This window comes from Capra hircus, chromosome 11 (assembly GCF_001704415.2).
Source record: "Capra hircus breed San Clemente chromosome 11, ASM170441v1, whole genome shotgun sequence".
Lineage (NCBI taxonomy): Eukaryota > Metazoa > Chordata > Mammalia > Artiodactyla > Bovidae > Capra > Capra hircus.
In genome coordinates, this window is record NC_030818.1 from 79,249,093 (window position 1) to 79,393,271 (window position 144,179).

A 144,179-nucleotide genomic window follows, 5' to 3' on the forward strand; every position below is an offset into this window, starting at 1 on the left:
AAGACCTGAACAATCCAGAACTGCTTGTTCTAGAATCACTTTCCTGTCAGAAAACAAGAACGTTTGAGAAAGTGTTGATGTGTATTCATAGGAGCAGGGCCTGTGGACTACATCATTGAAAAGGAGAAAATCAAGGTGAGCTCATGCCTTATTGGAATGAAGTACCCCAGGAGGTTCAGTGGTAAAGAACCCAGCTGCCAAGCAGGAGACGTGGGTTCGATCCCCATGTAGGGAAGATCCCTACATGGGGAAGGAAATGGCAATCCCCTCCAGTATTCTTGTCTAGGAAATTCCATGGACAGAGGAGCCTGACCAGGTACAGTCTATGAGGTTGCAAAAGAATCAAACATAACTTGTCAATTAAACAACAATAACAATAACTTTATTAAAAAGTTTAAAGTCATGTTTGGAACAGTGAATGGCTGGCTTGATATTGTAAGAAACAATGAGGAGATAAGAGTTTGAGAAAATCTTCCTGAACACTAAGGAAAATTTAAAAGGAAAATGACAAGAGATGGATGAAGGGGTGTGGGAAATAGATCTTGGAGACCAAACTATGCATAGTAAAAACTCCTGAAAGAGGCAGCAGTAAAGATGCCACAAAGATAAAATTAAACAACTAACAAAAGAAACTCCCAGTTAAAGGAAATGGCAAGAAAACAGGAAAAAAAAAATATAAAATACATTATATGACAGAAACAAGAACAAATATAACAGACATACATTCAAAGGAAGAAACCCTTCAGATTGGTTTAAATTAAATTGAATGTTAATAAGAGAGCCGTCAAGGTAAGATAACCTCAAAGGATTAAAAATAAAATGACGAGCAACCTTGTATGGCAGGGGGGAGAACAGAAGAAGTCAGGTAATTGACACTCATATCAGATAAAGTAAGGGGGCTCAAAGGGCCACTCTTTATTGATCAAAGGATGGATTAATAATGAAAATAAGGATCATAAATGTGTATGTTATGAATAACATAGCATCAACACAGGTAGTGCTAAAGACTCAGAAGTCTGAGGAAAAGTCATCAATTGTACAATTTTGCTTAATTTTAATATACTTGAAATATACTACTGCATGATGTATAGTTGTTTAAGCAGGTAGTAATAAAATATGAAACAGGAAGACATGAATGAGGAACACAAGATTTGGGGTAAGCAAACTTGAATTCCTATAGTATTGATCTACTTTATGTCCTTACAGATACGCTTCCTTCTTTTTAAGTGTCCTCAGGAAACTTGCAACATTGAATTATTTTTATTTTGTGCCACAAAAAACATCTAAATAAAAAACACCTCCTAGGCCCCAGACAGAATACAGTGTTTGGCCAACAAGCTTTAATACAAAATGACTACCGACACATTCAGTCATTAGACAAGGCCCTATGTGAATTCCTGGCCTCTCAGTTTAGACTCATCAAGGCCCTGCCTTTGAGGTCAGATATTTTGTACTCTGTGATGTTAAAATGTTCACAACAAGGGGAACAATACGAAATAATATACGCCGGCAAGGGAGCATAGAAATTTACTGCAGGCAGTTTCATGTTAGTTTTTAAAAAGAAAGAAATGTATCAAATGATTTTAAAGAGGCAGAATTATGGAGTTAGAAAGATTCCTTAGGCCCTCATTCTGCCCAACTCTCTCATCTTACAGAGGAGGGGCCGAAGGCCCATGGAGGAGAAAGGATTCGTCCCAGGTCACGTAGCCACAAAATCTGGCTGGTGCTGCGGCGCCTGGTAGGGTCCAAACTCTGTGCCTCCCACGGCTCTAGGACTTTATCCTGAATCAAGAGCCGGTGCCTACGTTGCACGTTTGGATCATGGGCTGGGTTCCAGATTTAAGAGACCATGGTGGGTTCGTTTCCCTGGCAGAGCAGACGCTAGCTGATCCCTGGGGGCTCCTCGGCAGCAGGGGTCCGGTGCTCTTGCGAGGGGAGCCTGGGCAATGTGGTTGTTATTACCCAAATCACAGGCTTTCCACCTCTTCCAGGTAACCTGTGAAACAACCTCTGACATCATTAAACACTGAAATCACTAAACTGTAAACGTGTGCTGGGGGGTGTTTTCTGGAATGCCCTTCTGACCTCTTTTTGTCGAGGCTCATTTTGTTTTTATTTTTCCGCCAGGAGGTGACTGGTCCTCGCCGCCTCTCATTGCTGGCGCCTGGGGTTGCGGTGCACCCTCTGTCTCCTCTCTTTGGATGGCATCTCTAAGTCACACCAGGTGGACACTGCTCGCCTACATCACTGGGTCAAGCTGGGTGTTCTCAATTGTCCGGCTGGGCTGTAGTGGCAGTCTTACTCATAAGGAGGGGAAAGCAGAGATGTGAAAATCGCGCTGGCTTTTTGAGACCGCGGAACTCACTGCTTCGGGGGACCTTGTTTCCAGCCATGAACTTATGAACCGAGGATCTTATGAAATCCAATCCTCATTGTTATTATAGCGTAATCCACTTTTAGTTACCCACCCATTTTTTCTTTTTTTCTGTAACAAAACAGTTACAGAGCAGTTTTACTTCTTCATTCCTTTCCTTGTCAGGGGTTTTGGGCATCAGGGCTTAGGATAGCCACCTCCTGTCCCTCTATTCCTGGGAGGATCCTAGGGGCTGAAGCTCATTGAAAGCTGGCTCAGGCTCTGAAATCTCCATCATGCCTGGTGGGATAAGGGGAAATTCCGTCTGGGTGGAGGTAGGAGGGTGTCTCTGGAAATAACATCCTCCAAAGGATGTTATCACATCTTAGTTTTGCACTTTTTGTTGAGAAACAATGAAAAGCAAAGAATTTTAGGATAAGAAGTGGTCTTAGCAATCACCCCCTCACGGCCTCTCTAGTTGAGATTTCTATTGTCATATGACAAATCTCACCGAAATGTATTGGCTGAACAACCACCACCCTTTCTTTGCTCCTGACTCTGAAATGCTATTATGGTGCAGGAGTTGGCATAGACATCTCTTTCTGATTCTCTTCTGTGTGGCCATTATCTCTCCATACAACCACTCACCATTCAGTTGTCAACCTGAGTGTCTTCACTAGAGGCCTGGCTTCTGAGAGACAAAGTAGAAGCTACCTGGCCTCCTAGGGCCTGGCCCAGAACTGGCTTCTACCACATTCCCTTGGTCAAAGCAAGTCACAGGGCAGTCCAGCATTTAGAGGAGAAGTAGTTGGAGGAGTGGTGAGAGCTCGCAGGCCTGGGAGGGATGTTTGGAACTGTCTTCACAGACGATTCATCACATTCAGGGGTTTCTGGAGAACTGCATGGGGCCCCACAACACTGAGTGACCTGATGTGTTAATGGTGTGGTTGGGGGCCTCCAGAGTCCCAAGATATAAGAACTCACTTTTCCTACTTTTGAGGGAAAAAATTGAATTTCTGTCTTAGTCTCATCTGAAAATATTAGGGAGTGAGAGAAAAGCAGTTGTGGTGGGAAACTGGAGTGAGATAAGAAAGTCCTGTGTGTTTTGGGCTCAGCCACAACTCAGACCTATTGAATAAGTCAAGTTCATGCTTCTATTTGGACTTTGCATCACACCCCCCAGGACTGCTTCTTATGTTTGTTGAGTGACTACTGATTATATCATCCCACTAAGTCTATTTTTGATCTGGAAATGTGTTGAGTAAGCATGGGAAAAGTAAATCGTTGAGGCTTTGTTGTTCCATACAGAAAGGTAAGAATGTGGACATGAGACTTTAACTGGAAAGAGTGGTAGAAAGATAGGTGAGGAAAACTCATGGTCAAACACCCCTGCAGCAGCGTGACTGAATTATGTGAAATCTGAGATCAATCAGAATGGCCTTGAGAGCTTCCTTGAGGAGGTACTAAAGACCTCTGGCCATTGCTCTTTCTTGTTTCATTGCAAAGAGGTTCAGCAGAAAGTTGATAGAGCTGGCTTAAGAATGATAGCTTGCAGTGTGTATTGCGTTTTATGTACTTTTTTTAAGCTGCTTGCTTTTGATCCTAGAAAGAAAAGGCATCTATGGGCTTCGTTTGGAATAAGAAGGTGAGTTTGAGGTCCTGCCCCTTGATTGGTGGCTCAAGGCATGTGTTCTTCCTGTCGACTTGGTTTGGAGAGGAGGTTTGGGTCTGCTGCCTGCTTGGCAGTCTTCTGGGACAGTAGTGATACACACTTTTGCGTTCTCATACAGTTCCTGGGGCCAGCAGTTGCGCTCCTGCATTCCATTGGAGGCCATCGAGAAGAACTCGTTTCTTTGGCTTTTCCAGCTGATGGAGGCTGCCTGCATCCCTAGATTTGTGGCCCAACACTGATCGCTCCCACATTTGCTGCTGTCATTACATTTCTCTCTAGGGCTCTGGCACTATGTCTTCCTCTTATAAGGACCCTGATGATTAGGCAGAACTCATCTAGATAATCCAAGATAATCTTCCAATCTTAATATCCTTAGCTCAATCACCTCTTTGAAGTTAAGTCCCTTTCACTCCACCATTCTCTCTGCCACATGACTGACATTTGAAACATTCACATAGTATCAGTTCCACGTGTCTATATAGTCTGTTCCATTACAACCAGTTTCTTTGAATAGGAAAAATGGTATCAGTATAAAGGTGATTTCTCTCAAAACATTTTCATGTTTTTAAAAAGGACGACACTTTTGTTCTCACGTAAAGAGAAAGACTGTGTGATATATGGTGGTGGTGGTGGTTTAATCGCTAAGTCGTGTCCAACTCTTGTGACCCCATGGGCTGTAGCCTGCCAGGCTCCTCTGTTCCTCCTTTGTGATATATAGACCTTAAGGAAAATAGCTGAAAATCCTGAATAGTGCTTTACTTTAGAGGAAGAAGTGACTGATAAGATGGCTTTAAATACCAGTACATGTTCTTCTGATTTGAACTATTTGGGGGAGCAATTAAGGAGCTGCAAATCTCTTAGTGTTAACAAATTAAACTAATGAAGATGGTTTGGTTCGTATGTTTCATCTTAATAAAATTGATCTCTGTTAGATGAAATGCTCCCCAGGACCTATGTCTCAAAGGCAGAAGTTAAAGGAAATAAATTAAAAGTTAAAGAAATTAAGGACACAAAGAATGGAGTGGCTTTGATGCCAGGAGCAAAGACCAGCAGTGATTTAACTGCTCTATTATTTGTATTACTAATTGTTACTATTTTTGTTAGCTCTGGTTTAATTTTGAGTGGTCTTTTCTTAACTTTATTTTCCCCAAAGCTCTGCTGCTTTTAATGTGTGGTTTTACAAAATGTGAGGTTTATCAGGAACACAGAAGTTTGAATTTCAGGAACAGGAACACTTCATTTGAATTTCAAAGTCAGTTTTTTTTCCCCCTTACAGTAATAGACAGAAAACATCTGAACAACAATTGCTAACTTTGCATTTCCCGAAAACCTGCACCAAAGAGGATACTTACCCAAGCAGAATGAGAGAGTATCTGAGAAATCTGGGAAGATTTAGAAAAGGTTAGATGCAGATAACATTTAAGCTAATTGTAAAGAATGAATAGGCATTACTTGGATAAGGCGAGAAGATTCAGAAAGAGGGTCAAACTAATGCTGCATGAGTTCATAAATTTCTTAGGAAGCAGTAGGTTTGATTGTTTACACATAACCAAATGGCTTTGATGCTGGCCTTGTTTGTTGTATTCTGTTTAGTATCTTGTTGAAAGGGGCCATTGGAGATCTCCAGAGTGACAGTGAGCCTGTTTCCTTTGGGAGACTATGCACCAGGATTCTGACTGGGTCTGTGACTCCCCAGCCCCATCTGGCTGTCTGGCACTCACCTGCTCGGTGATTAGAACTGATTTAAGAAAAGGTCACCTTCAGCGCAAATGAGGTAGATCACCGGGGCTGTCTGCATGAGACAAGCCCTGGCAGGGAGTTTAGGCTCCTTCCATTGTACAAGAGCAGGTCCTTTTAAGTTCAGAATTGTTTATTCATAAACTGACACACACACACCAAGTAAGAGAGGCTGGGGAGAGGTCGAGAGAAAGGGACTCTGCCCTCCATTTGGGAGGTTTATTTGGGGTGAGGTCAACATGAAGACCATTTTCTCACGATGGGTGCTCAGCAGACGGGACAGGGGAAGTGAAGTTTGGCACCCAGACACCCACACCTCAAGGTGGGATGCCTCCTTCGTTTTGAACAGCAGAGGTAAGAGGGCAAGAGGAGGTGAACCCTTGCTATGCGGGGAGACAAGTCAGACAATGTGAGTTTTAATTGAAATCATATCCCGAGCATTTTACTTTTCAAAAGTTGTTAGCATGATCGAGGTTGCATTTTCTGGTGACTACTATTATTACTGTCATACTGAGTGCTCTGGGCAGGGGCTGAAGGTTACATGTGGGCTGGGAATGCTGGGCTGCAAGGGAGGGGCTGGCAGATTGAGGCCCCCGTCTCGGAATGCTCCTTAGGAGCCAGCTGCTGGCCGCCTCGCCTCTGGCTGTCCACTCCTGCTCCCTGGACACCTAACCGTCCTTTCAGGCACATGGTGGTGATGCTGGTGTTTGTTCCTCTTCTCTTCTGGCTCAGACTTCTTGGATCCTTGGTGTCTTTCTCTATCCTGGGAGCTGCCTCAAGCCCTGCAGCTCCTGGAGCACACAGAGGACTCCCCCAGAGATAATGAGTTCTCAGGGCTCAGTAGGATCCCATTCTGAGAGAAGGTGATAGCTTAATGAGGCTGCCCAGTCTTTCACATGCATTTGAACCTCCTGGGAATCTTGCTGAAATGCAGGGGCTAATTCAGTGTGTTTAGTGTGGGGCCTGTTGTTGTTTTTCAGTCGCTAAGTCACGTCTGACTCCTTGCAACCCCAGGGACTGTAGCACACCAGGCTTCCCTGTCCATCACTATCTCCTGCACTTTACTCAAATTCATGTAGATTGCATCGGTGATGCCTTCTAACCATCTCATCCTCTGCTGCCCCCTTCTCCTCCTGCCTCCAATCTTTCCCAGCATCAGGGTCTGTTCCAATGAGTCAGCTCCTGGCAACAGGTGGCCAAAGTATTGGAGCTTCAGTTTTAGCATCAGTCCCTCCAATGAATATTCAGGGTTGATTTCCTTGAGGATTGGCTGGTTTGATATTGCAGTCCAAGGGACTCTCAAGAGTCTTCTTCAGCACCACCACAACCTGAAAGCCTCAATTCTTTGGTGCTCAGCCTTCTTTACAGCCCAACTCTCACAACCATACACGGTTAACTGGAAAAACCATAGCTTTGAATAGATGGACCTTTCCTGGCAAAGTGATGTCTTTGCTTTTTAATAGCTGTCTAGGTTTTTCATAGCTTTCTAAGATTCTGTATTTTGGGCACTTCTTTGGAGGTCCAGGGTTGAAGACTCCTCACTTTTTTTGCAGGGGGTGCATGCTGGATCACTGGTCAGGGAGCTAAGATCTTACATGCCACATGGTGTGGCACAAACCAAAAACCAGAAAAAAGAAGCACAATCCTGTCAGTTCCATGTTAAAACAAAACACTTTCACTTGTTCTCAAAAAAAAAAAAAAAAAAAGGATTTTGTGTTTTTAACAAGCTCCCATGTGGTTAAAATGGCCCATGGACCACACTTTGACTAGCAAGGACTTAGTCTATAGCTAGAAATCAAGTTTACTGAGGCTCTATGCTATGTATATTCTTATTTAAAATTATTTATTTTTTAATTGGAGGATAATTGCTTTACAATGTTGTGTTGGTCTCTGCCATACATCAATATGAGTCAGCCCTAGGTATACATATGTCCCTCCCTCTTGAACCTCCCTCCCATCTCCCACCCCATCCCACCCCTCAAGGTTGTCACAGAGCACCTGATTTGAGCTCCCTATGCTATACAGCAAATTCCCACTGGCTATCTATTTTATACACAGTAATGTAAATGTTTCAATGTTACTCTCTCCATTCATCCCACCCTTTCCTTCCCCTAATCCAAGAAAGGTTAACTGTGAGGAGCTTCTCGCTGTTTGCTGGGTGCCTGGACCATTGGCGCTAGGAGGGGCCAAACCTGAGAGAAATGATAAAACATGTCCCTTCCTGCCCACTGAGGGGCTCATGCCCACTTTGAGAAGACAAGACACTCACATGGTCAGTGATCAATCACACGTCATACTTTATTGCTGCAGAAGTGCCAGGCAAGGGGTGCAAACTCTGAGTGCACTGAGGTGGGAAGTGGTAGGCTGTCTGAGGGAGTTTGCACATCTTGTTTCAGAATGAGGTCTGATCACAGGTGAGGGCAGGTAAGTCAAAGGAAGCAGTGTCAAGGATATGCCCTTTTCTGCCTCCTTTTCCTGTATACTTGCATGCATACTCAGTCACTCAATTGTGTCTGACTCTGCAACCCATAGACTGCAGCCTGCAAGGCTTCTCCGTCCATGGGATTTTCCAGGTAAGAATACTGGAGTGTATTGCCATTTCCTCTTCTATCCCCTGGGTACTTACTACTCTCTTATGTCCTAGGTTCTGATGTTTCCGGTGGTTTCTTTATACAGACTAAGTGACCAGGGTCCAGGAAAATACATCCTCATGTCCACTTGGATGCCCGCTCAGCCCAGGGGGTGCGTATCATAGGGAAGGACCCTTGACCTGTGGACCCATTCAGCAGAGAGTTCCCGCTGTAATCCCTGCCTCCTCTCTGCAGATCCTGAGTCTGAGGATATGAGCAGGTACTGTCACTAGCCTTAAGAACTCAAGTTGGCAAAGATGAAATAACATGGCATCTCCGGTCATAGAGAAACTTGTTTCTTGCAAAAAGCATGGAAGTGAGGGTTTTCTGTGAAGGATTTATTTCACTCTTACCATAGACAGCCATAGAACAGTTTCAGCACCAGTTCAGGAAAAGAAAAACAAAAAACACACAAGGACAGTTCTCAATCAAGGCTTGTTTTGGGTTGTCTGAGAGACTCTCTGAGTCCTTTCGTTTCTTTTAGAGGTGGGTGTATTTGGAGAAAGTCACGCCAGTCCTCATGCATCACTGGTCTTAGGTGCGAGCTCAGGATCTTTAGGAAAATCAAGCGTGTTCACTTTCTAAATATCTAAATGACTTAGACACTTTTCAGTGAAGGGAGTGAGGCAGTGGGGTGGGGTTATTTCCTCCCTTCAGGCATCCTTGTGGCCATGAGCATCCTGGAGATGATGCCATGAGAAGCCCCCTCTGACATGGTCTGAAGCACAGGGGATTGGCACAAGTCATCAGATTCAATGGGTCAGTGTTGGTGGGGAAGGATTTTGCCATACCTGTCCCTGAAAGAAAAATCCTGTTTTGCCATACTTTTCTTGTAAGTATTTTTCGTACTGAAGTGACTTTGAGTTACCATCACTGAATAGTTCAGAATGTTTCCTGGGCTCCGTGGCAGTCAAGCTAACAGGCCTGTCACTCTGTCTCTGTAACTTGCTCTGAGCATTCCGGCCTAGAGTGGGAACCGGGAATGTTATTTTTCTGGCTGGGGTCTTGGCAGGTGTGTAACGTGAGTCCTGATAGCAGGACAGCAGATTACACTCAGCTCTAAAACCGTTTCTAAGGCTCTTGGCACCCACACTGTTATTGCATGTCTGCAGGTGTTTAGTAATTGGATTAATGCAGAGCCGAAGGAATGTCTGCTCCCCAGCTCGGAGGAACATTGAGGAAAGACAAATTCATTTTTGAGAGTGACCTGGAATGCGTGGTGACAGGCCTGCCCTCACACATGAAGCCAGAGCTAAGTCTGCACGTTTCAAATGACCCACTGTGAGCAGTCACCTTCCACAGGCAAGTTTATCCAAAGCTAAACACAGTAACAATGGCCTTGTGAGTCAGGCGGGAAGGGAAGGAGCTTCGGCTCGGGTTTTGATCCTCTTCCAAGACTCAGACAACTTGAGCTTAAGCCTTCCTATCATGCAGCTCATGAACCCTACAATCCAAGGTGTTTAACAATAATAATAATTTTTAAAAAGACCTTGGTAAACAGAAGAGGATGATAAGCCTCCCAGTGGAAGTGCAGAGACCACAATAGTATCCTGGATCACCATGCTCTTGCCAGTTAATTCCCACCTTGATTGTAAAGACAGTCCTCCTCACATTACAGACCTCCTAAAACGCACTCATAAAATGACGAGCAGCATTCACACCCCACTGCGACTATGACTGGTGCATAGGAGAAGTGGCTGTCCCTGGGGTAATTTTGTCATTCTGGCTCACTGAAACTCAGGATACTCTTCGAGAGCAAGAAGCTAAATGTCTAAGAGGCTCCCTTCTGAATAGATAAAACCTAATGGTTTGGCCTTACAAACCTAACCTCTTTCTCAGCTTTACAACTCAGAAGGGAGGCGGACCATTTGGAGAGAGTCCAAATCAAAAGGAAGAGAATGGTGAAAAGGCAAGTCTTGTGAAGGAAGCCGAAAGAATTGGTCCTGCTTAGTTTAAACCCTAGAGGGGTAACTTGCAGTTCACAAACATCAGTACAGCAGGTAGTGAGGACGGAGCGGGGAGGGGGAGATAGGAGGCCATTTCCGAGCCGCAGAGCATGAGTTTGGAGGGCTGGCAAGTAGAGGGAGTGAGAAACCCGTGTATGGACAATGGAGTGTGGTGCACATGGCTACTCATTCATTCGTTTACTCAGCAGGATTTGCTGACCACAGCTGTGTCACCGTCCTCAACATGAAGGGACTGCAAAGGGACTGAGATCTATTTTTGAGTTTTTAAGAGTTGTAGTCCAGGAAGCACGGGTACACGACGGTCACGCTGTGGACTTGGTAAGATGGAGGGTGTGGCTTGGGGTAGGAACAGGGCAGGTGTATCTGGGCAGACACACCAGGCCTTCTTGGCTCAGGTAACCAGGTTTCTAGCTGACATGTCAGCTAACAATCTAGCTCCCGGTCAGAAGAAATTTAATTAGGGAGGAAGGATGTGGTTACAACTGCACATTTGGTTGTTTGGGTTGTAGGTGAGTGGAAGCCTGGACAGCAGCTGTGATTCGTTGTCTCCACTGGAGGGTCTCCCAAGATCCAGAGGATAAGGGGTGAAGGGGCTGCACGGCATGTTGGGAAAGCAGGGGGTGGGGAGGTAGTGTGTGGAGAGGAAGGTAACAGAAGCCCACCGATAGAAAACAAGCAGCAGAGACAATACAACCTTTCAAGGAAAGGTCACAGTCTTGAGGGGACGGGACAGCATGGTCTGTTGTGGAGGAAAAAGTTCAGAGCCTCCACCCTGCAGCTGTCAGTGTGGTGGCAGCGGGTATGGGCTGCTCTAGAGAAGGTTAGATGAGACCAAAGGGCAGAGGGCTCATCTGGAGCAACAGTCCTCCCAGGCCAGGAAGAAGGGAGTTCTGTATGAATCGTGGCAGAAAGGATCAGTTTGGGGGCAGGATGGTGGTGGCGGCAGTGGGGCATGATTCCTAGTGGACCACATGATAGGGTCAAGGACAGTATTCTACATTTTTCCAGGGGTGGAAAGGACCTCAGATAAACAAGAAGCCATGGAGACTAATGAGACCAAAAAAGCTTAATTTTAAATCTTCATCATTCAAGGTTGAAAGTCAAAGTATGAAACTGCTGCAAGAAGCACAAGTGAATTGACCATTTGAAAAGTCTAGTATCATATTGACCCACCAGGTTAAACCAGAAAGGTTCCTATAGAGTGTAAGTCCAGTCCCTTCAGCCTACAGGAAGGAGACAGATTCCCTAGACACTTGACTGAACCTGCAGTCCTGGCACTACCCAGGGGTCCCTGATGGCTATAGGATGGGGAGATAAGCATGAAGTTTCATCAGTACCGTCTTTCTAGATTCCATATATATGTGTCAATATACAATATTTGTTTTTCTCTTTCTGACTAACTTCACGCTGTGTAATAGGCTCTAGGTTCATCCACCTCATTAGAACTGACTCAAATGCATTCCTTTTCATGGCTGAGTGGTATTTCATTGTGTATATATATCACAACTTCATTATCCATTCATTTGTGGATGGACATCTAGGTTGCTTTCATATTCTAGCTATTGTAAATCATGCTTCAGTGAATATGAGGGTACATGTGTTTTTTTCAGTTATGGTTTCCTCAGGGTATATGCCCAGTGGTGAGATTGTTGAGTCATATGGTAGTTTTATTCCTAGTCTTTTAAGAAATCTCCACACTTCTCCACAGTGGCTGTATCAATTTACATTGCCACCAACAGTGAAAGAGTGTTCACTTTTCTCTACACCCTCTCCAACATTTACTGATGGAGTGCTTCTAATTCTTTTGGGAGTGACAAGAAATCTCTGGCAGAGGAAATAATGGGTTCCTTGGGAATTATAGCTGTTAGAGAGATGACTATGACTTGGTCCAGGAAGGTTTTGAAGAAAGGTTCAGACAATGCAAATCTCTGTGTGTGTGTGTGTGTAAGGACCAGAGAGAAGACGAGAGGACAGTCCCCCAGGCACTCAGAGACAGTAATTTGCTGCATCATGGTACAAGTCCTATTTGATGTGTGAGGATGCATGGTACATTATGATGTTCTGTGCTGATGTTTCCTCTGCAAACATGCAGGGCCAGCCAGGCCATGGAAAGCGGAGTGAAGCTACACAGACCTTTCAACCAAAGTGGCAGAAAATCTGAGTTCTTACCTTCCCAGGATCACCAACTTCCTGCCGGTCTCATCAGTGAACCAGGTGTCTTATTAGGCAAATATGCATATTGACACCAAAGGTACCCAGGTAACACCTGGAGAGCCTTTCAGCTCTGAGGCCAGGCTTGTTGTATAAGGGAGTCAGGGTACCCACAGATGGCTGGCAGGATTCCCAGGGGGCAGGAAGGAAAAGAGCTCTCATCAGGCTCCTTCTGCTCTTTGTCAGCATCTTCCTTCAGCACCTCCTCACCCTGGAAGCCCCTGAAAGCAGAGAGTCACTCTGCACTTAAAGCTTCTCCTTGTTTACAAGGTATTTGATCATGACAGAATTACTCCCTCACAGGTCAATTGCTTTGCCTCGTTTAATAATTTTATCATGTGAAAGAGCATGCTGAAAGATCTCAATGCTACTGAGGATCACAGCTCCAGAGGAGGGATTCATCTGTGTTTGGAACCGAGTCTAAAGACTTTTCTGTATACATTTCATTTCCTTGCACAGTTTCATCACTTTTCTCAGACCAGGATTGGTCCCGACAAACACTTCTCTATCCGGCCCTTCCCCTGAGGCATTCTCACAGGTAAAACCCTGGTGAAACCTTACAGACACAGACAGTCTCTGGCAAGACAGAGGCTACAATCTGAATTATCAACAGTAACAAAACCCAAGAAAGGCATTTATGTAACCAAACTAGACTAATAAATGTATCCTGATTAGGGGAAGGTCTTATGGGATATGTTTTAATAAGTAGATTGAATTGGATCACAATTACCATTACTTCTATATACTCAATAAAAATTATTTCATTAAAGCAGACGGAAATTCTACTTTCTCATCCTGTTTGCTTTGCTGATATTATTTAGTCAAAACCCTTTTTATTTAAAGTTGTGGCACAGGTAAATTTTCATCCAGATACTCAATTATCTAAATTACTGACATTTTCCTGTTCTCAGAAAAATGTTCTAGGAACACAGGCTGCTTGTTCCCCCCGTGTTGGCTGGCAGAATGTGGCGGGGTAAAACCCAGAAAATTGGCGAGACTCCATTTTCAATCCATGTTAAAAACTGAATGCCTTGCTTTTCTTTCTTGCTGAAATAGAAAGAAAAGAATCCCTTCATTATATAAGATTGCATCTTAACATTCTCTAAAGTGGTGGCAGCTTCTGGATGGTACATGAAAAGAGCCCAGTTTTCCCAGAAAATAATCTAGTTACAGGGGAGTCAAGGTGAAAGGCCTCCTCCCATAATGGTAGGGACCCTCCATCACCTCCGGGGACACAGAGGAAGGCATCTGCATCGGAGATCTGAGCAGAGACAAATAGGAGAGGTTTGTACTGTGTGCCGCTTCCTTTATATGCATCCTACCTGGCCCAGGGCTCCACAAGGCTCCCTGTTTCCCTTCCATCTTCTTCAAATTCTAAGAACAAATCAAAAAAGTCAAAAGAGGAACCAGTAGTTTAAGAAGATACTGAATATTTTCAAACTCATAAATATCTGTTGATAGTTTCACTCATTCTTTCATCATTCAGAAAATATTACGTATCCACGGTGCATCAAGCCCAAGGCCAAGGCTGGAGGTGCAGAGATAAATGACTCACAGTTGGCTCCCAAAGGCTCCCCGTCAAAGGGCTGGAGAAGAAGCTGCATCACGCCAAGAGTCTTGGAATTCTTAGTGCATTTGTATTTGGGCTGCCTTACTCATTGTGGACTTAACTGCATCAGTCTTTTCCAGTAGATAGGGAACATCAGTATCTTATAAGTTGATAGAAACTTATCACTGGCATAAATAAGAGCACTGAGTTTAGGTTGAGTCTTGGCCTCAGGTTGGGGCCTAGGGTGAAGCAAGGAGGCTGCTTGGGGCACAAGGTTTAAGGAGACATCCCTCACAGGGTCATTCTAATGAGATTTACTTAATGTTGACAGGTTAGCACACTTTGTTCCAATCATTTGAACCCCCTGGACTTTAGAACCTTATCTGTAAAGCAAAGACAAGCCCACCTCAGAGAATTGTTGAAAAGTTAATTAAAATTAATATAATTGCAAGAGTGCCTTATAAACTACAAATGACATATAAACACATGCTGGTTTTATCAATAGTAGTAGTAATAGTACTTGTCTATAAACTTTCTCATTAACCACAATGACATTACTAATAACCATAATCAAAACAGATTTTGTGGTAAATGTAACACATTATATTAGAAATGGAATATAGAAATCAAAGGCTCTGGTCTTACACTCCATGAGAGGCAGTGATTAAATATAATACAGTAGTTGAGTATAGCAAGATTCTATGAATGCAGACACACTTAGATTTTAATCTCAGCTGTCACCTACAAATATTTATGCTCACCTCTTTAGAGCATAGAGGATAAAGAAAGCCTCAGTTTCTTTATTTGTGAAAAGGGAATAATAATAACAGACTCATGGGTTGCTATTAAAGATTAAGTGAGATAAGGTGTGTAACACACTCATATTGCAGGCACTTAGAGATCATGATGTAGGGATGAGATGCTTATGTTAGGAGGTGTGTGTGCTCAGTAGCTCAGTCTTGTGCGACTCTTAGTGACCGCATAACCTCATGCAAAGAGTTGACTCATTGGAAAGACTCTGATGCTGGGAGGGATTGGGGGCAGGAGGAGAAGGGGACAACAGAGGGTGAGATGGCAGGATGGCATCACGGACTCGATGGACATGAGTTTGAGTAAACTCCAGGAGTTGGTGATGGACAGGGAGGCCTGGAGTGCTGCAATTCATGGGGTCGCAAAGAGTCGGACACGACTGAGCGACTGAACTGAACTGAACTGAAACTATAGACTGTCAGGCTCCTCTGTCCATGGGATTTCCCAGGCAAGAATACTGGAGTGGGTTGCCTTCTCCTACTCCAGGGGATCTTTCTGACCCAGGGATAGAACTTGCATCTCCTGCATCAGCAGGCAGCTTCTTTATCACTGCACCATCTGGGCAGCCCTGGGGACAGCAGCAAAAAGGTTAATGCTCCAGACCAGAATGTCTCCTGAGATACTTCACCTTTTCCAGTTTCTTTAGCTGAGATCCTATTACACAACTCTAAATCACATGGAGGTCTTTTCCTATAGGCTTGCTTATAGAAATAATTACACTAAACATTGTTCCTTTCTTTCCTAAGTTTCTCCAGAATGATAGATGTGGTTTAAGTGTCCAAAACTAAAGATTGGAACTTTTGCTCAAAAATAGGACCTAGAACATGAATGGAATCAGGTTTTTATCTTCTTCTCTCAGTGATTTCATTGGGTACCTTAAATATTGCTTTAAGTTGGTAATTTCAGTATTTATTTTAAAAAGCACTACAAGTGTGGCAGGCTTCCCTGGTGGCTCAAATGGTAAAGAATCTGCCTGAAGTGAAGGAGACCTCGGTTGGATCCCTGGGTTGGGAAGATCCCCTGGAAAAGGGCATGGCAACCCAGTCCAGTATTCTTGCCTGGAGAATTCCCATGGGCCAAGGAGCTTGGCAGGCTACAGTACATGGGGTCTCAAAGAGTCAGCCATGACTGAAGCAACTAAGCCCTAGAGTGTGGCATCACCGTGACCTGACTCCTAATTGTCACAGGCCAGTTCTCTGAATTGTTCCGGGAAACCAAAGATGACTTTTGTTAACTCTCTTGTGAAGCTAAAAGTAAAACATAAAGACAAACTTTGTTGCCTCTCTCTTGCTCCTAGAGCCAGCAGCTTGGGGTGTGAATGGGGCTTGTCTGGGAGTCTTCAGTAAGGGTATGGATGATATAACAGGGATAGGAAAGCTACATGGGGTCCTGAGAATAAGGCTTGGAAAAGAAGTGTTGTCTTAGCCCCACTAGGAGGAACAGATTAGGGACTAAGGGAAGGACCACTTTCCAGGTCCCGGAAGGGGTCAGACAGAACATACGTAGGCTTAAGGGAAACCCAATGAGGCAGACTTATATAGACTTAGGAAAAGTCCTAATGGCTCAAGAGAGGATACGAGCCCGTCTCTCTGCAAGAATTAACTGAACACCCAGTGGAACCATCTAAACTGCAGGTCACACAAACGCAGCATGGAGCCCCTGACCCTAAGGAGCTTCTAGCTGGTGTAAAGACAGTATTGCACATTGGCTAGAGGAGCTCACTTCTATAACTCAGAATTGCTGTGAGGCAATGGAGACTCACAGGTGAAAATGATTACATTTCATTAAATTGCCTCTTTCTGGCCATAGCTCATTCTCTCATCTGTTATCTATCAGTTCCTATTGGCCAATGGCTAATCCATCTTCTAGCATAAAACAGGCCTTTAGAAAACTTATTTGTAAATGAATGAATGGCTGAGTATAATGGGCCCTGAGGCATGTCCTAGCCAGCAGTGTCCTAGGAAAGGGATTCTTAATGATGACAAACCACAGAATTCATTCTCCCTGGGAGAAGGGGTTGTGGGCACCATGGATCCTATCCTTGAAAAGTAGTAAATTAGATCATTGGAAGGATAATCTCTGTTTCTTAGATCCTTGAAGGGGATCAAAGTTGAAGACTGGTTTGTGTGCTATCAAAATCCACATGCTCATTTTTTTTCCTTTCAGTTTAGAAATAAACAAATATTTCTAAATGATAGATGGATTTAAATACTTTGGTTTTGCAGTTAATAACCATTATTAAGTCAAAGTGCTTCCCCTTTGTTCTTAGCAATCAGAGTGCTTAAAACTTAAACAGCAGCTGACTTCTGTTCTAAACCCACCTCACTGCCTGATAATTCCATTCTTGTTCTGACTTTCTATCCCATCTTTACCTTGGGATCATAGGATGGCTTTTCATAAGACTTCTATATATTTTCAACAATTTCTTTGTATTTCCATTTCCAGGGAGAGAGGGTATAGATTTTTCCTCCAAAGGAAATATGATTGTTCACAAAATTTATAGAACCCAGGTTTAACTAAGGTAGGATTTGGGGTGGTTGTAGTGAGTTGGTGGCCATAACAATTGCAACAAGTCTAAGAGAACGCTGAAAGAGATGAAGAAACTTGCTCAAGGTCACAAAATAACAAGAGGAGAAGCAGAGATCGAAATCCAGGCTTACCTGACACCCAGATCCAATCTTTGAAACACTTTGCCAAGACTGTTAAGTGGAGTGGATCTTCATGAAGGCGACTGGGCTCTCAGAATGCCTTCAAGTACTGTCATCAGAACATAGGACACAGAATCACCACCAGTCTCCTTGAAGCCAAGAACATGCCCTGAGAAGTTCTGAATGGACTTTACAGTCACTTCAAGATTGGATTACATAACAAAAATCTTAATAGGAAATGCAAACCTTACATTTCCATGGTCACATTTTAAAAAATGTACCCTAAGGATATAATCAGATATGTTGTACATGCAAGATGTTAATTTTAGTGTTATATATACTGAAGCATTGATACTTTCAAACTGTGGTGCTGGAGAAGACTCTTCAGAGTCCCTTGGACTGCAAGGAGATCCAACCAGTCCATCCTAAAGGAAACCAGTCCTGAATATTCATTGGAAGGACTGATGCTGAGGTTGAAGCTCCAATACTTTGGCCACCTGATGGGAAGAGCCCACTCATTGGACAAGGCCCTGATGCTGGGAAAGATTGAAGGCAAAAGGAGAAGGGGAAAGCAGAAGATGAGTTGGTTAGATAGCATCAACAACTCAGTGGACAGGAGTCTGAGTGAACTCCGAGAGGTGGTGAAGGACAAGGAAGCCTGGTGTGTGGCAGTTCTTCAGGTCACAGAGTTGGACACAACTTAGTGACTGAACAACAAAGAATAGCAAAATGATGGAATTAAAGCAATGGGCAACAAAAAGTTTGAGTAGATTATGGGACCTTAGCCACTAAATCTGTGTGGTGGAAGAATATATACTGAGGGGGGAAAGTTTCTTGTGGTATTACTAAGGGAAAAGGCAGCTTACAAAGCAGTATTTATTTTTATTTTTAAAAAGTACATTCACTGTATAAGAGATTTGAGTAAAGAAAATGTTCACAATGACCAGAGTGGGGGAATCACAGGTGACATTCATTTTCTTCTTCATGTGTCTCCATTTTTTTTCCAGTCATTCTGAAATGAGCCTGTATTGCTTTTATAATCAAAAAAGTCGAATAAATGTTATTTATTAAAAATAAAAAGACCAATCTTGCCGTCCAGTACTCAGCCGAGGACACCCATGAATTATGCTGCTTTCATGCCCTCAGTTTCATCCAGAAAGTCTAGGCATATACCTGTTTAAGGGACTAACTCTCAGCCCATCTCTTGAGAATACTAGCATGGCCAGAAGGATCTGGGCTGGAACACAGCATCACCTCATCAGGATCTGAGTAGTTCCTCTTCCTTGCAAGGCCAAGCGCCTGACTTGGTCTCACACACCAGACCCCTTCCCTTGTCCTGCAGAATGTTCTCCGCCCACTCAGTGTACTGTCTCCTGGCAAGGTATCCTCTCTCCACAGGCTGGAGGGCTTGCAGACTGTGCAGTGTGGAGAATGTCAGCCCTGGCCTTTCCGGGGGCTTCCTCATCCTTGGGGACTGCATGCAAGAAACTTCCGGCAGGCTGTGACATGCCTGGGTTGGCCCGGGGTAATGCTGACTCTGCTCTGTGCCATTTTCATGAAGAGATAGTAGGTGATCCTTTTGGATTCAAATCACATATTAAAGGGACTTTCCTGGGAGTCCAGTGGTTCAGACTTCACTTTCCAATGCTGGGGCCGTGGGTTCGATCCCTGGTCAGGGAGCTAAGATCCCACATGCCTTGTGGCCAAAAAACCAAAAAGGAAAACAGAAATAATATTGTAACAAATTCAATAAAGACTTTTAAAATGGTCCACATCAAAAAAAAATTTTTTTTAAAGAAAAAATAAATCACAAGTTAATGACTGTATGCCGAGCCTGAGCTGTGGGGTCACCTCGCGCCTTTCTGCCCTGCCTTGCTCAGGCTGTTAAGTGCATCCTTTAGAGGGGTTCAATGTTGCCAAGAAGGCCGCATGCCTGCTAAGGCACTTCAGTTGTGTCCGACTCTTTGCAACCTTATGGACGATAGCCCGTCAGCCTCCTCTATCTGCGGGATGTTCCAGGCAAGAATACTGGAGTGAGTTGCCATGCCCTCCTCCAGGGAATCTTCCCAACCCAGGGATCAAACCCAAGTGTCTTAGGTCTCCTGCATTGGCAGGTGGGTTCTTCACCACTAACGCCATTTGGGAAGCCCTCCAAGAAGGTGAGGGGCTAACTGATTTTGGAGGGCAGCTGGGTTTCAGCCTTTGGAAGTGCTGTCATTCCACGGTGACAAGGCAAGTGCTACTCTCAGAGTTGAGCCCTTTTTAGTCTGCACTCACCACCAGGTGGATGCCTGGCCCCAGTAGCAACGGCTGAAGATCGGCCCTGGTTTGCGGCCGGTGTGGGAGCAGAGGAGACAGTGGGCACTGGAGCCAGAGAAAGGCAGCTATCACAGAGCCGTGACTGGAGAGGATGGAGTCTGGGGTGGACCAGAGCCCAACTGCTTTTGCTTCTCTGAACGAGTGACCCCAAACTTAGAAAAGCATCTCTGTGGGCATTCAGGGGGCAGCACTCAAAGCTTCCCCATGCATGTGTTCACTTGGTTTCCTGGCTTTCTTTCTCCCTCTTTGAAATGAAAAATAAAGCCACCTGTCAAAGCTGGTGATATGTTCAGACCTGTAACCCACACAGATTCAGGAAGACTTCAAAGTGGAAACTCCTCGGATCTGATTACATTTCGTCGCAGATGGTGAATTTATGCCCTGATCTCCCACCTTTGCTCTGACTTCTGTTCTCTAAGCTGGTGAAGAGAATATACAGTGGTGCCGTTTGCAGACTAATGAGTTAAATGCCACTTATTCTCTCAAACTTTACCCACTAGAGGGATTTCAACAGAGATGAGTGAAGACTTTGCTTTTCCACAAACCCAGCACGCTGAAAAACATTTGCCCATTAGAAGATTAAACGCCAATTGAGACTGCAACTTCCTGTCAACCTTGCACTTGTACTTCTTGTAACAATGAAGATTAAGAAAATATATAACTCCTAGGGTGATTGTGAGCAATTACTGAATTGCTATATGCAAAGCACTAAGAATATTCCCTGAGACAAATTATTACGTATGTATGGGCTATGGTTTCCCTAAAGCAACTGATATTTAGGAGTCTGGAAAAGGGAGAGTGAGTCTGCACGCTGATTATCCACTTGATAACCATCTATACCCATTGTCTGGTGGAAACTCCTCTGGCAGCCATTCGAGGCCCACCCTGCTCTGGCCTCAGCTTAGCCAAAGGAGAAATATTCAGGGGTTCTCATTCTTGGCCACTTTACTCCAGAAAAGACTGGTACATTACTTCCTACAGAAGATATATCCAGTTGTTGCTCTCTCTACAATGCTCCAAAGCATGTATCCTGAGCTGTGGAAATCAGTCCTCACTGATGATAAGGAGGATGTGTTTTTGACTCATTCTCTGAGGCTCTCTTTACTGCTCCCACATGGCTTCTCTGTTGTGCACATCTGTCAGCCTCTGGCTTGTATTCATTTTCAACCAAGAAACATTTATAAAGGTATGAGTTGCCATGACTTGGAAGAGGTGTGGAATTCGTTCCAGGGCATGTCCCCCAGACTTTGAAGAGCACCTTCCAGGTGAACAGAACACTGGCCAGGTGCGTAGAACAGTGGACCTGGGAAATATTCCCCAAACAGACAAAGAAGGCTGTGCTATCTCATGTGGACAGAGCTCTCATTTGCTTTCCACATCCACGAGAGCAGAGCTGGTAGGCAGCGTATTTCCCTGTGGTCCAAGGATGCTGCTTTGTCTCCTGCTTTGGGACTGTGAGGTTCAGGCAGAGATCCTCCACTAACTCTCAGGGCATGGGACTCCTGGATGGGGTGTCCAAGACCTTTTGCCTCTTGCTCATCATCTGGTCCTGTCTGGTCCCTCCTCCAGAGGAGAAAAGATCCAGATGGATGCTGGTATGATATTGAGCATCTTGCTAGTTCGCTACTGGGTAAAAGTATCCCTAAGACAGAATAAATGATCAACAAAGAGTCTGAGTAGATTAAGGGACCTTGTCCACTAAATCTATGTGGTGGGAGAACTTACACTGATGGGGGAAAAGGTTTCTTGATGTATTACTAAAGGAATACTTCCCAAGTGGTGCCAGTGATAGAGAATCCACATACCAATGCAGGAGATTCAGGCTTGATCCCTGGATTGGGACAATTCCCTGGAGAAGGAAATGGCAACCCACTCCAGTATTCTTGCCTGAGAAATCCCATAACCAGAGGAACCTGGCAGGCTATGGTCCTTGAGATCGCAAAAGAGTTGGACATGACTGAGCAATTAAAAAGAACAGAGAGAACAAAACCCCACATATTTTATTGTATAAAAAGTATTTTTTTTTCTCCACCAGACTTAAATGGAAAAGAAGAAAAATCAATTCTACACCAAAAGTTTTTGTTTTGTTTTGTGATATAGGAAAATAAGCAAGCACAATACTATATTCTATCTTTTTAATCATTTTTTTTCTATCTGTTCTAGCTTCTATATTCATTTATCCAGTCTCATGCCCACATTGGTGTGGGAGTGGAGGGTAGGGGCAGGGGATAGCTTTGTCAAAAGGCACACTGATGCCTGTGTGTTTGCTAACTCATTTGTCCATGAAAATATTTTATGATATTAAAGAAAATATTCTGGGTGGGGGAAAACAGATTGTACTCTTAGTTTTTGCCTTTTGGCTGCACGTCACAGCATGTGAACTTCCCCAACAGATATCAAACCTGTGCTTCCTGCAGTAGAAGTGTGGACTTTTAACCACTGGACCACACTAAAAGGCCAATACAGTTTTTTTGTTTTTGTTTTTGGCTGCCTGGAATATGGGATATAAATTCTCTGACCAAGAATTAAAACTGTGCCCCCGGCGGTGGAAGCACAGAGTCTTAGCCACTGGATCGCCAGGGAAGTCGGAGGTTGCATTCTTAGATTAATGAAGGAGGTATGGGAGGAGTTTTAATTCATCATTCCAAGTGGGCTTGTAGGACCTCCCCTTCTGTTTTCTTGCCTTCTTTCTCTCTTTTCATGTTATACTTTCAACGCATGAGATTCTTGTAAATACCTCATTTGGACAATTGTCATTGCCACTGGCCTTTCAGCCAAGAAGAGACCATTCAACAGACACTGCCGGACTGCTGACTCTGTCCATGGCCTTCGGGAAGCACAGAGAAAGTAATTCTTGTCCTTGTGGAGCTCGTAGCCTTGGGACAATGGGGCTGTGGCTGAGGAGAGGGTTGCCAGGAGTACAAAGACTGCGGCCGTGAAGGGATGTATGAGGTGTGGGGCTGGAGCACTGTGTTCTTGACAGCTTCTTTGTGCAGTCTTCCTTTCTCATGGAAAACAGCCATGGTCAGGGCCACATCAGACACTAATCTTCATCACAGGTAGAACATTTCCTTCTCCAGGGACTCATTCTGGTATTAATCACGGCGTTCTCTCAGACATTCAGAGCGCTCAGGAGAGGCCTTGTATCTCCACACAGAAACCGAGCCTGGTTGTGTTTCTCAAGCCTTTCCTTCTGGCCTCAGGGCCTCACTCCTCAAGCTGTTCAGCAACGTCAATTACCTGCTTAGCTTAAATATCAAATGCTCCCGAGTTCCCTTCTCCTGAGCACCACCCCCCACCCCACTTTCTTATAGTCGCTCAAGCCCAGCTGGCATGAACTCTTCATAACCTACCCAACCAGTCTCAACCTTTTCTAGACTTTCAGGAGTCACAGCCCCTACCTTTCATGTGGCAACTGCCACTTGCTCTCCAGGTCTAGCCCTGGGACTGTGCTTTCATATGGCCAGTGATTTAAAACACTGCTGGAGTCATCAACGCGTGCTTCAGAGCTCTCTCGTGGATTATAAATGCTTTGGATCATAGATTCCCTCTCATACATTCTGTTGTTCCTTACAAAACCTGTAATAGTGGATTACACATGGTTGTTATTCAGTATGTTTCTATTTTTCCTACTTTTATTTTCAAATCTGTCAATAAATACTACTTGACTGTATTGCTCTTTCAAAATTAAAAAATAATGTCTCATGCAGTTGTGTGCACGATAAGTATAATAGCATCTATTGATTGAAAATGGGCTATGTGCCAGGCTGTAGATGATTTACATGCATCATTTTATTTTAACCCTTGTGATAACTTTGCAAAATGAGTGTTATGATATTTGTTTTAGAGATGAGGGCACTCTGATGGCTGTTGTAAGAGTCTAGGGAGAGAAGGCTGGTGGAGCCTCTATGCTGACCTTTAATTCAATAACAATCTAGACCCACTGTCCAGTGTTAGCTTCTCTGCCAGGGAAGCTGCGGACTGGAGAAGAGGAGAGGGTATGTAAGAAGACGGTAACCCAGGACTGATATATCCTCCTGAATTGCAGAGTTGTCTTTTTTTGTACTTTGTCAGTGTGATGCTTTAGACAAAACTTACTTCAAATCAAGTGATGACAAAAAGAGGATCATTTGGGGGTTTTGACTCATCGTGTGACTTGGTTCCACAATATGGATTTAGTACAGCTGTGTTTTTAATAATCTAAGCCAGATTAAAGGGATCCATGTTTGAAATATGTGTTTTATTTAACAATGTGTTTCTTCTAGCACTCAGCACACGTGGGCTTCTAATTTTCTACTGGGGAAGCCACATGAATGTTCAGGGAGCTATAGTTTTCATGGGATTTGTCTCCTCCAAATCTTGCAAAAATAAGCTTTAGTAGCTTCTGTGTCTCTCAAATAAATGAACGCTAATCAACTCACATAGTTTAGTTCATTTAGTTCTTAAAAGAGCTCCACACTATTTTACTTTAGAAATGTTAAGAGATTTCCTAAATAGATCATTACCACCAAGTTGGTACTGACTTGTGGAGGCAATAAAACAAATAAAGTCATTAAAAATAATTTGAACAAAAGGAGTAACTTGATATTATGCCATCTACCTTTGGTTAAAATGACATTTTAAAGCTCTCTTTCATCTTACTAAGCAGATCTCTAAAAGAAAAAAATGTGATTAATAAATTATCCTCCATAAATCTTATGATAACTATTATAGTCTTTCGAGAATTATGAACCCACATCTGGAAAAAGTATTTTATATGCTACTGCCTGTAAAACAGCATGCCACGCATTTTACAAGTGCACGTTAGTAAGTAAAAATACGGTATGTTTTTTGTGTTCATCATTTTCCCCTCCAAAAGAAGTGTAAGCCGAGTTTATTTCATAATAAAGAGTGCTAATAAACTTTATATGACGCTTGTTTTCCCCCCTTACTTTGGTGCTGATGCAGTTTCATTGGGTTATTGGGTATGAGCTTTCTATCAGAATTCAAGGAAGCCTTCCTTATAAGCTGAGATGCTCGGTCCCCTTAGAATCACAGAATGGGCAGAAGTCAGCTGGTCCAAGGGGTGGCAGAAACATCATAAGAGTAAGCTGAAACCATGGGAGCCACACACTTCACTTTTTTTTTTTTTTTGCTCTTGAATTTGATTCCTTTTATACTCTTTTAAATGTATAAGTCTCACAAGCTAGTGATTCAAAATGCAAGATTGGCTCATTTCTGGAATTAGAAATTTGATTAAACTTAAACATTTGTTAAATAAAATGAGCAAAGTACTTTGAGAGCCAACAAGGTCCCTTGGAAATAGAAAATGTTTTTTCGTTTCCAAGCAGCTGTTTGCAATAAGAAGTGGCTGGTGAGTGAAAGGGAAGGACGCCATTAAGCGAAGGTAACCCCTCCAGAGTTTTATGGAGCTCTGCAGTCACGTGAGCGCCATCAGTGATAAATATCACAAGAGAGACTGCAACGTGCCTGGTTTTATTTTCATGTAGATCCTTGAATACGCTTTAACTCAAGTCACAGAATACGTTTAATGACCATGGAAAAACACAATTTTAATGTGCACAAAAGCAACTGTAGAGAAAGAAAAGACAGAAAAGTCTTATTTCTCTAAGTATAACCGAACATCACCCATAACAATAACACCTGTAAACCAAATTTTACTTTGTTTGGATTTTGGAAAAGCAGCAGCCTAGACTCAACTCCAGGAGATACCAGTTTTTCAGTCCCCAGAGAGTTTTAATGCATTTATTTTTGAGGCCTTGTTTCTAAGCATATGAGTGACCACATTAAGGACTTAAGATGCTGTTGGAATGGTGAGGAACATAAAATTCACTGAATCTAGTCCCCTTACCTCACAGATGAAGAATCTGAAGAAAAGAATGGGAAAGGGGCTTGTCCAAGGCCCATAACCAGCACAGATAGGACTACGATCCATGCCTACTGGATCTGGTATCCTGAGCCCTACCTATTCCAGTAGACTGATGAGCATTAAAAATATTTCTCACTTAAAATGATACATTTTTAAATGATAAATTCCTGGTGGCTCAGATAGCAAAGAATCTGTCTGTAGTGCAGAAGATCTAGGTTTGATTCCTGGGTTGGAAAGATCCCCTGGAGAAGGAATGACGACCCACTCCAGTATTCTTGCCTGGAGAATTCCGTGGACAGAGCAGCCTGGTGGGCTACAGTCCATGGGGTCTCAAAGAGTCAGACATGATTGAGCTTAAAAACTTAAAATGGTGGCAGCTTGGCTCATGAGAAGTCATCAAAACACATCTTCTAGATCTTATTTATTCCATAGCGATAATGGATAGTGCCACAAAACATTGTCTGTCACTGTGAAATAGGTAAACAAAGATGATTTTGGTGCAGTCAGGACACACTGAGAAATAATCCCACCATCTTAGGTTACCAGACTTATTTTTTTCTAGTAATTAGATGTGTAAGCTTGTGTATTCTTACAATAGCTATGCACTTACTCTCTTCAACTTTAAAATAAAATCAGAAAATATAGTTTCAAAACTTTCTATTAGATAAGAGAATATGTTAAGGAATTATTCCAAGATTCCAAGGTCAGTTTCAGAACATTAAGTGACAACATTTGCCAATATCTGTTCCAAGTTCTATCCAATGTCTATTGATGTGACTGTATTAGTTAGGCCTTGCTGTGTAACAAACCACTCCAAAACATAGAGGATTAAGACAACATCCATTGATCTAACCAGAGACTCTGTGGGTTGGCAATTTGGGCTGGATGCAGTCATAAGTATGCTGGATGACTGCTTTTGAGGGGTTAACTGACTGTTGGTTGTTGGGATGCTGGGGCATCTGGGCACATGGTTTCTCTTTTCCTACAGACTAGCCTGGGATTGTTCCAAGATACAGAGTAGAAGTGATCAAATCCCTTGAGGCTTAAGTTTGGAACTGGCACACTGTTATTTCCATGGCATTGTGTTGCCAAGTCATAAAACCAAGCAGATTCATGGGGGAGCGGCAATAATCTCTGTCCTCCTGTGGGAGGGGTTGCAAAAATTACTATGCAAAGTCAAAGTGACATGGATACAGACAAGAATGGAGAATTGTAACCACTTTTGCAATGCTTTTTACAGTGCTTAACTCTTGTTAGAACACTATGTGTTCCATGAATCAGTGATGCTAAGACTTTGAGGTTTCATGAACCAGTTAAAAAATAACATTAAGTTTAATCACACGAACAGAACCAGTTAAAACATATTAAATAATTTGGGAAGTATACATAAATGCTCAAAAATTGGCAAATTTTTTTTTGTTGTTGTAATAAGAACATTTAAAACCAAATGCTGGGACTTCCCTAGCAGTCCAGTGATGAAGACTTCACCTTCCAATGCAGGGGATGCAGGTTTGATCCCTGCTCAGGAAGCTAAGATTCCACATGACTTGTGGCCAAAACCCAAAACATAAAACAAGAGCAATATTGTAACACAATCAATAAAGACCTTAAAAAATATGTTAGTTGCTCAGTTGTGTCTGACTCTGTGATTCCGTGGACTGTGACCAAGCAGGCTCATGTCCAAGGAATTCTCCGGACAAGAATACTGGAGGGGGTTGCCATTTCCTCCTCCAGGGCGTCTTCCCAACCCAGAGTTGGAACCCTGGTCCCCTGCGTTGCAGGCAGATTCTTTACTGTCTGAGTCAATAGAGAAAGACCTTAAAAAATGGTCCACATAAAAAAAAAAAACTTAAAAAAAAACCCCAAATACCAATAATTTTCCATCCTTGTTATTCCATATATATGTATGTATATATGTATATGTATATAGAAGAGCATGGTTTACCACCCAAACGTGTAGGAAGAATAAAAGCCTCAGATTAAAGGAATGGCCGTCCTATGTTGATATTCTGCATGCCTAATTTACTGTCCAGGTTCTTCTTACATTGCTGCTGACTGATGAAAACTTCATCAAGAGGCGTGACGCTCCCTGTGGTGGGATTCAGGAATCACTGCCCTGGAGAGGATTTATGCTTGTGGCAGTGTGAGGAAAAGCATTTCATCTAGGGCTTTACACAGCCTTCGGTGTGAATCTGCTTGCCAAACACATCTCACCTGCACGTAACTTGAAGTGAAACAGTGAAATATTACCTGAAAGATCTGGCCCCACTGGGCCCCCTATTTAATTTGTTAAAATATCAAAGACTGCATGAATCTCTAGTTTAGCGACTTAATAACATGGAGGCTCAGAAGCCTGGCTCTGGTCTTGCCTGGCCTGCAGGCAAGAGGAACCGGTCCTCAGAGAACCTGGTTCTTACCTTGGTAATGAAATCACCAGCTGGGAATACTCCACTAAACTGCTTCCTTGGCCAAACTAGAGTTCCCCATCTGTAAAACGACATGGTAGGAACACTTTTCACTGTATTTTTCTGTGTATGAAATGAACTAACTTCATGTAAAGTGCTTGATGCAACACCAGGCTCATAGTAAGTACTCAATATTGTTGCCTGGAAAATTCCATGGTCAGAGGAATCTGGAAGGCAGTAGTTCATGGGGTCATGAGGAGTTGGACACTGCTGAGCACTACAACAACAGCAGCAATTGTTGTTTTTGTTGTTCAGTTGCTCAGTTGTGTCTGACACTTTGTGACCCCGTGGACTGCAGCACACCAGGCTTCCCTGTCCTTCACTACCTCCCAGAGCTTGCCCAAATTCATGTCCATTGAGTTGGTGACGCTGTCTTAAGACAGCTGATTACTGGATAGTTGGTTTAGTACTTTTTTTTTTTAATGTTTATTTTTGCACAGACCACTTCCCACCACTGGGTTGAGTAGGAAACATCACAGACCTCTTTTGTTTTAACTCTGAATTTTATTAGGAAAAACATAGCAATAAAATCAGTTGGAAATCACAGCCACTTTTCATGAAAATGAGAACATGTAGTTATAAATGTAGAACTTTCTCACAGATATTCTCGCAGAATCATAGCACTTTTCTCACTGCTATTCATCTATATCAGTGTTTCCATAACTTATTCTTGGTTTTTTGGGTAATGCTTACCTCTCACAGATGTTCTGTCTGGGGATAAGTAGTTTCCTAAGGTTGTCTGATGCGCTAGGAACTTTGGCAGGAATTAATGTACTAGTCTTTCTTTTGCTACAGGTTTTTGTGACCAGTACCCTCTACTCCTTCTTGCTCCTATAAAGAACTTCACCAAAAAAAAAAAAAAAAAAAAAAGTAGACTCCATTTCTCCCTGGGAAAAAAAAGATCTTATTCTTAAATATCTCAGGAAAAAGAGAGAAAGAAATACAACAGAATAATGTGATGACTTGATGTGTGTGAAGCAGCCAGCTACTGAGGGGCTGGTAGGAAGTAGCTTCGTTCAATCCCTTCTACCAACTGTTCTTGAAGCTATACCTCCTTAATTCAGAATTTTCATTAGCTAGTCCCTTCGTAGCTGTTATTAGACAAGATTACATGCAGAAGTCCTTCTTGGTTGCACATGGGGTTATGAAAATTTCATTATACTTTAATAAAGCTTTAAAAATAAGACAAAATGATTTTTCATCATCTGTTTACATTGTAACTTGTCACCAACTTTTCCCCACTGCTCTTTGTATCCAGTTGGCTTCCCTAGGCTAAATCTGAGTGGTTTCCTTTTGAGAGAGAGAGAATAAACAACAAATGTCACTATTGTCATTGCTGCAAATGGTCCTCATGGGGCCTTATTCACCCTGGTGACCTAACACAGTGCCTTTCTCCACGCTAATTGGGGGGCTGGTTTCCTCACCTCTGTGGTCTCCCTCCACTCCTAATCCTGTGATGTGCCCTCTCAGCCCACCACCCAGAAGAGGCTTCCAAAGCACTGGAAGAGTTAATTCATTCTGCAGCTATCTTATTGTTTTCTTTACATCCCTAAAGACATAATTCTTGCCAAAAAAAATTAATCTCAGATTTTGCTGAAGCCAACGAAACCACCTCAACAGCTTTCTTAATTCTGTCAGCATTCATGAATCCTTCTCACTCCTCCATGTATACCTTTATACCTTCGTGTTGAAAAATTGTGTGAATTGTATACCCACACATGTGGCATTTCATTTGCATTTTCATTTGGAATCTGGTGTTCAGATTTTTTATTCACAATGATTGCTAATGCTATTTTTGGTAACCACTCTTTGTCTGGAAAAATGAAGTCTGAATAAACCAATAGATACATCTGAGAAAAACAAAGGGAAAGAGGATGCTATGAATAATAGATACAATTAACCCTCCCATGTTAAATTGTTAAATCCCTGGACTAATTTTAAAAGCCCTATGATTGAGAGTTGAAATTTTACCTCTCTATATTTCTTCCTCTCTTTCTCTCTGTCTATAGGAGTTGGAGAAGCTTGTTGATTATAGCAATATGTATCTGACCCTTCATTTGGATTTTTAAGCTTTGTTTGGCAAGCATACGTAGATATCATTTTATTTTTTACTGTACTCAGAAAGATAAATACCTTTGTGATGAGGTGGCATGCAAATCTTTTACCATAGAGAAAACCAGCTTTAAATACTATTCTTTTTGAAGTGGAACTGACCTCCGTGGAGTAGAAGAAAGGCAAAGGAAACAAAAATGCCTCCCTGAAACAGAACTCAGAATCTAAAACCAGTCATTCTCTTGAGAATTGAAAATGTTCCCCTTCAAAGTAAATTAACTTGTGTTTCTACCATTATGGTTTTAGCAATGGAAACTTGATAAGGATGGCCATTTCTCTGTTCCCAGATGGTCCAGAAGAACTGGGTGTTTCCCAAGCAAACTGCCCATGTTCTGAGTAGCAATCCTTTAATAAGGTTCATTTCTTCTAGTGTGGCTTGTTCAGATTGAACGTACATATTTCCTGAGGTTAAATAGCACAACTCTAGATATATACCATTTTTTTTCTTCCCAAGTCAAAGTGTTCACATATATGAGATAATTGGCTGCTTTTGAAATCTGCATCCAGAGTTGCAGGTGGAACTGGATGGGAAGCAGAAACAAGGGAGACTCCTGCAGGCAGGACAGCAGTCTGACAAAGGCACTGGTTATGCCAGATGCCTCTTAGATCTCAAGTCTGAGGTGAGTGTTCATGCGGAAAGCTGAGAAAGCAGCTTGGATGGGTGGAGCAGGCAGCCTCTAGTGCGGCTCCCAGTGGTCCCCAGCTTCTGATATTAGTGCCTTTGTGTAACCTCCTCCCCTTGAGGGTATCCTGGACCTGGTGACTTGCTTTTAGCTGATGGAATATGGCAAAAGCAATGGAGTATAATGGTCATGATTAAGTTGTAAAGGACTATCACTTCCTTTTTGTTATTAATAGCTCTCTTTCTCTGGCTCTTTTTGCTTTGATGAAGCAAGCTGCCATGTCATGACCTGTCCTATGGAAAGGACTATGTGGCTAGGAAATGAAGGTTTTTCTCTAACCAGTAGTCAGTGAATAATTTGAGTCTCTCATTGTAGTAGGTCATGAGTCGTCCCCACCTCACCACATGAATTCTATAGGCAAACATGCACATGAGCTTGGAAGCAGATCCTTCCTCATGTAGGTCTTCCGAGGAGAATACAGTCTCAGCAGACACCTTTGTTTAAACCTATGAGAGACTCTGAAGCAGAATATCTAAATACACTGTGCCCAGATTTCTGACTCTTAGAGACTGTGAGAGATTAAATGTGTGTTATTTGTTAAATTTCTGAATTTTGGTATAACCTATTATGTAACCTATTATGTATGGATATTGTATTGGAGTTCTCCAGGGAAACATAATCTATTTCTATCCATCTATTTACCAACTATCTGAGTATTCACATGATTATAGAGACTGCTAAGCCCAAACTCTTCAGAGGGCCAGAAGGTTGGAGACTTAGGCAAATTCGTGATTCAGTTATAGTCTGAAGACTGGCAGATAGAGACCCAAGAGATCTAATGGTGCAGATGAGGTCTGAAGGCTCTCTGCCAAAGAATTTCCTCTTGGTGGGAGACTAGTCTAGTTTCTCTATTTGGGATCTTCAACTGCTTGGATGAAGCCCACCCACATAATGTAGGGCAGTCTGGTTATTCAAAGTTCACAGATTTAAATGATAATCTCATCTTCAAACACTTCAAGTTGACACATAAAATAAACCATCACAGAATTGAATCAATAAGAAAAGCCAGAATTAATATTCTAAGCAAGAGAGCACATTTCAGCTCTTCATCACAATGCAATATGAAAGAAGTAGTATTTTGGGAAAGTCTGATGTGGTTGGGTGAAGCTTCTGACCCCAGCATCAGAGGAGCTATGGTTCTATGGCTACTCCAAGAAGAGTCTCCCCAGGCCTGTCAGACACTCTGAGGAATGAAAAGACTTGGGTTACTCAGTTCTCCTCTCAGTTATAAATTTAGTTAGATCTCAGTTCCCAGGCCATGTAGGTAATTTTGAGCATTTGGGAACAGTTAATTACATGTATATTGTAGCCAATTGTTAGAGAACAAATATCCATGCCGTGCCCATCCAGATTATGAAAGAGCACAGTACTATCTCTGTGTGTCCCCAAAGGACCATAACTCTCTGCCTTCAATGTGTCATTGTTGTTTCATTGCTCAGTCATATCTGACTCTGTGACCTTATGGACTATAGCCCACCAGGCTGCTCTGTCCATAAGATTTCCCAGGCCAGTATACTGGGATAGGTAGCCATTTCCTTCTGCAGGGGCTTCTATTCCCTATCCAGAGATTGAAATTTTGTCTCCTCCACTGCAGGTGGATTCTTTACCACTGAGCCACCTGAGAAGACCCTCTCCCCTCTATAGTTTTATAATATATTCCATAATCAAACAAATTTGCAAAATGTTAACTAAACTTATAATTGTGAATATCAGTGGGACACAGAATATGTACTGAGTGCTCAAAGCATATTAAGATTTTGCTTCTCAACTAGATAATTCTCTTAAGAGCAAGGGTCTTGTCTTATGCTTCTGTTGGGGACTCATAGCTTTAAGCCCAGGAATGATCACCTCATAGTTGCCATAAGGGTACCCACTTCTGGCTACTTGACAAGTGGGCAATGGGTGCTGTCTCAAAGCTTAGATGTAACTTGTCATGAAGTAAGATGTTTGGATGAGAAACTACATGACTAGTTGGGCTGGAACATTCCTCATACCCTTTAGGGAAAAATTGTCTGTCAGTAAAGAAAGGGCTGAGAGTAGCCAGCTTAAGCTCTATCTTATATAGACAGAGTTGAAACAACTGGGATCCTGAGTCTTTCGTAACTGTTTAAAAATAACAGCTGTTTTTCCAGGCTAAAGAGTTCAGCTAGGTTGGAGGCTTCATTATGCAAGTTAATAGGCAGCTATATTAGAATTTAGTTTAATAAGTTGTGTGTATATGTGTGTGTGCATATGTATGGAGAGAGAAACAAACGGACAGCCCACCAGGCTCCTCTGTCCATGGGATTGCAATATCAGAAACAGTTCTGAAAGTCACATAAGTGCAGTAAAGTCTGCTGTCGTGCTTGCAGTATTTCACCGGTGACGAAACTTCTAGGCTCCATAGAAAATACACTCTGCATTTTTTTTCTATAAATTCTAAGTGTTTGTTTCATTGTGGTCTGCTGGCACTAGGATTTGGTCTGTCAAGGGTGTAATAAAAATGGACATGATGCTTTGAAAAGCCAAGAAAAACAGAAGCTAAACAGAAGCTTGAGCAGGCTGAAATATGCAAACAAGTCTAGGGATCTTATCCTGGCAGCAGGATGGGAGTTTGGGGTGTGCAGGAAAGGGGGAGCCCCTTGGAGCAGAGTAAGTAGCGGGATTGCAGTACACAGGGTGAGAACGCTTGCACACCAAGCACAGGGGCTTCTGATGTGTGTGCGTCTAGCTGCAGTTTTCATTGAAATTAATGTGCTTTGATGACCAGTCTTATCCTAAAGTTTCCAAGAGGAATCAGATTCTGATGCCAAGTTGCCTCAAAACAGATGGGCAAGACTTTTCCATGGAGAAAGAGCACCAAGGTGAAATGCCACATGTCAGGAGAAGGTATTTCAAACTTAATTCACAACAGGCAGAAACAATGCAGAAGATAAACTGGCCTCCAGAAATTTCTGGTGTGAACATTGAGAAGGAACCCAAAGACCTGTTCTTAGAAAAGCTGCCTTTTCTGGCCTCTCTCTGATTTTCAAAGTTCACCTGTTGTGCCATGCTAGCATGTATTGTAGGAAAGGGACACCAAATAATAATATGTTTCCACCCTCTTCAGGAAAAAAAAAAAAAAAGTGTCTGTTTTCATGAATTCAGCATGAGACCAAATATGTCATCACTTTTCCTCAGTGTTACAAAAGGGGGAATTCTTTCAGCTGTCTTTATTGGAACGGAGCATGTTTTCATACTACTTTATGTCAATGTCTCCCATTTTAAGCTTTTGTTTTTAATGGACACTTTGGATTTTTCAGCCCCAACTGCACATATCCCAAACCCCCTAGATTGTAGGCAGATGACTGGCCTACCCACTTCTTCCCAGATTTATGTCAAAACTGATGGGATTGGCGATCCTGACATTCCACCTGCATCATCGCCAGTCTTACCTCCCCGGAAACTCTGCTCTTTCCCAAGAAATTGTCAGTGGCTCATGATTCAAGGCTTCATTTTGATTACATCACAAATTTGTGTCATTTAGAACTTAAACATGTGATATCCCACTGAATCTCGAGTATCTGCAGATTACCACCACGGACACTGGGACCCTGTCCTATGGGCTTCAGTTGCGAGGAGGAAATGGAAGTGAAAAAAAAAAAAAAAAAAAGTGAAAGTTGCTCAGCTCTGTCTGACTCTTTGTGACCTCAAGGACTATATAGTCCATGGAATTCTCCAGCCCAGAATACTGAACTGGGTAGCTGTTCCCTCCTCCAGGGGATCTTCCCAACCCAGGGATCAAACCCAGGTCTCCCACTTTGCAGGTGGATTCTTTACCAGCTGAGCCAACAGGGAAGCCAAAGAATACTGGATTAGGTAGCCTATCCCTTCTAAAGAGGATCTTCCTGACCCAGGAATCAAACCAGGGTCTCCTGCCTTGCAAGCAGAGTCTTTGCCAACTGAGCTATGTGGTAAGACAGGGTTCATACCTGCCGTGGGAGTAGGAATCGCAACACAGAGGGAAAGCACGAAGAGCACCTGACTCTAGATACCTAAGAAGAAACAACATCAGGAATGCAGCTAGGACAAATGAGTTACTGATCAAAATGGAAACAATAGCAAAGTTCCATTTGTACTTTGAGCTGTGAGGCCCTGGAAAGGTGAGTGGCGGATATGCAGCTATACAAATGACGCCACCCTTATGGCAGAAGGTGAAGAAGAACTAAAGAGCCTCTTGATGAGAGTGAAAGAGGAGAGTGAAAATGCTGGCTTAAAGCTCAACATTCAGAAAACTAAGATCATGGCATCCGGTCCCATCACTTCATGGCAAATAGATGGGGAAACAGTGGCTGACTATTTTTTTGGGCTCCAAAATCACCTCAGATGGTGACTGCAGCCATGAAATTAAAAGACGCTTACTCCTTGGAAGGAAAGTTATGACCAACCTAGATAGCATATTCAAAAGCAGAGACATTACTTTGCCAACAAAGGTCTGCCTAGTCAAGGCTATGGTTTTTCCAGTGGTCATGTATGGATTTGCTGTTGGACTATAAAGAAAGCTGAGCACCGAAGAATGGATGCTTTTGAACTGTGGTGTTGGAGAAGACTCTTGAGAGTCCCTTGGACTGCAAGGAGATCCAACCAGTCCATTCTAATGGAGATCAGACCTGAGTGTTCATTGGAAGGACTGATGTTGAAGCTAAAACTCCAATACTTTGGCCACCTGATGTGAAGAGCTGACTTATTTGAAAAGACCCTGATGCTGAGAAAGATTGAGGGCAGGAGAAGAAGGGGAGGACAGAGGGTGAAATGGTTGGATGACATCATTGACTCAATGGACATGGGTTCGGGTGGATTCTGGGAGCTGGTGATGGACAGGAAGGCCTGGCATGCTACAATCCATGGGGTCCCAAATAGTCAGACATGACTGAGCGACTGAACTGAATATGTACTTTAAACACTAAAATCATTACAAATATATTGATAAATTAAATGTAATTCATAAAACCATAGAGGTCTTCCCTACCATGGGATTTATAGTTCATAAGTAGTATTCACAATTTTAAATTCATAAACGTTGTTATACACTTGTTAAAGGTAAGTATGGTCCAGCGAAAAGAACACTGGCCTTAGCTTCAGAAAACATGAATTCTAATCTAACTTTATTATTTGCTGTGTGACCTTGTTCAAATAACTTAGCTTCTCTGTGTTTACATTTCCTCAGAGTAAAATGCAGGTAACAATAGTTTTCAGATAGCCATTGATAGAATGGTTAAATGATTTAAAAAAATACGTGAAAGCATTTAGCATTATGCCAGGTATACGTGCATATGTGTGTGCTCCGTCACACAGGCATGTCCGAGCCGACTCTTTGCAGCCCCGTGGACTGCAGCCTGCAAGGCTGCTTTGCCCATGGAATTTTCCAGGCAAGAATACTGGAGTGGGTTGCCATTTCCTACTCTGGAAATGGATCTTCTGAACCCAGGGATCTTCTGAACCTAGGGATCTTCCCAATCTAAGGCTTGAACCCACATCTCTTGTGTCTCCTACATTGGCAGGCGGATTCATAGAAGGCACTTAATATATACATAATTGTTACAAGAAGGAACTTAACACTTACATGAGGTATATATGTGCTCTGTATCCACAAATGGTAAAACAAAGGATTTGAAGAAGCATGTTAGGGGTGGGAATGTAGGCACAAGGATGGCTGAAGGCAGACAAGGCACTTGGCTCCTTGGAAGGGAGTTTTTGAGGGTGCAGGTTAACCATTGTCCTAGGCCCTCTTGTCCTTAAAGACTGTTTCTTCAGCCTAGCATCCACTGGGATAAACAGATGAACCACCTACCTTGTGCCCTAGGAGTCTTCCAAAGCCAACACTTACCTAACTTCAAGCAAAAAGACTTTTCAATAGGGTTGGAGTCAGTTATTTTAAAAGCATTCTCTTGGGAATATCTGGACATAGGAAAGGAAAGTTGGAAAGCTGGTGTGGATGATGGGCAGCCACAGTCTCCTTTCTTTGCCTCCTGTTGCAAAGTTCCTAACCTGCTGAGGACAGCACAGTGCCAGGAGTGCCTTTGTTTTGCAGGATCGAGACCCAGGGAGTGGGAGGAGAGCAGCAGTATCCACCCTGCATTGCCCTGTGAGCTGAGACCAATATTTAAGAGCAGGGGCTCTGACTCATGTCAACCTTTTCCCTTATCACTAAGTGCTTCTTCTTCTCTCGGTTCTGCCCTACCAACTATTCCACTTGGGGGTTCAATATCGATTCCTTTTGGAAATCTTGGTCTCCAGATTTTATTCAACAGGTATTCACTGAGCACCTTCTGGGTGCAAGACACATGGTTATAAGTGAGGGAAATCTATTCATGGGTCATTTCTGGCACCAGTTCTCACACAAGCTGCTCCTTCCATTGTCTTATCACTTTCTTTAAAGGCTAAATCTCTACCTGCCTTTATTATGTGGCCAGCATGTGGCCAGCGCTGCTATCCGCAGGGTTGGGGGGCAAGAGGAGACTCAGAGCTGGCCTCAGCTTTGTCTTTGAGACCCTGTGGTCTCTCTGCAGGTGTCTGGGCCCTTTCTGAGCCAACACATTGTTCCATAAGGTGGAGCAGAGCACAGTAGAGGGACTACTGAGAAGGACACTGGAAAAGAACACAGAGAAGAGGCCAAGTTATGGCCAGAAAAAGAGTGCTGACCACTGCTTCAAACACGTGAGCAAGACCGAGAAAGGAGGAACTGGCAACGAGCTCCAGACGGAGTGAGAAGGCAGGATGAAATGAGCTGGAAATCCTTTTTCTGTCATGTTTGAGGTATGTTTCAGGGGGACACTAGGTGGCTGAATAGAGGACGTCATATATTTTACTTTCAAAATGTTAAATAACTTTATTTCAAGACAGCAATAGATAAATCAACCAGAAGTTGTATTTTTGTACTCACAATTACTCTGTGATTTACACAGATCAGAATTCTTATAGAAACTTCAGAAAGGCGGTACATGTCACATGGTTCCAGAGTTGAGGGAAGGCTTTCAGGAAAAGGTTAAGTTTGAACTTGGTCTTGAAAGAGGAATGAGACTCAGAGAATTAGAGAGGAAGCTGGCTGCCACATTCTACCCTTAGGCAACCCCTCCCCTGACTTGTTTTCCTAAAAGCTGCAGCTCTGAGTTTCCAGTGACAACCTCCTGGGTGGGGACCACGCCCATCTCCCCACTCTCTGCCCCTCCCCTAGCCAGCTGGTATCCACCCACAATCCCCTTGGCATATCTGGCCCTTCTTTTCTCATCTGTCCTGAAACTCCCATTCATCAGCACCCAGAGACAAGCACTGAGCACCTTCCGGAGCTCAGGGATCCGCTGTTTTCATCACTCCTGTTCCTCCAGTGCTTTTGCAGCGGGTAACAACTAAATCTCTTCCTAGATCCCAGCTCTTTCTCTGGCAGCCCAAACACACACCTTCTGCTTTCTGTGGACTTCATCCTCTTGGACAGTCTGCCAAATTGTAAACCCCATCTAATTAGCCTCTTCCCTTCTCAGCCCACAATTCCTATGCTTCCTCTTAGAAAGCCCAGATGCAATTTAGTCTGTAGGCTTTCATTGAGCACTGAGTGTTTGCCTAGGCCTGCACTGGGGCTGCACCTTAGATCTACAGGGGCACAGATGTGAAAGTCGTATGTTGGCATTTGAGCTCTATGACAGCATGTGGATGCTAAGAGGCAGAGCGTGTGCCATGACGTACAAAAGGGAGGAAGGGGTTGCAGGAAGGTTTACTTTTGTGAACGATTAGCGCTCACCATGGCAAAACCAGGACAAAGCACGGAGTCAGTCTTCTGATTCGTGGCTCAGTACTCCTCTTTCTTGTGACCCTACTACTACTGTACTGCCATAGGCAAACCTGACATTTTGGGATAGAACCTGCTACCATGCTCATATTTCAGATGAACTGAGGCTGGAGAACTTGCATAACTTACCCCAAATTAGTTAGGTGGTGGCGGTAGAACTTGAACTCAAGGCAGAATGTGGGTAAAAGTTATGTTGATAACTATCATGTTATCCAGCCAGGGTAAAGGAAGGGAACTGTTCCTTATGACTTTGAGGCAGAGCTGATGCTTGTCTATGGAAGACAGAGGGCCTTGTGCTCTGTGACCAAGGAGAGCTTGGTAACAGAGGTGGGTTGGATAAGGGAATGCGTGACCTTTTCAAACAGTTGTTGTTTAGTTGCTAAGTCATGTCCGACTCTTTGCCACGCCGGCCTTTTCTGTCTGTGGGATTTCCCAGGCAAGAATACTGGAATGAGTTGCCATTTTCTTCTCCAGGGGATCTTCCCAACCCAGGGATAGAACCTGTGTTTCCTGCATTGGCAGATGGATTCTCTATCATTGAGCCACCAGTGGGCGCCCCATTAATCAGGTGCCTGGTTGTTGGAGATGCTACAGGATAGCATCCTGAATGATGTAGGAAGTCAGAATGGTAGCTTCTGAGGTTCTTCTAGTCTTGGTCTTTTAATGTTTCATTAAATCAGTGCTTCACATGGAACTTGCCGTAAGTAAAAAAAGTCATGTTTAGAAGCTCCATACAACTATCCTGTTTCTGGGAGACAGAGAAGTAGTCTTCACTTTCAGGACATTTCCTTAAAGGTTTGAGGTGTTATGATAAGTCATGTAGTTCACGAATGCCATTGGTCCCATCAATGATACCCAGTGTGTCCCCAATTTCTGCTTTCTGTCCTCATTCCTTTCCTTTTGAGGCCCTATCTGAGATTTGTCCAAAGTGAACGCTTTTTTCCTGTTCCCCACATGAATTTTTGTGAAAACTCCTTCACGAAAGAATAGAAAATAAGTAAATCTGATTCTTTGTCCTTAAGACTAGGGTACCTGAGCCACTGCTCATTTTCGTGCCTGGTTTAGGATCTGATCCAAGGTGATTTTAAAACTCTGTATTGTAGGAATTTAGTTCCTAATATGTCAACTCCATCCCGCAGAGTGTTCCATCAACACCCTTAACCCAGTTATCTGCAGGGACTTTGACCCCAGACGGGGAGTCCCAGATGGAAGTCACGACATTGCTTCAGGACAGACTATGAAAAATGCATGTAAGAAGGAAAAATGTGAATTATGTGTGAAACAAACAAAAGCACCAGGCAACATGGAATTCATGTCAACAAAAGCTTGCTGCAAGCTGGTGCTCTCTTCTAAGGGAGAAATCGACTCTGGCGCTCAAGGACCAGTAGCAGAGGAAGACTGTTTTGCACAAGAGCTGCAGAAACAGAAGAGATGACCTGCTTTGACTAATGGCTTTCAAAGTCTTTAGCTCTCCTTTCCCCTGGCATCAGCCTCCCCAGCCTTTGTTGTGCAGCTGGAGGAGTAACTGATTATTGAGCCCATCTGAGCCATGAGGATGGGAGGAACTGACATTTCTAATATTTTGACACAGTCAAGAGAAGAGAAAAAACAATCCAAAGGGTGGGGCCTCCAGCTGACCTTCTTGTTGACCATCAACCAACTCCATGGCTGCATGGCTTGCGTGAACAAGGGGATGGCAAAGTTCTCAGGAAGATTCATGTGCTGGACTGTCTAGTTCAGATTCCAATTAAAATATTAAATCTGGTGATATTAAACGACATAGACTTCTGATGCCACCAACTGAAAATGTTATAAGTGCTACTTCCAAGCAAGCTGCAGAAACAAAATTATTCCCTCCCTAGAGATATTTCTAGGTAAGAGACAACCAATATGCATATTTTTAAAGCAAATTATTTTCAGTTATTTAAAATGATTACCCAGTTCCTCTCTGGATCACTGCTGGAGACCCAGACATCCAAGACCCACCGGCTTCCATGTCAAAACTAATAAAAAACATTGTAATTATGTTCCAAGGGGGGAATGCCCACAGCTTTAACTTGGCTAATGGCCACCCTTGCTACCACCAGAACTGCCTTCCTAAGGTATTCTGGGAGAAAGGGTCCTGTGCAGTCCAACTGGCAGGTCTTTGGCACAAATATATCTCCCTTTACAAGACTGATGAGATTTTGTGGCCCACAGGCCACACAGCCTCAACTCAAAGCCATGATCACCACACACTTTAGTAAATGTGGGAGGTACCACTTCTTGCTCTCACTTTTCCAAATGGCTCCCTGGGCTCATTGCAGCCTTTCAAAGAGAGTGAGGCAGGCAGTCTGCCAGGTCTGCTGAAATGAGGCACCCGAAAATAAAATTTGCCTCTGTGCATAGACAACATTTGATTGAATTCCATGTAATTCAGTATATTGGGTGTCAATTATATACCAGGTTCTGTGGACCTGCAAGGAGCCTGGGCTCATTTCAACTTTTTCTCATTCCTAAGTCTTGGTTTTTTTCATTGCTTAAATTGTTCTAGATGATAATACCACTCCCTGTGGATTCCTGTGAGCTTAAATAAAAATGTATGTGTGGCACACCTAGCCTGTTGCCTGGCATATGATGGGCACACAGCAAATGCAATGTCTCTTGTCCTCCTCCCCTTTCTCTACTTGATCAGAAGCATCAGTCCAGGAATCACTCCAGGCAGGCGCAGGGTATCTGTAGACAGCCTCTCTGATGAAGGTTTCCTTCTCTGGATCATATTGCTGCACTGAAGCTGCTGGGTTATACTGTCAACTTCACAGTCACAGGGGAATTAAATGAGATAATGTCTGAATGCTTACCACATCTTTATCAACTCATACATGTCATGCATATGTGACTATTACTGAAACTGAAGCTCCAGTACTTTGGCCACCTGATGCGAAGAGCTGACTCATTGGAAAAGACCCTGATGCTGGGAAAGATTGAGGACATGAAGAGAAGGGGGCGACAGAGGATGAGATGGTTAGATAGCATTACCTACTCAATGGACATGAATCTTAGCAAACTCTGGGAGATAGTTGAAGACAGAGAGGCCTGATGTGCTGTAGTCCATGGGGTCACAAAGAGTCAGGCATGACTTAGTGGCTAAACAACAGTCATAACAGTATGTCATGCAATGTTATTTTTATTGTCTCTCTATTTATCTCTCTATCTTGTCATTACTGTTTATTTTCTTTGCTTGAAACCTCTTGGATTCTGGAAATCCAGTTGCTCCCTCCACTTCTGTTGTGACTTCCTTGTTCCTTAAAGTTTGATTACTCTCTCGTTTATTCTCCAAACACTTAAGGGCCACCTGCTAATAGCCAGGTACTTTGCTAAGTCCATGGGTCACAAGGACAGGTTGGGGTCACCAAAACGGGTGATATAGGCAGAATCCCTGGTCTCTAACAACTTACATTTTATTGAGGAAGCCAGAGAAGTAAGCACATCATTTCAATATTGTGTAACAGAGAGGCAGAGGTCAACCTGGAGTGACCTGTTAGCCCTTGTGGGTCACGGGCCCTGCAGTGGGGCTGGTGCGAGGGTGGGCAGGGACCATGGCAGGGACAGCTCAGCAACTGCATGATGAAAGATGAGTGTTCTCAGTTCTCACGACCTAAGAATTACTACTCACATCTGTGTCCTTGAAGCATCGCAGCCCATAACCAGTGGCCAAAGAGCCAAATTCTGCTACCAGACTGCTTGAAAAGCAGCACAATGAGTTGGGACTTCCAAAGAATTTTAATCCCCAGGGGCAGAATCAGAACCTTCTTTCTCCCCTTGACTCCAGAGCAGCACTTCCTGAGCACTTGTGCCTGTGCCCACATTCTCCAAAGGCTTTTCTGTCGTAGGTCTCTCTGTCAGCCACACCATACAGTGGTGTCCCCAGGGGGGCTTGAAGAAGGCCTAGCCAGGCCAGGGCCCGGAAACACACCCATAAATACAGAGACAAGGCTCAAAGGGAGGCTAACAAGGAAAAGAGACCAAGACCACCCACCTCCCTGATGTCCGTCTGCTGTTCTTGCCTTCATTCGTAGACAGACAAACTGGCAGGGCTATGCCAAGGTGATAAGGGCAAGAAAGTTCAAGGAGCACTGGGCAGGAAGTGAAAATCAAAGATATATAAAGTCCATGGTGCTCCATTTTTGGTATCTAATGTGGAAAAACAAATGCTCTGAAACAGAGGTGGCCCACCTCCAGACCATAGACCCATATGGGTCTATGGCCTGTTAGGAACCTGACCACACAGCAGGAGATGAACAGCTGGAGAGAGAACCTTCAGCTCTATTTACAGCCACTCTAGGTGAAGGAGGGCTTCCCAGGTGGCTCAGAGGTAAAGAATCCTCCTGCCAATGCAGGAGATGCAGGTTCTGTCCCTGGGTCGGGAGGATACCCTGGAGAAGGAAATGGTCACCCATTCCAGTATTCCTACCTGGGGCATCCCCTGGACAGAGGAGCCTGGTGGGCTACAGTCCTTGGGGTTGCAAAGAGCCAGACACAACTGGCCACGCATGCACTAGTTGCATGAAAACAAGCTCAGGGTTCCCACTGCTTTTGCATTATGGTATATCGTATAATCATTTCCTTATTTATCACAATGCAATAATAACAGAAATAAAGCGCATAGTAAATATGCTTGAATTGTAAATGTGCTGAAACCAGGCCTCCCACCCCACACCAGCTATGGAGAAATTATCTTCCATAAAACCAGTACCCCTGGTGCCTAAAAGGTTGGGGACCACTGCTCTAAAACCTTAGTTAAAACCTTGACCACTGGGCAAGAAATCTTCCTTATATCCTGGCAACATTTTCCAGAACCCTGACTTAGAAGTTTTATGCCTCCATCCAGGTCTGTGGCTGAGCTGGGATCTGGGCATGCCTTGTGCTGTATTTCTCATGTCCATCCTCTCCTACTGGGTCTTCCTCTGGTCCTTAACTTCCTTGTTAATTTCTTGTCCCACTTTGCTCTCCCTCAGGAAGCCCTAAAATTGGCCTTAAATCTTATGAAAAGCCAAACAGCTGGGTCACCTTTCAGGATACCCAAAGAAGCAAATATTAGCTTTTTTTTTTAATGAGGCACATACTCCTTTTTTTCTTTTTTTAAAAGTTTTTTTTTTTTTTTAAAGAGAAGTTTTAGGTTCACAGCAAAATTGAAATGTATGGAATTTTTCCATATATCCCCCATCCCCACATAAGCACAGCTTCCCCCCTCATCAGCATCACATCCAGAGTGGTCCATTTGTTACAATGGATAAACCTACATTGACATAATCACCTGGGAAGCCAACAGCATAATCGCCTAGACTACATTACAGTTCTGTCTATGGATCTGGACACACGTATAATGACATGTATCTATCATTTTGATATCATGCATGGTGTTTTCACTGCTCTAAAAGTCCTCTGGGCTCTGCCTGTTCATCCCTCCCCCTTAAGCCTTGGCAACCACTGATCTTTTTACTGTCTCCATAGTTTGACTTTTTCCAGAATGTCTTTATGTTGGGATCATAAGAGTATGCAGCCTTTTCAGATTGGCTTCTTTCATTTGGTAATATGCATTTTAGTTTTCTCTATGTCTTTTCATGGTACATTCAGCTTTTAAACTTTCGTGCATACCATGTGAGATCCCAGGAAGTTGGTCTCTGCTCACTTGGCGAGATCAGGGATTCTTGAGGTTATGAGAGCACACAGATCAGACCAGTAGGTCAATACATTTGGGGTGCATGGGTGGGGAGAGCTTGGCTCACACACCTTATTTTTCCAACTGAAAGAGCTCCTACTCCTACTCTGTGCTGAAATTGACCTCAAGAGAAGAATAAATGCAATTAATTCCTTTTAGAGAAGATTATTGAGTAATTGAAATTAACTTCTTCAGAAGGGTCCTCATTGCAGTATCCATTATTAATAGTAATAAATCTAGGAGTAACGGTAATACAAGTAGTACAAGCACAGCGATTAAACGTCAGTTAAGCTGTATACTGTATTATACAATTAATATAACTCTTTAACATCTAATTTCTCATTTGAGCTCCTAACAGTGATGGTGTAGATGGCAGGAATGAGACCAATGAGTCCATTTTTCAGATGAGGAGGCTACGTTTCTCTGGGTCTATGGGATATAGTCCGCTTCCTGGGGAGCCAGGATCAAATTCAGGTTTTTAACACTAAGTCCATTACTATTTCTAGTGTGTAGTTGATCTGGCTCTCATTTAATGAGCAATTACCGTGCTATAGGCCCTGGGCTGGGGCACAGGAGAGGGGATTCCTGAGGGCGACGCAGAAACATACACAGATGCCTCAGGAGCAAAGTACACATGTGCAAGCCCAGCCATGGGGCTCAGAGGCGGCGGTCATATCCACCTTGCAGTGGGTATCAGGGTAGGCTTCAAAGGAGAGGTGTCCTTGGACCTAGGCCCTGAGGATGGTCATAGTGGTCATTACCTGGCAGGATGTTTAGGCAAGCTCGTATTTGCAGGAAAATGTTTCATGTGCTAGTGTAAGATGGCAGAAGGTTTAGATGTTTGGTTGGATGAGAAGGAGGCCCAAGAGAGAGCTGCGGTCACAAGGTTCTCACCTGTGTCCCTTCTCAGCCTCCTTCTCAGGCTTGGCTTATTCTGTCTCTGGCTCGAGGTGGTTTGTGCTACGGATAAGGCATGTTTTCAGCATCAGGGGAGGTGGCTATGAGCTCCATAGGGCTCTCAGCACAAGCCTCCAAGCTGGGTACCTCGGGAGGAAGCCATCCACCCATCCCTGAGCCTCGATGCGGTTCTCAGGATGAGCGGCTGACTCCTTAGCTGCTGGCACTGGCTCCTTTCATCTGTTCTGTGGAGGAAACAGAACAGAAATTGTTACAAGGCCTAGTGAGCGGGCTGGGGCTGGGAGTGGGTGAGAGGGAGGAGGTGGTGGTGGAGGGGCAGGAATCAGAATTCAAAGCCAAGGCCCTCGACACGCTGCTCTATAGCAGTTCATCAGTTTTCCCTCTTCCCACCTGCGTGGGAGCCCGTGTGTTCCTGCTCTTGCCTGGCTGCGGCCCCGTGGCATCTGTTAGCAATGAATAAAGACGGGGTGGTGGAGGCGGGGTGGGGGGTGGGGGCAGGAGGAAGGTCTACTTAAACAAAATGTGTTTGCTCACACACATAAAACCACAGGCCTCCTGGAAGCAAGCCCCCCATCCGGGCCCCCTCATTCTTGAATTTGTAATCAGGAGCATGTGATTGAAGGATTGAAGCCTGTGCATTACCCAGAGGGCCTCTGTGTCCTTATTTCTTACATACGAGGGTCCGAGACACGGAGGGTTCTTAGGGCCTTCCCAGCATGGACATCCTGTGTCCAGCAGAGAGAGAGGCAGTGTGAGACCCTCCTGTTCTCACATGGGCATGCAGGACTGTAGCACACACAGGGTCTCTGCCCAAGGAGGAAGGAGGCTGGGTCTTCTCTAGCTCTCAAAGGGTGCAGAAGATACTTTGGAAAAGGCTTCATACCACCCTCAGGGTAACATCTGAGCTGCGCCTTAGCATTCAAGTCCTCCAGGATTTGATGTCCGCTTTCACATTATCCCCCATCCAGCTGCATCACGTTTCCTTCAAAGCCAGAACCTCCAAGGAAATAAGAGTTAAGAAAGGTGCCAAGGAAGCACACACCAGAACTCAAGAGTTACTGAAATACTTCTGGAAGGCTGGACAGTTGAAAGCAGTCCTGTATACAGAAAGAAGAAAGGTTCCAAGTCTTCTCTTTAGCAAGTGTCCTCTCAGGAAATTATTGAGAATGGGCAAGGCACTGGATGCCCCTCCACCCCATTTCATGTTCTTCAGGTCCCGTAAGAACATGAAATGGGAAAATAAAGCAACACCCTCCTCCTTTCTTCCTCTGTGGACCTGATAAGGTGGCATCCTTCTACGGGCCCTGTGGTCTCCCAAATCTGCCCTGCTGGTTGCAGGGCTTGTGGCTGGTCTGAGCCCCCCTTCCTCCCCTGCCCCCAGTGGCCCCCAACAATGAGGAGAGTCAAGAAACTTTCCCACCTTGGATTCCCCATACTCTGATGCTCTGAAGACCATGTTCTGAGGGATTCTAGTCAATGTTTCTAATTTTAAGATCTTTCACTCTCACAGATGGGGCTTCTCAAATGGCACTAGTGGGAAAGAACTCGCCTGCTAATGCAGGAGATATAGGGACGTGGGTTTGATTCCTGGGTTGGGAAGATCCCTTGGAGAAGGGGCATGGCAACCCACTCCAGTACTCTTGCCTGGAGAATCCCATTCACAGAGGAGCCTGGTGGGCTATTGTCCATGGAATCACAGACTTGGACATGATTGAAATGACTTAGCATGCATGTGTGCATTCCCATAGATGATGGGAAGGTGGGAGAGAGGAGAGGAGTAATCAGAAAGGATCAGATAAGAGGAGGGATTTAGCACCTGGAAGTCTCCCACACTTGCTTTCAACTAAGGGGAAATCCTCTGAAGGTGGGGTCAACACAGGACACAGGATAGGTGTCCCTGGTGTAGAGGAGGCCACCAGAGGGTTGTGAAGGGACATGTCTACATGTCTGCATCCCACTGTTTCTGGGACCACCCTTGACTGTGTGTTCCAGGTACAGCTAAAGGGTCATCTTTGTGAGCCAGCTAAATGACCTGTATCTTTGTTAAAAACTCTAAGATTGGCCAGCAGTGACCCACTCTGTGACCCTAGGAAGTAGCCTGTAGGTTTCTAGGCTTCCTGCATTTCTGTGAACTGGGAATTTCATTGCCCAGACTCCTCAGCAGCCTTGGGGATTAATGCAAGCCTTGTTCACAAATCTTGAAGAATCCATAAGGGTTTAGATCGATAATTAACAAGAAAGAGAAGGCATAAACATTTCAAAAATATATCAACTCCCAAATCTATAACAGCCAATAAGTCTAAAAATTGAGTGGCCACAATTGCCCTCAGTGACAGGAAGCCCATGCAGTTTGAAAAGTAATTCTTCAAAAAGCATAAATTACCACTTGGGAAAACCTGCCATGTATGCCATGGCTATGGATTTATTAAGTGAAAATGAAACTTTTAAATAAATATCTGGAACAGAAAATGTATTTCCCAATCTCATCGGACCACAGAGGCGAGACTTTTTAAAGTACTATGTAGGCTGGACTCTGAGAGGATAAAGCTGAGAACATGTCTGTAGAAGTCATTTTGCTGAGTCAGTCACCCCCCCATACAACCTTTCTCCCCAACTCTTCAAGCACCTGATCTTAACCAAGAGCAACGAGGGCACAGAAGTCCCCAGGTTCTTTCCCAGCCCCTCAGGGAATCGGATAGATTCTGAGACATATCGTTTCCCTGCAGAGATCTGGATCTAGAATCTCTTCTCAGGTGCTGAAGCCTCATACTTCACTTATTCACCCTCCTAAGCAAACGTGGGGGCTCCCCAGGAGGTTCAGCGGTAAAGAATCTACCTGCCAATGCAGAAGGTGCAAGAGACGTGGATTAGAGTCTTGGTTCAGGAAGATCCCCGTGATAGGATATGGCAACCCACTCCAGGATTCTTGCCTGGGAAATCCCATGGACAGAGGAGCCTGGCAGGCTACAGTCCGTGGGGTCACAAAAGAATCGGACACGACAGCACATGCACACACAAAAGCAAATGTTCCTGCCAGTTGTCTTCCCTGGAAGGGCAGAACAGGTCAGTGTCACTTTCTGCTTTTGGTTAGTTTTGTTGGGACTAAATTATCCTTGCAAGAGACCAGTGGAAAACAAAATATTGGGCTGGCCAGAAAGTTCATTTGGGTTTTTCCATAAGATGTTATGGAAAAATCTGAATGAACACTTTGGCCAACACAGTATAACACAGAAAGGACACCCTGAAAAACTAACCAGCCTCACAAATGCTTGATAACATTTCCTGTAGTGTAGGCAGCAATACTCAGTGAGCACTGTTTGTCTCTCCATCAAACATTCCAGCCTTTCCTTTGTGGAACTTCCCTTCTCCAGGTTTGGGCTCTTGGTGACATTAAATCAATCATGGTCATTCCTTCTGTTGTTGCTAAAGAATGATGTGGGAACTCAGGTCTAAGCTACTCACAATGGGGCATTCCGTGCTGAATTAAAAAAATTGTAAATGGGCAGGAAGTTTACTTTCAAACACTGAGATATAAGATGATATTTTTTAGGATTTTGCAGTAAAATTCTCTTTGATCATAAGAAAACCCTCAGGATATGGTCTCTCACTCCTGCTCGCAAGAATGAAGAAAGAGTCCTACTGGCAAGGATCCTATGATAGCAAAAGGAACCAGTGTTAGGATAAAGCTCAATCTATGGAAGGGAGAAGAGTGATGAAAAAGGAATTGGTCCTTGGTGACCTCCTAGAGGGACTGGGCTAATTTATTTTCCCATGGGAAGTTCAAGTTCTAATGGAGTCTTTTAAGAACCATGAGAACCGAGGTATCTCATAGATTGTTGACACTTCCTGCCTGTTCCTGGACAGAGATGTTAGGGTTGGGAATAACGTCTATTGCACTACAAATCAACTTTTAACCTGGGAATGGAAACGAGAGGCCCAGAATCATTTTAAAAAAAGGTCACTTCCCCCAGGTAAAATTCTATTTAAATTCCTGCCTAGAATCCTCCTTGAGTAGTCTCCTAGGAAATGCAAAATAATTTTGCATAAGCAGGAAACCAATCAAAAAACTTTCATAGCCCTGAAAACTTAATGTATTTTCAAAATTGTAAATCTTATTTGGTTATAGATCATAGTATAGCTTATTTTTCTAGCATCCTGTTCTTATAAGACTGGTGATAGCTGATTATTTCCTTGTTCAAAGTAGTTATCATAATACCAAAGACTGGAATACTTCATTGTGTCCATTTTCTTAACAATTGTCAGAGAACACATTCTTGACAGTTCTGATTTTCAGAGTAATAGGTTATTCTGGACTTGTCCCAGCCAGTTCAAATCTTTCGAGAAGTGAAAATGCTCACAATGGACTAGGTTCTCAAGAAAGGAGACAAATACACAGTATTGGAAGAAAACCTCTGTGGTTGTCGCATGAAAACACCGTTAGTACATCTGAGGGTAATGGTGCTCCTTTGCTAGCAACAGGCAACATTAGCACTAAGTTCTTTGTCATCTTTGCTTGGTCTTCCCTTGAGTTGCAGATCTTGTTTTCCCTCCCTCCCTCTAGCATCACTCTCTGTTAGCAATCAGTTTTTCCTCTGACCATATCTGTAATACCTTTGGTTAAATCATGAATGGAAAACTCTGAAGCAAGCTGTGACTTTTATTTCAGTTTGTTGGATAGTTTGAAGCCCTTCCTATATGTAAGATCCAGTGCTAGATACTCAAGCTCCAAAGTGAAATAGATGTAGTCTTTGTCCTCACAGCGTAGTAGAGCAGATGTGTAAATTATGTGTCTCGTATACTAGGACGTAGGAATATACACTGAGTCATGCGAGCACAGAAAGTAGTTAAACCAGTTAGGGTAGGCTTTTGGTACAAGCTCACAAAGGATAACGTGTTAAAGGAAAACTTGACATTGGTCAGGAAGAAAAATACAACTTCCTGGGTGCTCCGGTGGTTAAGACTATGCCTTCCAATGCAGTGAGTGCGAGTTTAGCTGCTTGTTGGGAAACTAAGATCCTACAGATTGCAGAGTGTGACCAAAAAGTAAACAAACAAAAACTGAGTAAGTGTCTCATCCAGAGTTCTGGGCATGCAGGACCTGTCTTAGACATTATTATTGAGTAAAAGTCCACCCTTAAATGTTATGACTTAATTGTTATGAAAACAACAATAATCATTTATTTTAAGAATGAATCTGCAAACTGGACAGGACTCAGCAGGCATGGTTCATCTCCGCTCCATATACCATCAGCTGGGGCAACTCAAGTAGGAGCTGGAGGATCCATTTCCAAGATGGTCCACTCACATGGATGACAGCTTGCGGGTATTGTTGGCTAAGAGCTCAACCAGGGCTTATCAGCTAGCATCCTTGGTTCCTTACTGTGGACTTCTCCACAGACTGCTTGTACTTCCTCAAGGCATGGTGGCTGAGTTCCAGGCATGAGCATCCCCAGAGAACAAGGAGAAAGGACAGGACATTTTTATGACCTAGCCATACAAGTTACGTAAGTTCTCCCACTGTACTTCACTGATCAAAGATGTCAGGAGGACTCACCCATTTTCAAGGGAAGGGGATATAAACCCCACTACTGCAAGATGGAAGAATTGTCTGTTAGTCAAACAATAAAAATATGTGGATGGGAGATATTATTGTAGCTTCTTAAAACATGCGTACAGTCTGTTATAAAGTCCCTGTCCTCAGCCCCATATGTCTAGACAGCTCTGCCCTGCTGCCACGCTTCACTGATAGTCCTCACTGCTTTGTTTCCATGACACGAACATTTTTCATCATGTTTTGTTCTCTGTCTTCGTATGTGTAATTTAATGATAACATCTTTTGTACTCCATACTTGAGTTTGTTTTTTTCTCTTTTTTAATTCTTTTGGAAGAAGTACTTCAAAAATTCTCATAGTGAGGGCCTATGGATGTTAAGCTCTTCTATTTCTTGGTATTTGTATATGTGTCTTTATTTTGTTCCTAAAAATTGTGAGCTATAAATAAAATTTTTGATTTTGGCCATTTTCCTGAAGCACTTTGAATATATGAACTCACCATTTTCTGCCTTCTACTGAGAAGTCTGTTTTAAGTCCTATTGTTAAAACTTTGTGGTAGCCTATCTTCTTTCTCCAGTTATTTTTGTAATTTTTCTCCTTATTCTTGATTTACATGACATTTGCACATGACTATATTTTTTATTATTCAGTAATTGAAGTATATTTCACCTACAAACTCATGTTCTCCTCGATTTTTGTAAGAATTTTGGTCATTTCCTTACTTTTCTATCTTCTTTATTTTATTTTATTTTATTTATTTTTTTTAATTTTAAAATCTTTAATTCTTACATGCGTTCCCAAACATGAACCCCCCTCCCACCTCCCTCCCCATAACATCAAATACATGCTTGGTGAATTTTTTTCTAACTCTAGATTTTATATATGTTAATTGATATCATAATTAAATTACTCTGCACTATTTTCCAATCCACTAATTCCTCTTTTACTGTGTCTTATCTAGAAATTCTTTTTTTTTTTTTCTCCTTTTAGACTCTATTTTCGAATTCCTGTTCTGTCCAAATTCTGCCGATTTTTGCTTTGTATTTTTTGTTCATTTTCATAGATATTCTTTATCTCTTTGATGCTCCTACACAAATTTATTCTGTAGTTTTTCTCAGAAAACCCTGTAAAATTAATTTCCTTTGAGGAAAAGCAGTTTTTCAATCTGTTAATGATTCTTGGCTGCCTTTCTTATCATAAGACTTGAGAGCATTTTCAAATTTAGTCTCATCAACTTCAAAGTTTATTTTCCTCATTTTTGTCTCTGTGTGTATCCTTCTTATTTTGTGTAGATTGTAGATGTCACTTTGTAGCACTTCTGAACATTCAGGCTGGCCCACATCCTCTCCAGTGGCAGTTTTTTGGAAATGTCAAATCCTGTTACTAAGCCAGCAGGTAGCTTGGTTCAACTTCTGATCTTTCCGTTCTCCTGCACCCCTATGACCACAATCTCCCACAAGCAAAACTCTAGTTAGAACCAACAGTAGACTCTTTTGGCCTTGCGTCATGGTTGGGAATTTCCCCTATAGCATTTTAATTCAGATACTGAATCGAGCTTTAATCTCCCAGTTTGCAGGAAGGGCTTCAGTCCACCCTGCCCCACGAGAGCTGGGTTATTGGCTACCACTACTTTGGTTTGGAGCATGACCCAGAAGCTTGTGGCTTCGGCTCTATTCACTGCTTTGCATTTAAGTTCTATTTCAGTCCATGGTGATATTTGTTATGATTTTTAGCTCAACTCTGTCTTTTGGATTTCTTTTTATATTTAATTTATCATTGGTATATGTTGAAAGCTGACAAAGTGTACTAGACACAAACTTAATCTGTCGTCTTTACCAGAACTCTTTGTCTTATTTTATAAATGGAGAACTAAGGCCCAGAAAGTGGAAGTGTCTTGTCTAAGGCCTTAGAGGGAGCTTATACCAGAGCCCAAGCAGATTCTTTGGTCTCCAGACTCTAAGCCCTGGCTGTTTTCACTGTCCCTGGGTGCTTTTAAACTGAACAGATGGGCAGGTCTCAGCATTGAGGTGCTTCCTGCCTTCTTGCAGGTATGAATCAGGAGGCAGAGACAGCTGCTGGGGAGAATCACCTGATGTTTCCTGGTAAAGTAAAGAAGATGTTTAACAGGTTTCATCACTCCCAAAGTCATGTCTGATTCAAAATCCTTTCTTTCAGCAAGCTGTCACAGTCTGAGTGAAACACCTCACCCCACAGTGTATGTATGGCTACATGCAGCCAGTGACCTTTGTATTCACAACAACAACCGAAGCTCTAGAAGCATTACCCTTTGGAGGTAGGCACCTACCTTATAAAGAAGAGAAAAAGGAGATAAATCGATTTTCAATTTGAAATAGTCAAACATTCCATTGTATGTTGTACAAATAGATATAATACGATTGTTAGTTGAGAAGTGTCACTCAAGGAAAAAAAAAATGTTCCATGTAGTAGGTGTATGTGCGAGAAAACTATTTTTTTAACAATTTTGCATTGCTGAGAATTCTCACTTGATCAGATACCCATTACTTATAATATTGCACAGTGTACAATTAAGGGGTATCAAGCTAAACTATTTCATTGCTTAAAATTCTGTGGAGTTAAAATTATAAAGCAAATTGTTGATTGAAATAAATCAAGATTTGAAAAACTAAAATGTGAAGGTAGTTATTTTTCTTTCTTTCAATTACTTAAGTAGCTAAAAATACTTTTTCTCTGTAGCCATGGCAAACACACTGCAGGCTGAAAATGATGTTAGGTTTTCTTCACGTTCCAGCTGGACTCCCTTTAAGCACTGAGTCCTTTTTTTATTTCTGCATCTATGTGGCTTGTTCTACATCCATGTGACCACTTTCGCCCTAATCTCTATAATTCAAAGTTCCAAATGAAAAAAAAAATCCACTCAGCAAGCTACTTTCACTTGCCCAAAATGTGCATTGGAAGATGATTTGTTAAGTCTGCTCATACAACCCTTCAGCATCTCTCACCACCCAACAGCGGTATAACTGGGTATTCAGTAGGCTGAATGCCGGAAGGAAGGTGGTTGCAGATAAAGGGCAGCCACAGTCTCAAAGATTGTCATTACTCATCATACCTACAGGAAAAGGGTATTTCCCTTGCTATATTCTAAGATTAACATGTGTAGCAATTGGCCAATATAAATAGGCCAACCAGAGGGTGTTTAAAGGATCAAGTCAGTGTTTGTCTAATGCTTTGAAGATAAAGGTGAAGAGAATAAGCAAATTCCTACTATTGGAAATAATCTAATAATTAACTTGAATAACTATCCTCATCCAACCGTAAGTCAACAGTAGGCCTATTTAACTACACTGAATTTCACAGACTGTTGTGTGTGCTTCAGCTGCATTAGGGCTTGTTGTGAGTGGCAATGTGGACCAAATAACCATTTACAGCAAAGCCACTCTATTCATTCATCAGGTCTCATATTGACTACCTCTCTCACACCTTGCAATCAAATATTAATAGCATAGAATAGCGAATTGACTCCAAGTGACTGGAGGGAGGCCACGAAGGGGAGAGGGCAGTCGAGCTCCCAGTATTTCTGTCTCCATGGTGTCAAGCAGTGTCTCCAATGAACCAGCTCATATCTTTGTGTTGAATTGACAGGTTGTTTTGACATGATTAGACACAACCAAACAAAAAATGAAAACAAATTGGTAGCTATGTTTCATAGTTCCTGATTGTAGGCACAGAGCGATCAAACACACCTGCAAGAAATCCTGAGTTGCAGGCGTGGATCCTGGCTTTGTCTAAGGTCTCCACTAACTCTCCCCTCCTTCATGTTTTTCCAGCTGAAGTAACCATGGGAAGTATCCTAGTGCTGCCAGATCACAGAAGGAGGCTTATCTCTTACGCTTCCTCTCAGAAATAATTGTTCAGCTATAGCTGGGATGCTCTACCACCATCAAGCTGGTACAACAGAATGATAGGGGGGTATCATGTTCTAGCATTGTTGTTCATCCGACTCTTTGTGACCCCATGGACTGCAGCACACTAGGCTTCCCTGTCCTTCACTATCTCTCGGAGTTTGCTCAAACTTCTGTCCATTGAGCTGGTGATGCTATCTAACCATCTCATCGTCTGCCATCCTCTTCTCCTTTTGCCTTCAATCTTTCCCAGCATTAGGATCTTTTCCAATGAGTCAGCTCTTCGCATCAGGTGGCCAAAACATTGGAGCTTCAGCTTCAGCATCAGTCCTTCCAATGAATATTCAGGACTGATCTCCTTTAGGATGGACTGGTTGCATCTCCTTGTAGTCCAAGGGACTCTCAAGAGTCTCCTCCAACGCTACAGTTCAAAAGCATCAATCCTTCAGCACTCAGCTTTCTTTACAGTCCAACTCTCACATCCATACATGACTACTGTAAAAGCGATAGCTTTGACTAGACAGACCTTTGTCGGCAAAGTAATGTTTCTGCTTTTTAATATGCTGTCTAGGTTGGTCATAGCTTTTCTTCCAGGGAGCAAGCGTCTTTTAATTTCATGGCTGCAGTCACCTACGCAGTAATTTTGGAGCCCAAGAAAATAAAGTCACTTCATGGCAAATACGTGGGGAAACAATGGAAACAGTGACAGAATTTATGTTCTAGCATGGAACATACCAGAGCTTAGAGATTGGTAGGTAGGAAGAGATGATCAGATAGGAGGACTGATGCTCTGCATTCAATCTAGTTTCCACATCTCAGAGCTTGAAAACCTTGAAGCTTAAAGATCAAATAGAATTGGGTGGCAGACAAAGAAGTACAACCTCACATAACAGGGAATACATTCTGAGAACTTGGTGCTATAAAGATGAGTCCAAAAGAGTTTTGAATCAATTCAGAGACAATACATTTATTGTATGTTAAGATGAAAGCTGTTATGTTCAGGGATCTAGCCTTAATTCAGTTTTCCTGCAGATGGACTTCTTGGAGTCCCAATTAGAGAAAGGATCCAGGGTGAAAGGATTCTTGTCCTGGTGGTAAGCATCTCCTCTCTGATGTGGCAGGGAAATTCAGCGTTGTCTTGTGCCACCGCTGTCCAAGAAACAAGATCCTCTCTGCTGTCAGCTATCCTGGGACATCTTAACCATGCCAGAGTTTCATTCATTTCTTTATTCACTCATTCCTTGCTTCTATCTTTCCTTTATCTGCTATTTCAATTAACTATATTTTAGGTTTCTCAATAATCTATATGACTTTCTTTGATTTGTTTTATAAAATTTTCTCTTATTTCTATTATTTGCAACACTATCTCTTGATTTATTAATACTATTTTATTAATTTTCTATCTTGCTTTTTCTGATGTATAAATGTAAAACCTTAAATTTTCCTCTGAGAACCTCTTAGATGCCAGATATTCAATAGAAGCAATCATATAACCCTACATACAACCATAACTACAATGTGTGGTATGTGTAGAAATATATTGCTTTATCGTGATTCAGCCTTAAAAATTTAAATTTTTAATTTTATATTTTCAGCAATATTGTGTTTTCAATTTGCCATGTTTGCTTTCTTTTCTCGATTTCCTCCTTTTCTAATTTTATTTTATAGTTTATTTTATTTTTTCTATTTATTCCTCTAGCATGTTGAAAAGTACACATTTATTCTTTTAGTAGCTACTCTAATTTTTCTTTTACCATTCATGCTTTAGTTAACATAGTCCAAGTCTACTCAATATCCTTCTCTTCTGAGTATCTTTGTTGTTATCAGTATTTAGTAATTTAATGTATTTTGATTTTGAATTATTCTCCAAATAGGTTATTATTATTTTGGGTGTTTTTAGCAGTTAATGCTAATTTAAATTTATCAAAAGTGCTTGCCCTTTCTCCTCCACTGATTTTATGCCAGCTGTTTTAAATATAGTGAAAGTGAAAGTGTTAGTCACTCAGTCATGTCAAACTCTTTGCAACCTCATGAACTGTCACCCTCCAGGCTCTTCTGTCCATGGGATTCTCCAGGCAAGAATATTGGAATGGGTTGCCTCCTGCAGGGGATCTTCCTGACCCAGGGACTGAACCCTAATCTCCTGCATTGCAGGCAGATTACCATCTGAGTCACCATATTGAATCAAATAAAGTTACAAGGTTGATTTCTGGAGGCGTGTGCAGATTTTTACACTTGTATGTGCTATTCCTTTCAAGACCACTTTTATCTTACATAATGCAGTGTGGCAAGTTAGCTTACAAAACAATATGTGTTTGTCTTATATCTGCTCAATCAGTGTCAAACCTCAAAAATCCCAAATAACTTGGAAAAAATCCATCAGAATTATATTCCAGTTAGGAAAGAAATATAGTTCTGTTACCTTTTAAGTCTCCATGTCCTCTTCTTTTGCTCCTGGTGTGACATCAAATGTCTTCCAGAAGATGCCTTAGGATTTAACAGAATTAAGAATAATTATGTGAGAGTTGGACTATGAAGAAAGCTGAGCACTGAAGAATTGATGCTTTTGAACTGTGATGTTGGAGAATACTCTTGAGAGTCCCTTGGACTGTAAGGAGATCCAACCAGTCCATCTTAAAGCAGATCAGTCTTGGGTGTTCTTTGGAAGGAATGATGCTGAAGCTGGAACTCCAATACTTTGGCCTCCTCATGAGAAGAGTTGACTCATTGGAAAAGACCCTGATGCTGGGAGAAATTGGGGACAGGAGGAGAAGGGGACGACAGAGGATGAGATGGCTGGATGGCATCACTGACTCGATGGACATGAGTCTGAGTGAACTCTGGGAGTTGCTGATGGACAGGGAGGCCTGGCGTGCTGCGATTCATGGGGTCGCAGAGAGTCAGACACGACTGAGTGACTGAACTGAACTGATATGCAAATACTATATACTGAGTGAACATGCTGCTTCTAAATTGTCTGAAGCTTCTCGGTTTTTCACTTTTCAGGATCAGATTTGATGTGTGCTATAAGCTGGCAATGAATTTGAGATTTTTAATATTTTTCACATTCAAACCTAACAAATCAGCCGTTTTAATTATTTTTTTCTTTTTTGTCATTAGGCAGCTCTGTTTCCCTCAATATTGGGCAGTTCTTTTGACATGCTGTGCTTCAGATATGTTGTACCTCTACTCTGAGGAAAAGAGAAGCATTCTGAAGTTTTATTTTTACAACAGTGGGTTGTACTGACACTCTGATATCTGAATAATTTGGAAGATGTAGCCTTATAATTCAATACATCTCAAAATCTTATTATATATGCTAATATCTAGGATTATGTGTTTGATACTAGCTATATACACAGATTTTAACACAAAAAGCACTTTACTGCAAAATGTTTTAGAAATTTATGATGATCTGAGCATATATGGTCATGTGACAATATTTCTGTTGGACATCAGGCAAGATATCTGATTTAAACTTTTAATGTTTCATTCATGTTGCCATTTTTTGTATAATTGCTAAAGTTATATAATGAATACTCTGGATGCTCTTTTAAAAATGACTTATTATAGTACATGCAATACAGATGACATGTTAAACATTACACTCTTTGATTCATCTCTTGTCCCTACTTTTTTGATTCCTTTGTATCTGATTTTAGAGTAATACACCTCCTCCTTCAGATCATGAGGTCCTTGGAGACAAGGATTGATTTTATTCATTTCTGTATTTCTTAGAGAATCTTACATGGGGCTTTCTAGCAATGGGACTGCCATAATGCTGGCTAAGTGAATGAGTGACTGGACACTGTGGTCCTTTGTAACCCTAGCGCTTTGTCTCAGGATCTAGGGGTGATGGAAGGTGTGCTTATGGGACAATTACTGCAGGTGGTTCCCAGCATCCCAGGTGACCCAGAGCAGATCTCTGAAGAAGACTGTCTTCCCATTCTTTCCATCCTTACTAGGATTAGTAAGGAAAAGAAAGGCTGATGGCCCATTTGCTTATTGAGTGAACTTGGAATGTACATAAAAACTTTCATTATTTCTGTGTCTGGGCATCACATACCATCACCTCCTCCCCCATTGTATTGGTTAAATCTGCGGATGAAAAAATTGAATGAATTTTCACAGTGTCTCAGATTCTGCATATTTATTCACCACTGTATTTTCTATCAGCCACACTCTTTATCTTGGCCGTGCACCTACATTTCTGTGTGCTGGCTGAATGCACTTCTTAATATTTAAACAAAGGTCTAGATAGCTCTACAGGCAGACACAGTATTAATGGGAGAAAAGTAGAAGCCATTTACAAATGGCACACATCCAGGAGACAGACTCAGTCATACCAGTGACAAGAGGAAATACAGTCTTCTCTGCTTTAAGCCTTGGATGTGTCATGAAAAGGGGTTCGAGGAAGGGGGCATTGCCAAGGCAGAGAACCAGATAAAGTGATGGGACTATTCCCAACCTTGCCTCTGCCACACACCTCGTAAACTGATAACTCAAGGTAGAATTTCCCAACCAGTAACTGGAAAAGAAGTGGGTTTTACAGCAAATGGAGGCAGGCTGACAGCTCCAATAAACAGAACATAGATCTACTCTGTAAACCGGATCAGAAGGCGCTGTCTCCCTCCCTATACCTCGTCTTTAGTACGGTTCCTCTTCTGGTGTGTCAGATGATGATCCTGGCTGCACAGAAAATAATAATGATGAAATGAACCAATAGGTCACATTTATTGAATGCTTACCAGGTGCCAGCTGTGGTGCTAAGAGCCTTATAGATATGATCTTATTTCATCTTTTGACATAATCCATTAAAATTATTTTCATTTCACAGACAATAAAGGTAAAGCTCAGACAGGTAAAGTAATTGCCCTAACCTCTCACAGCTAGTAAAGGGCAGAGCCAGCGCTGCAACTCAAGCTTAGTTGTATCTGATGACGATGCCTGCTCTTCTGTCCTTTTTTCCGCCTTCCATGCTCAGCTCTAACGCAGGCCACTCTCCCAGGATCCCAAGATACCTAGCACAGACAATTAGCTCATCCAACATAACCTACTTCCTTGCTTAGTTGTCTGTCACTTCACTGGGCTGTGAATACCAAGAAGGCAGGAGTCTGTTCCTTTCTGCATTCCCAGTGCCTGACGCGGTGTCTGGGACAGAATAAGAACACAGGAAATGTTTGATGAACATATGAATAAGAAAATGAAACAAATATTTGGTAAGGAGTTGCTTTGTTGAAGACCCTTTATTGTTTCTTTCCTGGTAATTTATGTCCCTCTATGGAGAAACATGTCATATAATAGGATTTGAATTTATTTTTAGGTGTAAATATCAAAACCATATTCTTGGTAAAACAGCCAAGAAATGAAAGCTTCAGCAGAAGAAAATAAAAGGTTTTCTTTAGGAGCAGGTGATGCAGCAGAAGGCAACATGTTCAAGGTTAGGATCTTGAGAACATGTATTCCATCCACTAAGGTCCAACTTGAAAAGGCTAGCTTCTCTTGTGTTTCAGAGCCTAGAGAGTGAGCTCTTTCAGTGCAAACTAACAGCCACCTCTGACGGTAGCTGACTGATGTCCAACTGCTGCATTAGAGATGTTTCCAAGTCTAGGTCTCATTTTTTTTCTGGTAGAGGGCTGGGCAATAGATCTGGTCTTGGTGTGCTCTCTTAGAAGTACAGCCATCACTTTGTGGAGCACTCTGGAAGAAACTATACCCTTGTAGAATCAGCAGATGTAGTCTGAGTTTTCAAACATTGAGCTCAGAGGAAGGAGCAAACAACTCCAGGCTGACTTTGTGAAACTCCAGCACAGAACGCACACGAGAGGATTGCACATACCTGGACCTCAAGCCACAGTGGTTGAGAGTTCTCACCAGCTCCTTAGAAAGAGGCTACCAGGGACTGATATGCATGGTGTATACGCATAGTGTGCACAGACCGGTACGCATAGTGTGACTTTCACCCTGTCATCATTAAGGACCCGGGGTAAACTCTCAAGTTCTCATGCAAGAATGTGCGTCCAATTATTCTCAACTGATCTTTGAAAGAAAGAGCTAAAAGCGTTCCCAGATATGGACTGGATCAAGTCCATCCATTTATCGGGAGGGCCAAGCCATGGAAGCAGGTCTTTGCAGGGTGCTGCCTGAATGGCTTACATATTGGACAAAGACTTGAGAATACGAGGAGCCTGTTTTTTCTTTTGTTGTTGTTGTTGGTTGGTTATTCTAACCAACACTGTGTAGAAACAATGAGGGGAACAGGGCTGCTGAGAAGGGTGTACAAATGTTACTCCTCAGCCAAGTTATTTCATTTCTGTGGGGAAGGCTATTATAAACCTGCTCTATTTGCTAGCTGATGTCTAAAACCTCCCAGCGAAGATTGGTATTCTCATCTCGTAAAGAAAATTTCCTAGATGGACATGTAATACTACAGAAAAAGCCTTTTCTGCTACGGAATGCTATAAAAGTGCAAATTTCTAGGATGGCATTAATCACTGACAGGCACAGATTGGTTTTTGGGGAGCTGAGACATTTTTAGATGAGATCACTAAGAAAGTGTATGATTTGAGTTCAGCCAGGGATGGAAATAAGGTTTCTTCTCATTCTCTTTTCCTGGTGAGTTCGGATTTAGCAGCCATTCATCTCTATCCATCCTCCCTTCTACCGCCCTGCTCTACACACACATGTGAACAGACGCTGCTGTGCACACTCAGGCACAAGCCTGGTGCAGACATTATTTCCCCAGGTCCAGCCTGGAGGTTCCTCACAGCTGGAGTGGGGAACACCTGCGTGCTTCTGCTTTGTGTCTGCTGCACCTAGTCACAGGCAGGCCTGGTTACCATCTGCATAGGTAAGGCCCCAGCCTCACATGAACCACCAAGCCAGCTCCTGCAGGCACGAAGTAAACCTGGACATAAAGCAGGCATCCTGCCATACCTGAGGGCGCCTGCTTCTTGTCCCTGGTTCTCTCACACAAAGACACTTATTTATGCTTCCCTCTCTCTTTCTTAATATTCCCATCTTCTCTTTGTTTTCAGTAGCTGAGTCATTCGGGAAACTAAAGGCATGAGCTGAGGAGGACTCAAAACTTAGTGGCTCTGTCACTGATTTCATTCATTCATTAATTCATTCAAGAAAATACTGTAGGGACTTCCTTGGCAGTTCAGTGGTTAAGACTTTGCCCTCCAATGGAGTGTTTGCAGGTTCGATCCCTGGTTGGAGAGCTAGGATCCCACATGACTCCTGGCCAAAAACCCCCAAAATACAAAACAGAAATAATATTGTAACAAATTCAGTGAATACTTAAAAAAAAAGAAACTACTGTGTGTCAGATTTTCTGGAGACAAACACACAGAGAACTTTATCACTGCACTTGAAGGACCTTTAGATTCTGGTGGGGGAGACAAATTTTTTAACTCATAACTGCAACCCAACATGACAAAAACTCCTCAAAGAGTTCATGGAAAGAACTTCTCAGGCACAAAAGAGAAAGCTATAGACTTTATCTGGCAGAGTTTGGAAAGGTTTTACAGAAGACATCGTATCTGAGTTAGGCATTGAAGAACGCATAAGCCGTAGAAGTAGAAGGAGGTATATGGTCACAGGTAAGAAATCACAATTTTTTTAAAAACAAATGGAAGATTAGGTAATAAAAAGCAAGAGTAAATGATTCCACAGTGGAATCAAATTATGAAGCAATAATAAAAAGACCTCAGGAAAATCCCCAAATATTTGGAAATTAAATAACAAATTTACAAATAATTTGTGAATCAAAGAAATAATTCAAAAGGAAAGGGAAGTGTTTTGAACTGAATCAAAATGTATATGAAACATATTAAAATTTGTGAGAGACTGTGTAAGCAGTTATTAGGGAGAAATTTATAGCAGTAAGTGCCTATGTTAACGAGAAGACAGGTCTCAAATGAATGACCTCAAATTCTAAGAAACTAGGGAAAAAATGAAGAAATTAAGTCCAAGTATGTAGAACAAAGGAAAGAATAAAGAGCAGAAGTCAATGAAAATAATATCAGAAAATTAATATCAGAAAAATGCTAGAGAAAATAGAGGAGAAAACAATTCTGTTATTATTCTCAGAAAACACAATCATCTACGTAGAAAATTTGATGTAATCTACAAAAAGCTGGTAGAATTAATTGAATTCATTAATTTGCAAGAGAAATGATCAATATACAAAAATCAATTGTATTTCTAAATACTGACATCAATCATAAATTTAATTAAAAATCTATAACAGAAATCTATAAATTTCTATAAAAAATGAAATTTAGTTCAATTCAGTCACTCAGTCACGTCCGACTCTCTGCAACCCCATGGACTCCAGCACACCAGGTTTCTGTGGCCATCACCAACTCCCGGAGCCTACTCATACCGATGTCCATCGTGTCGGTGATGTCATCCAACCATCTCATCCTCTGTCATCCCCTTCTCCTCCTACCTTCAATCTTTCCCAGCATCAGGGTCTTTTCCAACGAGTCATTTCTTTGCATTAGGTAGTCAAAGTATTAGAGTTTCAGCTTCAGCGTCAGTCCTTCCAGTGAATATTTAGGACTGATTTCCTTTATGAAATGTATAAGGTAAATCTGATAAAAATATGCAAGACCTATATACTGGAAACTATAAAACACTGCTGAGAAAACTTAAAGAAGACCTCAGTGAATAGAGATAAATATATATTTATTGGTTAGAAAACTCAATATCATTAAGATCTAAATTATCTGTGAATTAATATACTCATTTAATGCACTCTCAACAAAATACCAGTTGTTCTGTAGAAACTGACAAAGTGAAAGTGAAAAGTGACAGTCGCTCAGTCATGTCCAACTCTCTGTGACCCCGTCGTGCACCATATAGTCCATGGAATTCTTTAGGCCAGAATACTAAAGTGGGTAGCTGTTCCCTTCTCCAGGGGATATTCCCAACCCAGGGATCGATCAAAGGTCTCCCACATTGCAGGCAGATTCTTTACCAGCTGAGCCACCAGAGAAGTCCAGAAATTGACAAGTAGTTTGTAAAATTTATGTGATAATGCAAAGGACTTCAAATAACCAAAGTGGGCTTTGGAAAAGAAGAACAAAATTTGAGGGAGAAAGCATTTTTTATAGAAAAAAAAAAAAGCAGAGATATTTGTAGAGACAATGAAGTGTCTTGAATTATGTTTTGCTCATTTAAAAATAGAAAATCAACACAAAAACTTGCACACAAATGTTTATAGCAGCTTTACTCATAATTATCAGACCTTGGAAGCAACTAAGATGTCCTTCAGGAGATGAGTGGAGAAACAAGTTGAAGTATATTTAGACACTAAAATACTATTTAATGATAAAAATAAATTAGTCTCAATTCATTAATATGTGGAAGAACCTTAAATTCATTTTTTTTTAAAGTGAATGAAGCCAAAGTGAAAAAAACTACATACTATTTGAATCCAACTATATAACATTTTGGAAAAGTCAAAACTACAGAGACAGTAAAACAATCAGTGGTTGCCAAGGGTTTTGGGGGAAAGAGAAATTGGAATGAACAGGTAGAGAACAAGTTGACTTTAGGGTAGTGAAACTATATGATACTGTAATGGTGGATACATAGCATTACTGCATTTGCCAAAATCCATGGAACTGTACAACACAGAGTGAGCTCTAACGTAAGCTATATAATACTATCTCAATCAGTTCAGTTCAGTCCAGTCACTCAGCTGTGTCCAACTCTTTGAGACTCCATGAATCACAGCACGCCAGGCCTCCCTGTCCATCACCAACTCCTGGAGTTCACCCAAACTCATGTCCAACAAGTTGGTGATGCCATCCAGCCATCTCATCCTCTGTCGTCCCCTTCTCCTCCTGCCCCCAATCCCTCCCAGCATCAGAGTCTTTTCCAATGAGTCAACTCTTTGCATGAGGTGGCCAAAGTATTGGAGTTTCAGCTTCAGCATTAGTCCTTCCAAAGAACATCCAGGACTGATCTCCTTTAGAATGGACTGGTTGCAGTCCAAGGGACTCTAAAGAGTCTTCTCCAACACCACAGTTCAAAAGCATCAATTTTTCAGCACTCAGTTTTCTTCACAGTCTAACTTTCACATCCATACATGACCACCGGAAAAACCATAGCCTTGACTAAATGGGCCTTTGCTGGCAAAGTAATGTCTCTGCTTTTGAATATGCTATCTAGGGGCGGCAGCCGGGAGGAGCTACCCCACGTCCAAGGAGCAGTGGCTGTGTGCGCTCAGGAGAGTGGAGAGGAGCTACTCCACGTTGAAGGTCAGGAGCGGCGGCTGTGAGGAGATACCCCTCATCCAAGGTAAGGAGCAGCGGCTGTGCTTTGCTGGAGCAGCTGTGAAGAGATATCCCATGTCCAAGGTAAGAGGAACCCAAGTAAGACGGTGTGTTGCGAGAGGCATCAGAGGGCAGACACACAAACCATAATCACAGAAAACTAGTCAATCTAATCACAGCCTTGTCTAACTCAATGAAACTAAACCATGCCATGTGGGGCCAGCCAAGACGGGCAGGTCATGGTGGAGAGGTCTGACAGAATGTGGTCCACTGGAGAAGGGAATGGCAAACCACTATCTCAATAGTTGCTCATAATAATATAAATATACTGTATCAATGCAAGATGTTAATGGGAGTAGCCCAGAGGTGGGTGGAGAGGGTATATGGGAACTCTTTGTACTTTCTACTTAGTTTCTTTCTGTAACCTAAAACTGTTCTAAAAATAAATATGTAAAAATATGTAAAAAGATACAGACTCACTGTTTTCTGCAATGGAGTCTGTTTCCAGGAGAGCTGTGCTAAATTCAGGTTTTGCCAGAGGCTGGAATGGGAGACCAAAAGCCAGCGCATCAATGAGGAGGTAATTGCCATCACAGCCTGAGAAGAGGTGGCAGCCACAACAGAGGGAAAGAACGTGAGAGTGCTCTGAAGGAAGAAGCAAGAGACCCACTGATGTCTTAGCCGTGAGGCTGGAGAGCAAATCTGCGTACATTGTTTCCGAAAGGATACTTGATTAGATCTGAGAGACTTTCACGGAGTCATAGCTCTGACTCCAGCAAGCTCTGTGAGCTCTGGCAAGTGACTTGGTATTTCTGGACCCTGATTATTCTAGGAATGCCCAGGAGGCATGATTGTGATGCACAGGCTTAAGACCGGTCTAGAAGTGTACCGTGCAATACATTAGTCATTCAACAATCTTGCCTGTTACCCATTAGAACTGTGGTTATGCTAAACTGAGATGTGCTATTTGTGTAAAATTTACTACAAAAGACTTAGGAAATAAAGGACGTAAAACAGTATTAATACTTTTCATATTGATTATGTAGTTGAATTTCACCTGTTTCATTTTACATTTTTTAATGTGGCAAATAGAAAATTTCAGATTTTATATGTGGCTCATGGTGCGGCTCACATTACGTGCCTTTTGGGCAGTGCTGGCCTTGAGCTTCACCAGATGCTTTGTGTTCACCAGAACCATCTAAACTTGACTTAGAGAATGGTCCCTGCCCACACAGAGCCATGCCAAACTCCGGGATGCAAGTGGGGTGGAATGAGGCAGACGAATCGGGCAAGATTCCCAGGGTGACCTCAACACAATCTGGGACTTTCTAGGAGTCATTTTTACCAACTTCTTGGGGGAGTGTATCCTGGGGAGATTCATCCAAGCAAAGACCCAACTTGAAAATCATCAGAATATCTAAATGAAAAGACCAGCTATTAGGGATCACTCTTTCCCCAAGAGCAGAGTGATCCCTAATAGCTTCTCTCTTCCTCTACCTTCGAGCAGTGATTATCTATTTAAAGCTGAACCAGACACAGTTGACAGCACCTCCTTACCTCAGTCTGCCTTATGACTTGTCAGGAAGAAACTTGATAAGTGATCACCATGTCCTCTTGACGCAAGACTGATGCCGGAGTGGAGTGGAAACCTTCCCCCAGAAGAGAAATTCAGCCTGAGCCCCAGCTTGTTCCTACTGCTCCTTGGACTCTGACACTCTTTTCCAAGCCCCTCTGCTGTGCATTCTCCAAGACACATACATCTGGTAACTGACTTACCACAGGGACAGCACGCTGTGCATATACCTTGCCCATACACGTTCCAAGGTGGCCTTTGTTATAGTCACATTCACCCTTGGCTTCAGAGGTGGATTCTATCCATACCCTTCCATCCGTGAGACTCAGAAACACAGCCACCTGCCGGGTCCCACACATCCCTGCTCAGCTCACAGATATTCAGTCCATCCTTGCCTCCAGCTTCACCTGTGAAACCCAGAATCCTCAGTCAGGCATTCAATCTTTCATTCAATCTTTCACTCAAACCAACTTTCCTGATGCATATCTCTTTTTCTCGACAGAGCGGGGTTTCCTTCTTCCCGTAAACACGTTCTTCAGCATACAGTGATGAGAATGTGATGTGGCAGTTGTGGAGAAGGTGTGGCTGTTGAGGGCTAAGTGATCCTATGTAAACAAGGAATGTCTCTGAAATTTTCTGTTATAAAACAATCATCCACATTTTACCGTATTCTAAACACACATACACACATCTTAAATTGACATCTAGTAAAATTGCTTCCCCAGGAAGATGTTTCATCATTTTACCACGGATTCTTAAACTCCCAGCACCCCACCCAGTACTCCCAGTGGTACATACTCCTCAGTTTAAGAAAAAAAAAAATATGTAACAGAAACTTTCTACTTCAGTTAGGAAATATTTCTCAACTTTTTCTGGCCCCTAGGAATGACTTAGCTTTTCAGAAGTTCCCATATATCTGAGTTCTCGTACTTGTTGCAGTTGCATTCAAATTTCAGTGCTTCCGGGCACCATCTCTGCCCAGGGAAGCAGGACAGGGTTTCATGTCACCGAGCTGTGGCTGCGGTGTGTGTGTGGCTCCTAGTTGTCCTGAGCTGCTGCGTTATCTGCTCTGTCACTCTCTTCTGTCTCCCCTGCCACATCACCAGGTTTGGGAAGGCAGGACTCACATCCATCTCGGCTATGGTTTATTCCCAGAATTTAGCCTAGTGCCTGGCATATAATTAGTGCTCACTGAGGACTCAGTACATCAATGAATACTTAAATGAAAGAAGATTGATGCATCTTAAGAGACTACCAATATTGTATGAACAGAGTCTTCTTTCCACACCCCTGTGTTTCTTTTGTGCCCATGACTTATGCTCATTTGGTGTCCATGGAAGGTTGAATGCATATGCGGGGATGATGGATGAAGGGTTTGGATATTTGATAGACTTCACAACCAGCTCAATTTATTTTCTTTACAAACACACTATTAGAATGAGCTGTTCTATACTTGATATTCTATGTGAGGATGTGTTTTAAAGTAGCTCTGTGCTTTGGTACAACAAGCTCTTATTCTTGGATGTAGGGTCAGATTGTTGAGGACCATTGAGAGCTGGGAAGCAGAGGTGTCTTTGGAGGTCTCTCTGAGAAGGGATCATGAGTGGCAAAAGGATGTCCAGATGGTAACTGCCTACAAGAAGAGACAGGTGCTCTTATCTTCAGATCATCAGTGAGTATTCTGTATCTGTCTGCTTCCATGATTTTGATGCTTTGATGGAGAGTATGGCAAATGGCATGATCACCCCCAGGCCTTATAATAAAGTGATTAAAGAAATAATGTAACCATGGGGTAGAAATAGAATTTCCCATCTCTCTGAATTTAGTGTACACAGTGGAGCACTGAGAGATGTTAGAAAGTAGAACAGAGAAGCGTGAGCAACACATGCCCTCTTGAGAGAATGTCATGATAGGTATGAATGAGGATGACCTTTACAAGCTAGGTCTAATCAGGAGCCTGATGCTCATGCTTAATGCCATTTAAAGCTCTTTGCAGACTTTTCATTCCAGAGTTCTTGTCCCACACTCAGATATTTCCAGAAATTGCGTGAAAGTGACTGGGGAGGTGAAGGAAGGGCATAGATTGTCTGTCTGTTTGAGCTGCTGTAACAGAACACCATAACGTAGGTGATTGAAAAACAACAGAAATTTATTTCCCACAGTTCCTGAGGCAGGGAAGTCCAGGACCGCGGTGCCAAAAGATTTGGTGTCTGGTGAGGGCCCATTTCGTAGATGTAGACTTAATGCTGTGTCCTCGCATGGTGAAAAGAGCAAAGAAGCTTCCGCAGGTCTCTGTTTTTTTTTTTTTTAATTTAAATGTATTTATTTTAATTGGAGGCAAATTACTTTACAATATTGTATTGGCTTTGCCATACATCAACATGAATCTGCCACAGGTGTACACGTGTTCCCCACCCTGAACCCCCCTCCCTCCTCCCTCCCCGTACCATCCCTCCCAGGTCTCTTTTATAAGGGTACCAATTCCATGTGTGAGCGCTTTGCCTTCATGATCTAATGACACCTCAAAGGCAGCACCTCATAATATTATCACCTTGGGGGTTAGGATTTCAGCATATGCATTTTAGGGAAAAATAAACATTCAGATCATAGCAGAAAGGATGTGAGACAACCTAACACTATTCTTGAATAAATTCATAAACAACAGTAGAAATGATGGTGCTCCAAAATGTATTTGCCTCCTTGGGTATATGAGAAGGGGTTAGATGGCTGATTCATAATGTTAGTACCAGGGGACACCTATCCACCATCTACAGCAAGTCAGGAGCACACAATGGTCAGACCCAGGACTCGATTCTTCCTATGGCCTCGCAGCAGGTGGACCATACACTTAGACTCTACCACTCTGCTTCCCCGTGCTAGTCTCATCAGGCACGAGCATTCTCCCCCAATCATTGTCTTTTACCATCACAGAATATCAGTTGACATCATTAAACAACGCCCTGCCCTATAACCTTGGTTCTCCAAGTGTGGTCTGAGGACCAGCGGCCTGGTGTCACCTGGGGATTTCAGGCTTCACCTAGAGCTCACAGGTTAGAATTTGAATTTAATGAGATTCCCCAGTGATTTATATGCACTTTACAATTTGGAAGCACTGCCCTCTTACACCCTCCACTGGGCAGCTTCTTTATAAAGGGCTTTCTGGTCTCCTAAATTCAGCTTCTTCTGTCTCAAATTACGTTCCTACATCTGGTCATCAAACTGTTTCTTTTTCTTTCCATCTGAGAGATGGCTTTTCCAGACCCACTGCTGACAGATGCTGCTTCACTACCTGGAGATGCACCTTCCAAGGCTGTGGGTATTCTAAGGCAGAGGAAAAAGGAAATCATTTGAGGTCAGTTCAGTTTCTCTGTCCACTTAATTCCACATAAGATACAAGTGGCTTGTTTTTATTTTCTTAAATATACCAGTCTCTGATTTCTTGATGTTATCCGTTGTTAAAGAATTATATGCATGTCTTCTTGAAGTCGAAAGAGTTAGATAAAATTAGTTCTGATTTTTTTTTTAAGTCTTTATTGTATTTGTTACAATATTGTTTCTGTCTTATGTTTTGGTTTTCTGATGGGTGCATCACTTGGGATCTTAGCCCCCTGACCAGGGATGGAACCCACACCCCCTGCATTGGAAAGTGAAGTCTTAACCGCTAGACTTCCAAGGAAGTCCCTAGTCTTGATGTTTGATTTTAAGAAGCATACATGCTAAGTTGCTTCAGTCATGTCTGACTCTTTGCTACCCTAAGGACTGGAACCCGCCAGGCTCCTCTGTCCATGGGGCTCTCCAGGCAAGAATACTGGAGTAGGTTGCCATGCCTGCCTCCAGGGGATTTTCTAGACCCAAGGATCGAACATGCATCTCTTACATCTCCTGCATTGATAGGCAGGTGCTTTTACCACTAGCACCACCTGGGAAGCCCCAGTTTTAAGAAGGCACCTTCTCAAACACCATCAACGCTAATATTTGTGATATTAGGCCAGTCACAAAGCACCCATGGGCCTCTTGGTGAGTTATTTTGTAACTGGAAGGATTAGGAGTCTCCTCCTCCCACTCCCACTGGCAGACCCCTGCAGGGCAAAGTGTAATACACAGTAGGTTGAGGTAAACTTGTCTGTAAGCTGAGAAAATACGGGGAAAATGAACAAAGCTATCAGGGCCCCCTATTAGGGGGTCTTGGTTGAGGATTTCAGTGTGCAATGTAACATTGTTATGATAAACAGATGGGAGTGAAGTGGGGCCTGATTTGACCTTTTATAGTTTCCAAATGTTCATGAAAGGCAGTGTACCTTTAGTTGTAAAGAACTCATGGCTTTTCAAACTATCCAGTACACAGGTAAGTTTCTTTAAAATATTCCATCTTATGATAATAAAAGCCTGCAGGCTTCAAATTGAGACAGATCTAGATTCACATGCCAGCTTTATGGTTAATTAGTTCTGTGACCTTGGGCAACTTAATTTCCTTTTTGTGAAATGTAGAAATGCATAACTAATGTGAAGAGTTGCAAAATTTGGTGAAAATGGATGCAAAATATCTTGTAGGTTCTATAGACTCAATAGCTTGTGCCTTTTGTTATCTAGATTCTAGGGTAAAGTTTAGCAGAGTAAACATGTAAGAAATACTTGTTAAATTTGATTTTTCCCTGAACTCATCTTTTTACATTGAGGGATAGATGTAGTAATAATCTGCGAAAATGGTCTTCTACTGATAACTCAACTTAGAAGTTAATTTATATAAGAAGTCCCCAGTGTAAAAATTAATCTTGTTAACCAACATTGTCATTAAGACAGATTTTAGGATGATATATCAGGGATATAATGAGTCAGGTTGGCATCCATGGACATCCTTGATAGCCACACGGCTTTTCTCTGTGATGATTCGTGCTTCCAACCTAGAACTCAGGAGGAGAAATGTATCTTCGTTTCTATTCCATGAATGCAGTAGCTATTAGCTCAGTTCAAATTTCTTGCTCATTAGGCTTTGAGGGGAAGTACTTTTCACTTCAGCCGGGGCAGGAAATGAGTGAGACATTCATAGGCACTGGACATTTGCATTTTAGAGGTTCCTATTCCAGCTGAGTTGCTGTCCAGAAGAACTAGTGGTGTGGCACTTGGAATTTGGACGTGCCACACATGACAGGACTTGGGGTGAAGAACCAGGAAAGCAATATGCCATATTATGTTCTAAACCATGAGTAATGACTTTTGAGTTCACACTTAATATTTGCTTTCTGTGCTTTCATATTTTATTAATTAAAACTTTTGTAATCTTATTTATTTAAACTTTATCTGCTAATCTTGAATTGATCTATACCCTTTCATTGTCCTTTTAGTTATTCTTTAGATTCAGTTGAAAAGCCTGGAGTTTTCTTTGTTTGTTGAGGATACAGAAATCTTTTTTAAAGATAGACTATAACATCGGAAACTTTATTTATTTACTTTTGACTGTGCTGGATCTTTGCTGGTGTGTGAGCTATGCGATTCTGTAGTTGCGGTGCACGGGCTTCTCATTGCGCTAGCTTCCCTTGCGGCAAAACACAGGCTCTAAGGCGTCTGGGCTTCAGTAGTTGTGGCAGATGGACTCAGGAGTAGTGGCTGCTGGACTCTAGAGCACAGTCTCAATAGTTGTGGCACTTGAACTTAGCTGCTTTGAGGCATGTGGGATCTTCCCATACCAGAGGTCAAATCTGTGTTCCCTGTATTTGGCAGGTGGATTTTTTTTTTTTTTTTTTACCACCAAGCCACCAGAGAAGCCCAGATCTTTTTCTAAAGAGTTTTTACTTGCTTATTTGTTTTTCTGGCTTCATCTTGCAGCATGTGGAACTTTCTCATCACGTATCAAACCTGTGTCCCCTGCAGTGGGAGCATGGATTCTTAACCACTGGACCACCACAACATCCTGGTAACTTTATTTAAATAGTGCTAAGAATTAAAGGACAGAACACTGACTGAGGTACTTTAGATGCCTTAAATGGTAAAGGCAGTTTGTGAAGTTCAGGTTTCTGGTCGTTGGTTATATGAGTGGGCTTTGGGTAGGGAAAATCCTGCCCAAATCCAAACTAAAACTCCTTTACCTAGTTCTTAAAGCTTGCACTAAAAATGAGGTTCATGATTGAAAATATTTATTTCTAAATTGGCTGAACGATCTGCATTTATCTCACACTACAGTGATAAAAATGGCAATATTATTCCAACTGTTGATGTTAATTCTCAAGAGATTACTTATCATATTTTTTTCTTATTCAATCCTTTATTATGGATTTTTTTTCTCCTTGTGTAGTTTTGCTCTTCTCTTTGAAAAGATGAGTGATATCAGAAAATTTAAAAATCTATTTTTCACAGTTATTTTATATGATCAAAAAGCAGTTTCTTCAAACTGAAGAAGCACTGACAAATCTCATTACTTTCCTGCTTAATGTTGTAAGGATTTTAGTTTGGTTTTGGAGAGGTCTTTAAGGAATTAAGCTAGAATTTTTTCTACCAGTGCACTCATTGTCCCGTGTAGAAACTATAATATTGACAAAAATATGCTATGTGATTTTCCCATTATGTATCCTTTTCTCACTCTCTTCACAGTAGCACCCATCCTCAATACTGTGTTCACTATACCTTTTAAGAATTTATTACATTTTCATATTCATTTTTTTGAACTTACACAAAGAGGTTAGGAAATCATCTGTCAGGAACATGTGATTCAGAAACAATTAATGCAACATAAAACAATACTCAGATTGGAGATATTAGTCCTTGCTTTTTTGTTTAAATACTGTAATTTAATGTTTGACAAGGAATAGCACAAATCAAATTTTATGACACTCTTAAAGTTCACTATCTCACATGAGGAAACTTCTGTCAGATGAAAACACTATGTCATTTGTCATTGAGAACTGGGGTAACTATCCAGTGTTAATCAAAGAGTACAGAGTTAATAATGAATTACATGTGTAAGTAAGTCTTCCCATTTGTATTGCACACAGAAAAATAATGCCAATTTTGAGAGACAGAACCTGGTCCTTCTAATCATTGATGTTTGCCATTGAATTGTTCTAGAATATTATCTCACTGTGATCTTGATTTCTTTTATCTCTAGTGAAATTGAATGTTTTTTTCATGTATTAATTGGTCATATACAATTCCTCTTTTATAAAATACTTATTTATGTCTTTTTTGTCTTTTGAATTTTTCTTTTTGACTTGTAGAAGTATTATATTTTTATTTTTATGTATTTACACATGTTACAAACATATTATTCAGTCTCCATCTTAACTCTTTGCTTTTTTAAAGAGTGTTTTGTATAATCAAAATATAACAGATATTTTGATTTTAATATGATAAAATGTTCAATTTTGGTATTACTATTTCCTTTGTCTTTTGAGAAATCCTTCTCTACCCAATGGTTAGAATAACAGTTTTCATGCCACATTGGTTAATATATAACTGCTATAGAATATAATATATATAATGTACAGCATTAATGTAACTCATGTCTTAATTCATTCATTGTTATGTTACACGTATGAGCAGTAAAAAATGTGTGAGACACTGTCCTCAAGAGAAATAAACCCATGGACAGATACACAGAACATGGTAAATGCTACTATAACATTTAGTATACTTGGGTAGAAATACACTTCCTTAAGACAGGATTCTGTAACGTGGAAAATTTATGTAGTTTTGTTCACATCTGCCTTAAAACTTGATTGAAACAGGCAGGAACATCTAGTCTTCTCATTTATCTATAATAATATTTGAGAACCATGGAAGAATTTGTTGAAAATGAGTCACATACAGCTGATTATAAAACAGATTTTATGTGTCAATTTTTTGTGTGTGTTTCCAAAACCTTTCACCCTTACCTCCCACTAAGATTCTAGTGTGAATTATAAAACTGCAATGTTGAAATTACAAAGCTGCAACTGATTATGATCCAAACTAGATCATCCTTGGTATATGCCATGTTTGCTCTTATCCTAGTTCAGTGTGTGTTTAGATGTTTGCTTCTTGACTCATCTTGAGACCCTTGTTCCTGGTCACATTGAATCCTTAGCTTTTGCCAATGTTGTTGTTTAATTGCTGAGTCGTGTCCAGTTCTTTGTGACCCCCTGGACTGTAGCCCTCCAACTTTCTCTGTCCATGGGATTTCCTGGGCAAGAATACTGGAGTGGGTTGTATTTCTTTCTCCAAGGGATCTTCCCAACACAGGTATCAAACCCATGTCTCCTGCACTGGCAGGGGAGTTCTTTACCCCTGAGCCACCAGGGAAGCCCAGCTTTTGCCAATACACTTGATCAAAGTGTAGAGTCTAAGTATGTAGCAATCATCCATACGGATGGCTTTGATTACATCAGGTATGCTCTGCAAAATGCAAGTTGCCTTCTTTCTTAGTACGATAACTGTCTTTTCTCCTCTCTAATCTCAGACTTGTTGAAACTATTTGAACTCTCTTTGGTGGCTTCTGGAGAATTGATCTCATGTGTGCTATCTGTGGGAGGAGAATGCTTTAAATCACCTATTGTGGGATGTTCCAGCTCTTGCTTGAAGTTTCATATGAAAATTGATGCCCAAGGCACAGAAAAAATACACATGGTGCTGAAACATCATTAAACTTCCCCCAAGTCAGTAAGCACATCATATTTGAATATCCTTCATATTATACTAAAACAGGAGTAAAAGGAACAGGGTGAAAGGAACAAAGAGAAGAGTTACATAACGCACATGGGGTGACCAAAGAATATACCTAAGAAGAATAAGCGTTAGCTTAATGAAGAAGAAAGAGGAGGAAAACAGCGCAACGTGCAGCAGCTGCAGTAGAGAAAGTCTATGGAGCTTTCAAACAATGGCTCATTTCCTTCTGTGGCTTAGAAGACATTGGTATCATCACCCAATTCAAACCCTCAATATGGCGGTATAGGGATTCACCATCATCGTCACCACTAGAAACCACACTAGCGGTTAGTGTATGTAAATATGATCTCATGCACATTGATTTAAAGTGACATTCATATCAAAATAGATCATTTCACACAAGGGACAAAGGGCAAACCTTGGCCACAAATTGTGTGCCAAGAGGGTGGTTTTACAAAAATATTCCCTAAGGTCTTTTTCCTTACCAAGGGCAAAATGTTCAAATGCAGGATCTTGCCACATGTTTCCCTTCGAGCAGATGGCAGAAAGGTTTGTCTGCAATGTGGAACTTGTTAAGGGGGGAAGGTTTTCCTGATAGAGATCAAGAAGACTGCTTAAATTTACTTAGTGGTGGAATGGTTTGTAATCCATTCATGCTTGTGAGTTTAATGCCTTTATAATTACTTGTAAGTAGATTGAGAGCCTCCAGAATCAACTCAAGGGGAAAGACTGTTTATCTGATGCTTAAACTTCTGCTGAACACTCCAGACAATATATTTACTCCTTGTCTATGTCACTGAATTATGTTTTACAAAGACATTTTAATTTTGCTGCTTTGATAATGAAAATACTCTTTTGCCTGTCTAAGAAAAAGAGGTCAAGGACCATAAAGGACTTGGTTTTGGGAAATGGGCTGATGGTCTTTTTGGACAGTAGCATCAAGATCAACCACCACTAAAACATGATCACTGTCACTACCACCTCAGGTACGGTGTTGTATAGATGAGGATGCACTAGGTTTTGCTATGGCAACAAACCCCCAAATATCAGTGGTTGAAGACAAGTTTATTTCTCTCTCATATGAAGTTCACTCTGCAAAACTTTCCAAGGCAGCTGTCCTCCATGTGTTGGCTCAACATTCCAGGGTACTTGAAACTTACTGCACTTCCATATCAACACACACTTCCATAATCCCCCATGCAGAATGAGAACTAAATGATCTTGTACTGACAATTAAATATTCCATCCCCCAAAGTGGTTCAAATCTATTCTGTCCATAACCCATTAAAAAACTAAAATAAGAACCCCCACCAACTGCAAGTTGGGCTAGGAGCTTTAATCCTCTCATACACTGAGAGGGGGAGGAAATTGAGTAAATAAAAGTATTCACAGTCTACTTTAACATGAATTGTTCCAAACTTGCAAAGTAACTTTATGCAGTAGGGATTAATGTGCTCATTTTAAATACCAGAGGAAGTATAGATTAAGTGCCTGAGAGCGTGGGTTTGGAGTCAAAAATTCTTGAATCCCCAACATATGCTTTATGGGAGCTGAGGCAAAATGTGATCTCTTTTTCATTTTTTGATCACTTGGGATGAAATTATCTACTTCATAGAGATGTTTTGAGGTTTAAATACGGAAAATAAAATGATTTCAGTTTCTGATACTTAGGTGCTCAACAAACTCACAGTGTTAAGAGGACACTGCTTATCTTAGTTAAGAAATACATAGCTAATTAATGAGAGATTGTTTTTCTCAAATAATTTAGGGGAACGTGTTGACTCAGAAGACAAAAGTTTTTTAAAGCTAGACACATTGGATTCAGAACTCACATTTATCTAATTCCCTATCATATCACAGCACCTTTTGTTTTGACATGGGATGACAATGTGTTATCAGGTTGTCCCAAACTTTCTTTATGAGCAGTCTCTCTTCCTAACCCAACCTCTCTAGCCTGGCCTGACCATATCCACAGATGGGACTTGGGCTCAGACACAGTTGCTCAGGGCTTCCCAGGTGGCAGAGACGTAAAGAATCCACCTGCCAATGCAGGAGATGCAGTTTTGATACCTGGTTGGGGAAGATCCCTTGGAGGAAGAAATGGTTACCCATTCCAGTATTCTTGCCAAGAAAACTCCATGGACAGAAGAGCCTGGCAGACTAAAGTCTGTGGATCTCTAAGAGTTGGACACGACTGAGTGACTGAGCATGCAGACATGCACAGTTGCTCAAACATTCATGCAAGGAAGCAAGAGATACCACGTGTTGTATCAGGAGACTTGGAGCCCACTCCTATCTTCATCACTCCATATTTATGTGGCCTTAGGCAAGTCACTTAAATTCTCAACTATGCATATGGGATGGTAGAAATTTGTGTGTCAAACAAAACAAGATGAAACAAAAAACAAAATGGTAAATGTTTCATTCCTACTTCATGGAGCTGTAGGGATCAAATATATTAAAATATTTTAAAACACTGAAACATCCAAAGGGCTGTACAGTGAGAACTGTTGTTGTTATTAGGACTTAAGGACAGAAAAGCTTCTATCTAGCAGAGGAGCAGACACATGAAGACCCAGATCAGGGTAGGTTACATGGGTCTGATTTCATTGCAAAGGCCTATGGTGAGAACAGTGTATTTGTCCCAAAGTCCTGAACCCCTAGACACCTACACACTCTGTTCATCACCCAGCCTGACTTGTTGCCTGCCTATAGTCAGTCACCCGGACTGTCTCTTTTTGAAAACAGATGATGTATATTTAATTAAAACTAGGACTGTTCCTTCTTAGGCAAAATTTCTTGGTACACAAGAGAGCAGATTACAAAATAAAAACATCTGCTCTTCAAAATATACTGTAAGAAAAGACATTGTTAAGAATATTAAATGATAAGCCACAGACTGGGAGAAAACATTTGAGAGACGACTTGTATCTATAAGATGCAAAGAACTCATACAAACAAAAAAGAAAAGGACAATCTAATTTTTTTTTAAGACAAAGGATCTAAGCAGACATTCCATCAAGGAGGATATATGGATGGCTATTAACACCTGAAAATGTGTTCCATATCATTGTTATAAGAGAAATGCAAATTAAAACACAATGGGATACTGCACACATATTAGAGTGGCTAAATTAAAAAATACCAAGTGTTATTGAGATGATAGAAAAACTGAAACTCTCATATATTGCAAGTGGAAACAAAAAATGTTGTAGCCACTTTGGAAAAGAGTTTGGCATTTTCTTATAAAGTTACCGTACACCTACCACATGTCCCAATATTCCTGCTCTCTAAAATTTATCCAAGAGAAATGACAACATATGTATACACAGTTGTGCTTGGGAATGCTCATAGTATCTTTGGTCATAATCATACGAAATAGGAAACAACCCAAATATCCATCTACTGGTGAATAGATTAAAACATTTTGTGGTATATACACATAAAAGAAAACTATTCGACAATAGAAAGAAACAAAATGTTGCTACATGTATACATGATTGAACCTCAAAAGCATTAAGCTTAGTGACAAAAGACAGACACAAAAGACTGTTCTGTCGGCTATTGATATGAAGTGACAGAAAAGGCAGGTGTAGTGCCTGAAAGACAGCAATTGCTTTTCTAGGTTTGAAAGGAGCGTTGCTTGTAAAGGGGATTGAGAGAACTTGTTGACTTGATGGAAATGTTTCATATAGTTTGTAGGTTGTCACAGTTTGTAGGTAGCATGTACTTGTGAGACTTTATTGAATAGTGACGTTGATTAATGATCCACAAATACATGACTGCTCACAATAGGTAGAGGTAGAATGAATGCTCATGTCACAATAGATTAAATAAATTAAAAACATTTTATTCATCTTTTATAGGTGTTCTCGGTGGGATTAATTTGATACAAAATAATCCATCAGATAATCCCTTGTGGCTCAGCTGATAAAGAATCTGCCTGCAATGCGGGAGATCTGGGTTCCATCCCTGGGTTGGGAAGATCTCCCAGAGAAGGGAAAGTCTACCCACTTCAGTATTCTGACCTGGAGAATTCCATGGACTGCATAGGCATGGGGTCACAAAGAGTCGGACATGACTGAGAGACTTCCACTTTCATTTTCATTTTCAATCCATCAGAAATGTCTTTTCATTTTTTCTTTTAAAATTTATTTTCATGTTTATTAGTGATGTTGAACTGATTTTTAATTTACTGCACAGTCTAGTTACTTCTCTGATTTGAAAAATGTAATATCAGAGTAGTCTTAAATTTTCAAAAAATTTTTGAATGTAGTACAGAGAATTCCTGTATATGTCTCTCTATATAGTTATCCTTATAATTGACATTTTAGATTAATATGGCACACAAAGCACAATAAATACATCAATATTGATCATTATTGTTAACTGAAGTCCACACTTTATTCAGATTTCCTTAGTTTTTATCTAGTGCACTTTTTTCCTGTTTCAAAATCCTTTCCAAGATACTGTCTTAGACTTGCATCCTGTCTTGTTCATAAGGTCCTCTTAGCTATGGCAGTTTCCACAGGTTTTACATGGTTTTTATTCCCTTGAGTTTTAGGGAGTAGTGGCTAGGTTTTTCTGGAATGTCCCTCAACTGGGATTTGTTTTTCTTATGATGGGACTCTTTAAGGACTTTGAGGAGGACAGCTGCAGAGGTAAAGTGCTATTCTCATCACATCAGATCAAGGGTACATGCTATGAACTTGACTCTTCACTGTTGAAGTTGATGCTGGTCACGTGATTGAGGTGGTGTTTTTTTTTTTGGTTGTTGTTCATTCACTGTACTCTTTCCTCTCTTTTCATTCTGTACTAAATAAATAAATAAATAAATATATATATATATATATATGTATGAAAGTGAAAATGAAAGTTGCTCAGTCGTGTCCAACTCTGCAACCCCATGGACTGTAACCTGCCAGGCTCTTCTGTCCATGGAATTCTCCAGGCAAGAATACTGGAGTGGGTAGCCTTTCCCTTCTCCAGGGGATCTTCCCAACCCAGGGATCAAACCCAGGTCTGCCTCACTGCAGGCAGATTCTTTACCATCTGAGCCACCAGGGAAGCCCGCGTGTGTGTGTGTGTGTGTGTTTGTGTGTGTGTGTGTACATATATATATATATATATGTATGTATGTATGTATGTATTTATTTATTTATTTTGATTAGGATCATTTATAAAGCCTGTTGAATTAATTACAATATTGTTTCTGCTTTATGTTTTGTTTTGTTTTTTAGCCTTGAGGCATGTGGGATCTTAGCTCCCTGACCAGGGATCGAACCCTCACCTCCTGCATTTGAAAGCAAGGTCTTAACCACAGGAACACCAGGGAAGTCCCTATTCTGTACTTTTTCAATTAAGTGACTCCCATGCAGCCCATACCCCAGCAGGGAAGAGTTATGCCTCACCTCATTGAAGACAGAGTATCTACATAAATTATTTGGAGTTCTTCTGCATGGGATATTTTTCTATTCCCCCTATGCATTAATTTATTCATTTACTGGTTTTTATCAGCATGAACTCATTTTATACTTTGGGTTATAACCAATAACATTTTATATTTTTATTGCTCAAATTGTTCCAGACTTGGCAGTGGGGAATCTTTAATTAGATTCTATGTGCCATTGACATTCTCTCATCATTATGATTTTCTTTTAGTACTTCCTCACTTTTGGATAGTACAAGATGCTCCAGGTATTAATCAGGTGTTAACTGTTCAAATACTTTTTTTTTTTTTTCCTGAGCTGCGGTGTCACAGATCTTTTTACTTGATAATTAAATTAATTATATTAAAGCATTTATTCAGATTGTCCATAAATATTGAGCATCTATGGTTGGAATCAGGGTATTAAGAAGAGAGAACTAGGAAAATAGAAATTATAGTCAGAGAGCAGAATGTGTGCAATTGAAGTTACATAGAGACTGCAGTTATAGAAATGTAAGTTCTGATATATAACCACAAGAATGAGTGCCTAGGACAAGATTATCTGAAGAGAGGTGTTCAAGAAATTAATAGGTGTTTTGGACTCAGTGGGAGAAAACGAGGGTGGGATGGTTTGAGAGCATAGCACTGAAACATATATATTACCATATGCAAAATAGATGACTAGCGCCGAAGAATTGATGCGTTTGAACTGTGGTGTTGGAGAAGACTCTTGAGAGTCCCTTGGACTGCAAGGAGATCCAACCAGTTCATTCTGAAGGAGATCAACCCTGGGATTTCTTTGGAAGGAATGATGCTAAAGCTGAAGCTCCAGTACTTTGGCCACCTCATGCGAAGAGTTGACTCATTGGAAAAGACTCTGATGCTGGGAGGGATTGGGGGCAGGAGGAGAAGGGGACGACAGAGGATGAGATGGCTGGATGGCATCACGGACTCAATGGATGTGAGTCTGAGTGAACTCCGGGAGATGGTGATGGACAGGGAGGCCTGGCGTGCTGCAATTCATGGGGTCGCAAAGAGTCGGACACGACTGAGCTACTGAATTGGACTGAACTGAGTGCAAGTTTGATGCATGAAGCAGGGCACCCAAAGTCAGTGCTCTGGGACAACCTAGAGGGATAGGGTGGGAAGGGTAGTGGGAAGGTTTCACAATGGGGGGAGTACATGTAAACCTGTTTCTGATGTGTCCAACATGCCAATTCATGTTGATATATGGAAAAAAACCAACACAATATTGTAATTATCCTCCAATTAAAATTAAAGAAAGAAGTTAATAGGTGCTAGAAGAATCATCTATATGCACTTTGAAATCACTAAGAATTAAGATAGGAATAATGTTACAGGCAGTGAACCCAGAACTATGAACACTGAGATTTAAAGGGGAACAGGTGGATGATAGCAAAAAACAATGGAAGCAGGGATGCAATCTGATGCCATGAGACTTTAAGCTGGGGTTTTAAGTGAGGAGCGGGGGAGAATGGTTTAGAAGTGGCAATGAGGCCTACAGAGAATACGTATCTCTCCTGCAATTAAGAGGGCTGGCTGGGTAGAAACAACATCTCAGAGAAGATGTTGCTATAAGAACATGAAGATAAAGAATGTCTAGAGCTGATTGAACTCCGGGAGTTGGTGATGGACAGGGAGGCCTGGCGTGCTGCGATTCATGGGGTTGCAAAGAGTCAGACACGACTGTGCAACTGAACTGAACTGAACTGGAGAGCTGCTTTTGAGTATACAGTAAATATTACGATTAATTAGCAATGAATTCCAGAGATCATGGTAGACAGAATTTAAGAATTGAGGTGGGATTAGGAGACCATAATGGAACAGACCATATCTGTAGAAATTTCAGGTTAGAACGATGAAATTGAGAAAGAAAGTGAAAGTTGCTCAGTCATGTCCGACTCTTTGTGACCCCATGGACTATACAGTCCATGGAATTCTCCAGGCCAGAATACTGGAGTGGGTATCCTTTCCCTTCTCCAGGGGATCTTCCCAACACAGGGATCGAAACCGGGTCTCCTGAATTGCAGGTAGATTCTTTACCAGGTGAGCCACAAGGGATGGAATTGAGGGGTAACTCGAAAGTCTGCAGTGATAACTGGGTATAATGGACATAGTAAAATCAGACTTCATAGACACAGCATGGGTATTAGAGGTGAGGCTGTAGGCTGGTGCGGTAGGGAAGGGTGGATGTCTGTTTCTATTTTTTTTTTTTAAGTTAAATTAAAAAAAATCAAATTTATTTACTTTTGTCTGCACGGGGTCTTCATTGCTGCGCTCGTGCTTTCTCTAGTTTTGGCAAGCAGGGGCTACGCTCCATCTGCGGTGTGCAGGCTTCTCATTGCTGCAGCTTCTCCTATTGTGAAGCACAGGGTCTAGGTGTGTTGGCTTTAGTAGCTCCGGCTCCCTCTCTGGCTCCAGAGCTCAGGCTCTGTACTTGTGACACATAGACTTAGCTGCTCCGCGGTATGTGGGATCATCTTGGACCAGAGATGGAACCCATGACCCCTGATGTACCAGGTCAAAGAAACTACTGTAAATGAGCCTTTAGCAATACGGTGGTAGAATGTGGGGGGAGGGGATTCCATACTCCTATAATTAGGTCTCAGTCTTTTAACAAGCGTGCATCTCTGGACTGTGAACTTCACAACTGTCTCTCATTTTTTACTTCCCCTCTTACATGTTACAGGATGATTCAAGTGAGCTGGAGTTGGGTAGTTCTGTTCTCCCATGTGGAAGGCTAAAGTGGACTGCAGTTGGGTATTTCCTTTCCCCCAGATCATTTAGTTTCTGATAATACCTCATCATGTTAGCATCTAGTTAACTGGTTTTACCTGTGGTCAGGTTTTGTTAAGAACAAAATGAGCTGGTGTGTTTCAAAATGGCTTCTTTCCTCTTTCTCTGCCAGAAGCAAAAGATTTTTCTCCAATATTTACTGTGAAAACCTGGTCAAGCTCCTGAAGGTAAATCTCAAAAAATTGTTGCAACATCCCCCCACTACCCCACCTCCTCTACCCCCGACCCGGGCAATGAGTAGTTCTCCATGGAGTTTTGATTTTTTTTAATTAATTATTTTAATTGGAGGCTAATTACTTTACAATATTGTAGTGGTTTTTGCCATACATTGCCATGAATCAGCCATGGGTGTACATGTGTCCCCCATCCTGAACCCCGCCATGGAGTTTTTAATGGAGTTATCTACACTGAGTTTCCAACAGTTCATCAAGTTCAGGTTTTCCTAATCTACGTTGGTTCCCTCTGCAGTTTCTGCTCATGAGTCTCTCTCCTGGTGAGCCATGACCACTTACATTTTCTGGTCTGTCCCTCCAGTTTGTGGGGCCATAGTGAGCCCTGTGTCCTTCTCTGTCTTATGGATCCAAGAAATGTTGATACAATCCATTCAGTTTTTACTTGTTAAGATGGAGTGGTGACTTCTGAGCTCATCATGTGTAGAACTCTCTGGGTTCTATTTTGACCCTGTTTAAAAGAGACCCAAAGGTCTGGGGGGGCATAAACTTAGTTCCACAGGGCAAATCCTCTTCAGATTCCAGATCCCAGATGAGGAGGGTGAAACCCTGAGAGAAGAGGGTGTAGTCAGATCCAGTAAGTGGGGCCCAGTTGATCCCTTTGGGGGAGAGCAGCCAGGACTCCACATTCTTGACAGATGATAAATGATGGCTGGGTAGGCTGGTTTACATCCATTTTAAGTATCTCTTCTTGGTCTCTGATAACTCTGGGGTGAAGAAGGTGGAAAGATTTTGTTTATTCAATGTGGAGGATATTGGCATTTATGTTAGTACATGAAATCTGTCTATAATTTTCCTCGGTTGTCACGTATTGGAATCAAGGTCATCACAGCCTCATAAAATGAGTTTGGGAGAATTCTTTATTTTATTATTCTCTGGAACAGTTTGTATAAGACAGAGCTTTTGTGTTCCTTGAAGGTTTAGTAAAAGTTGTCTATAAAACTGTCTGAGTCTGATGGTGTTGATGTTGGGGTTTGTGGGAAGGCAAGGGTTATGGAAAGGTGGGGTAGTGAGATGAATTTTTTTAACTCACTTAATTTGATTTATTTAATAGATACTCAGTTTATCTATTTTTCTTAGATCTGTATGATAATTTACCAGTTTTTTTTGGTAAAATTTTTTGTCACATCCTAGTTTTCAAATTTACTAGCATAAAACTATTCCTAAAGTTCTGTAAAGACTGGAAAAATTCTCCACTGTACCTGTAGTTATATCTTGTTACAATTTTTTTCCTTCTCTAGTTTTGTGATGAATTTGACTATTTTATTAGCCTTTTAAAGAGTAAGCTTTGAATTTGTTGTTTTTCTCTATTTTATCTTGATTTTTAATGCTATTTCTTTCCTACAACCTTCTTAGAGTATCTTAAATTCACATTTAGCTTGTAGGTTTCCGTATGTGTATATGTTTGCCAATGTATATATCCCTGTAAATACTGTTGCAGTTGCTTTCTGCAAGTTTTATGTGCTATTATTTCAGCCTCTGTCTTTTAATTTAGTTTTTATTTCTGACAGCTGGGAATTTATCTTTTTTGTGAGCTCTCTTGTATATGTTAAATGCTTTTCTGTTGGTAATATTTTATTTGTGCAAAAAGAGACTCCACTTTAGGTCAGTATACTGTGTTACTGGAATTGGAAGACAAATATACTTCTTGGAGCTGATAATGATGTTTTGTTTTTTACTAAGATGAGAGAAGTAGTACAACACCATAATATTGAAATTTCTGAAAATTAAAAATAAGATCTATAAGTCAGAGCAGAAGTGAGTGAATTTATAGGCGGGGATATGTATACATTTTCTTAAGATCGTTCTAAATAATAAGTCAAATTGATGGTAGTACTTTATTCTTCTTCTATAAACTGGGAATAAGAAAGTCTTTAACACTTTGTTGTCTGAGGGTAAAGTCAAAGTAGTAGGGAAAACACTTCAAAAAGTAGACACAGTGTTAGCACTCAGCATCATGCTAGTGCTCAAATGTGCAGTCATGCCTGACTTTTTTTTGCAACTCTTGTAACCCCATGGACTGTAGCCCCCCAGGTTCCTTTGTCTATGAGATTCTCCAGGCAAGAATACTGGAGGGGCTTGCCATTTCCTTCTTCAGGGGATCTTCCCGACCCAAGGATCAAATCTGCAACTCTTATGTCTCCTGCGCTGGCAGGCAGATTCTCTACCGCTGAGCCACCCGGAACCCAGCATAGGACAGTTCTAACTCCCAAGTGTTTGGAGTCAGATGTTATGGGACGTCTGTGAATGTATTACGTAGACCTTTCAGCACTGCGTACACATCACTATTATTTTAAATACTTGTATAATATGAAAACTATTTGGGCTTCCCTGGTGACCGAGAAGGTAAAGAATCTGCTTGCAACACAGGAGACAGGTTTGATCCCTGGAGAAGGGAATGGCTACCCACTCCAGTATTCTTGCCTGGAGAATTCCATGGACAGAGGAGCCTGGTGGGCTACAGTCCATGATGGATTGCAAAGAGTCGGACATGACTAAACAGCTAACATTTCCACACTTTCAGTTAAAATTAGCACATTTATAACATATGCTGAGTAAATTAAATATTCAGTTAGGTGACATCAAAGAGTAAATACCTTTGAATGCATTCCAGTAGAAGATAATGAAGAGTTTAGTGAGTGAAAGGCAGCTATGAAGTTTCAGCCTTATCACTTCTACCTAAGTATTGTTTCAAGGTGCCATTTTTTAAAGACTCTACCAGACCCTTCTCTGTATGTGCTTTCTGGTATTCAATTTATTTTCTTTTTAGCTATTACATCAAACAATTTTTCATTGGAAATAGGCAGGATATAAATGATTCATTAAAGCTTTTAATAAAACCCAATATATATGCATAGAATAAGAGAAGGTGGATTTCAAAATATTTTATTTTTTGGTAAATTTATTTATTTTAGTTGGAGGCTAATTACTTTACAATATTGTAGTGGTTTTTGGCATACATTCACATGAATCAGCCATAGGTGTACAGGTGTCCCCCATCCTGAACCCCCCTCCCACCTCCCTCTCCATCCCATCCTTCAGGGTCTTAAATTAAGAAATATGTTACCAGATGTTAGGTGTTTTAACCATATTTGAAATCACAAATATCTTTGCTTCTTGAATTCAAAGTTTCAGTGATAAAGCACCTTAAAACTGAATTTCTTTCACATGGGTGATCCAGTTATGATAGATAATTGGTCCTTTTTGATGCTTAGAGTTTATTCTCTCCAGAGTAAGATGTGAACTTATCATTTCCAAAACAGTTATACATTGGTAACTTTTTTTACACTGGTGATTTTTTTCCTTGACAGTAGTTCACAAAAAATCATATATATAGAATAAAATTAAATACCTTTCTATTTGTTCTACTCTGTTCCTATATCTGGGCCCACATTATTAAGGACTTCAGATGGTATTTCTCATGGCTTCATAGCTTTTATAAAAGATATACAAAGCACATTATTATTTATTAGTTTATTTTTATATTTTTTTGGCCATGCTGCACAGCATGTGAGATCTAGTTCCTTGACCAGAGATAGAACCCACACCTCTTGGGTTGGAAGCACAGTCTTAACCATTGGACCACCAGGGAAGTTTCCAAAGAACATTTTTATTGTACTCACCATAAAAATATGTTTGCACATGTAGACTAGTAGTGGCTTCCCACTGTCCCTTAGACTCAGATACTGTCTCCATGAGCCTCCTTCCTGAAATCCATGTCCCAGGTGGCCTCTCTACATGGGTTTTCAGGTGCTCAAGCCCTCAGGTTTCTGCCATAGACTTCTCACTTCAGTTATCTGCTCACACACAGTTCTCTTTGTCCACATTTTACTTTCGCCCTGCTTTTTTCTATTTATGTCTTTGTAATATTCAACTAAACAGGGGACCCCAATTTTTCTTCTCTTCCATAAATCCTGTCACCTCTCTGTCTCTCCAACAGCATCCTCCTTATAAACGAATTAAAAGATGTGATTTTGGTTAATAATATAATGATCAACTAGATTTTCTTACAGCTTTGTTGATTAGATGATTTCAAAGCAATATAAAAGTTTCTATTCCAAAAAATTCCCTTGATCATTTCTGTCCACGTAGACACCAGCTTCCTGTCCTCTCTCCACCCCTTTCCCACCATCAAAACCCTCTAGCACCTCTCCAAAACTCTTTCCCCTCTGTAGTGCAGAGCGCTTCCACCATTCCCCTGCATGCATCCTCGACTGAGCTCCCAATCTCTTGGGAGATTTTTCCAAAAACACATTCACGTGCTCAGCCCAATGTCCGTTAAGAGTTAAGCTTTTTCTCTTTTCCTGACCAATCTCTTCCAGGGCCAAGGACCAGAGTGAAGGGTTATTGCCTCCACAATATGAATTGTGCCATCTTTCCTTCAATGAACCAAATGCTCTCTCCCAAACTGGGAGATGGGCCCAAAGTGGATGTTCCTTCTGGAATATTGTCTGCAGATGGTCAGGACCATATATTTATGAGAGTTATTATCTTACTAATTGAAGTGATACTTCCTGATTTTTCATCCTAATCCCAGGTTTTACACATACACACACACACACACACACACACACACACACACACACACACACTTCTGCAAATGTGTAAGTGTCATAATCATAGCTCCATAACTTTCATGATCAGTACAGTTTTGGCCTCTTCTTTCTTTCCTGCCTGATTGTAGAAGTGATAGAGTTACCATTATGACATGTATGCAGGAGTTTCCTGGCAACCACAGCAGCAAGGAAAAATCTGATAAACTTCCTCAACAGAATAGAGGAAATGCACCCATTCCTCAAGAGTTTTCTAGCCTTTACTCACAAAAATAACTTGCAGTCAGATATAGTTATGTTCTTGACAATAGTTTTACAAGAAATTTAGTGTGGTTTTCATATAGCAGATGCTTTACTGAAACCCTCATGAAAACCAATGGCATGGTATCATAGTGCATCTTGGTGAGAAGCATTCTGCTATGTCTCAGGGAATTGGTTCAAACAGCCCTGTAGTTATACCAACTATATTCAGATTCAGTGCCACTGAGGCATTACTCTCTCATAGAAGTTATTGGGTTCTGCAGCCTCCTTCTATTCACTGGGCTTCCCTGGTAGCTCAGACAGTAAAGCATCTGCCTACAATGTGGGAGACCCAGGTTCGATCCCTGGGTTGGGAAGATCCCCTGGAGAAGGGAATGGCAACCCACTCCAGTACTCTTGCCTGGAGAATTCCATGGACTGAGGAGCCTGGTAGGCTACAGTCCATGGGGTGGCAAAGAGTCGGACACGACTGAGCGACTTCACTTCTTCTATTCATTAGAACATCCACTTGACCTTGACGTATATCCAACTCATGTCTATTTTACAGAGTTGATATCTTTGGGCAGTGAGATGATTCAGCCCAACAAATCCAATGCTAGAATTCCAGGATTCTGGGGACAGTGTCATACTGATGTGACAGGTACTTGGTTAGAAGTTCTGATAGCCAAACTTGTAAAACCCAACATGCATATTTCCCTAGCATCATTTTATAAGCTTAGGTGTTCTTTAGGGTTCCTGAACAAACTAAGGCCTCAGTCAGTTCACTTCAGTCACTCAGTCATGTCCTACTCTTTCTGACGCCATGGTCTGCAGCACACCAGGCTTCCCTGTCCATCACCAACACCTGGAGTTTTCACAAACTCATGTCCATTGAGTTGGTGATGCCATCCAACCATCTCATCCTCTGTTATCCCCTTCTCCTCCTGCCCTCAATCTTTTCCAGCATCAGGGTCTTTTCAATCAGTCAGTTCTTCACATCAGGTGGCCAAAGTATTGGAGTTTCAGCTTTAGCATCAGTCCTTCCAATGAATATTCAGGACTGATTTCCTTTAGGATGGACTCGCTGGATCTCCTTGCAGTCCAAGGGACTCCCAAGAGTCTTCTCCAACACCACAGCTCAAAAGCATCAATTCTTCTTTGCTCAGCTTTCTTCGCAGTCCAACACTCACATCCATACATGACTACCGAGAAAACCATAGCTTTGACTAGATGGACCTTTGTAGGCAAACTGATTACATGGATCATAGCCTTGTCTAACTCAATGAAACTATGAGCCATGCCATGTAGGGGCACCCAAGATGGATAAGTCATGGTGGAGAGTTCTGTCAAAACATGGCCCACTGGCGAAGGGAATGACAAACCACTTCAGTATTCTTGCCTTGAGAACCCCATGAACAATATGAAAATCTCAGGCCTGGAGAAGACTTAAATGGATGCAACAGGAGCTACTCAGCTGGTGGGATTAGTCCTGTCAGCCATGTCTGTATTTGTGTGGCCCAGTGATGGTGGAGCTCTGTTTCTGCATAGCTCCAGGCTGAGCTCAAGTGCACAGTCAGCTAGCTCGGTGGGCCGGTTCGGAGCCTCACCGGCTGGTGAGCTCCTGGTGAGAGCAGGCTGCCTCAACGCTTACACAGCTGTGAGACTCCTCATGTTCTTGGGCTGGCCCGTCACATGTGTGGCTTCAAAACGTTCAAACCTCAGCCCTCAAATAATCTTTTGTTCCGCTTTCGTGCTTTGTATGTTTGACTCAGTAGCTCTGTTTATTTTCTTAAGATATTTCCTCTGGGTTTGTGTTTCTTGGCATGGCTTGGCTATGGTTTTTCTAAATGCAGTCCTCTTCAGACCCCTCTGCCATGCATAGTGCCACACCCCGAGAAGGACAGCAAGCTGTTTAGGTGACTTCTGTGTCGGGAGGCTGTCAGGGCGCTCGGGACCATGGTGCCAACTCTTCTTCACCTGGAGGCTGAGGGCTCATAGGACTGCAGTGTAGGGCCTGGGTTTCTATCACTTATGGTCCAAGTGATGTACCCAAGCCAAAGAAATCCCATAATCTCATCTTCCAACCAAACCTGAATACCATTGATATCAGCAGTGCTGCTTTTCTGACTTTACAAGTTTCTTGACCTCATCTTTGGGGTTCTGCAACTGGGAAACCTTTAAAAGAAATACTTCAATTATAAAGACAAAAAGTAAGCCAGGCAGAAGGAAAATTTCTCTGCAGCAGCCCCAAAAGAGCCTCAGGCTTTCTTTACATAGATCTACCAAGTGTTTTTTCTCTCCCTGCGGAAAGACATAAAGCCATTTCCCCAAGACTGTCAACATTCCAATGCAACTAGTCCTGCGGGTTCCCTGTGTGCAAATAACCATGGCCCTTCCCTAGAGCGGAGCTCCAGGCTGGAAGCTCTTTGGCTCCCTGAGCATCCCCTTCAAAGAGGAACATACCAGGCCCTCCTGAACCAACAAAGAGGCATGTTTGACTAGTGGTGATGAAATGTCTTCTATAAACACTCCCTACCTTACCCACCTCCCATTTTTCAGGACTGATTCACCACTGAAATATTTGTGTCACCCGAGTTCAAGTACATGAAACCAAAACCTTCGGTGTCGGCAGTTCTCAAGTACCATAGAAAGCTGCACAGACTTCACCAGCTAAGGAGGTAATTAAATAAGCCAAAGAGAACTGCTGGTCTTCAGCAGGACTGCCAGGACTACACATGAGATCTCGGCCTTTTTCGGCCAGCTCAGCAGCGCTTGCAGGTATCCCTGTTGCATGGCGAATCCCCCCCTGCCCTCCGAATTTCCTGGCCTTGTTCAGCCAGAATACAAATCTCCAGTACAAGAAGGAACTGGACTTTTCACTGCCTAAAGTGTTCTGCCATCAGCTGACTATGAAATCTCTATTCAAAATGCTCTCCCTCAGAACTTGGGACCCTAACTCAAGCTTATTATTATTATTTTTTAATTATTTATTTATTTTTTATTTTTTTAAATTTTAAGATCTTTAATTCTTACATGCATTCCCAAACATGAACCTCCCTCCCACCTCCCTCCCCATAACATCTCTCTGGGTCATCCCCATGCACCAGCTCCAAGCATGCTGTATCCTGCATCAGACATAGACTGGCGATTCAATTCTTACATGATAGTATACATGTTAGAATGTCATTCTCCCAAATCATCCCACCCTCTCCCTCTCCCTCTGAGTCCAAAAGTCCATTATACACATCTGTGTCTCTTTCCCTGTCTTGCATACAGGGTCGTCATTGCCATCTTCCTAAATTCCATATATATGTGTTAGTATACTGTATTGGTGTTTTTCTTTCTGGCTTACTTCACTCTGTATAATCGGCTCCAGTTTCATCCATCTCATCAGGACTGATTCAAATGAATTCTTTTTAACGGCTGAGTAATACTCCATTGTGTATATGTACCACAGCTTTCTTATCCATTCATCTGCTGATGGACATCTAGGTTGTTTCCTTGTCCTAGCTATTATAAACAGTGCTGCGATGAACATTGGGGAAGCTTATTTTTATACACTTACATGCGGACAGGGTTTTTAATGTACATTTTCAGAATAAGGAAGGCTGTGAAGGGACTAGACCAATTATTTCCTTGAGAAAAGAAGAAGGAAATAATATCGGAAATCCTAAAACAGCCAATGTATCTATATACTGGAGAGAGTATTTTTCAGCAGCAAGACTGTCAGTATAAATTAATAGTCCCCTGCTTACAAGCGAACCCAAGTGTTTCTGAGCCAGGTCCCCTGGGGGTACCTAGTCATTGGGAAAGATGTTCTCCTGAAAGTCATAGTTAAAACTTCAGGAATAGAAGGAAGAGGGGTTACAGTCTCTTTCCACAAAACCGTGAATTTTATTTCCCTCTGAATAATCTGTTAGATATAATCATAATTATATGCTATAATGTCTTATCTATAATCAAGACAGTCTGATACACAGTCAAGTTCTCTGTAGTACAATCGTAGTCTATTATTTTCATTATAATAGTACTGAATGTAACTGACCAGGTATGCAATGCGCTGTTATTTTCCTGTGGGTTGTATGTAGCACATACACTACTGTGTGGAAATAAAAGCTAGTGTTTTACTGGCCACATTTTCAGGATTTTAATTAGGGTAATATAAAAGAAAAACGTGATTTATCGAAATTAGGTTTAATGACAACTGATGGCATGAAGTTTAACAGGTTTCTCTAACTTAGAATGTTAAACTTAAGTAACTGAATGTGCATTGTGATTCTCCAAGAGTGAGTTTTAGTATACTACATTGCCCAAATTTATTTTACAAGGTTGCTTTTATTTCTTTTGCTTATGCACATCTCTTGAAATACTGAGCTATGGAACATAGTCTGGTAAATTTGGGATTAAGCAGTATTTCCTGTGATATAGCTAAGTGAATTCAGCCAATATAATTTAAACTAGAAGGTGTTAGAAGATCCATAGAAGAAAGCCATTTATTATATTCTTTATGGCTATTAAGTACTGTTTTAAAAACAATATCTGAAGAAAATTCAATTTTATATGGACTATCTGAAAAGCAAGCAAGCAAGCTAAAATGAACAAAGTCCAGCTATGGAACAGAACATGGTTTTATTGGGTTTAACATTGTTTGACTGTGACGCTTGTCACATTATGCTCTTTGGATCAGAAATGCTTGTGCAGCCCACCTGGGAAGCTGATCACCTGATCACCAAATATAAACTTACATTTATAAGAAATTCTGATCTGAATTATAAAGGGCCAATTTACCACAGGGCCTTTGAAAAAATGACTTATTTATTAGATGGTATTAACCTGTTGTGGAAACTTAAAACTTCCTACCTCCTCCAAGTTTGAGCCCATGCTCCCTCTTTCAGACTTTTCGATCCTTATCTCAGATGCTCTGAATTTGTAAGGGGTCTGTTCCCAGAGCTGCAATGTGAATTCAGTATAAAAAGACAAGCCCTCCTTCTCAAGTATTTCTGTCCGCTTTGCAGTTCTAATCACACCTCCTCAAGTTACCACTAAATTAGCCAAGCAGCTAGCATGATTTTGCTACCCAGAACAAGGCAACTTGTCCCTCGTTGAGTTGAAGGGCAGCCTCTGGGCTGCTTTTAATCTGATTGTTTAAATTCAATTGAATCTGCCCAGTAAATATTTTTGTTCAGCTGCAGAAATGTGTAAATCAACTAAGTACTTCATAATCTATGTATACAGTTAACTGAGCTCATGCTGACCAGTGTCCTGGGACTCGACATGAGCTTGCTTTTGCTGGCCAATCACCACAGTTACCCAGAAGGAAAAGCAAATCATACGAGAGTGATAACAACAACGAAAAAAACCCTCCAATATCTCATCCCAGTAGCAACTACCACCCTTTGGATATTTTCAATGTGCTGGTAATTTTTCATTGTTCTTATTGTACTTGGCATTGTTATCCCCATTGTACAGACACCTTAATGAGGTACAGAGAGATTGAGTGATGTGCCCAAGGCCTCCCACCTACTGGTTGGTGAAGCCAGCACTTAAACCCATTTATTCTGAAGGCCAATACTTGGTAGTTTAGTTTCATCTGGTCTTAGTTGCAGCATGCAGGGTCTTGTTTTTAAAAAAATAATTTTATGTATTTATTTATTTTGACTATACTGAGTCTTTATTGCGGCTCCCAGGCTTTCCCTCATTACAGCAAGTGGGGGCTACTCTTCTCTGTGGTGGTCTGGCTCTCCTTGTGGTGGCTTCCTCTGTTGCACAGGCTCTCGGGTGTGTGGGCTTCAGGGGTTGTGCGGCATGGGCTCAGCTGCTCCACAGCACGTGGAATCTTCACTAATCAGGGACTGAACCCGTGGCCCCTGCGCTGGCAGGAAGATTCTTATTCACTCTACCTCCAGAAAAGTCCTCGGCATGTAGAATCTCAATGGTGGCATGGGAACTGTCAGTTGTGGCGTGGTATGTGGGATCTAGCTCTCTCAGCAGGGATCAAACCCAGAACCCCTGTACTAGGAGCACAAAGTCTTAGTGGCTGGACTGCCAAGGAAGTCCCAAGAGTCAGTACATCTCTTCTTGCTATTAAAGTGACCCACATAACTTCAACCTTTTCAGTTTTATAGCCTTAGAGCCTAGATTTGACTATGGTTTTAGCTAAGACCTTTTTTTTTTTAATGCCAAGCACCTCAAACTCAAAATCCAGTTAGATCTTTCAAATTTCCTCTGAAATTCCTATGAAGACACAATAGAAGATGAAATCTCATACCTCTACCAACAATTAGAATGAATATTCATATTCATACTTTGACTAATATTCATCTAAAACTTGGAGTCACTTCCACAACCTTGAGACTATAATTCTGTTTGGGGAAACTCATGTGGCCCTGCTCATGCAATTCTCCTAAGAATGGTAGAAACCTGCTCCCGCTAAATCAAGGAGGAATTATATTTCCTTCTTCCACCATCTGCCAATCAATTCAGAATTATCAAATTTTTAGGAGGACTCAGGGCTCCTTTGCTTTAGAGGATTTTTTTTTCCTTTCAGTTTTACTGGGATATAAGGAATGGCAATCCACTCCAGTATCCTTGCCTGGAGAATTCCATGGACAGAGGAGAGGAGCCTGGTGAGTTTCTCACATGACTGAGCAACTAACACTCTCGCTACACTTTCACAATTTTCAGATTGTGCTGTGTAATTTTAAAGTGTATAACATACTGACTTGAAAAATATATTGCAAAATAATTACGTTGGTAAGTTTAGTTAATGTATATATATATAATACACACACACACCAAAAAATAATAGAAAACAATACATTTTTTTTTCTTTTGATCAGAACTCTTAGGATCTACTCTCTTAAAAGCTTCCAAATACTATCATGTAAGAATTGAATCGCCAGTCTATGTCTGACACAGGATAGAGCATGCTTGGGGCTGGTGCATGGGGATGACCCAGAGAGATGTTATGGGGAGGGAGGTGGGGGGGGCGGTTCATGTTTGGGAACGCATGTAAGAATTAAAGATTTTAAAATTTAAAAAATAAAAAACTAAAAAAACAAAAACAAATATATTGTAGTATGCTCATGTTTCATATCACCTCCAAGGTTAGTGTTTGAGGGGAAAAAAATGCATGATTCTAGCTGAATCCTTTGCTGTCTCCAAAAAATGGCTTAGCCCCCAGCAGGTTTAGTCTCTTCCCAGTCATAAGCTGTCAAAACATCCTAATACAAAGAAAATAATAAAAACATGACTAATATGATGTGATCCTTAAAAAAATCCACAATATATGTGGTAATAATTAATTATTAATCTTTATTCAATGATATAATATTGAATATATGAAGAAAATCAATTAGAATGCAAATAAAAATGGAAGTGCAAAGGGACACATGTAATCTATAAACTAGATAATCAAAACATTCTCTCAATAAATTCCAAAACATACAAAAGACATTTTAAAGGCTAATTCTCAGACCACACAATAAAGCTATAATGATTATTTTCCTACAATTATTTAACTAAAATGATTTTTTTCAATAAAAACAAAAGTAAACCACTTATCAGATAATAATTTAAAACAATTTTGGGAAATAAAGAAATTTAGATTATTACATACCACCTTGGGGAGCCCTCCAAGTGTGAACCTTAGACGTTTTGCCTTAGGGAGAATCTCTGCAGCTGTGATATCTTCCTGTTTGTGGGTCACCTACTTGATCGTGTAGTCCCTGACTACAGTTGTCTCTGCTTCTCCTATCCATATTAGTGTGGTTCCTCCTTTATACTCTCAGTTGTGAAAAAAAACAACAACAAAATCCTCTGCTAGTCTTCAGGTGATTCTCACCAATAGTTGCAATTTTGCTGTTTCCATGGGAGGGGCTAAGTGCGAGGTCCTCTTCCTTTGTCTTTTAATATTCTCACAAAAGCTCTCATATAGATATGGACAAAATTGTTTTAAAATTAAAAAAAATAATAAATTTATTTATTTATTTTTGGTAGTGCTGGATCTTTGTTGCTGTGTGAACTTTTCTCTCTCTAGTTGCAGTGAGCAGGGTCTACTCTCTAGTATGGTGCTCAGGCTTCTCATTGTGGTGGTTTCTCTTGTTGGGCTTCCCCGGTAGCTCCACTGGTAAAGAATTCACCTGCAATGCAGGAGACCCCAGTTCGATTCCTGGATTGGGAAGATCCCCTGGAGAAGGGAACTGCTACCCACTCTAGTAGTGTGGCCTGGAGAATTACATGGACAGAGGAACCTGGAAGGCTACTGTTCATGGGGTCAGAAAAAGTCGGACAGAACTGAGCAACTTTTGCTTTCTCATGTTGCAGAGCATGGGTCCTAGAACTCAAGGGTTGCAGTAGTTGCAGTTCCTGGCCTCTAGAGCACAGGTTCAGTAGTTGTGGCTCACGGGCTTAGTTGCTCCATGGCAGTGGGAATCTTCCTGGATCAAGGATCGAACCCCTAACTCCTGCATTGGCAGGAGGATTCTTTACCATTGAGCCACCAAGGGAACCCCAAGATTGTTTACTGCAGCTTCTTTCTTTTCAATAAGAAATTTGAAAAACAATTGTCTGCAGGAACATTTGGATCAACTTGCTTTTTTCCACCAAATTTTGACAAAAAAAATTCACCAGAATTTTTTGGATGTATTAAAGGAATTGTATGGAATCAGTGGATTCAATTTACAGAGAATTGACTTGCATATTTTATTGACTTTTCTTATCCATGGACGCAGTATACCTTTATCATTTATTTCTCAATATTTGTAAAACCTGTTTTGTTTTGTTTTGTCCTTTGAATCGTGGGCTATTTAGAATTACTTTTTTTAAAAAATTGCAGATTTATGGGACTTTGAGGAGCATATTTTATCATTTCTGACTTTATTAAATTTTAATCAGAGATAATGGCTGTGTTTTATAGATTGTTTGATACTGCATTAGCTTTGTACTGCCACATAACATTATCTCAAACTTAAAGGCTTAACATTATTAGCCATTTAGCTCAGAAATCTGGGTACTCAGGTTCTCACAGTGTGGAAACCACTGTGTTAGCTGAGTAGAGGAACCAGGATAGAATATGCTTCTGAACTCATTCTTCTTTCTGGTAGCATTCAGTTCCTTGTTAGGTGTAGGACTGAGGTTCCCATTTCTTTGCCAGCTCTCAGCTCCTGGAGTCCACCTGTATTCCAAGTCTTGTTACTCTCTCCATCTTCAAATCCAGTGACAGAAAATCTCTTATAATCAAATTTTTCTCATGCTTTGAATCTCTGACTTTGTCTCTATACTGTAGACTCAGATTTAAAGGGCTCATTGAATTAAGTTAAATCCAAATGGATAATTTCCCTCTCTTATAGCATCACCAACTCAATGGACATGAATTTGTGCTACCTCCAGGTGATAGTGAAGGACAAAGGAACTTGGCATGCTGCAGTCCATGCGGTTGCAAAGAGTTGGACGTGACTGAGCTGCTGAATGACCAAAACAACAGAAAGATCAACTGATTTGAGATGGTAATCCTATCTGTAAAATCCTCTTACAACATCAGTATTTGAATAACCAGGAGAAGCAATGTGTATGCCAGAAGTCAGGCTCTTGGGAACCATTGTAAAATTCTACCTACCACTGGTGCCTGCTAAGTATGTGTGCTTTAAACGAACATATATTATTGTTTGGGGGTGTTCAGTATTCTCTATCTCTCTATTTAACCAAACTTACTAATTAAGCTGTTCAGATTCTTCATATTTTCTATATCTTTACTAAGTGTATAGGCTTCAATGCATCCAGATCAATGTTAATTAATAGCCTGACATTTGTGAAAGTTGTGTAATTCCAGTAGTGAAATTTAAGACTTAAAAAAGTAGGGTCATTTAAGATTCCATCATCCACAAGAGGGACTTCTTTTCATCCTACATACATTTCGCTTCGCCTAGGACAGAGGCTTTCTAGGAGGTGCTAGCGGTAAAGAATCCACCGCCAATACAGGAGACACAAGAGGCATGGGTTCAATTCTCGGATCAGGAAGATCTCTTAGAATAAGAAATGGCATCACTCTCCATTCTTCTTTTTTTTTTTTTTTCATTTTCACTTTCTTTTCTTTTTTTTTTTTTACATTTTTTAAATTTTAAAATCTTTAATTCTTACATGAAGGGGAAAATTCCACAGATGGAGAAGCCTGGCAGCTACAGTCCATGGGATCACGAAGAGTGGGGCATGACTGAGCAGCTGAGCACATCACATTCTGGTCTTGGGCTTCCCTGGTGGCTCAGACAGTAAAGAATCTGCCTGCAGTGCAGGAGACTTGGGTTTGATCATCCCTGGGTCAGGAAGATCCCCTGGGGAAGGGAATGGCTGCCTACTCCAGGAGTCTGGCCTGGAGAATTCCATGGACAGAGGAGCCTGGCAGGCTACAGTCCATGGGGTCTCAGAGTCCCACACAACTGAGTGACTAGCACTAACACTTAGGTCGGTTCTGTTTATGCCTATTGTTCCAGCATAAATCTCACTCCTACTGCCAAGATGCCAGTCCATGCTCTTAGAGAAAATGCCCAGTCCTTGAAGTCATCCTAAAACAGTGCCTTAAAAACTACAAAGAGTTGGCCATTTCACATATGCTTGTTATTGATGTGAGCAATATGGAGTTGATTGGGGGTACTGCATACCCTAGAACTCCTTTTGGATATCTTGGTCACATTTCAGTGTCACGTTTGCAAAAACCTTTATATCTGAGTAATTGAATGATAGTGACATCAACTTGATTCTTTGACCTGACCCTACAGTTATCTTTGTTGACACAAAGATGCATATCACATGTTACATTTGAATCACTCAGCTCAGCCTTGGCAATGCTCCTACATTTTCTACTATGTGTTGTTCTAAAACTTCATAATGCTATTTTTGACAAGATTCCTGACTATATAGATCATTAAGACTAATGGCTACCACTCAAAGAACATTGGCATAAAATGCAAAATACATTTCACACTTTATTTACTTTTTATATTAACAGTATAAGCATTTCCTCTCTGTTTATAAACAAAGAAATTGAGACACTATCTTTTCCCAGATATTTATCATGAACTATCCAATGCTTCCTTCATCTATGGCTAATACTTGAAAGTACAACTTAGGCTTACTATGGTAAGAAGCTAGATTATCAAAAAAACAATGATCAGTTTGGGTTGAACCTATACAAAATTCAAGGCTTTAAATTATTTATTGTAAACATAATTTCTGAGCAAGGAAACCACTTAACCTGCTTTGGGAACTTGGAATTCTAAGATCTAAATGACAAATTTCCTGACGTCACAAGCCTAACAGTTTTGTGGGAGAGACAATTTTCAAAGACAAATATTGCAATATTTGGGGAAAAGTGACTTGCATGATGTTTGACGTACAGATGGCATTAAAATATATATTATTTGAATAAATAAAACAAGGCATGCATGACAAAAGGAGCAAATGAAAGTACAATGCAAAGACCAAGGGAAGCATAGAGGAAAGAACTTCCTGCTTGGGAAGTTGGCAAAGGAGTCACTGAAGTGGTTACACTGAAACTGACTCCTGGAGCAAATGTGTGAGTTTTTATGTGAGGGCAAGAGAGGGCATTCAGAGCAGATGGAATAGTTTGGCAAGTGTATCAGCTATACTAAAAACAAAAACCATGACGTGTTCAGGAAGTGGGTTCAGTGATCTGGAAAGGGTTTCAGAATTTCATGGGCAGTATCTTATTTGTGTGAGGAGAAATATTAGCCTTGATAGCATTGCTGTTCATGACTCAAGTTGATTCATTTTGCAAAAAAGTACAGTGTTAATATCTCAGACCAACTTCTGAGTGCTTGTGGGTTGGGAATTGGAAGAGACCAGGGTTGAGATGGATGGAGGGAGTCTGACGCCATAAACCCAATTCTTCTGAGACTTTCACAAGATATTAGGCATTAAAGCTACTTGTCTTTGACTGAGAACAGCCTCCTCTCTAGGAAGCATTCTCTTTGCCCACTATGTTCCAGTGAACAACAGTGTCAAACTCAGACCGTGGGGGCCACTCTTCTCTGACCACCCTGGTCTTAGGAAGGTCAGAGTCTGGTAACTACTGTGTTCTCAGAGATTCTTTAATATGAACTCTTCAAGGACTGTGTAAGAGTCCCTCTAGCTGCAGCATTCCTCTGAGGGGAAGAAAAGGGGCCACAGAGCTGCAATCCCATATCTAACAGAAGAAGTTTCTGGAATGGTGCTGTGTGGGAAGATTTGTTTCTGTGGAGGAGCCTTGTGAAAGGACACACAGACCAAACAAACAAAAAAGCTACAGATATGAATACACTTTCTGACACCTTTTTTTCCTGAAAGATGAAGATTGATTTGGAGAACCTAAAGATATTACAATTAAATTCTTGTTCCTATAATAAAAAGGGTGAGAAAAACCATTAAAGTTCTGTGTGTATGTGTGTGTGTGTGTGTGTGTGTGTGTGTGTGTGGTATCTGGCTACTGTACTTTAACAATAATTCCTCTTGACATTATACAAGGTCAGCAAGTCACCTCAAGACCACCCTGCTTGAAGATTTGCTCTCCACACAGGGCTGTATGGACTCTCTCAGCTGAGAAATGTCACCCAGCACCTTTCATATTTATGGTGACGCATAAACAGGAAACCAGTCCTGTCCATGACACTGGAACTTTTTCATATCTCAAATCCTTTCATGAAAAAAAAAAAAAAAAAAGCGCACACCAAACAAAACAAAAGAATTTAGCTGCCTTATGCTTTCCGGGCCAAAATAAATATTGCCAAATTAGTAAGGCATACTGAACAAATTAAGCGCTAAATGCAAATTTATCGACTGAAATCCAATGGCAGACTCACCAAAGAGCGAACAGCGGTGGAGCACAGCCCTGTAAGTAGGTGTTTGTGTTGGCGAGCCTCTGCAGAGAGGCATGGGAACAGTAATACAAAAAAGAGAGCATTTCTGTTACACCCAAGATGAACAGTTTGTTTTAGAAAGTTCAAGTAAACAGTGTCTAACATATATTCACTGAATTCAGAACTTCAGTTGCTACCAAGAGGGAGATGAAAAAAAAAAAAAAAAAACCTGGCAAAATTTCTTAAAAAAAAATCTCATTTGGAAATGTTCAAGTCAGCCTGATAAATCACTGGATGAGATGGAGATATTCTTACTCATCTCTGAGCCATGAATAAGCCCCATCAGTACTTCACCAAGGCAAACAAGAGATTTTCCCGAAAGGTTATTCAAAACCTTACAAAACAAGAAGATTTATCTTAATGATTTCTAATGTCCCCAGTGGAACATATATGATGTATCTGTTTAAGTTACGGGCATCGTTTTATGAATTCCAAGTTTTAAAAGTTGCATAGGTATTGCTTTAGTTCAGTGACTGATTTGGAGGTGGGAGGGTTGGCGTAGAGAGTGGGTATATTCGTAACTGCTTTGTTGTTTTCCTCCTGACCATGGACTCAGTGACCTCTCTTCTTTGGTCAGGTTCTCTCATCCCCTTTAATACGAAACATCCTAAGAGTCATAATTTCTGTTTGCCTTGGATGTTGCCTCCTCTTTAGCAAAAAGTCCCCATGATCTGTGTACAATGCCTTGTCTCTTCTTTGACACTACACAGTGGAAGAAACTAGGAAACAGGAAAGTCATCTTACCATATACTATGCATTGTGAATAGGGTGGGAATACCATAGTGTGCCAAGCCTGGATGGATATTTAGAAAGCTTTACTTTATAGATGGAAATCTTAGAGGCCCAGAGAGAGGTTGTAACCTGCCCAAAATAACATATGAATCAGTGCCATAGAAATGAAATTTAAAATATCAGATATGCTTTATCTGCCGAGTCTTATACACATCAGTCTCCCTCCTCCATAATTATTACCTAGAGGTCTTTTAAAATAGGTAATATTCTCATTATGCACCTGGCAGCTCAGAGTTACAGCGCAGAGGTAAATATCTCCTTCTCTATGTCATTCTCTTGCCCAATAAAATTCAGCGGGCTTCCACTGGTTTGAGGAGCTCAAGAAGCATGGGTTCTGAGGCTGAGGGTGATCTTGGCCTTTGCTGGCCAAAACAAAGGACAAGTTGAAAATCAGCTTGTGCCAGGAAGTTGGTGAGAGGATTTCAAAGCAGAAATTGGCCCAGCTATGACTCCCAAAGAAAGGGAAATGTATTAATATTTAGTGGGTGGAAATGAAGATGGCTTTTAAATTATTTTCCCCTAGACTGAGCCTCTTGATGAAAGTGAAAGAGGAGAGTGGAAAAGTTGGCTTAAAGCTCAACATTCAGAAAACGAAGATCACGGCATCCAATCCCATCACTTCATGGCAAACAGATGAGAAAACAGTGGAAACAGTGGCTGACTTTATTTTTTGGGGCTTCAAAATCACTGTAGATGGTGACTGCAGCCATGAAATTAAAAGCTGCTTACTCATTGGAAGGAAAGTTATGACCAACCTAGACAGCATATTCAAAAGCAGAGACATTACTTTGCCAACAAAGGTCCATCTAGTCAAGGCTATGGTTTTTTCAGTAGTCATGTAAGGATGGATGTAGGAGTTGGACTATAAAGAAAGCTGAGCACCAAAGAATTGTTGCTTTTGAACTGTGGTGTTGGAGAAGACTCTTGAGAGTCCCTTGACCTCAAGGAGATCCTACCAGTCCATCCTAAAGGAGATCAGTCCTGGGTGTTCATTGGAAGGGCTGATGTTGAAGCTGAAACGCCAATACTTTGGCCACCTCATGTGAAGAGCTGACTCATTTGAAAAGACCCTGATGCTGGGAAAGATTGAAGGCAGGAGGAGAAGGGGACGACAGAGGATGAGATGGCTGGATGGCATCACTGACTCAATGGACATGAGTTTGAGTAAACTCTGGCAGTTGGTGATGGACAGGGAGGCCTGGTGTGCTGGGATTCATGGGGTCACAAAGTGTCAGACACGACTGAGCGACTGAACTGAACTCAACTGACTGAACACGTAAGTGCTTTGGCAATTACTAGTAAGCAATTCTTACTTTATTCTTTTCACCTAGGTTGATCTGCTCTGTGATACTCTTGGACTGACTAATCCTACCTACTCCGAAGGGTGATTGTTGTTCTGTTTACTCAAACTGTGGATGTGAAAGTGCTCTTACGGAGTCCTGCACAAATGTGAGAGACAGTTAGTAGTGTGAATACTAATGGAGATGCTGTGGCCAACTAAGAGTCTGTGCTTCCCCTGAAAGCTATGCCCTGGAAAAGTGAAAGTGTGAGTCGCTCAGTCATGTCCAAGTCTTTGCAAGCCCATGAACTGTAGCTGCCAGCTTCCTCGGTCCATGGAGTTCTCCAGGCAAGAACACTGGAGTGGGCTGCCATTCCCTTCTCCAGGGGATCTTCCCCATCCAGGGATGATCGAACCTGGGTCTCCAGCATTGCAGGCAGACTGTTCACCCTCTGAGCCAAAAGAGTGGGGTTTTTCAGGACGAGTGGTTCAGGAAGAGTTCTTCTAAAGCAGTGATCTGGGAGTCGAATGACTGAAGGTAGGACAGGCCTGGGATTGAATATCTTGGCCATAGGATGACTACCAATCCCCAAGAAGTGACCTCCTCTTCATGCTCACACAGTTCAGATCTGAGCGCTGAGGCTCAAGGCAAGACTTCCAATCACTGGAGGGTTCTAAATTCCTGTGGGAAAGAGCCAGATCCCCATACCCATCACTCTGTCTGCCAGTTCTCTGTTGGGTCTCCTTTCAGACCTCTCCTTCATCAGATCTCTTTTCCCCATTGCACTGAGATGCTATCCAAATTCATCATGTAAATCCACGGAAATCATTTCCCGCAATGCCCAGATTATTTAAGAACTTAATATCTATCATCAATCTTATCATACTAACGTCATCATCAGCACCATCACCATCATCATTTATTTAATCCTTACACCATCCTTGGAGGCTCCTTAACGAGAAAAAATCCAAAGCCTGTCTCACACTTCAGTGAGTAAATATTTTATTTACTGTTTGTCTTGTAAGACAGAGTCTACATTAACTGTACATAAAAAAGAACCTCAGTTACATTTCGGAGAGGATTCACTCAGCGTGTCAAAAATAATCTTGATTGTTGCCTTCATAAATTATGTAGTTAAAGATATCCTAGCGTGAGGTTAACAGACAAGTATTATAATGCTGCCTGGACGAGGTTTCTTTCTGCTCAGAAGTGTTAACCTTTCAAGCATACGCATCTCATCTTTCATATTATGTGGTGGCCTCTTTGAAGAGATAAGCCTCATCTTCTCTCTCTTGTATTTTTCTTTTCTTTTTTATTACAGTGTCTGATGCAGGACTGGGCACACAGTAGGCACTTGGGAAAACTCTGCAGTGAGTGTACAAGTTTGAAAGCCACTGGGGTTTGGGCTGGAACAGAGGTGTCTTCACTGAGTCTAATGTGATGACTGCTGATAATTCTGTGGGCCTATCTGCAGTCATGTATTTCTACAAAACCCTCTTTCACCACCCACAAAGACATATTTGCCGTAGGTGAGCGTGCACATAGGTACCTGTGTGTGCATCCCACTGTCCTCAAGTGCTGACATTCACCTCTTCTGCCCCTAAAACTAGCACTTCATCTCCCAGTTCCATCAGCCAGGCATGCTGTGCACAGACACACACACCCAGTGGCACTGACACATGTGCCCATACAGACAGCCGGTACACGTGTGTGCTGCACACAAACACACACTTGCATTTACTCCAGATGCCTTTGAAGCTAGGACTGAGAGACAGAAAGCACCTTGCATCCTTGCCTGTGCGACTGTAAAAGTGCATCATATTAAAAAAAAAAAAAATCTCTCTATCTGCTGGAGACTGCAGTTGGATTTTAATGTTTTAAAGGCCCTCAAATACTGACTTTTCCCTGACTTTCCTTGGGGCTAGTTCCTGAACAATACATAAATTGTCAGGATCAATGGGAAGAGTACACTCTGTTCTCTAAGTGCCTTTAGGAGCAGCGTCTCCAAATCCCCAGACAATATTACCATTGTTTTCCGAAGCTCAAACCTGTTGTTTTATCTTTGAGGAAGTTTATTCCTAGATAGAGATCTTCATCACACCCTCTGAAAATGGAGGCATTGACAGGCTGGCTCACATTTATTGCCGCCGTATAAGAGAAACCTTTAAAACCTGGGTGAGTTTTCAGCTCAGCAAATACAGACACTTACCCTGGTCAGGCCATCTTTCTTTCTAGAGAGCTCAAGCCTTAGGAATCAACCCAGTTACTGGCAGGATCCACAGACCTATAAAGGCCAATGGGAAGGGAGAGAGTTTAAACTTTAACTTCTTCAGACATCATGGGACCATCACAAAAATGAATCAGAAACACCCAACTGAGAGCATTTTTCACAGTCACCATGCAGATGACAGAAGATAAGAAATGTTAGCAAAGGTGGAAAGTTCTCTACTGATAGCATCTTAGGCCTGTGTGGATGGAGACACTACCTCTCAGGAGTTCACTGGGGAGTTCACATCACTGGTTTCCTCCTGGTCTACAGAAACAGAAGGAGAAAAATGCACACAAAAATCATTGTTAAGAGACCTTTTCTCCCATCTCCTCACATCCTGATTCTGGAATGCTAAACCCAGAGGGCCCCAACTCAATACCTCTTTTACAGAAGAAGAACCAAGAGAGTGAAAAGAAAGGTATTTATAGTCACTCTATAATGTAGGAGCCAACTTTTTCACCCAATGTCTTAGACCTTTATTTTTGGGATTTTAGTTCAATGTTTTCCCACCAGGCCGTGCTATTTCTCTCATTTAATACCTGCTTCTCCCCAACCCCCATTAATGAAGGAAATTGAGTATCTCTCCAGTGAAAACAATTGATAACTCAGTCTCATTCTGTACCTTAAGTTTTAATTTATTCTCACTTTCACTCTAAAGATTTGTGTAGGATTTGAATGGACTCAAAATGAATTTGGTGGAGGAGCAATTAGAAATGAATTGGGTTATGATCTAGCAAAGGACATTTATCCTAGAGACTGGAGGACATTTAGGATAAGACTTTTAAGACAGCAAAAAAGGGGGGAATCTTTTGATTTCCGTTTGCTCCACATGTGGATGGGTCAACTTTCCAACATCCCTTTCAGGTCAGGTGGCTGCAGAACCATGAGCGGAAGCAGGTGAGGCTGGAAATATTGTGGGTTTTTCCTTGAACCTATCACTGAGTTGCTTCTTTTCACCTGGAAAAGAAGCTCCCCTTCTTTGAGGTGATGGGCCCCTTTTCTGATACCCCAACATCCAGATAAATGATGTCATCTCCCCAAAAGGGAAGTTCTCTTCCTGGATGATGATGAAACACCAATGCCTGATATAAACTGGGACTCACTGAGTGGTTCTAAAGATCTGTCCTGGCTAATTGCAAATCTCTATTTTTTTTTTTTCTCCAAATGACAATAAGCATGAAAGAAGGTCTGTCATCAGCTTCTAGTTCCTTGTACCACTGGATTGACCTGAGGGTATGGATACTTTTGGAGAAGACAGTCCTTTGTTTTCTGGACTCTTCTGTACTCTGCTGTGGGACATACCCGTGATTCGTGCAGGGGCCTTTGGTGGCTCTCTGAGTGTTTCAGAGCACGAGAAAACTAGATCTCATTCTCCTCATCCACTTGGTCTGGAGGCTGGGGGGCTGTTTTTGCCACCCTGATCCTTCCCTTTACCTCTGTGGATGTGACTCCTACTCAGTGGGTAAACTGTGTCTAGTTTCCATCTCCAGAAACTGCTCTAGATATTGGTGAGTTAGGAATTTAAATCATTGGCTGATACGTCCTCTTTGTTGTTGTTTAGTTGCTAAGTCATGTCCGACTCTTTGTGACCCCATGGACTGTAGCCTGCCAGGCTACTCTGTCCATGGGATTCTCCAGGCAAGAAAACTGGAGTGAGTTGTCACTTCCTTCTCCAAGGGATCTTTCCGACTCAAGGATTTAGCTCACATCTCCTGCATTGGCAAGCGGATTCTTTACCGCTGAGCCACCTGGGAAGCTGTGTCCTCTTTATAGATATTTATTTCCATTCTGAAGATAAAAAACAATTCAGCATAAAAATAACTTGCAGTGGTCACAGCCTTGTGAAATGCCTGGCAAAGGGAAGAAAGAAAACATGTATCCAGCTCTTGTAACTAAAGAGTTTATTTCTTGGGTTGGAGGGTGGGATTAAATCTTCTTCCTGGGGGCATGTCCAAAGCAACTATTTCCCCAACTGTATTCTTTAATATATCACTTGGGGACTCAAGATTTTGGGAACCTTCTGAAAAGGGGTTTGATGATCAAGTGAGCTCAAAAAGAGGTACCTTTTATGTCTCTTGGAAATTTACAACACACCCTGAGAGATCCTGCAGGACAGAAACCTATTTAAGTTTGTTTAACTCAATTTCCCAAATATTTCCCCATGAAAACTGTTCCTCACAGAATACCTGTTGGCATGGCACTTATTCTACACCTTGCATCCTATGAAGCCCCACATATTTGTGGAGTCTTCTCAGGGCTCCTTGGAGAGGTGTAGCCTTCTCCACCATGCTTTCAAAATTGTGCATGTTTATCATTTGTGAGGCAAGGGTCACACATATTGTATCAGCGAATCCTCATAGCAACTTGGAGGTAGGTACTAGTCATGCAACCAGTAGTCAGTTAATAATTAATATTTATGAGTTATGTACTATGGGCATAACTCCAAAACAAGTTTTTTATTCTCCCCATTTTACAGATGGGGAAAATGAGGCTCATAAATGTTAAATACTTTATCAGAGTCACATGACCTGCAGATAGCAGAACCAGAAACAAAACTCGGTTTCTTCGATTCTCAGTTTTCATTCATGTTCACTTTTTCAGGCTGCAGATAAGTTACTACCATCACCCCTACCCACAGTCACTCTGGAAGCTCAGAACAGGCTTGCTGAAGACGTCTTTGTTGTGAACCTCATCAAGATTCCTGCCTTTCCTCCTTATGTTCCACTTTACGCTCTCCCCATTTCCAGGTCTGAGGTAGGGGAACAAGGTTGGGGAGTCATCTCCTAGGTAGAGGGGCCCCTCCAACATGGGAAATGAGTCACATCCACAAAGGATTCAGAGCCCCAGGTACCTTTGTGTTTGTGTGCTCCAAAGATGGAAGATGAGATTGCTCAACTCAAGAACACTGAATCCTCCTGCTCTTGTCTGTTTTGTAGGAGAATGCCTTACAGACACAAACCTTCAGGGTGAACATTCTAAACAGGTGCCCAGGCCAGTGGGTACGGGTGGGAGGTCTTTAGACTCTGGATTTCCTGTGCTGTGGTTGAAAACCTGTTCAGTCAAATCCAATTGTTCTGGAATTCTGGGGATTGTGTAGGGAGCCCACGGCCAGCTGTTTATTATTTTAAGAGCTCTCAGTTGCTGCCCTTAGACATGGGGGTGGAGAGCAGCCAGCCTACTGTGCGTGGCGGCTGCCACATTCTTCTGGGAATGACAATGTTTCTCTGTACCCTCCACACGGCGCCTCAGGCACAGCTACTGCATTCCAGGCTCTACTCAGCCAGAAGCACAGAAACCATCTCATCCCATCTCATCGTTATTAAGACAAAGAGCCTCAGCTCTGGCAGTTGTGTTCCTCTCAGTCCTGTGACCTGTAGGTGGGGAAGACCCCTGCTAAGGACTTGAGATCGGGACACAGCGTAATGGGTCAGCTCAGTCACTCAGCTTTGTGAAATGCACTTAACGCCTTCTTCACCTTTCAAAATGTGCCCCGCCCCCGCCCCGCCCAACTAAGGATGTCTCAGTGTCCCACTGGAACATCTGTTATTGCCTAATCCAGCTCAACAGCCCTTCCAGCCATGTCCCAAGAAGCCAGTGCTGAGTACTTTCAATAAAACAGAGCAATGTCCTGGAGCTGTAAATGCCTCCCGAAGACAATCGGACAGAACTTCATTGTTTCAGGGAAGAAGGCGCCTCACATAGCGGTCACATTGTGGTTCCCGGGGGCCTGGTGATTAATCCACTGAGAGGATGTGCAGGAGAAAGGAGCTGGCATCATTCCTGTAAATGAAGATTCTTTAAAATTTCATGTCTCTGACCAAACATGTGCACCAGCAACACAAGATTTTCATTGTGAGGCTTTCATTTCCCCAGTTCTGAGCTGGCATTCCAGTAATTACCATTTCTGCACAGGGACACTGTATTCCTGCAACTTACATGTTTCACACTTTAAAATATATTTTGTGGCAGCCTAGAGTTGTGATTCTGAAGGTGTGCACTTATGACATTTCTTTTTTTTTTTAATTTTTTATTTTTTTTAAATTTTAAAATCTTTAATTCTTACATGCGTTCCCAAACATGACATGACTTATGACATTTCTAAATTAGGCATGGAATGTTGAGCGACTGGTACCTGGAGAAATGAACACATTCAGATATTGATTAATATGTATATATCTGGTATAAATAACTGAATTATTTTTAGAAACAAGTTTTCAAAAGCTCTGTTTTAAGATCTTTTAAAGGTACTCCAGGAATTTATAGTAATATCCTTCAATATCCACCAAAGTGCCTTCCTCACAATGACCCCTGGGGGAGGAAGGGTTCCATGGGAGGAAAATTGCAGAGGCAAGCGCACAATGGGAAGGGCCAGAACAGGTAACATGTGCTGATGATGGACAAGAATCCACAGCTCTGCCACTCACTAGTATTATACCTTAGACCAGCTGTCCCCAACCTATTTGTCATCAGGGACTAGTTTAGTGTCATGGAAGACAATTTTTCCATGGATCAGGTGGAGGGGACAGTTTAGGGATGATTCAAGTGCATTACATTTATTGTACATTTTATTGTTACTATATCAGCTCCACCTCAGATCATCAGGCATTAGATCCTGGAGGTTGGGGACCTCTGAGCTTAGACAATTTCTCTGAGTTTCCATTTCCTCGTCTAGGTAAGTTTCCCCTGAGAAATAAATTCTAAAATACACATAAGATGTTCTTGCTCATCCAGCTTATTGGAATAAGTTGTTAAATATAAGTTTGTTTCAAGATGGCATTGTGATTTCAGTGGTTGGGAAATTCTTCCAGACATGGTCTTGGTGATTGTGCCCCTCGGAACCCAAGGAGTAAACTGACAGACAGCTCAGAGGGGAGTTAAACAGACTGGACCATTTATAGCAGAGAATAATCTCTAACGGTCTTGCTCAAAATTCAAAACATGGGAGCAGTATAAGAGTAATTAGGGATTTGTTAATGGATTGGCTACCAGAACTAGGGAGGGAGATCCATCTCAGAGAGTTCTTGTCTCTGTGTTGGATGACTGGATCTTTAATCCAGATCTTTCACTGTCCAGATTCAACATATGCTTGAGCCTTTGGGAAAACCCAGGTCAGAGGGCCTGCCTCCAAGATTTCTGTCCAGAAGGAAGCCTTCTGCCAAGGCAGAGTGGGACAAGTCATCGCTTGTTTTCATAACCTACCATCACATAGGACAGGCCTTTAGGTTTAGAAGACAAAGCAAAGAAAGTTGTGTCCCTTTGTTTTGAGCTCAAGGCCATTTAATGCCATCAAATATCTCCTTGTTCCCTTGTTGTGCAACGGGACACACAGCTCTGAATGGGACCATTTATGCTTGGAAATTCCACAGTTCCAGTTGCCCCTGACTCTCTTCCATGCCAAATGACATACTCAGAGACTTTGAAGTTGCACATTTGAAGGAAGCACAGCCCCACCCACACCTCTCACCCCCTGTGCCTACCTGTAGCATCACCCAGGATCTGGGAGAGCCATGGGGCCAGCTCCTGGCTACCAGATGGTAGCAGCCGGAATCAGGGGCCCAGCACTGCCTCACCATTCAGTTTTCCCTCAGCTTCCCAGGACAATGCTTCTAGAAGCGCTGTCTGCAAAGAGAGCCTGGGCTCATCTTACTAAGAATCAGTCCAAGGCTCTTCTGCATCCTGGATCCAGAAAGGATGTCCACAAAGAGACCACTTTACCTGGAATAGACCCAAGCAACCCCAGTCAGGACTTGCCCAGAGGCATATATGCAGAGTCACCCTGCCTGGTCAGCAGCTCCTATCCTCCTGATTTGTAGGTGAACAGGTTTCTGAAAAAGATACTCACCTACAGAGACATAGAGATTAGAAGTGCATTCGAACCCTAGGATTGCTTTGTATCAAAGTAAGAGAGAAGAGGGACAACATTTATTGAGTACATGCAGTCTAACTGGTTATTGATATTATATTTCATTTGGAGGTGACTAAGTTGCTAAGTTATGTCCAACTCTTGCGACCCCATGGACTGTAGGCTGCCAGGCTCCTCCCTCCTTGGAATTTTCCAGGCAAGCACCCTGGAGTGGGTTGCTGTTTCCTTCTTTAGGGGATCTTCCTGACCCAGGGGTCAAACTCAGGTTTCCTGCAGGCAGATTCTTTACAGATTAGGTCACCAAGGAAGCCATATTTCACTTAATCATCACACAAAAAATACTGCAAGGTCGTCTCCATTGTAGAGAGGAGAAAACTATAAAGATCAGAGGTTTTGACGATTTGCCCATGTTTATATAACTACTGAGTGGAGAGATGAGATTCAAACCCATGTCTAGTTAGTCCCAACTGGGCTTTTTCTTTTCAAGCATGCTTATTTTCACACCACTTTCCCACTGAGTCCAGTTGTTAATAAGCCTTCTCCATTGATCAGCTGCTTAAGAATTGTATCCTGGGAGACTTTTTCTGACTTGACCTCTTCTAGCTGTTTCCCTTCATTGTGGGTGATGCTTCATTTCTTCTGCCCTCCACGGATCTCTCAGGTTGTCCTCTTTCCTCCTTCAGTTTCCCAGTCAAAATGTATCTGAGATCTTTCATTCATGTTACAAAGGCATAAAGGGCATTTAGTGAAGGACCTCCTGTGTACACTCAGTTGAGATTTCAAATCATCAGTCTAGAGTAAGGCTGTTGTGAATTAGGAGCCAGGTCTGATTCATTTTTAAATCCTGGAGCCCAGCATAACATTGGACTCATACATAGATACATGGATGACTGGAGCTGTAAGAAACTAGCTCATTGGTGGAAAAGGCATTGAAGATATCAGATTTTTCCTTGGATCAGTGAAATAATACCATGTGGGCAGTCACCTCACAAGCTCGTGCCCAATGCCAGGATCCCACCATGTTAAAACCATTTGTTTATCTATAATTTTATTCAGTAGTTACTGAGAACCTATTCTCAGTTAGGTTATACTGGGGGAATTTATGTCCTGTCCTCAAAGGGCTCATGGTCCAGGTGGGAGACAGACTTGATTTTCATGTAAGAAGCAAGATGAAATGGAATGGACATCTATCTCATCCTGAGAATTACACAGGAGAAAACTTCCTGGATGAGCTCACCTTGAATTGGTACTTGAATGATGTAGTAAAAATTAAAAGTTGGTAAAAACATTGCTAACACACTGTTTTTCTGTACACTCACACCCAGCACTTCTGATGTTAGATGTTAAATGTGTGGGGTTTTCCACACCAAGTAATTCTTCAATTCTTGGCCTACTGGGTCTCCTATAGTTAAACTCAATTTGGATACCAACTGCCCTGGGTTAGAGCAGACTGTGTAGGTTAAGGGTTCATTCCCACAAGATTGCTCCCTGCTTCAGATGCCAATTGTAAGACTCATATTGTTGCTTGTACTTCTGATTGACTAGCTATAAAATGGGAGTTCCTAAACCCCTCCTTTGGTTGGGTAGCATGCTAAACTAGGTCACAGAACTAAGTCATCAGCTTATTATAAAAGGATACTACTCAGTAACTGTCAGATGGGAGAGATGCACAGGACAGGCAGGAAGAGACCTGAAACTTCCATACCATCTCTGCACTCATCACCCTCCTAGCACTTGGATGTGTTCAATCCAGCCAAAACCTCTCCAAGCCCTGTTGTACAGGGTATTTATGGAGACTGGAGACTTCATTACATAGGCATAACTAATTAAGTCACTGGCCATACAGTGGTGACTGAACCCAGATTCCAGCCCCTGTCCCCTTCCCGAGGAAGTTGGGGAAGGTAGAGCTGAAAGAGACAAACCTCTAATCACATGGTTGGTTTATATGAAATGAGCCTCCCCATCCTTAAGGACTTTCCAAAAACATCATTTCGATAGTATAAACTCAGGTGCAGTTGAAAAGGACTTATTGTGAGTATAAAAGATGCTCCTCTCTTCTCTATCACTCAGGAAATTCCAAGGGTTTTGGAAGCTCTGTGCCAGGAGCTGGGAACGAAATGTATTTCTTGTTTCTTCATATCACAACATCACAACATTCCACGCAGAGGGAACAGAACAATTAAAGCAGACCAAGTATAGAAAAACATGTGTGAGGTGCCTGTAACAAAAAACTTTTGTGAGGGGCTGGGAATAAATCTGAACAACTAGTAGCGGCCTTGCAATGTTAATGATTTTGAAACGGTATTATTCTCATGTGGGGGTACAAATGATAGTTTTACTTTACTCAGAAGCTTCAGTGAGCAACAACTAAGTGTTTTAGTGAATCATCTTGTTCATCTTTGCCACCTCTCTGAGTTCGGTACTCTTACTATTCCCAGCAGGTATATCAGGCAACTGAAGCCCAAAGGCACACAGACAGTCCAGGTCAGAACTGGGGCTGTAGCCCAGATGGGGTATGAGCCACCAGAGGCATGATAGAGTGACTGCTCCAGAGACTGGAGCTACCCTCTCTGAGAACAAACAGCTCATGGACATAGAGGACAGAGTACAATCTCAAGCCGGCCTTGATTCTTGGGCTATGATAATTCCAGCTCCAGACGATCCTGCCAGGATGGCAAGTGCCATTGCCCTGGCCTGGATGGCTCATCATACGGGTTCAGATTTTGTGTGTTCAACATTTATGAGACATTGAATCTAGTGGAAACAGAGAACACATGGAAAATGACCTCACTGGCTCAGGGCTGAAGTTGAAATGCCTGGCATGAGTGTTGGCCTCACCCACCCTTTCCTCCTTTCCGGCGGCTCCCGCGGCCATGTGGCCTGATCCCAAGGCCGCTGTAGAGGAGGCTTCTGTGCACAGGCTGGTAGCTCCTGGCAGCCCTGTCTGTCTACTTTGCTCCATGGAGGAACTCACCAGTTTCAGTAGCAATCTGTAAGATTGTCCAAGGAGACCAACGTAGAGACGTTTATAATGTGTGACCATGTTTCCCTGCTATGAAAAAAGCTGGAAGAAAATGATGTGACTCATTGAAAATGTTCACTGAAAGGCCCAAATAATCACCTGGGGTGTGGCATTTCCACCTCAATACAGTAACGGATTTTTTGCAAAAAACTCATATGTCTTCACTTTTTTTTTTCCCTACCAGCCCCATGAAAGAGGCAATATTCTTTCACTTTTTTGCATATGAGAAATCCTGAAACTCAGAGAGTGAATAAGAGACAGAACCAAGCTTTCCAGCTCTGATCTTTTTGACTTTTGTTTCAGTACTTCTTATCCTCATTGATGCTGTTTTTCCTGGTCCCCTGAATCACATCAGATGCTGTGTCTTCTACCTGAGCCTATGCTATTTAATTTATTTATCAGCAAAGGTGATGAAACTTGCCTGCATCAGGTTGGCATTTCTGTTGTTAATGGATGGCACCTTTCTGACTGGTCAATGACCCTGCCATAGAAATTTTAAAATATTTTGATTATTGCTTCTGTTTCTCTATAAATATTTAGTATTTCTGTCACATTTCTTTAAAAAATGTATGGCAGTTTATAAAAAAATGCCACTAACTAGAAAGATAATATCTATTAGAAATAGGTAAAGAAGCAAAAAGAAATACTAGGGAAGAAAGACAAATCTGGGCAAGAATGAGACTGAAATAGAAGTGTAAGTTATCAGTCAAAACACTTGCTAGAGATGAGCTGCTCATTGATTCCAATCCTGTCAGAAGCCAATAGCAGAAGAGAAACTGATGTTTCTGTGATCTACTGTGTCTTCAAGAAAAGTAAAATCAAATGCATGGCTGATATAAAGTTATCTTCCTGAGATTCCCTCAGGGAGAGCACTATAATTAGTACTGCTCTTATGACAGGCTTCCCAGGTGGTGCTAATAGTAAAGAACCTGTCTCTCAGTGCAGGAGATATAAGAGACCTGGGTTTGATCCCTGAGTCGGGAAGATCCCTTGGAGGAGGGCATGACAACCCACTCCAGTATTCTTGCCTGGAGAATCCCACAGACAGAGGTACCTGGTGGGCCTCCATGGGGTCACAAAGACTTGGACAGGACTGAAGCAACTTGGCATGCACACACATTCTCATGACATCTATAAAATGGTCAGGACAATAATAGTTTCAAGGGTCATATCTATAGGCTACTTTAAATCAAGAAGCACAAATGTCCAGCATTTACCTCAAGTTTTCATTTTTGTGAACTTGTGAAGGTATTTGCTTTGTCTCCCCTGTTAGATAATCATTTCTCTGATATGTGGTTCCTGATTCAACATGTTCCTGGAAAATTACCAAAAATAATAACTTAAAAAAAAAACAAAACTTGAGCTACAATTGAAGAGATGGGAACATAAGGTCCAGCTCCAAGATCCTACATGTCTTACCTGACTGAGTTCCTTCTCATTATGTTCATTTTTCCACAAGAAGAGAAAGCCAAGTATTTTCATCGTCCTCTGACCTAACAGGTGGAAAAATTTACCAGTGTTCCTGTAACTCTTGTCAACTTCAGACAGAAAGGAGTCCATGAGATAATTGTGCCCATCCATTTGGTGCTCATTCATCCATCCTTTCATCAGAAATGTGTAGATGATCACTGTGTTCCTGGCCCTGCAGACACAGAGATGGGTAAGGTACAGTGCTACCCTGGAAGAGCTTATGGATCAAAGATGAAATGTCCATAGATGATCGCAGCCCAACAGGAGTGGTGTTGTCACAGGGATATGTCTTATTGTGATAAGCGGAGGGGAGGGAAGAACGTGATCACTGTCTGGGAAGGTATGGATGGATTCTTGCTGGAGCTGATTCCAGTCCTGATGGGACCCCTCAAGAAGATAGGTTGGAAGGAGATTAGTCATGGAGAAAAATGTGTATTAATGACACAGCTGTGAACAAACATGAAGGATGTACTGGGGCAACAAAGACAATTTGAGGGGCTCAGAACAAAGCTGATCAGACTGCCTCAGGACTCTGGTTAAGAATTCATGACTTTGGTTATTACTTTTTAAAAGAAAAAATGCCCTAAATACATGACTTGTTGAAATTTTGAGAGAGGGTTTTATGGACCAAACCTTCTTCTGTTTGCATTCATTAAGGCTGTCCCTTGGTTGCTAAGAGAAGAGGGAATGGGCTGGAAACACAGTGCTGTGTGCTGGGTACAGTCAGGACTGTCTGATGGCCATGCTTCAAAGACTCAAGTTAGTAACCACCCATTTCCTCTCAGACATAACACTTTATTTTTTAATTCAAGCAGTATCATAGATGTTACATCTTCTGTGATGTACTTCTCTCCTTCTTGGTTAGAAGTGTTGGGCTTTGGCATCACGTTTTGATCTTGTTTACCCTCCACATTGTGATAATATGTAGCTCACATGGCAAAGAAAGAATGTACCACCCCTACCTCAGTTGCCTAGCACTAATCCCAAAGCCATAGATTTGCAAAAATCTGACCACAAGTTAATTTTTTTTTTCAGCAAGAGAATCACCTCATCAAACGCCAAACAAATGAAGTGCCTTTGCATTTGTTAAGTGCCAGGTTCAAGTTTGGCTTTGTGATTCTATAAGCTATCTTCAAACAGGGGGCGGAGGGGGGGAATCAGTCTTTTCAGATATTAGTAAGCAGTGGGTTCTATTGTCTTCTTTTTAAAAAAAAAAATACATTTTGGGAATGAATAACCTCTGAAGATTTAGGACACATCATTTAACATTTTAAATTTCATCAGTAGCAGGGGAACCAATATAAATATTAGGTGATTCACTATACAAATATAATAGACTGGGAAACTAAAGTCTTCAAATGAATGGATTATAAATGGTCAATTAAATAATTGGGCAAATATATAAATTTAATTCTCCTTAAAAGTTCTGGTAATGTCCTTCTCATTTTGATTAGGAAGACTTTTTTTTTTTTTTTTTTTCCGAGAGAAGAAGGCAGAATCTTTGACTTAAATTCACAAGAGTTCCTAGGCTAAGAAGCTGCTTACCTGCCTGATGTGCTGCAGTTGGAGCCACCCAGCCCAATCTGTAGACCTAGTGTTAAGTTTCAGCCAGTTGCCTGACTTTGCCAGATCCCCAAAAGGACTCTGCCACAAGCTAACATTCATTAGCCAGCCTCCTTACTGCAATAGTAATTTTTTCACATTCTATTTAAAGCAACCCTCAGTCATCCCGTGGTAAATGATTTTACATTGCACAAAATGTGCTGAAGCATTCACATCTTGGCGGATCACAAACCACACAGGAATAGGGCTTTACTCTTATAGAATAGTTTGTGCCTGCCCCAGGTCTTTGTTGCTCACTTTCGACACTCCTTGCCAACTCAACATTCTCCAAGAAAGTGTAAATCCTACCACGGGAAAACGAGGTGTGGAATATGTGTCTCCGTTGATGACATCACCTTCTGCTTATGGCTGTAAATTGTGTGAGACTGTGCACACACATACTGGCTCCTAAGTGCTGGGTTTTATAGCTGTGTACTTGGGGCTTGAAAATACATCATTTGAGGGATGGGGAGCATCCCTTCTGCCTTGCTGAGAGTTATTCCAGGATCTTAAGGGAGTGCACTGGCCCAGACGTCCAATGAATAGGAGGTTTTACACCTGAAACTGCTACTGCTTTGGGCCAAAAGCTTGTGATTGTTTTATTATAGGTCTCAATTATATAATTCTGATAAACCGGCTAATGACTGTATGGGCTACCTTAACCTCAAGAAAGGGCTACCTTCAGTAGGTGACTTTATGGTCACCAAGAAGATCATTATGCTGGTGAATGCCTGTAATTCCACCATTATTAGACAATCTCCATAGCAAAAGTGGAAATGTTAGTCCTGCAGTTGTGTCTGACTCTTTGAGATCCCATGGACTGTAACCTGCCAGGCTCCTCTGTCCATGGGGTTCTCCAGGCAAGAATACTGGAGTGGGTAGCCATTTCCTTCTCCAGGGAATCTATCTGACCCAGGGATGCAACTCAGGTCTCTTGCATTACAGATAGATTCTTTACCTTCTGAGCCACCAGGGACCAGGGACTCAGACAGTTTCCATATAGCATATGGACAATTCCTTAGAAATGAATCATTACTGAAGTTTCTTTCAGTTGGACAGGTGTTTACCTGGGGCAATGGTGTCTCCAAGGTAATATAAAGTCTAAAGATATTTTTAAATTGCTGTAACTGGAAAGAGAAGGTTCTACTGGCATCTAATGGGTTGAAGCCAGGGATGCTGCTAAACATCTTACAGCGTTAAGGGCAACTTCCCACAACAAGAATCATCTAGCCCCAAATGTCAAGAGTGCTGAGATGGAGAAACTTGTCTGGGTGTGAATAAAAGGAGCTTACTAATGTGGGGAGAGAAAGAAGTGTGGGCAATCTGGCGCCGCTTGAGGCAAGTTAGGAACCGTAAGTACAGAGGACACATAATGGAACACTTCTCATTTTGCTGAGGATTAGCTCTGAAGTTATGCTAGAAGAGTATGGTTTCCAGGACTTTGTTTTGTTTAAAGGTCAGAAAGGGTAAAATGCAACAAAGAAGAGGAGTGTCCTCAGACCTTACTCTTGGTTGGTGGGAAGCACATGAAAAGATTTCCCTAGAAGGTAGAATGGATCCAGGTGAACAGCTTGCACCAACTGGGAGGTTCCATTAGATTCCGTGGAGTAAGATAGACTTGCTTCTCCTGATCAGTTGCATTTTCTGTCTTTGTGGCAAACAATTATCAGGATATGAGTCAACTGTATGTGAAACTCCAAACCAACAGAGGAAGTTGGTCCCTGTCCTTCCTAATTTGTAGATGATAGATTCAAAACCCTCATAAGTTCACAGACAGGTATCTTTAAAAAGTGGTGGTGGACAAAACCTGGAGAACAGCCATGTCCCCAAGCAAATTCTCCAAAAGTGATGCATATTCAATAATTTTCAATGAAAGCTTGACCTGACAGCTTTTTTATTAGACTATGGTGAAAGACATTGCCCAATTATTAGGCTATGATAAAAGACACTGGGCTTCACTGGTGGCTCAGCAGTAAAGAATCCACCTGCCAATGCAGGAGACATGGGTTTGATCCCTGGGGTCAGGACGATCCCCTGGAAGAGGAAATGGTAACCCACTCCACTATTCTTGCCTGGAGAATTCCATGAACAGAGAAGATTGGTGGACTACAGTCCATGGGGTTGCAAAAGAGTCAGACCCGACTTAGCAACTAAACAAAAAAGTAATATACAAAAGATATTAGAGAAAGCAGTGGAAATCGAGACTGTGAATCAACACACGTAAGGAAGGTATTGAGAGGGAGTACATTATTTTGTAGGCTTTCTCTTTCTCCTATCAACGATGACCACACACCCGCTTCCACTATTGCTATGTTGATATTTAAACTTGTGTACATCCTTATGGTCCCTGCAGATTCTATCAACGATGCATCCCCAGCGACTCACCAACTTCTTAAACTAGACCACGCCATAGCTCTCGCTTTTCTTCCTGTTTGCACATAAAGAAACTGTCCAGACTTCTTCAGTGTTTTCTTTGCTCAGATGTCAGCAGAATGAAGTCACATCATAACCACAAGGAGACTTTTTGCTTGTACCGGTGCCTGGTGTTAACAGCACTAATGCTGCTTGGCGTGAAAAAGGCTAGTCATTGTAGCCAAACTTGTGAGAGGCTGCAAGAGGCCACTGTGAGACTGCCAATTAGGCAGCAAGGTGGAAAATGCTTGCCTTGCTTTTGGCTCCAGTGAGTTGGTTGGGGGGAAAGTTAAAACCAAGCAGGCAAGAAGAAGAAAAATTTCATTTTTTAATGTACTTGAGCAATGGGAGCAGTTGTGCTACCCTGACTGTCCCATTGATAACTCCATTTTTATTTATCTCCTACATATCTCATGCACACAGAGATAGACATGTGCACACACATGCAACACCAAGATTCCTTTGGCTTCAATTAGCAGAACTCCTAATTGGGCAGATCTGCATACCAGAAAAAGCCAACTTGCACCCCAAGTTAAACTTCAACCTCTGCCTTCATGGCCCTCAACAATCGATCCATCTGCAAGGATACAGGTTGAGTTATGGGATATCTATTATTAGTAATCAGAGTAATCATATGCTTATGTAGTGTTACAGAGAAGACGCACATGAACTCACTTGTTTGATCTGCGTGATACCCTTCATGCTCTCATTCATTAGCAGTCTAGTATCTCTGATAGCTCAGTTGGTAAAGAACCCACCTGCAATGCAGGAGACCCCGGTTTGGTTCCTGGGTTGGAAAAATCCACTGGAGAAGGGATAGGCTACCACTCTGGTATTCTTGGGCTTCCCTGGTGGCTCAGCTGGTAAAGAATCTGCCTGCCATGAGGGAGACCTGGGTTTGATCCCTGGGTTGGGACAATCTCCTGGAGAAGGGAAAGGTTACCCACTGCAGTATTCTGTCCTGGAGAATTCCATGGACTATATAGTCCACGGGATCGCAGAGTCAGACATGACTGAACGACTGTCACACACTCACTCATTCATGTCACAGGCACTGGGCTTGGCAGATTAGTTGGGAAGTGGGTCAAGTAACTTGACCAGGTATATGACTTCTACATGATACAGCTTGGACTTAAACCCGGGTCTTCTGACTTTACCAGTGAGCTACGGTTTCTGCTCCTGTAGATAACTGGCATTTAGCTCATTTGAGATTAACAAATGGGGTCCCCAATTTAATGATGAGCAGGAGGTGGCTTTTTAAAATCTCCTTAAAGTATTCCTTTGAGGAGAGGTGTACTCAGCCCAGCCACTGGCATATGCGGACTGTGTCTGTGATGAGAAAGCCCCTTGGTACCGTGTGGGACAATAGCAGCCCAGGGACTGTCCTACAGATTTCTTCCAATGCATGTTTTCTTCAGAGCTACTGCCTGTGGTTCTCAGCCTTTCAAGGATATGTGTAAGGAGTGTGAGTGGTGGGTTTTATTGTACTTAACAGATGGCCAAATTGTGTCAGAGGGACATAAAATGACTTGCATAAACCACATGTAACATTCCATAGATCCATGGCCAGAGTTTTTGGTACATTTGTTAGGTGTTGGTTTTTCGAAAACAAGCTTTTTTTTATTTCTTTTAAAGGAAAGTCGAATGCATCGCAAAGATGTAAACATTTTGGCTCTGTAGAGCTTTGATCTCACTTGGACTTGCTAGTTTAAGGCCAGGCTGACTCCAGGTTGCTCCTTCCATATGCACACATTTCCCTTTATCCAAAGAATTGAAGAGCTTCCTCTTGAGTCAGACTAAAGGCCCATTGAATGGGAACCTTGGCTTACATTACACATTTCTGACTCTTGGTTCTAGAGTCAGTGATTTACATTTCTCTCTGTGCATCTCTGGGTGTGTGCGTCTCTGTCTTTTCCTCCTTCTCTCTGAAAACTTTCACTCTCTCTTTCTTTCATTCTTTCATCTATTAACTTATTACATGAGTTTTTGAGCACTTACTGAGTACAAATTTTGTGCCAAGTGCTGCAGCAGTCCCTTGGGGATTCATCAGTAAGCAAAAGATACATTGCTCAGGTGTGGTATGTGTGTGTGTGTTCCTCTGTGTGTGTGAGTTCCTCTGTGTGTGTGAGAGGTGGGTATGTGCACATGTATATGTAAATGCATACTGTGAACTAAGTCACCTTTATCATTACTATAATTCATATGCAAAGATTCTCAGTTTCAATGCCTCTTATACCAAATAAAGAGAAAAAACATTTCCTAAGGATTTTTTTGGTTCCATTTTTTTTCGACATTTCCATAATCTGCCCACAATGCCGTTTAACCTGGGAGTGACTTTTACTTTCACGCTCACTTCTTCTATCTTCTAATTTGAATGTTTCAGTGGAGGATGTGCAGGCTTCTCTTGCAGCTGGAACCAAAATGTTGATTAAACAACTAACCCCGTGTACTGTTGAAGAATCAAAGCTACTCCATTTTGTAAGGTTCCGGGAAAAGAGCCTTTGGAAAGCCCCTGACCTCACCCCACCACCTGCGAACCAATCAGAACCCTTGGCCAGCCCGGGAAATTTGAATCAACCCGGGAAAGGAGAACCAATCAGAACTCAACACCTAACCCTTCACCAGAAGGTGACCAATCAGACCCAGAGACTCCCGTTTTTCAAATTTTTCGCGTGATAATACTTTGTATAAGCAATGTAATCCAGAGCTCAGGGCTCCTCCCTATAGCTGCTGCGTCAGTATTGGTGGGAGCCCCAGCTCGAGCTTGGTAATAAAAACTCTCTTGCTTTTGCATCGGATATCAGCTCCCTGGTGGTCATTGGGAGATTTCACGACTTGGGCATAACACTGTAACTGTTAATACTTCTTATGTTCCTGTTGCTTCCATATCCCCACAAACACTGTGAGCACCCTGCCTGGGTGACCAGGTGCACCCTTGTGATAATTCCAGTCACTCCCACAAGGTCCCCTGACTGTGAACTAGTGACAAGCATACACAGCAATGAAATCCCCTCATGCTTTTTGCTGATGTGCACCGCCCTGACTCCCATAAAGGCCCTAGTTGGTCCACAGGCCCTCACTCTCTCTCAGCTCTCATAGCTGCTTGGTTGAGCCCCGCTTCCTTGATGCACCCCACTGTGTGGGTACCTCAGGGCATGCCCTGACTGTTTCTTTAGGACCCTGTAAACTTGGTTTTCCTGTGCCTCTCCTGGGCACCCTCTTGTAGTTGCAGCTGACTGACCATCTCCTGAAGAATGCAAAACACTCCCAAATATTAGACTTCTCCTATTCCTCTCTGCCCTAGGTGAACATACACTTGCATCTTAAAACAAGCACAAAACTACCCTGCAAAATCAGACCATGATCTGCATGCTGAGGGAGTCCCTGACGGCTTCCCCTCTGGCTGCCCGGTGCTGTAGGGATGTGGTCTGGGACAACCAAGGCCTTCCCACCCTTCACACCAGTTCTCCGTGTAGTCTGTCAACACTGATTTATGCTGCCACCCAAATAGGTTCTTGCCAATGTTGGTATCTTCCAGGTGCTCTGTCCAAGGGAGGCAGAGAAGTTCATCACAAACCATCCTCTATGTTCCCTTCCAACGGTCTCCAGACAGGCAGCTGGACTAGTCTTGAAGATACACCGCAACTAGTTGAGTTAGTTTCTAACTTCCACAGCCATACTTTTCTAACTCTTTGATTTCAATAATTTTCTGGAGACATTTTATCAGTACATTCTCTCTAGGATCATCTCCCTCAATATTATTCTCTTTTTATTGCTCTTTTAACACCTTCAGGTATATCTCATTCATTAAGAAAAGCACTACTTTATATTTGGAGAACTCTTAACATACATGAGTTCACTTAATCCACAAAATTGTTCTGTGAGGCAAGCGTTGGTCTTGAACATGTTTTTTAAAAGGAGGAAACTAGGGAGCAGGAAAGTAACGTCCTGGATGGAGTGGATTATAGACTCTTCTATACAAGCTCTGCTAGAGCCTGCACCTAGGTGAACAAAGACAGAGGAGCAGGCATGGCAGCCCACTGAGGACACAGCCCTTCTATGCCTTTTTTATTCACTTTAAGTCCTACATCTACTCCTGAGGCCATCACTTCTTCTGACTCAAAGTACATGTTACATCAAGACATGGCAATCAAAGGAATTTTTGCACGTTGTCATAGCCTGCTTATGTACTGGTGGCTATACTGCTGTATATACTGCTGGCTTCGATTTACTAACTCTTTCAGGATAAACATTCTGTACAGTATCCCATCTTGTTCTTACAAAAATTATCAGGAAAATATCATTGTCATGGTTTTAGAGGCTCAAGGATTGGGCAGTTTTTTCCAAGTTCTAGTTGAATAAAAAGAAGAACCCTCATCCAGCCATCCTCCAAACTTTCTCTTTCTATTACACTGGCTTTCCTTCTTTAAATCATGAAGAATGTAAATTCACACTATTCTTCTACATGAATGTCTATGGTGGAAAAATGTAGAAATGGCGACATGGCCGTATGGTTGCTTTTGTAATGGATCAGACAGGTATCAGCGAGAGGAAATACAGGCCACAGCAGGCTGTCATTGGCTTGGCTTGTGATGAATCTCTGCAGGTGGAACCATAGCAGGGGCGTCATGGAGCTCCCCTCATCTCTGCACAAATGCAGTGGCCCCCAGGGAGAGTACAAGGTGAGGAGTGAGTGACAGCGGACGTGGGGCCTGGCTCCTTGAATGGCATCACTCCCCTACTGAGTAACTTTCTCAGGCTGTTTTCCCTCTCTCTGCCTCGGTTTCCTGATTTCTGGGGGGCTTTTCCAGCTCCTTTACTCAATCTCATTAAGAAACGTGTGGATCTATTTTTTTACACCACCCTTTAAGTACTTATACAGTGACCCGTAGGAACGTTTTCCTGGAAAGACTTTGCACGGATTTTCCACTCCCTGCTGCCCTCACTAGCACTTGGGAAACTGCTATTTTTTTCTTCCTGGTTGCATTTGCCACTTACCCTCCTGAAAACAGGAATTAAGACTTTAGACAGCTGCTGACCGCATAAAATTTTCAAATAAAATATTCCGATTACATTTTCTTAGGGAAAAAGTTCACTTGACTAGATTAGCAAAACTAATGTAAATATGAAGTCATGCCAGTGGCTGCCTGCAGAAGGTGTTTTTAACTTTCCATTCTGACTTAAGGGCCCAGTGCACTGAGGTGTCTGTGACACTCTGCTCTGTGTCACATTTGTGAGTGGGATGATGTTGTAATGTTCCCATAATGGTTAATATTGTGTTGATGGAGATTGATGCCAATGTGTACTAATATATATTTAGTCAGGTGGAGGCATTCTCAACTGGTAATGTAACCTGTGTGGTTAAATAATTTACCCATATAAATAGAACAAGGAGGATTCAACTTTTATTTATGATTAAAGGACACTACCTTTACCCTTGCATGAATACATGATGTTATTCTCTAACCTAAAATCTATCAATATTTTCACTCTTATGAAGAAAATACAAAAATATATTGACCAAATTATTTGATAAATGGAACTTTGGTTAAGTCTTTCAAAAGGCCTGTGGGGCACCTGGGGAGACTGAGTCACCTCGGACAAGACTTGGCAGGTCACATGGTCCTGCATGTGGTCCCTTTGGTCAGGGCCACATGGTACTGAGCAAATGCGGAAAATGGGACAGTTGCCAGGACAATTCAGGAGATCAAACTACCTCTTCTTATTCACCTGTATAAGCAAAAACAGAAAGATCACAGAAACAGGAGTTAAATTCTTCCCTCCACTATTAACACCCTACATAGCTTGGAAGAAGTAGTCTAACATCTCACTTCTCTCATCTATCAAAACGTTTAGGACCCCCAATATCATTGTCTTCCAAATTTTTCAAAGAAAAAATTCTGTTGAAGTTCAAGGGGGCAAAGAAACACTTTGCAAAGTGATGGGAGTATGCCAAATGACTCTTCTGTGGACAGCAGAGTTCTGCAAAGCATCCTCAGACTGGGCTGAAGTCTTTGGAGCCTCTCCCTGGGTCAGCCGACCTTCCTCACAACTCCTCTGCTGCTGCTGCTGCTGCTACTGCTGCTAAGTCGCTTCAGTCGTGTCCGACTCTGTGCAGCCCCATAGATGGCAGCCCAGCAGGCTCGGCTGTCCCTGAGATTCTCCAGGCAAGAACACTGGAGTGGGTTGCCATTTCCTTCTGCAATGCATGAAAGGGAAAAGTGAAAGTGAGGTCACTCAGTCATGTCTGACTCCTAGTGACCCCACAGGGGTCGCACAGGGTCGGACACGACTGAAGCGACTTAACAGCAGTAGCAGCAGCAGCAGAGGAGTTGTGAGGAAGGTCGGCTGACCCAGGGAGAAGCTCCAGAGACTTCAGCCCAGTCTGAGGATGCTTTGCAGAACTCTGTTGCAGCCTACCAGGCTCCTCTGTCCATGGGATTTGCCAGGCAAGAGTACTGGAGCGGGTTGCCATTACCTTCTCTGCAATTCCTCTGCAGATGGGATTAAAAAGTACTACCATTGCTGTCTTAGTCCCGCCCACAGTTTCTCTGCCAACCATCGTTGCCACATCCAACATGTTTAAGGAACAGGCACCTCTTAGCAGGAACTCTCAGAATGTTATGAGAACGTACATTTAACTAGCTGAAAATGGGAGATAATAATATTTAGGGTCAATAAATCAAAACAGGAAGCAGAAATGCTCATGATATACCAAAAAGTTGGCCTCTGTAGGCCCCTCTTCCCATGTCACTCCTGGGGTTGACACGGGCTTCAGCCTCCTTTACTAGGTTTTCCCTCTTCCTGCGTTGCATGCCTTCATGCCTGCTGATTTTGACTTGGGTCTTCCAAAGTTTCACAAGTGGACCCTGTATCTAGGACTTCTGGGGTCTGCAGGTCCTATTTACAGTTTGTACCATGAAGATGATAGACTTCTTGTTTCCTCTGACTCTGCCATTCACTCACTGCCACGTGACTGGGTAGGAGCTGCCCAGCTGAGCTCAGTTCTGTGCCAGAGGATTTCATAATAACCTGCAAAGAAGAAGATGGTATCCTGCCACAAATTCTACAGATATCTGAGGGTCCTTGGACCAAAATGGCTGGCGTTTCTGACAAAAGAATCAGGAGTGTCTTATGTCTAAATGACTAAGAATTATGAAGTGTTTTATATCTGAATGTCTACTGACCATCTCTTTAACATTGTTATAAATGCATGCCCATGTGAGTGAGAGCATCTAGGAGAGGAGATACAGCTGATAGAGCCAAAAAGAAGTTTATCTTGAACCTTAAAGAAATGCCAACAGTGAGAACTCTGTCGAATTTGAAGGCTGTGTGAAAGTCTGAGCTCAGTTTTCAGGGAGAAGAATTCAATCAGGACTACCTGTGGGTGCATTCTTGGTCATGTTTGAATCTTTATGACCCCATGAACTCTAGCCCACCAGGCACCTCTGTCCGTGGGTTTCCCAGGCAAGAATACTGGAGTGGGATTTCCTCCTCCAAGGGATCTTTCATTTCCTTCTGGGGATCATCCCAACCCAGGGATTGAACCTGTGTTTCCTGCCTTCCCTGCACTGTAGAAAGATTCTTACGCTGAGCCACCTGGGAAACTGTATCAGGACTCTATGACAGACTGGCAAAGTTAAATTTTCATTGAGGTAGAGACTGGTGGAATAGAGTTGGATTGGACATTTAGAAGGTTGCTTGCAATGCTAAGATATTTGGATTCTATAAACATGTGGCCAGTGAAGGAGTTCTCTCTTGAACACGCACACACAGAGGAGCATTTATAGGCAATAGATGTTCTAAAACTGTAAGTCTCCCCATGGAAATCAGGTCCATGCCCCCAAACAGTGCAGGGCAATGATAGGTACTCAAGAGTTTTTGCCGGTTTGTAAATCACTGACTTGTGTGTTAGAAGAGCAGAAACCCCTGGAGGAAAAAAGACATCTCAGCAGGAAGAGGAGAGGCAGGAGAGAAGATGGGAGAAAATAACCAGAAGACAAAGCTTACCTTTTGGCCTCCTTAAAAGACTGTGCGGCAGGCCCCAGGAATCTAGTTCTGGAGCAGGTCCATAAAGTAAGCCTTCAAAACGTTTGCACAAAAGATTCTTAAGTCAGCTCATAAATGTGACACCAAGCAAAGACTTGGCAAAATTCAGCCAAATCATAAAAAGAGTTGCTGGGACTATGCAGCCCTGTTACCTGTGCTGGCAAAGGCTAGGGTGCAGAGCTTCGCCACTCCTAATTAGGGATCAGGTAAGCGACAGAGATTTCGAGTTTTATTTACATTTGGTCCTGGGCCAGTTCTTTCTGGTCTCTGGCCTCTTGTCATAAAGGGGAACCAGTATAAAGTAGGACAAGACCAAAGAAAACATGTGAACTTTTTATTGTCGAAATGGGAACTTTTTATGGGAGAATGAAGCCTGATGTGACCACATCGTTGCTGGGGAAGCTGGGTACTGAGAAAATGTTCCCAGTCATGGACTGTTCTTGGAATTCTCCAGACTGCATTCTTCTCTCGGTGATTTTATTTTCAATTAAGTCACTAAAATTGTCTATTTAGACCCTAATCAGAAATGTTCACCACCAGGAGAAGTTGAATTGGGGGATCTCCTGACCTAAAAAATATAAGAACATGTATATTAGTTTGCTAGAGCTGCCTGAACAAAGTACCACAACCAGCTCAAACCACAGAAACTTGTCATCTAACAGGTCTGGATGTTGGGAAGTCTAAGGTCAAGGTGTCAGCAGGCTTGGTTCCTCCTGAGGGGTGTTAGAAAGGATCTGCTCTCTTCTGGTGGCTTGTCTGCACTCTTTGGCATCCATTCCTCAGCTTATGGAGCTTCGTAGGTGGCCCAGTGGTAAAGAGTCCGCCTGCCAATGCAGGAGACTCAGGTTAGATCTCTGAGTCGGGAAGATCCCCTGGAGGAGGTAATGACAACCTGCTCCAGTATTCTGGCCTGGGAAATCTTATGGACAGAGGAGCCTGGTGGGCCAGAGTCCATGAGGTCGCAAAGAGTCGGGCATAAGTGAGCAACTGAGCATGCACGTGCACTTTGGATTATAGGCGCGTCACCCTGGTCTCTGGCTTCCTCTTCATGTGGCATTCTCCATGTATGGGCTATGTCCAGGTTCTCCTTCTTCTCAAGACACTGTCGTATTAGATTAAGGCCCACACTAATGACCTTCTCTTAACTTGAGTAACTCTGTAATAAAGTCGTGTTCTGAAGTGCAGAGGATCATCATTTCCATTTATGAATTTGGCAGGGGAGGGGCACTTTTCAACCAAAAAACAGCCTGGTTTCCAAACTATGAAGGAAAAGAGCTGTTGTAAATGTATTTATTTATTTTTTTAATCAAGAATAAAAGAATCTTCAGAGCTTTCGTGGAAGACGATGATTCCAGCTCTTCAGAAGTACCACTTTAAATAACTCATTTCTGCATGTTGATATGCTTACTGTTCATGTCTCCTGTATAAGGAATCATTTGAGAGACTAAGATTATGGTGATGAACCAAGAAAAACATAGGTGTGCTTGCTCCTTTCTAATAAGAAGAACCACATAATTCACCAAGCTTTCCTTTTCACTTGAATTGCCAGACATCTCAGAGCCACCGGTGAGACTCAATCTTGGGTACCTTGTTTATTTCTGCTTCGTGGTAGGACTGATAGGTTTCAGTTTCTCTGTTTCCTTCCCTTGGTTGTCATCTGTTTCTGTCCAGTTGCCTCACAGTCTCTCTGGAGAGATGTGGGATGCATTTTGATGTAGCAAAAAGACTGACTCCCAGGAGTCACTGCTGCAGCTACTGCCCCAACTCCTAAAGCTATTTTCCACCATAATCTTTCATTGTGGTTTGCCACAAGCATTCATAGGTTATCTCATTAGCCTTACCTCCAAGCTTCTGCCTTTATGCTGATCAGAGCTCTTGAAAATAGTGATTTAACACTGCTTATACATGAAACTATTCATTCCTTTGAGTCAGACATTTACTTTACAGGAAATTCAGCCTTAGAAATTCAATTGCAAAAGATACCAAAGCATCGCCTTTGTATGACAAGTAACAAAGAAATGACAGAAATGTTTGTCCAAAAACAGTCTTTGGGTAAGGCAGTTGTCATCTCCCCAAACAGGAGGAATCCCAACTAAGGGGGCAACATTCACACACACACACACACACATTCACACACAAACAATCGCCAACAAACTCCTAGCTCATATATCAGTGTTTATTTTTATCACTTTGCATAAAATTAATGGATTTTAAAAATAAATGTTTGGGTAAAATTGTGAATACCTTATTAGGCATCTGAAACTGGGATATACCTCAAGAATCTTATGTGAGTTTGTGAGTCTTAGTCACAGATGCTTCAGTTTTACAAGCGGTGAAGGTGAAGTCGCTCAGTCACGTCCAACTCTTTGCGACCCCGTGGACTCCCCCCGTCCATGGGATTCTCCAGGCAAGAATACTGGAGTGGGTTGCCATTTCCTTCTCCAGGGGATCTTCCCCACCCAGGGATCAAACCCAGGTCTCCCGCATTGGAGGCAGACGCTTTAGCCTCTGAGCCACCAGTAATACGAAATTGGCAAACTGAGTTAGGTTTGTCAGTCTCTGATATTTGCTCTGTGTTGTGACTAACTTGTCCACTGGATCTTTCAGTTCTGCACTGGTACTCAGCTATGCCTGTATGTCTATACAATTGAAATAGTATGCAATGTAAAAAAAGATTGAAGTATGCTGTTATGTCCACAAATGAACCTTTAAAATATCATGCCAAGAATCAAATCACAAAAGGCCATTTATTATATGAGTCCCTGTCTATAAAATGTGCAGAATAGGCAAATTCATCAAGATTTGAGCTATATTAACAGTCAAGGGAGTTGGAGTTTTCCTGATTGCTAATGGGTACAAAATTTCTTTTTGGGGTGATGGGAATGTTCCAGACTTAATGTTGGTAGTTGTAAAATGTAGTGGAAATGCTAAAAACCATTGCATTGTTTGTACATTTCAAAATGGTAAATGTTATGCTGTGTGAATTATATCTCAATTAAAAAAACTCTAAACCTTCCACATTACTAAATGAAGTACATATACAAAAAATTATTTTTTTCTATAATAGTGATAGCCAATTAGAAATGAGGGGAAATTATCTTCATAGTAGCAATAAAAATTTAATTATATAGGAGTTATTTCAACAAGAAAGATACGGGGGGAATCTATGGAGAAAACTAGAAGGAGGAATGGCATCAAATTGATGTTTTTAAAGCTTTCATGGATAAATCAATGTCTAAAAATGGCTAGGAAAATTGCAATAAAGAATATCTTCCCAGATAGTAAAACTTAAAAAAAAAAGTCGTCTGTAAGTGAAACAATGTGGTCTTGACTCAGATATAGGGAAATGAATCAGTGGAGCAGAATTAAAAACTTTTGGAAATAGACCCAAGTAAATATGAGAAGTTAACATGGTATTTTATTTCAATGGATAAAGAATGTTCACTTATGAAATGATTCTGACATACAGGCAATATTGAAGCAAATCTAAGCTCTTTATCCTATATCCATACCCCTAGTCTGTAGATTAACTATATCAGAAAGAAATCAAGAGGATGCTTAGAAAAGCTAGGGGAAATTACTCAAAGAAAGAAAACTTCAGAAATAAAAACAATAGAATATATTTCTAAGCACAATGTATAATGGGAGATACATGTAATAACTATCATATGGTGACAGTATACATCAAGAATACACACAAGTGTAATATATGTTATGTTATATAAACATATAGTGAAGTGAAACTGTTAGTCACTTAGTCATATCCGACGCTTTGCGACCCCATGGACTATAACCCACCAGGCTCCTCTGTCCTTGGGATTTCCCAGGCAAGAATATTGGAGAGGGTTGCTATTACCTCTCCAATTTTCCTGAATCATGGATCTAACCAGGGTCTCCTGCATTGCAGGCAGATTCTTTATAGTCGGAGCTACAAGGAAAGCCCAAATATATAGCCCCTATCTATACTTAACATATATAAGTATATAATACTTGTAACATATAGTTTACATATGAGTGTATTTAAAAAATAGATATTAGGTGAAAGATTTCCCAGCCTCTTGCAGGCCAGCAAGCAACAGTTAGAACAGGACATGGAACAACAGACTGGTTCCAAATAGGAAAAGGAGTGAGTCAGGGCTGTATATTGTCACCCTGCTTATCTAACTTATATGCAGAGTACATCATGAGAAACGCTGGACTGGAAGAAACACAAGCTGGAATCAGGATTGCTGGGAGAAATATCAATAACCTCAGATATGCAGATGACACCACCCTTATGGCAGAGAGTGAAGAGGAACTAAAAAGCCTCTTGAAGAAAGTAAAAGAGGAGAGTGAAAAAGCTGGCTTAAAGCTCAACATTCAGAAAACGAAGATCATGGCATCTGGTCCCATCACTTCATGGGAAATAGATGGGGAAACAGTGGAAACAGTGTTAGACTTTATTTTTTTGGGCTCCAAAATCACTGTAGATGGTGATTGCAGCCATGAAATTAAAAGATGCTTACTCCTTGGAAGAAAAGTTATGACCAACCTAGATAGTATATTCAAAAGCAGAGACATTACTTTGCCATCTAAGGTCCGTCTAGTCAAGGCTATAATTTTTCCAGTAGTCATGTATGGATGTGAGAGTTGGACTGTGAAGAAGGCTGAGCGCCGAAGAATTGATGCTTTTGAACTGTGGTGTTGGAGAAGACTCTTGAGAGTCCCTTGGACTACAAGGAGATCCAACCAGTATATTCTGAAGGAGATCAGCCCTGGGATTTCTTTGGAAGGAATGATGCTAAAGCTGAAACTCCAGTACTTTGGCCACCTCATGCGAAGAGTTGACTCATTGGAAAAGACTCTGATGCTGGGAGGGACTGAGGGCAGGAGAAGAAGGGGACGACAGAGGATGAGATGGCTGGATGGCATCACTGACTCAATGGACGCAAGTCTGAGTGAACTCCGGGAAATGGTGATGGACAGGGAGTCCTGGCGTGCTGTGATTCATGGGTTCCCAAAGAGTCGGACTCAACTGAGCGACTGAAATGAACTGAACTGAACTGAACTGAATGGGAGAAGTTAATACCACTGCAAACCTTGTACTTAGTCTCTCAGTTGTGTCTGACTCTTTGTGACCCTTTAGTCTGTAGCCCTCCAGGCTCCTCTGTCTATGGGATTTTTCAGGTAGGCACACTGGATTGGTTGGCCATTTTCCTCCTCCAAGTGATCTTCCCAACCCAAGGATTGAACCCGCATCTTCTATCTCCTACATTGCAGGCGAATTCTTTACCTGCTGAGCCATTTACAATCATTAGAGTTTTACAAATTGATCAGGAAAGCCCATAAACTCACAAAAATGGGTAGAAGTGAAAAATCAAAGAAGAAAAATCTAAGCAGATCATATTCATATTAAACAATGCCCATTTCACTAGTATTCAGAGAAAGACAGATGTATGCAGTAACAAAGATCGTATTTTTCACTCCTTAGATTGTCAAAAATAAAGGTGTTGGTAAGATTAACAAGAAACTGACACTTTCATATGTAGCTGCTCAGCACGTGAATTGTTGTATTGTTATAAAGTAATTTGGTAATAGCTACTAAAAATCACATTTTTAAAATTTTGCAATCTTACTTTGATACTCTTCTATAAAAATAGAAGCATCATGTTTAAGAAGGCTCATTACAGCATTGTTTTTAGAAGCAAAGTACTGGAAATGAATATCCATCAGTAGTGTGTTGTTGCTATTGTTCAGTCACTAAGTAGTGTCTGAGTCTTTGCAACCCCATGGACGCAGCTCTCCAGGTTTCTCTGTCCTTCACTATCTCCTGGAGTTTGCTCACATTCATGTACATTGAGTTGGTGATGCTAAAACTATCTCATCTTCTGCCACCCTCTTCTCCTCTTGCCTTCAATCTTTCCCAGCATCAGGTGGGAAAAGACAACTCTTTCCTAATAAGTTGTCTCTTCACATCAGGTGGCCAAAGCACTGAAGCTTCAGCTTCATCATCAGTCCTACCAATGAATATTCAGGGTTGATTTCTTCTAAGATTGACTGGTTTGATCTGCTTGCAGTCTACAGGACTCCCAAGAGTCTTCTCCAGCACCACAATTCAAAAGCATCAATTCTTTAGCACTCAGCATTTATGGTCCAGCTCTCACATCTGTATATGACTACTGGAAAAATCATAGCTTTGACTATGCTTGCACAAATTATGTTAATACTGATCATGTAGAATATTATGCTGTTATCTAAAAGAGTGAGTTAGATACTATAGTCCTGAAGGGATACCCAGAATGCATTGTTTAGTAAAATAAGCAAGTTGCCCAGTAGTATAATAAATATTTCTGTAAAAATCAAAGACCCCATGATGTTCATTCTGAATTCTTTTATATGCATATGGATGGTCTATATTTGTCTTCCTTGACCATAAGAAAAGATGAAAGTTATACCTAAAAGATTATACTTAAAAGGTACATAATCCTGAAAGGATTCTATCCAACAGGTTGATATTGGTGGCTTTAAGCTTATAAGAAAGATTGAAAGAGGAGGAAGGGGGCTGATTGTCTCATTTTGTTCTGCTAGTTACAGTGAGCTTGTGTTATTTTGCAATACAGAGAAAATGGAAGAAACGCTGAAAGAACAATATCTTTGATATGCTGATGTCCCCTTTTCTAAATGACCAGTTTATGCACTTTTTCTCATTCTGTACTTTTTATTGGGCTTGGATGTATTTTCAAGATGGAGCAGAGATAAATGTGAATTTGTTTTTTCATTTAAACCAGAAGTCTAGATTTTTGTTTTGAATAATCATTCTGGTAAAATGTCCATTATCTCCCACTTGTGAGGACAGAGTTACTATAAACAAAGATTGTCCACATGTTCTCAGAGTTGGGCTGGCCTGGCAGTACTGATGGGTGTGGAGGAAAGGGATCATACTGGGAACAGACCTTTCAGGGACAAAGCAAAATTGAAGATGGAGCAGAGAAAATCTGTTTGGTTTTCCCAAATCTTCTTGGGAAAGGAGGGGTGTCTTCCAGCCTGGTTCCTGGGCATGGCTTCTGTTTCACTTTGAAAGAGTTTCCTCACAAGTTGAGAGAGTGTCCAGGTCTCTTTTTAATCTATGAAGTTTGATGAATTAAAAAATAATAGTTTTAGAACAAAGAGTGTATTGCTGGAATAGCTCACGTAACATGAGAGGTAATCTTTCTAAATATGTGAAATACTTTTCCAATTAAACCATTCAAGCTTAGAGTTTGTTATTATTATTTCTTTTTAAATGTTTTGTTATGTATCTTATTGAAATACAGTTGACATGCAATATTATGTTTATATAATATATACTTTCATAGTATACATATATATATATATAAATTTTTTCTTACTGTACCATGTCAATCTGAAAGGGTTTTAAATTGAAGAGTACTATAAAACTCAGATAAGTACTTTACCAGGAATCAAAATAAGTTCATTCTCTCTCTCTTTTGTTTCGGTTTTTCCAGTTTTTTTTTTTTTTTTTGCCATGCTGCGCAGCTTGTGGGATCTTAGACTCCTGATCAGGGATTGAGCCTGAGGCCAAGTAGTGGAAGCATGAAGCCTTAACCACTGGACCACCAGGGAATTCCAGAGTTTTTAACTATGATTTGCATGTTTAGGGGTAGTGTCAAATTTTGTCCTTGCTTATATTCCATTTAGGCCCTCTATTCCAAGTTGAATTTTTATTGTGAATAAACAGTTTTTAGTTCATCAGGGTTTCATATGAATTAAAAAATGTATATATACTTAATATTCTTTGTAATTTAGCCTTTTGTCTCTGCATCTTAGTTCTAGTTTTGTCATTTTTGCCTAGTATTCTGAAAGTTTATCCAATTAATTGGTTAGTCTCAAAGAACCATCTATTTTCTTATTCTTTCTTTGTTTTTAATTTGTACATTTTCCCCTGGTGGCTCAGAGGTTAAAGCATCTGCCTGCAGTGTGGGAGACCCGGGTTCGATCCTGGGTTGGGAAGATCCCCTGGGGAAGGAAATGGCAACCCACTCCAGTATTTTCACCTGGAGAATCACATGGAGGGAGGAGCCTGGTAGGCTACAGTCCACAGGGTTTCAAAGAGTTGGACACGACTGAGCGACTTCACTTTCAGAACTAACTTTATTTTCCAAGTACAAGTCTTCACCTCCTTAGTTCAATTCACTCCTAACACAGTGTTGAGAGAATTATTTTATGAATTTTTCTCACCTTTGCCTCTTATGTTTTGCTGTGATGGTAAGTGGAACTCTTAATTTCTCTTTCTGATAGTTTGCTGTTATGGTATAGAAACGCAACACTTTTCTGCATATTAGTTTGGTATCCTGAAACTTTACCCAATTTATTGAGGAGCTCTATTAGATCTTTGGTGGCCTTCTGGGAGATTTCCTCAGGTCTAGGGTCTTTCTTTTTTGAAGTATGGTTGGTTTACAATGTTGTGACAGTTCCAGTGTACAGCAAAGTGATTCAGATCCTTTTCCGTTACAGGTTATCACAGAGTATTGAATACAGGTTCCTGTGCTGTGCAGTAGGACCTTGTTGTTTATTTATTTTGTACATAGTTGTATGTATATGATAATTCCAATCCTAATTTAGTCCTCCTGATGTAGATTCAATATTTAAATTTAACTTCAAATGAAAATTGCCAACTTTTTTCTAAGTATACCATTGTACCTCTCTATTGATATATTTTTTTAAACTTAGTGACTGAGTAAAATTTTTCTATTTAGAGTTTATACTTGCTCCTTTTCAGTTCTGTCTATTCTTTTTCCTGCTAAAACAACCAATACTTTTCTCAGGAATTCTCTTCCTTCTTTTATTTTTTCTAGCATTCTGAACATTCTAATTTCAATGTTTCTTTATGGCTTCTTTGTTATATTAATATATATGTGTATTTGGGTGTGAATTATCACATTTATTTTGCCTGCTGATTTACTCTCAGGGTGTTGGTGAAGAGCGCAGTCTCAGAAATCAGATTGCCTTAATAGAATTATGATTCCACTACTGTGTGAGCTTGGATAAGTCAGTTACTTAAGTGTACCTCAGTTTCCTCACTTGTGAAATAGCGATAATAGTTTCTTCCTCAAGGAGTTGTTGTCATAGCGAAAAACGTTAATGCAGTTTACCCTTGAATACCATGGATTTGAACTTCATGTGTTCACTCATATATGAATTTAAAAAATATATAGTAGTATGTGATTCTTGGTTGATTGAATCTATGAATGTGGAACCATGGATATGTAGGACCAGCTATGGGGCTTGAGCCTAGGTCATAGGTCCTGGAACCAATGCCTCCCATATATGGAGGAAAACTATGTATATAAATCACTTTTCAGATGCTTTGAGTATGGTAAATTATAATTATTTTCCATTGCAAATGAACAAAACTTTAAGTAGGTACCGATTTAGGGACTCACATCATTGCTCCTCACCCTCCTCAGAGGTCTTTTCATTTCCTATCAGCTTTACAAAAGGCTGATTTGTATTCTTTGGCAAGTAACAATTGTTATTTACTTTTCACCAATTGTTGAAACAATTTCATTGTCCTGAAAATACGATATGTCTAGGTAACGAACATTTTTCATGAATTCTCATTATTACTATATCTCACTGTCTTGTCTTAGGTCTTTTTCCAATAAGGAAAGTTTCCTTTTGTAACATTGGAGAAGGCAATGGCACCCCACTCCAGTACTCTTGCCTGCAAAATCCCATGGATGGAGGAGCCTGGTGGGCTGCAGTCCATGCGATCGCTAAGAGTCGGGCATGACTGAGTGACTTCACTTTCACTTTTCACTTTCATGCATTGGAGAAGGAAATGGCAACCCACTCCAGTGTTCTTGTCTGGAGAATCCCAGGGACGGGGGAGCCTGGTGGGCTGTTGTCTATGGGGTTGCATAGAGTCGGACACGACTGAAGTGACTTAGCAGCAGCAGCAGCAGCAGCCTTTTGTAATATACTTGGTTATTATTTCTGTCCACTGTGGCTGAACATTTGTGTCCCTACCCTCAATTCATATGGTGAAAATTAATATCCAAGGTAATGGTATCTGGTTGCTGTTGTTTAAAGTCATATCTGATTTTTTTTCTTACTACCCCATGAACTGCCAGCCTCCTCCATTAATCAGATTTCCAAGGCAAGAATACTAGAGTGGGTTGCCATTTCCTTTTTTAGGAAATCTTCCCAACCCAGGGATCGAACTCTTGCCTCTTACATTGCAGGCAGATTCTTTACTGTCTGAGTGATCAGGGAAGCCCCGACTCTATCAAGAAATCAGTTTAGTTTAGTTGCTCCGTTGTGTCCAACTCTTTGAGACCCCATGGAGTGCAGCACCCCAGGCTTCCCTTTCCATCACCAGTTCCTGGAGCTTGTTCAAACTCATGTCCATCGAATCAGTGATGCCATCCAACCATCTCGTCCTCTGTCATTCCCTTCTCTTCTGGCCTTCAATCTTTCCCAGCATCAGGGTCTTTTCAAATGATTCAGTTCGTCACATCAGGTGCCCAAAGTATTGGAGTTTCAGCTTCAGCATCAGTCCTTCCAATGAATATTCAGGACTGATTTCCTTTAGGATGGAGTGGCTGGATCTCCTTCCAGTCCAAGTGACTCTCAAGAGTCTTCTCCAATACTACAGTTCAAAAGCATCAATTCTTTGGTGCTCAGACTTTCTTACAGTCCAGTTCTCACATCCACACATGATTATTGGAAGAACCATAGTTTTGACTAGATGAACCTTTGTCAGAAAAGTAATGTCTCTGCTTTTTAATACACTGTCTAGGTTGGTCATAGCTTTTCTTCCAAGGAGCAAGTGTCTTAATTTCATGGCTGCAGTCACCATCTGCAGTGATTCTGAAGCCCTCCAAAATAAAGTCTCTCATTGTTTCCATTGTTTCCCCATCTATTTGCCATGAAGTGATGGGACTGGATGCCATGATCATAGTTTTTTGTATGTTGAGTTTTAAGCCAGCTCTTTCATTCTCCTCTTTCACTTTCATCAAGAGGTTCTTTAGTTCTTCTTTGCTTTCTGCCATAAGGGTGGCCTCATCTGCATATCTGAGATTATTGCTATTTCTCCCAGCAATCTTGATTCCAGCTTGTGCTTCATCCAGCCAGGCATTTCACATAATGTACTCTGCATAGAAGGTAAATAAGCAAGGTGAAAATATACAGCCTCGACGTATTCCCTTCCCAATTTGGAAACAGTTCATTGTTCATCTCCGTTTCTAACTGTTGCTTCTTGACCTGCATATAGATTTCTCAAGAGGCAGGTAACTTGGCCTGGTATTCACAACTCTTTAAGAATTTTCCCCAGTTTGTTGTGCTCCACACAGTCAAAAGCTTTGGCATAGTCAATAAAGCAGAAATAGATGTTTTTCTGGAATTCTCTTGCTTTTTCTATCATCCAGCGAATGTTGGAAATTTGATTTCTGGTTCCTCTGCTTTTTCTAAATACAGATTGAACATCTGGAAGTTCACATACTATTGAAGCTAAGCTTGGAGAGTTTTGAGCATTACTTTGCTAGTGTGTGAGATGAGTGTAATTGTGTGGTAGCTTGATCTTTCTTTGGCATTGCCTTTCTTTGGGATTGGAATGAAAACTGACCTTTTCCAGTCCTGTGGCCACTGCTGAGTTATCCAAATTTGCTGTCATATTGAGTGCAGCACTTTCACAGCATCATCTTTTAGGATTTGAAATAGCTCAGCTGGAATTCCATCACCTCCACTAGCTTTGTTAATAGTAATGCTTCCTAAGGGTCACTTGACTATGAATTCCAGGATGTCTGGCTCTGGGTGGCTCAAATCATGAACTCTGTATTGCAAAATTCAGACTTAAATTAAAGAAAATAGAGAAAACCACTAGACCATTCAGGTATGATGTGAGTCAAATCCCTTACAATTATGCAGTGTAAGTGACAAATAGAATCAAGTGATTAGATCTAATAGAGTGCCTGAAGAACTATGGACAGAGGTTCATGACATTGTACAGGAGGCAGTGATTGAAACTATTCCCAAGAAAAAGAAATGCAAAAAGGCAAAATGGTTGTCTGAGGTGGTCTTACAAGTAGCTGAGAAAAGAAAAGAAGCAAAAAGCAAAGGATAAAGGGAAAGGTATACCCATGTGAATGCAGAGTTCCAAAGAATAGCACGGAGAGATAAGAAAAACTTCCTAAGTGATCAATTCAAAGAAATAGAGGAAAACTAAATATTTCTTCAAGAAAATTAGAGATATCAAGGGTATCAAGGGAGCATTTCATGCAAAGATGGGCACAATAAAGGACAGAAATGGTACGAACCTAAAAGAAACAGAAGATATTAAGAAGAGGTGGCAAAAATACACAGAAGAACTATACAAAAAAGACCATGACCCAGATAACCACGATGGTGTGATCACTCACCTAGAGCCAGACATCTTGGAGTGTGAAGTCAAGTGGGCCTTAGGAAGCATCAGTACGAACAAAGCTAGTGAAAGTGATGGAATTCCAGCTGAGCTATTTCAAGTCCTAAAAGACGACGCTGTGAAAGTATTGGGAAATGGAGGTAATTAAATCATGATGGTGGAGGCTTCCTGAATGGTGCTAGTTTCTTTGTAAGAAAAGACCTTGCTTTTTTTTTCTCTCCCTCTCTGCCTCGTGAGAATACACAGATAAGACAACCATCTGCAAACCAGGAAGCGGGTCCTCATCATACCCAGGATCTACCAGCTCCTTGATCTTGGACTTCCCAAGATCTCACAGAACTGTGAGAAATAAATCTTTGTTTAATTCATCCAGTCTATAGTGATCCGTCATAGCAGCCTGAGTTAAGACACTTGCTACTTGCTGTATTTTCTTAATTTCTCTAAGCCCATTTCCTCATCTAAAACTTAGGAAAAATAATACCTATCGCACAGGATTGTACTGAGAATTAGTCATGCAAAAGTATGTAACGAGTCTTGCCCTGTGCTACATTAATAAATCATGTGTCCACATTAGCAATGCAACTGAAAAGTATGACAGGCAAATTCTTAAAGGAGTATTTGTTGTTTGCATTTTAAATATTTTCTTCTCTTAAATTCTGTCATGTATTGAGTTTTTAAACAATAGCAGAAAACAATCTCTCAGAGGAACAGGGACATGGCAGACACTCGGTAAACGGCTATGCTTCTCTTCTGTGCTATTCTGAGCTTGAATCCATACATTGTCTTTTTAACCTCTCACCATATACATCATCGTGTGTCTTCTTATTTTTGCCTCTTTCTCTTCTCCATGTAATACCACTTTTCAGTTTTGTCTTTTGTGGTGTTAATTCAATTTGATGACAGTGTGTGTGTTTGTATGTGTGTGTTTAAATTTGGCCATCACATTAAAAAGCAACACCTCCAGGGTATCTCTTTTCTTCTCCCTTTCCATTTCAGTCTCCCCCTTGGAGCAGTGTTTTGATTTCAAAAGCTGTGTGCTCGTCTTTTTCTTAATTTATTAGAGTATAGTTGATTCACACTGTTGCATTGGTTTCTGCTGTACAGCAAAGTGTCAGTTACACGTGCGTTGGGTAGGTCAAAGCATTTGTTCATCTGTAACATCTTAGGGAAACATTCAAATGAACTTTTAGGCCAACCCAATACTCATATCCAGTCTTTTTAAGATTCTTTTCCCGTGTAGGTCATTACAAAGTATTGAGAAGAATTTCCTGTGCTATACAGTAGGTCCTTATTAGTTATCTATTTGTTATATATATTATGTGTGTTTGTCAATCCCAGTCTCCCAATTAATCCCTCCCCTTCCAACCCTGCTTCCCCAACCCACCCTCCCCAACTCCAGTAATCATAAGTTTGTTTTATACATCTGTAATGCTATTTCTGTTTTGTAAATAAGTTCATTTGTACCTTTTTTTTAAGATTCCACACTTCAGCGTTATCATATGATGTTTGTCTTTTACATCACTCAGCATGACTTTCTCTAGATTCGCACATGTTGCTGCAAATGGCCTTATTTTATCCTTTTTATGGCTGAATAATATTCCACTGCATGTATGTGCCACGACTTCTTTATCCAGGTCTCTGTCGGTGGCCGTTTAGGTTGTTTCTGTGTCCTGGATATTGTCAACAGTGCTGCAGTGAACGTGGGGGTTTCTGTAGTCTCAGAATATTGTTTCTTTCAGTGATTTTGCTTCAGAAGATTTCTCCTTGCCTATATGATCTTTTGTGTATAGTGGATTTAATATGGATAACTTTCCCTTTTCTACTTGTGGTTTTTGAATCAATCATTTTGATTTTATCACAACTTATCAAGGACTGCTTCCTCTAGTGCGCTAGGCTACTAGAGTAGGCTGAGTATGGATCTTTTTGGAAAGATAGCTGGGAATTTTGTTTTGGAGTTTGATTTTTCAAGGTATTTGTAATTTGCTGATAAAAAGAAATTTAAGTTCTCATGATGTGAAATATTATAAAGTATGGTTTGTCTGTAATTTCTGTGTGATATGGATTCTATGATAGTCATCTTTGGCTAATTTATATAACCCTGTTACCAACAGAGATTTTTTCTATTGCATCAAAATACTAAATACTTAATGATAGTATTCTATTCAAGCCTAAAACATATCCTCAAAGGAGATCAGGCTAAAGAAAATTGCCTGCATTTACCAGCATTGGTATGCTATTATTAAAATTATCTCTAAACTCTTACAAGTATACCAAACACAAAACCCCAAACAGGTATCTCCTGTTTTCACACATTTGTAATTACAAAGCAGGGAGGTCTTTCAGAAACTTCATCTATGTGATAAACCTTGAGATCTTGCTGTTTAATTGCTAAGTCCTGTCCGACTCTTTTGTGACTCCATGGACTGTAGCCTATCAAGCTCCTCTGTCCATGGAAATTCCTAGGTTTTATACTGGAGTGGGTTGGCATTTCCTTCTCCAGAGAATCTTCCTGATCCAGGGGTCGAATCCACATCTCCAGCATTGGTAGGCCAACCCTTTACCACTGAGCTACTAGTTCAGTCCAGTTCAGTCACTCAGTCATGTCCGACTCTTTGTGACCCCATGAACCACAGCACGCCAGGCCTCCTGGTCCATCACCAACTCCCGGAGTCCACAAAAACCCGTGTCCATTGAGTCGGTAATGCCATGCAAACATCTCATCCTCTGTCATCCCCTTCTCCTCCTGCCCTCAATCTTTCCCAGCATCAGGATCTTTTCAAATGAGTCAGCTCTTCACATCAGGTGGCCAAAGTATTGGAGTTTCAGCTTCAGCATCAGTCCTTCCAATGAACACCCAGGACTGATCTCCTTTAGGATGGACTGGTTGGATCTCCTTGCAGTCCAAGGGACTCTCAGGAGTCTTCTCCAACACCACAGTTCAAAAGCATCAATTCTTTGGTGCTCAGCTTTCTTTATAGTCCAACTCTCACATCCATAAACCAGAGACTTGACTAGATGGACCTTTGTTGGCAAGGTAATGTCTCTGCTTTTTAATATGCTGTCTAGGTTGGTCATAATTTCCTTCCAAGGAGTAAGCGTTTTTTAATTTCATGGCTATAATCACCATCTGCAGTGATTTTGGAGCCCCCCAAAATACAGTCAGCCACTGTTTCCCCATCTATTTGCCATGAAGTGATGGGGCTGGATGCCATGATCTTAGTTTCCTGAATGTTGTGCTGTAAGCCAACGTTTTCATTTTCCTCTTTCACTTTCATCAAAAGGCTCTTTAGTTCTTCACTTTCTGCCATAAGGGTGGTGTCATCTGCATATGTGAGGTTATTGAGATTTCTCCCGGCAATCTTGATTCCAGCTTGTGCTTCCTCCAGCCCAACATTTCTCATGATGTACTCTGCATATAAGTTAAATAAGTAGGGTGACGGTATACAGCCTTGACAGACTCCTTTTCCTAT